General features: G+C 36.3%; 5 protein-coding genes across 5 annotated transcripts in view; 3 read left to right on the top strand and 2 right to left on the bottom strand.

Annotated features, from left to right (window-relative positions):
- Positions 1–669: 669 nt before the first annotated feature.
- On the bottom strand, positions 670–11,175 carry LOC144453858 (26S proteasome regulatory subunit 4). The gene is made up of 11 exons (XM_078145232.1): positions 11,134–11,175; positions 8,620–8,685; positions 8,247–8,343; positions 7,117–7,241; positions 6,143–6,328; positions 4,917–5,142; positions 4,342–4,430; positions 3,850–3,950; positions 3,018–3,169; positions 2,054–2,208; positions 670–1,604 (listed from the first exon to the last, which is right to left on the bottom strand). The coding sequence occupies exons 1-11, from the start codon at positions 11,134–11,136 to the stop codon at positions 1,470–1,472; spliced, it is 1,335 nt and encodes a 444-aa protein (XP_078001358.1). The 5' UTR covers positions 11,137–11,175; the 3' UTR covers positions 670–1,469.
- A 7,130-nt stretch (positions 11,176–18,305) lies between these two features.
- LOC144453802 (kinesin-like protein KIF16B) lies at positions 18,306–49,289 on the top strand. The gene is made up of 30 exons (XM_078145164.1): positions 18,306–18,442; positions 21,454–21,523; positions 24,364–24,477; positions 24,945–25,064; positions 26,024–26,056; positions 26,538–26,599; positions 26,901–27,001; positions 28,349–28,418; positions 29,203–29,275; positions 29,774–29,841; positions 30,300–30,400; positions 31,161–31,292; positions 32,266–32,363; positions 33,911–33,985; positions 34,743–34,808; positions 35,377–35,436; positions 37,568–37,687; positions 38,174–38,225; positions 38,437–38,574; positions 38,860–39,007; positions 39,461–39,514; positions 39,844–41,527; positions 42,754–42,899; positions 43,240–43,419; positions 43,646–43,691; positions 44,739–44,792; positions 45,216–45,341; positions 46,172–46,261; positions 46,888–46,971; positions 47,675–49,289. Exons 1-30 carry the CDS (start codon positions 18,396–18,398, stop codon positions 47,828–47,830), a joined length of 4,368 nt encoding a protein of 1,455 aa, XP_078001290.1. The 5' UTR covers positions 18,306–18,395; the 3' UTR covers positions 47,831–49,289.
- Positions 49,290–54,342: 5,053 nt separating this feature from the next.
- On the bottom strand, positions 54,343–57,811 carry LOC144453821 (zinc transporter ZIP1-like). Its single transcript, XM_078145186.1, has 3 exons — positions 57,626–57,811; positions 55,368–55,913; positions 54,343–55,319 (listed from the first exon to the last, which is right to left on the bottom strand). Exons 2-3 carry the CDS (start codon positions 55,858–55,860, stop codon positions 54,802–54,804), a joined length of 1,011 nt encoding a protein of 336 aa, XP_078001312.1. The 5' UTR covers positions 55,861–55,913; positions 57,626–57,811; the 3' UTR covers positions 54,343–54,801.
- An 87-nt stretch (positions 57,812–57,898) lies between these two features.
- On the top strand, positions 57,899–79,428 carry LOC144453779 (gephyrin-like). Its single transcript, XM_078145133.1, has 18 exons — positions 57,899–57,956; positions 59,220–59,298; positions 61,641–61,698; positions 62,452–62,544; positions 64,005–64,099; positions 64,735–64,801; positions 65,438–65,536; positions 72,821–72,944; positions 74,047–74,202; positions 74,632–74,724; positions 75,210–75,385; positions 76,280–76,338; positions 76,781–76,934; positions 77,262–77,383; positions 77,987–78,148; positions 78,280–78,344; positions 78,901–79,004; positions 79,198–79,428. Exons 1-18 carry the CDS (start codon positions 57,899–57,901, stop codon positions 79,426–79,428), a joined length of 1,995 nt encoding a protein of 664 aa, XP_078001259.1.
- A 32,045-nt stretch (positions 79,429–111,473) lies between these two features.
- Positions 111,474–121,896, top strand: part of LOC144453751 (transmembrane protein 196-like) — a 34,425-nt gene continuing 24,002 nt past the window's right edge. Inside the window, exons 1-2 of the mRNA XM_078145094.1 lie at positions 111,474–111,570; positions 111,965–112,173. Coding sequence (XP_078001220.1) covers positions 112,027–112,173 — 147 coding nt within the window. The 5' untranslated portion in view covers positions 111,474–111,570; positions 111,965–112,026. The remainder of the gene's footprint in view (positions 111,571–111,964; positions 112,174–121,896) is intronic.

The following is a 121,896-nucleotide window of genomic DNA, read 5'->3' as shown; positions in this document are numbered from 1 at the left end:
TGTCACTGAACAACCATCAACTGCTTAAAAATCCTCATCTAAATCTCTCCTAAGTAACATAGCAGCAGTGTTTGGTAATCATTACACCTGGGCTTGTTTTGATATGTATAACGACTTCCTAAAGTGTGATTTCACCCAGTTCAACTGCTCTATAAACAAGATTAGTCATCACCAAGACATGGTTGAAGTCAAATATGGCTGCTATTTGGTCAAAATATCATCGTCTGTGGTATTTAGTAGTAGCAGCAGTAACAAGTAGTAGTTCATATTTATGATATGCCTTCCACAATGGATGTCATGATCATATATAGCTCTGTGGACTTATTAACCATGGCATAGACCTATGAGTATATCAACACAAAAGCCTATGCAACTTCAACTTCTTGGGGCGCATAAAATCCATTTGCAACCTTTTGTATGGCACCCTTGTATCAAATTTGAATGAAATTGGATCATGTATGTGACCTGTTTGTGCTAAATTTGAATAATATTGGATCATGTATGCCAAAGATATGGCTGACAAAATGTACAAACACACACACACACACACACATACAGACAGAACCATTCCTACAACCTGTTTGGATTCATTCATTGACCAACTTGGGGTTGACAACCACACATCATCACACAAAGACAAAGACACAAATAAATCTTAACGTTTGACAGGACTACAGTATTTATTGAATTCTACCAATACTTCAAATGTTAACTAACAATATAGTTGTTTTTTTGTAAATACTGTTTTATGACAATGAAATTCCAATGGAAAACTTACTGTAAACAAACTAATATCGAGGTAAACTCCTTTAGAAATATGTTGACATTGATGGTTACCCCTAATAGGGCAATTACTGACACCAAGGCTGTATGTTGACTTGGTGTCTCAAAACAACACTATCACACTGATATAAAACTGACTGCTATACATTCCAGTACTAGTTTCAGTTGACTGTACCGTGTTTACATGTACAGTAAGATTTCCTTTGTACTACAATGAAAACCACATCATCTGAAACAATGTTATAATTGACTTTTTGAAAATAAAATCACTACATTTTCTTTCTGTGAAATACTATTATCTGAGCAGATCAACACCAAATCATGTCCAATTTAATGATCTGCTCAGATAAAGGTATCTAGCGCAAAGAAAATGTAGTAATGCTCCTAAAATTTCATGAGCCAGATGATGAAAAGTAGCAATGTGTAATAGTCAGATTTTTGTTCAGCCAGAGAAGATGCCATGTTTCATGTGACATGGTTTTCATTATATTTGTTTGCATCCCTTGAGCTGAAATGCTGACACCTTCAGTCTTTCAACTAATAATATAACACAAGTGTTCCAGTCCAGTGATGTCTCACATGATTTACAAAGTTATCATAGTCCTTGTAATATGGTGTACGATACAAAACAGAAATAAAGAATTTCATAAAAGGGAGACTCCCCCCATTCAAATAAACTTTCTAATCTAAAGGTACAGTCCTTCAGGTGTTCCTTCATTCTTTCTATACAGAACATTTTCTTTAGATTTCCTAAAATCTTCAGCAGTAACTTTCATCCTCCTCTCACGTAGTGCCATCAGGCCGGCTTCTGTGCAAATGGCCTGAAACAAGACAACATTGAATCCTGATAAAGTAACACACAATACAGGATATAGTAGATGATGACTATCAAGTGTTCCTCAGTCTCAAAATCTGTACTCATTTTTCTCCTTGAGAAAAAATAACTAGACACTCTGGGCTTTGGTTCACCTTGTCATCTTAAATGACAATATTGTCATTTATTGTTTGCTGTCATTTGTCACAAGGTTAGTGATATTGTTCAACTCATATTATTCCTAACACAATTGTAAACCTTGTGGTTTTACATCAAACACAATGACAATATTGATACTGCACAAATAATTGCAGTTGATTCAAAAGCATAGCAATGAGAGCTAAAAAGAAAAATGACGATCTTGACCACACACACACACACACACACACACACACACATCACAGAATGTTTGTACAAATTGAAGGCAGTCAAGACAGAATGATGATTTTTCCTCACCTTGATATCAGCACCAGAGAGATCATCTTTAGCCATGATGAATTCATCCAAGTTCACATCCCCAGCAAGTGTCATACGACTTGTATGAATGTTGAAAATACGTCTCTTTGTCTTCTCATCTGGCATGGGAAATTCTATTTTTCTGTCTATACGTCCTGCAAATTGAAAATTGAATGTTTGGGTGTTTTGGTTTGTAGACATGACAATAGTTTCTGTGCATTTCAAAGATCAATTTAAGAATAGTTTGACAGTCTCTGGTTTTATCATATGTGTCAGACCATGCCTGAGATTTTTTATCACTTGGCTTAATTTTCCATACACACATCTGATTCTGCACGTATGTTTTAAAATGATTGTAAACCATGCTCATTATTATTACTCTAAAATTCTGCATGTTCAAGGTAATCCCATATCATATTTATATTACGAAGTCATATCAACTGCTCATTAAAGGACTGCTAAAAGAGATGTTTTACACTGAAGGGAATAAGCACTCAGGAGTCATGAATATTCATTGTGCAACCATGCATATATATATTTTCTGCTGACTCACATGATGCAATGGCCCATAAGAAATGTGCCTATAAAGGCACAAGATCAACTTGATGTTCCTCTGAAATTGCAAGTAATTGTATGTGATATAATTGTGCGTGTGTGTGTGTGTGTGTGTGTGTGTGTGTGTGTGTGTGTGCATATTTCTGTTGTCGTATGTTCAAGTAGATGAGTTCTGAGGTAAAAGTATAAGATTGCCACTCTTAACATTGAACATACTACTAGTAGCTATGACATGAGTTAGAAACTATTTCATGCTAACAGCTACATGTACCTGTATTACTTTGTATTAATAGCTTACAAGTTCAACAAGTCATCATCTATTCATGAACAAATTCAACATGTTGATAATCAAGAAAACATTTTGACAGACTCACTACAATGACAGACAGCGAATCATTATTGGACTTACCAGGTCGGATGAGTGCTGGATCTAATGTTTCTATTCTGTTTGTTGCCATGACAACTTTGACATCACCCCGTGAATCAAATCCGTCAAGTTGATTCAAGAGTTCTAACATGGTTCTTTGGATTTCTCTTTCACCACCAGAATTAGATTCATATCTATGTTTGAGAAACAATAAACAAGTAGTTGTACATCTAGACTATGATAATTGTCAATAGTTGCACCCCTAATCTTCTGATCCACAAATGTATAGTACATGCCTCTATCTGTAGCCTGGAACCCCCCCCCCCCCCTCCATTCTCCCCCCCCCCTCCATTCTTACACTCCTGCATTCTTTTCTCATCAGTCAATTCTAGAGTGTTCTGCACCAAGTTATGTACTATTGGTATGTTCTTTGCTAGTTCAGAAAGGTATGCTACTAAAGCAGCATGCACCATGACATTGACTTTGTACAAATTCACAATTCAAGACAGTTTGGTAACAAGTTTTAGAACGTGTTCCTTGCTAATACACAAATGTATGACATCAAGGCATTATTCACCATGAAAATTGAAAACATATTTACACTTCTACTATGTTCTTTACTAAGCTCTTTGTTTGGTTAGCTAGGTAGTAATCACCATGGCAATGACATTATTTAAACACTCCTTTCATTATTCAGTTCATATTGTTTGGTCATCACTCAATATTAACATGGTGTGATTTTTGCTTATGTAAAAGTAAACACTGTCTACACCCAAATTTGCCAATATTTCATTTCTGGGTGAAAGACCACGGTGTATAAAGTTCACACACCATACTTCAACTTTGACCGATGCTGTCAACAACAGAGACATACCTCTTAGTTCCAATGGCATCAATTTCATCAATAAAGACAATAGACGGACCGTGTTCTTCAGCTACTCGGAATAATTCTCTAACTAGCTTTGGACCATCACCCTAGAAATACAAAAAGAATCATATCATAAGAATATGTAACATATTCCTGAGACAGCATAGGATCTATATTGTGTTAAAGGGCCATGTTTCAATCCTGGGTCATCACAGTAGTGTTATAAAGGATAACATGTACATGCTTTTGTTCGGTACCAAGTCTTTCTAAAGCATTGCCAAACAACCGTTTTCATGCCTACGTGTATATTTTAATCCTCGTTTCACCATTTACAAGTGAATGTTGTCATTCATCAAACTTGAGAGGTACACTGACAAAACAGTTCACTCTTCCTCACACTTACTACCACATGACATGCTTCCCAACCAACAAAATATACATGTGAAAGCAGTGGATGATTGTAAGTATGATTTTGTTGTTGTACTTTCGTTGACTTACCAAATATTTTTGAATAAGTTCAGAGCCAACCACTCTTAAAAATGTAGCAGAGGTCTGATTGGCTACTGCTTTGGCTAGTAGTGTCTTTCCTGAAACAGAAAGTAAACAATTCTGTAGGACTAACAAACAAAATGACATATCATAATACCAATATGGAGGAAAGGGGGACTTTTCTATGCCATAGTTACCAACATTCTGATGGATTTATAGGTATATTCTGGTAGAACCGTCCAGCTATTGGTTAACTAGTAGTAAGTGGGTTGTGCATAACACAAGATTAAACCAGTCCAATTCCTAGCTTACAATTAATAGTAGAATGACTTTGACCCCATCCCAAGTTGTTTTGAAGTTGCTTCTGTGATGGAACATCATACCTGGGTAGGGAAGGCTGTCAGTATTCTTAACTTATGCTGGAATAGTTGAGTGGTAGTAAAATGACCCTTATAGTTGTAACTGGCCTCCCAACCCCAGTCAGCAGACAAACTGTGTCAGAGACTTGTCTACAAGCTAGGAATATAAGGAGACATGTACTCTTCAGTATACTGAGGAGTGAGGATCAACATAACATGACTTACCAGTGCCAGGGGGACCATATAAAATAACACCTTTTGGTGGTTTGATACCCATTTCTTCATAGTATTCTGGATGTGTTAATGGCAGTTCAACCGACTCTTTGATTTCCTGTATCTGTGTATCTAGACCACCAATATCTGCATATGATTCTTGGGGTGCTTTTTCTAGTTTCATTACAGTAACCATAGGATCTGTATCGTCACTTAGAACACCTACGATAGCATGGACCTGTCAAAAGATGAGGTAGTTGGGGGGTCAAAATTTGAACCACTGGTATCATATTGCTGTACGAAAAATACATCAAACATTACAAATAGACAGCGCCCTCTATGACTAACATCCACTTCAGTCTTGTCATCTGTAGCTATCATTTCTTAGTTTGTGTTTTGCTATATATGAAGTATCACACACGTCTATAAACAGTGCTACCACATTCAATTTTATCATTCTAATACTAGTATCTCAAATGGCTTTACAGACTTATAGAATTAGTTTATCCAACTCTTAGAAACATTTTTCCAAATTTCTGAGGAAAAACATTGTAATATTAAACTTACATATGTTAATGATGTAATAATTAAACATACTCTTTTTTCTGCTGTCTTGTAAGCCTTTTATTGGACATTTTGATGCAGTGCTTGTTTTATCATACACTTGTATTGCTGGGGTTTTTTTTAATCACGTCTGTCTTTTGCACACACTGGAATAGTTATACCATGGTACCAACTTTTATTGATAAAAGAAGTTATTGATTTAAACCAAGACTATGATAACTTGATTGGATGTAAAGTTGTGCAAAACCTGAAATTTGACTGCGAGAGCAGACAGAGACCTTGCGCAAGTAGCATGAAAATAAGCTGGAAATACCACAGTGCTATCACGTTCAGTTTTATCATCTTAACAGTGGTACATGGTGTAGCTCAAAAACCTTTCACACATCTATGGGTGTACTGTGAACTGAGAGACTCTCAGGGTGGCTTGAAGGGTAACTTGGGTGGGAGTCTCCGGAGGGAAAGAGCATGCCAAATATACTGAGGATGTTCATTATGTGTGCCGGGGTGGAACTAATTATACACGAGACGACACCCACCTAGCAATAGTACAGTATTTACATACAATTGTAAACAGATTACAGATTTATGATTCACACACGTGTGCTCCACATGTCCGTACATCTTACATCATCACAAGTACCTTGGTTAACCCAGGTCTTACTACCAGTACTGACCTTATGGTTCATGAGTACAGAACATCCTGGCTCCAGCTGATCTTTATCAACAAATGAGAGAATACTGACATAGTGTTCTGATCCCACTGATGTAGATACAATGGCATGGTTGTCATCAATAATCTCCTCTAGGTTACCTACTGACATGGGAGTACCACGCAGATCATCCACTTTAGATCTTTCTTCCTGTAAACAAACAAACAATAACAACAATAAAAACAACGCTGTTTCATTAGCACACAAACATGTGAATGGAAAGATATTTTACATACTTTGGCAACATATTTTGGCAGATCAACAATGAGAATTTTTATAACAACTGTGCACTCCATTGACATGCATGTTTATTAACAAGCTAACATGTCCGTTATCGCGAAGTCAGTTTTGGAGATTAGCGATTTGCTTTCCTACAATACCTCTCATTTTTCATTAACTACATGTGGTTATTTAGACTTTACCAGTGACAATAATCCTTATGGTAAACATTTGGAGTTACAAATTGTTTATATCTGACTAAAATGAGCCAAAACACATTTAAAGCCAAACACCCCTAGGTCACACGGTGACACAAGAAATGTTATCACGGACAGCTGTGTGTTTTGATGACAAGGTAAACGGTGACAATGAACAGAATGACGAAGTGACTCCTGATGAGGTGGAGGGATGGGTTTGGGTGGATGCAATTACTAACAAGGGGAATGCACTTGTGTTGAATGTTAGGATTTAAAGTGAGAGGTATGGGTATGTAATGTGATATTTCTACATTGACTCGGACATCTGAAAAATTGCTAAATATGACTTTACATGCAATATTACATCATTTTTTTGCATATTTCCAAACTCTCACACTTCACTTGGCATATTGACATATCTGCCTAGGAACATCTGAAGGACATGAATGAGAAACAAACAATGCTGAGTGACTTCACATGTTAGCAATGTAACTTATCAAAACTGCTCTAGTGCCGCCATACCTCATGTTTTTCTTCTTGTGGCTTCAGTCTCTCTTGATTTCTGATAAATTCTTCTTCCATTAGCAGGTAATCTTTTATCCTCTCCAACTTGAGTAGTTTCAGTCTGCATCTTGTGTATGGTGTGACTGTACAAAGACAAAAAAAGAGTGGTTCAATCAAAGCTTAAAGCTACTCATGCAAACTTTATAAAGCATCTCATTGTCACATAAAAATATATGACCCTTACCCCTTACCCTAATAAATACAGCACACATTCTGTGAATAGCACTTCAAAAAGTTGTGATTTTGGTAACATCTGACTTGCAATCCACTAAGATATGAGCTACCATCATATAGCAAAGACTTTTTCATAGTTATCAGAAAAACAAAAGATTGTATAGTTTGGCCACTCGGAGTGTTATTCTGAAGGTGCTTTTGGACTGGAAATGACAGTCAAGATAGTTGAGTACTGCAGCTTTCGTCAATTCCTAATTGTTTCACAGACTACAGTGAATGTCATTTTCAACCAATATAAGTAGTTTTTACATATTTTAATGAGAGTAAAATTACTTTTTAAGTAAAAGATAGTGTTCTTTTTTGTAGCAGGTGACAAACTTTTTAGGGAACAGAAAATATTATTTTAGATGTATTTATTAACATTTGAATGTACAGTAATAAGACTGACATCTTCAACCAAAGTTTTAGTATTTTGCTGATTTTTCCTTATCTGGGGTATGTTTCAATTCTGTCATGTTTCATTTTATTGTAAATGGCTGCAAACCATTAGTAAATGACTGATAACCAGAATATAATGTATCTGATTGGTTTTCCAATAATGTATCTGATTGCTTATACAAAAACATTATTTTTGAAGGCATACAAATAAGGGATTTTGCGTCTCGTTGCCTATCTAGCAAGATATGTAAATATGCCTAGCAACAATGGTTATCAAACAAGTGATAATGGTCAAGTTTTCACCGTGGCCATTTGCGACGATGTTGAGAACAATAGTGTTGCTAAGTGTTTGACACTTTCAGCTTGACCACCCACAAGTGGTTGCCATGGAGGCAATGGCTCACGTGGGATCTCGTAAGAACTGCAACGAGACGAAAAACAGCTTATTGGCTGGTAAATTTAAAGTAAATACCTACCTAGTGGTAACTTATTCGCTGCATCAGGACCTTTAGTCTTCCTTCTTTTCTTACCAACTCTGGTAGGAACTGGAGGCTCATATTTCTTCTTCTTATCCTGTATAGTTACATTCAAAACAGAGTTAGTGCCTGGATACTTTGCTCAGAAAAAAAATGTGTTATAAAGTCAACTATATATATATAAGCTCTATTGTAATTTCTGAGCACCTGCTTGAAAAAATGTGATGTGATCTCCAAACTGCTTCATTTTATGCAAAGATGGCATCAAAACTGCCTTCAATACCCAAATGCTATTTTCTGTTCTAACTTGAAAAAAAAGTGTTAGTTACATTTGTGCAATTATTTTTGGGAGATAACTGTTAAATAAACTTACTTTATCGTCTTTCTTATCACCCCCTGCTCCACCGCCTGCACCTCCGGCACCAGACTGATTCTGACCCTATAGATGAAATACAAATTGAAGTCCATGAAGTGCAATCTTGACTCAGGTTGACACTAATATTGTTGGTATAGTCACAGGGTAAAGGACCAATGATCAATTTTGTACTCGCGATTTTCCGGATTTCTAATGTTATTTTCTGTATATTTCAAATAAAGTTTTAAATACTGTTTCCTCTTACTGTTTTTTTCTATTTCCTACCTGATATCAATGTCTTATCTGAGTTTTTATCAGCTTTGCATTAATTAGCTTGCTAGAACAAACTCACTATTTGCCCAAATTAACGCATTATGCCAGTGAGTGTAAACATCTACTGATCCGACTAAATGGTAATACACGGAAAGGGGTGAAACTCCAAAGGGACGTGTCCAGAGGACATCCGTAAATCACCCTGCCACTTAATTTATTCATGAATTCACAAAACAACAGGAAATAAACAAATGGTAAAATCATGCATATGTTATTATCATGCATATTGTTATTTCATTCTCAAATTAAAAAGCCGACATATTTGAAGAAATGCTTGAGAAGACAGTTTTGACACGATTGAAAACCAAAAACGTCTGTCGCCTGGACAAAACAGTGTGTCGTTCATTAGGATCATGGATGTAGGATTGACATATTAAAAAGCCGACATTGTCAAAGAAATGCTTGCCCGATAGATATTCACGATTGAAAACCCAAAATGTCTATAGTGAACAATGTAGCATGGATGATATATTTAAAGTCCGACGTATTCGAAGAAATACTTGCATGATAGATATTCACGATTGAAAACCAAAAATGTCTCCAAAATGTAACCCGTGCAGCGCATGCAGCACGATCGACATTTTCGAAAATAGAACGTCGCGTCGTTTGGTACATGATAGGACTTTTGGTTTTTATTAAATAGTGCGAAAACGTCACAAAAATGAGGAAAATGTAGGACGAAACTCAAAAATGAAAAAAGTATTGACTTCTGTGCAGTGTTTGATGAGTGTATTTTACCCTTTTCTCCTTCCTTATGTCCCAACATTTGCTACGAATCGAAGATAGCATTGACAGAATGCGAGTTTATTCCCAGAGAATCCTGGGTAATTTGTTTACAAGTTAGGCACATGTCGCCAGTAATAAACAACTCAGGGGTCAAAGGTTTCAACTTCCGACTTCCTGCTTTACGGATGTCATCGGGACATCGTCAGTGTGTTGGCCTGGTTTCGTGTTAGGGCACTTACAGACAAGCTTCAATGCTGTAACTTCATCAATGCTTCCCTTCATTTGTACTTTAGGGATTTCTGGTTGTGGAATTACCATTGTACCGTTTGAAAGTTGATTTCTTTGCAAATTTCTGGACACGTCCCTTTGGAGTTTCACCCCTTTCCGTGTATTACCATTTAGTCGGATCAGTAGATGTTTACACTCACGGCATAATGCGTCAATTTGGGCAAATAGTGAGTTTGTTCTAGCAAGCTAATTAATGCAAAGCTGATAAAAACTCAGATAAGACATTGATATCAGGTAGGAAATAGAAAAAAACAGTAAGAGGAAACAGTATTTAAAACTTTATTTGAAATATACAGAAAATAACATTAGAAATCCGGAAAATCGCGAGTACAAAATTGATCATTGGTCCTTTACCCTGTGGTATAGTTGTACAGGTGAGTTTAGTCACCCACCCAACACATTGTAAATTCTTTAATCTTGAAGATGTAGAATCATTGCGAACCTTCGAAATTCACTGTGGACTAATTTACATATGGCGATAATATACACAAAATTATAGTTTTTCTGGACTTATTTCAATTATGTCTTTTCATTTTTTTTAAATTTATAATACTATCATATGCTGAAAACTTTCATAATGAGATATCACACAATGTCAACACATTTATATTTTAAATCTAACTCTAACATTGGCAGAATCTGCATATTCCAAGGTGTCTATGAAAACTGTAATACATTTGTATACGATATAAATTATACCTACATTCGGCTATTATACATGTAAAGTGCATTTATTATCCTCAAAAGACTGTTAGTTTGAGGCCGGAAGTTGGACAACCATTATGACAAACAAACATGGCAGCCCCCATGCATTTCGAGTTTTCGCAGAAGGGGTATTGATTGGATGTTCGTTATTGTAATTGATGCCGATTTTCAGACATTCTTAATATTGGAAGTCTATCATAAGTCGTCCTAGGAGTAAAATAAATGTCAGATTTTCTTTGAATTGAACGACAATATCTTCAAATGATCAGTGCACGCAGTGAGTCAGCATGAATCGTGTGCTACAACGGTATGGCTACGCTAGAACACGATGGTTATTATCATAAAATTATTGAAGAAAACGAATCATTCAGCCTGCTTGCAACCCTTTCAGTTAAAGTACATTAAACGGAAATGAAAATACACCATTTTCATCTACGCTGTCAAGCACCACAGCTACAAATTGCGACTGAATATACTTACCATTTCCACTTCAATCCAGTGGTTTACTCTTTAGGATCAAGTTCCAATGCGCATGCGTTATTATTCCAAGGCTTTGGCTGAGGGCGCTATCCTTAACATCGACAGTTGAACAATCTCATTGCTGAAGATATTATGTCTCGTACATGTTTCAAAGCTGAGTGTCTTGGTTTATGTACATATATATACCCACTTCGTATACAGTATACAGGTATAGAGTATACAGGCTGTGTACCACACATTTGGTGTTGTACCGGTAGTGGTGGCTGTGCACGTGTACCATACATCTGATGTTGGGGAGGGGGTGGCAAAGACGACACCCTGATGACTGGTCGAGTTGAGCATGTAAAGTACTTGTAAAAATAAATGTTGAGTGCTCATCTCACTTTTACATCTCAAAACACACAAAACAAATTGACAATAATTGGATCTTCAATTTGGTCACAAAACTACAGATTGTAAAATGTGACCCACCCCCGATTCCTCCGCCCCCTGTAAATACTTAATGCTCCCCAAGGGAGCCTTCAGTATTTAAAGGGGGGGAGGCCGGGGGAAAACACACATGGTCTCTTAAGAAAAACATGACCCTCCCCCCATCCTCCATTTGTAAAAAGTGACCCTCCCCATTGTCCCAGTTTGAAAAACATGACCCTCCCATGACAATTGCATATACTGAACGTTAATCAATATTCCCATTATATGTATATATACAAATTAAATGATTCTGACTCTGTATTAGAAAGCAATATTTCGACATATAAAGTGACAAACAGTAAAAAACTAACACAATCTAGTAAGTATCTAAAACGTGCTTTCATTGTTGTGCATACTCTGTCTGATCAGGTCACTTTTAAAAGTTCATCATCATCAGCACCTCACCTTCAGTATTGTCATTATCAGTGTCACTTTAATCTGACTCACTGTCACTACTTGAGTCAGTACATGTATCACTGTCCGTGTTCTCTATGACATTCAAAACTAAATCATCATCATCATCATCATCATCATCATCATCATCATCATCATCATCATCATCATCATCACTATCATCATCATCATCATCATCATCATCATCATCATCATCATCATCATCATCATCATCATCATCATCATCATCATCATCATCATCATCATCATCATCATCATCATCATCATCATCATCATCATCATCATCACTGCTACCATCACCATCATATTTTAACAACATTCACGGACCGTGTGAGTGATAAGGTGAGATGGTTCAATCAACAAAATGCATCGTTTTATTAAACAATTTTCTTACAATATATGTAATTTGATTTTTGTATTTTGGAATGTAAAGTACTCATGTTGAGTGCTCATCTCACTTTACATCTCAAAACATACAAAACAAATTGACAATAATTGAATCTTTAATTTGGCCACAAAACTACGGATTGTAAAATGTCACCCTCCCCCAAATATTGTAATGCAAAATATGACCCTCCCCCAAGAACAGATTTGTAAAATGAGACCTGCCCCCGATTCCTCCAACCCCCCCCTGTAAATACTGAATGCTCCCTAATGGTCACATTACTAAAAGTTGCGTTGAAAACACTTTCCTGAGTTGCCAACATCATCATCCTTTGACTGATCAAATCTATCAGCTCTGGGTGTGAAGTCGAGCGTGACTTAATTAAAGACCGTTCTAATATGACGTTGCCAATATTATGTATGGCCTTGTCTCGAGGCTCTAACGGTCTTTTAATACTTTTTTACTGCTTGGAAAAAAACGGTGTCATCGACAGTTTTAGGGGACTGGGTCAACCACCCTATCAAATGTTATGTAATGTTTATATATATCAGAGTTTGAACACGTGGCAATGTTATAATTTTAAAATAACAAATTATGTTCAATTGATGTTAACTTTGGAACTTTACTTATCGACATTGCTACAATTAGAAAACAATTATCACCATGCATCATCACTATTATCGTCACTTCATTTGATAGTGCTTGCACCCACCAATCGTATAACCTTAAACATACTGCACTAGGTATATTTGGATATATATATATATTTGTTGTCTGTACAAAGACATTAATTGCCGTGTTTCTTGAAGTCCCTATTCAATGATCTCTTTTATAAGAACACACAATGACGTTGTAAAATGTATCAATAGCCCCGTCTACACGGCACTAAAAATCCTACCTGAGGTAGGATTCAGGATAATTTGAAGCTCGTATAGACGCAAACGCGTCCTGAACCTGTCCCGAAACCGGGTGACCCTAAAACGAATGACAACCTGAATGACGGAAAACGAATGACAGCATTTCTAGGTGGTAAACAGTGGAATGACACCCTTTTCTACATTCAGTTAGTTGAATGACACACTCTGCACTGTAAAACCAGTGGAATGACAGCCGCCACTCTATAAAATAAGTGGAATGACAGCATTTTCAATGCTTTAGAACTGGAATGACAGCATTTCTAGGTGGTAAACAGTGGAATGACACCCTTTTCTACATTCAGATAGTTGAATTACACCCTCTACACTGTAGAACCACTGGAATGACAGCCGCCACTCTATAAAATAAGTGGAATGACAGCATTTTCAATGCTTTAGAACTGGAATGACAGCATTCCTAGGTGGTAAACAGTGGAATGACACCCTTTTCTACAATCAGTTAGTTGAATGACACACTCTGCACTGTAGAACCACTGGAATGACAGCCGCCACTCTATAAAATAAGTGGAATGACAGCATTTTCAATGCTTTAGAACTGGAATGACAGCATTTCTAGGTGGTAAACAGTGGAATGACACCCTTTTCTACATTCAGTTAGTTGAATGACACCAACTACACTGTACAACCACTGGAATGACAGCCACCACTCTATAAAATAAGGGGAATGACAGCATTTTTAATGCTTTGGAACTGGAATGACAGCATTTCTAGGAGGTAAACAGTGGAATGACACCCTTTTCTACAATCAGTTAGTTGAATGACACACTCTGCACTGTAGAACCACTGGAATGACAGCCGCCACACTATAAAATAAGTGGAATGACAGCATTTTCAATGCTTTAGAACTGGAATGACAGCATTTCTAGGTGGTAAACAGTGGAATGACACCCTTTTCTACAATCAGTTAGTTGAATGACACACTCTGCACTGTAAAACCAGTGGAATGACAGCCGCCACTCTATAAAATAAGTGGAATGACAGCATTTTCAATGCTTTAGAAAATGGTGTCATTCCACTGTTTACCACCTAGAAATGCTGTCATTCCAGTTCTAAAGCATTAAAAATGCTGTCATTCCACTTATTTTATAGAGTGGCGGCTGTCATTCCACTGGTTTTATAGTGCAGAGGGTGTCATTCAACTAACTGAATGTAGAAAAGGGTGTCATTCCACTGTTTACCACCTAGAAATGCTGTCATTCCAGTTCCAAAGCATTATTCAGTTAGTTGAATGACACCCTCTGCACTGTAGAACCACTGGAATGACAGTCGCCACTCTATAAAATAAGTGGAATGACAGCATTTTTAATGCTTTGGAACTGGAATGACAGCATTTCTAGGTGGTAAACAGTGGAATGACACCCTTTTCTACATTCAGTTAGTTGAATGACACCCTCTGCACTATAAAACCAGTGGAATGACAGCCGCCACTCTATAAAATAAGTGGAATGACAGCATTTTTAATGCTTTAGAACTGGAATGACAGCATTTCTAGGTGGTAAACAGTGGAATGACACCATTTTCTAAAGCATTGAAAATGCTGTCATTCCACTTATTTTATAGAGTGGCGGCTGTCATTCCAGTGGTTTTACAGTGCAGAGTGTGTCATTCAACTAACTGATTGTAGAAAAGGGTGTCATTCCACTGTTTACCACCTAGAAATGCTGTCATTCCAGTTCTAAAGCATTGAAAATGCTGTCATTCCACTTATTTTATAGTGTGGCGGCTGTCATTCCAGTGGTTCTACAGTGCAGAGTGTGTCATTCAACTAACTGATTGTAGAAAAGGGTGTCATTCCACTGTTTACCTCCTAGAAATGCTGTCATTCCAGTTCCAAAGCATTAAAAATGCTGTCATTCCCCTTATTTTATAGAGTGGTGGCTGTCATTCCAGTGGTTGTACAGTGTAGTTGGTGTCATTCAACTAACTGAATGTAGAAAAGGGTGTCATTCCACTGTTTACCACCTAGAAATGCTGTCATTCCAGTTCTAAAGCATTGAAAATGCTGTCATTCCACTTATTTTATAGAGTGGCGACTGTCATTCCAGTGGTTCTACAGTGCAGAGGGTGTCATTCAACTAACTGAATGTAGAAAAGGGTGTCATTCCACTGTTTACCACCTAGAAATGCTGTCATTCCAGTTCCAAAGCATTAAAAATGCTGTCATTCCACTTACTAGTATTTTAGAGTGGCGGCTGTCATTCCAGTGGTTCTACAGTGTAGAGGGTGTCATTCAGCTAACTGAATGTAGAAAAGGGTGTCATTCCACTGTTTACCACCTAGAAATGCTGTCATTCCAGTTCTAAAGCATTGAAAATGCTGTCATTCCACTTATTTTATAGAGTGGCGGCTGTCATTCCACTGGTTTTACAGTGCAGAGGGTGTCATTCAACTAACTGAATGTAGAAAAGGGTGTCATTCCACTGTTTACCACCTAGAAATGCTGTCATTCCAGTTCTAAAGCATTGAAAATGCTGTCATTCCACTTATTTTATAGAGTGGCGGCTGTCATTCCAGTGGTTCTACAGTGCAGAGTGTGTCATTCAACTAACTGATTGTAGAAAAGGGTGTCACTCCACTGTTTACCACCTAGAAATGCTGTCATTCCAGTTCCAAAGCATTAAAAATGCTGTCATTCCACTTATTTTATAGAGTGGCGGCTGTCATTCCAGTGGTTCTACAGTGCAGAGTGTGTCATTCAACTAACTGATTGTAGAAAAGGGTGTCACTCCACTGTTTACCACCTAGAAATGCTGTCATTCCAGTTCCAAAGCATTAAAAATGCTGTCATTCCACTTATTTTATAGAGTGGCGGCTGTCATTCCAGTGGTTCTACAGTGCAGAGTGTGTCATTCAACTAACTGATTGTAGAAAAGGGTGTCACTCCACTGTTTACCACCTAGAAATGCTGTCATTCCAGTTCCAAAGCATTAAAAATGCTGTCATTCCACTTATTTTATAGAGTGGCAGCTGTCATTCCAGTGGTTCTACAGTGTAGAGGGTGTCATTCAACTAACTGAATGTAGAAAAGGGTGTCATTCCACTGTTTACCACCTAGAAATGATGTCATTCCAGTTCTAAAGCATTGAAAATGCTGTCATTCCACTTATTTTATAGAGTGGCGGCTGTCATTCCATTGGTTTTACAGTGCAGAGTGTGTCATTCAACTAACTGAATGTAGAAAAGGGTGTCATTCCACTGTTTACCACCTAGAAATGCTGTCATTCGTTTTCCGTCATTCAGGTTGTCATTCGTTTTAGGGTCACCCCCCAATGGTCGTAAACTTTTGTTCAATTCTTTTTAGTGCACATTGGATATTTAATCTAAATTCATGCTTGTATGCAACATCAGAGCCAAGTAAACCACTGTATAAGATATTATATAATTTGGAATAGACTCAAATGTATATTGTTACATGTACTATTCAGAAAATATAAAGAAATATCCTTAATTTTGAAAAAAAAATGCCCATCACCAGAAACAAATATATAGGTAGGTTGAACAGCTTTTTCATTTTTTCTGGCCTAATGTCGTATCTTTCAAAGTAATTGCCGAAAAGATGTCACATTCAAAGTAAAAAAAAAATGGATGGTGCTTCCTCAAATAAGTAACAAAACAAAATAATCATTTTCTTTACCCAACTCCCAAAACTGTTATGGCCTCGTTTATGTCGGAACCCAAGTTGAACTTGGTGAATTCTCCTTGTCAATTTCATTATAATGGAAATTGAAGTTTGGATTTTGATGTCGAAGGTACAGCTCTGTTTACAAATTCAAGGCCATTCTTTCCATAACAAATTGTCGCTTCAAAATGAATTGCGGAATAACGTCAGTGTGCAATGAGATACTTATATCAAACAACATTTTAACCAAATACAACGTCGGACACAATTATTGAAAGAAATATCAAATAGTGGATCTTAAACTGCGTACCTAGTTTAATAGTTTTTCAGGGCCACCGAATATTCCAAAAAGAGATCTGAGGTTTTATCAGTATGAAATGTTTTAATACAAGGAACAAGATGTAAATGAGATCGAGCGCATATTCGGAGTCACTACATGCAGCATAGCAGGCGACCTCACGTTGAACGACTTTTTCCGTCTTTTTTTTTATTCACTCGCTGACATTATAATTGCGACTTGCTATCTTCAAATGAAGGAGACTTTCAAGACTACTGTTCCTCGCAGAAAATGCACAGTGCATGTGCACACTTCTTTTGTACTTTCCCGCACAAAGAATGTTTAATTTGCTGCAAGAAGTTACAATTTTTAAGCGGATACATTTTTATTCAAAGTTAAGCCAGGGTACAAATAGCGATATAAGATACATATTAGCCAGGAGTCAGCAGTGTACAGTCACTTCAGTGAACTATCCATTTAAATCGCGCATACTAGGAATCGTCCGGTAAATAACGATTTTAATAGCATCGTTATGTATTCAAAAAGTAGCTTTTTTTCTTTCTTTTTTCCAAAATCTCAGGGGGGCAGAGCCCCCCCCCCCCCTGCCCCTCCCCGCAGGCTACGGTACTGATATCACAATCAAATCAAACACTATTGTAGTATGTAGTGAAGAAAAAATAGCTCTTTTATTGACACTTTACTGGATATTAGTGCCTGTAGCAAAATTCTTCCAGTTCTCGATTTTACGACATTTTTTTAAAGAAAGGAGTTGTATTTATTGGTTCAAAACATATTCCATTAAAAGTAAAACTGTTTTGTATGATGAGAACTAAAATTGTTCAACACTCCCCCTCCCCAAAAAACAAACCCAACTAAACTAAAAGAATCCTGATCTCGCCCCATAGTTCAGTACATGCACAGACAAGTATCAAGACGGGTGATTTCGCTCTGGTGGTATGCCACGGTTCGGAATTGAAGAGCGCCGCCAACGAAGCTCAGAGAAAGAGAGCAGCCCGGCAGCCGAGCGGTACACATCGATCATGTGACATACCCTTGACTTGTTGCTTCCGGGTAGTTAGTCGGTCTCTCTCTAAGAGGGAGTCAGCTGTTTGTAAACTTCTCTCGGGATTTCACGTCACTCGAAGCCCATGAATGTAAAGTATGGCGTCTGTTAAAGTGGCTGTAAGAGTTCGACCTATTAACGAAAGGTAAGATCACACCGGCTTCTAAAATGCTGTGGGCATGGGTGATGAAAATGTAATGTCCGATGATTAATACCACCGTACCGTGTGGTGTTTTTGTCCCGCCACGGAGGAGGTAACTGTCATGTATTGACACTATGTTGACATAATTTGCAGTACTATTTATTATGAATTCAGTGCCCTGTAAATCGCAGACAGCGTAGGGGTTCCCCACTTCCCGTTGTGGGCGTGCATAAATCGATAATTCGGGTAATAACGGTATTTAATGAAGGCATTGCGTTTTGTTTTCGGTGAAATGGACAGATTACAAATAGCAACTTTTCCACCATAACTGTTAACATATCAAAATATGCACAACAACAATGGTCAGATAGATTTTCAGGTTGTTTTTTTTGATGGATTCAAAATCAAAATTATTTTTTTTTAAATAAATAAATAAATAAATAAATAAATAAATATTTGAATGTAAATGTATTGATAAAATAATCGTTATAGCCTTGTTATGATGTTTGTTTAATGTTTGTTGATTTGTACACGAGGGAGTGACAGTATGTATACATATTTTATGCACACAAGTACCATAGTCAACATGGAACGTTGTAGTCCTGCTTGCATACGGAGTAAGGTGTTAAGGGTCATGTCAGTAGTCTCGACCCGGGCACCGTCTGCTAGCATGATTAGGAACAGTTATGTCATGCTGTACTGCCTGTTACTTTTACGAATGTTATCTTTGTTATGTATTCATACTTCAGTGTGTCACACTTGTAACTAGTCCATAGCCTATAGAGTAAGTTATCTTTTGTGGTGAGAATAAATTCCCTATATTATAAAGATTGTTCTGTAGTTCCATGTTTTTACATACATGTATGCCTTGTGTCTTCTATTACATATTACATGTAGCTCTAAATATAGACCAGGGTTGTCTGTAGATTATGATCATATAATACTTCCTTTGATATAATAGCTTATCAAAGATTATATCATACTGCTGGAACTATGTGAACTCTCTCACTGAAGCCTTAGATGGGTTTACAGTATGGGTCATAAGCAGAGCTGCAATGCACTCTTGCCTTGGTTAGCTAAGATAGTATATGCTCTGTCTCTCCAAGAAAAAATGCCACAAACTTAAATTCTATTCAAAACGTGCCAACATTTGAGCAAGCCCGCTACAGTGTAAGAAAAATACATAGCAGAAAATAATGGCTGCACATATCATTTCACAGTGAAATTTGAAACTCAATTTTTCCAACAAATCAAATTGTCATGATTTTCAGGATCAGATCAGATAATTTTTGGCCATGAAAATGTTGTCTTTGGCAGTCCCACATTCAGTTTGTGAACAGATGATTTTTTTGTTGTTGAAAATCCAATATCCTCAAGATATGATGTGTAAATGTCATTCAGGAAAATGCAAGTGACTTGTAAATACATGTATTTGTATGAAAGTAATGTCACTCCATTCATCTCTAAATCAAAGCTCAAAGGAGGATCCTGACAAAGTTTTGTCCTTGGATGATCCAAATGTGTAAGGTAACTTTTAATAGCAGCAATATGTCATTGTTAATAATTCTATGTCTGTGCCTAGAGCTCTTTGGAGGACAGGTGCATTATACATTCGCTTTATTGTTATTATTATTATTATTATTATTATTATTATTATTATTATTGGCTGAAATGACAATAAAAGGGGACATGCCAAGGGCAAAGCAATTTATACCACAATGTTTCTAACAATTGCGATATGATACAACTGTATGGTTAGATAAAGAATGCATTTAGTAGAATGTGTGTCAATCACAGTACTTCATAGACCACACTTTTTCTCTGTTATTGTGATATAATACTTGATCAGCTGACATTGTAAATGCAGAATGTGTGATAGGAAGAAAACAAACTTGTTTGATCATGCATTACCAGCATAATCATGAAAAGGGTGTAGCCCATGATGCAAAATTAACCAAAACTCATTCTCTGTCAAAATCTATAGTATATGTATTTGATAAACACCAATCCAAGTTGGTTAATTCTCACATATAATGTATGATCAATGTCATTTTCAAATTAATTCCACCTTTGAAAATAATGGTGTATTAGTTTGTGGTTGTAATTTTCAAGTGTTGAAAAAAAAATCAAAATATACATAATATGCTTTTTGTATGTATCTTCACCTATATAATGTAATGTGTGTGTGTGTGTGTGTGTGTGTGTGTGTGTGTGTGTGTGTGTGTGTGTGTGTGTGTGTTTGTGTGCAAAGCATTGATAGTATATATGCTTGATATGTTGCTCAATACCATTCCACTCATGATGATCTGTTGCTAATATTTGTCTCCACCCAGTTCAAGTACCCTTGATGAAGTTACATTAATCCTTTGCAAAGCAACCACTTTAAAAACTTAGCTAAACTTTTAAATACTTCCGCTGCAGAATTCTTCTACACTATGTCCTTTGATCTTTAGCAACAGAACGAGTAGTACAAACCTAAGACCTCTGTTGTAGGCCAACATAAACCACTGCATTGTTTCTCTATGAATAATTGTGTAAATAGCTCAGGACAGATTCAGAGTAAGTGTGTACACATAGCTATATGATAGTATATATATACTTGTTGCAAGTTTTGTATTTATGTATTTTCTTATCAAGTCTGCAATCAGAGCATAATTTACTGAGGGAGTTAACCATTTTCATGACCCCTGTGTGACCTGCATCTCAACATTTGGTGTCACACACACACACAAAGACTATTTACAAAATGTAATGAGAATTTGAAATCAGTTCAAAATGTGTCAGCTTGCTGTGGAAGCTGATATAAAATGTAGATATTTGTTCTTCTGTAATGGAAGAGGGTGTTATGGCAGTCGGCAACATAAACAGTTAGCTGGTGTTATTTATTCACTAATTATGCCTGACATGTGCTACTCCACAGGGTCACACAAAAGGTCAGGAAAATTGGCTATTCTTGGTGCACATTTCAGCCTTTGAATGAAAGTTTCATTCATTCTTCTCTCTTTTATATCCAGAGAAATCAACCTGCAGTCACCATGTATTCTCCAAATGGAAGGCAAGAAAACCAGTATCACCAATTTGAAGGTAGGACATCACACCAAAACATTATTATTCAGGGTAATCTTTTATTTCTATTGTAAGTCATCACATGACCATCATATGACCCAGTTGTCAGTCTGCAATGATTCATGGGAAATATCTTCTCACAATGCTTCTGTCATCACCTCCCATTTTAAATGTTATAAAGCAGTATGAGGTATTTTACTGTATACTCCTGTTATAAGACAGAGTAATTGGACCCTCATTACCAGACACTATATTGTTTTCCTTGTGTTGTCTACTTTAAACTTCTAACATTTTTACATGATGTGAGAAAAATATGAAAATGTGATGAAAATTAGAAATTTACAAAATGAATATAGAAAACTGAAATCAAAGCTGCTGTATTCAAACTTACAAGAACCGTACGAATTTTAGTTTCATGTCTGTGAAATCACAGGGATAACTTTTTGTTGTAATGGTGTGTTTTTGTGCAATGTTGTAGTCTTCTGTGAGGATAAAAATGGATAAAAAGTTACCCCTTAATTAAAACTTTTTTGGAATAGTACTCATAAAAACTGACAGTTGAACCAGCCTAATCGTAATACAATACATCTGAATCAACAAAAAACTAAAGTTTACTTTAGAAATCTGATATTTCACCCTTCTGCAACTTTTACTTCCTCTTTCAAAACCCACTTTATAGCACAGTGTCACACGATAACGATAACCCTCCGAAGTCTTAATTACTGACAGTCCCTGTAATAGAGGGAAGTGTGTTCTATTTACATGTGATCATACAGGAAGATTGCACTAATCTCATGGTAGTCTAGACTGTCGACATTCGCTTGCGCCTTTTTTTCCATACGTTTTATCTAAACTCCGATCCGGCGCAACACTAGTATATTCGCAAACTGATATCGAGGGCCGAAGGCCCAAGCGCCCTCGATATCAGTTTGCGATTAGACTAGTGTTGCGCCGGATCGGAGTTAAGATAAAACGTAGGGAAAAAAAGGCGCGAGCGACTGTCGACAGTCTAATGGTAGTCCTGTACAGAGACTTGGCAGTCTGGCTTGAAAATGATGTTCACGAGAACATTACAGGAGATTTCGTCTTAGCTTGCAAATGCTATTAAATGATTATCAAGGTCAGTGAGATAGACACAATAAAGACAACACACAGACATCCTTTACAAAGTGTCTGCTGTGCACTTTGATACATTGTATTTTTTGTTACATTGTAACATTTAATAAAATACAGAGCAGACACTGTAAAGGATGTCTGTGTTATTTTTATTGTGTCTATCTCAACATGAAATCTTGTGCTCTTTTAAATAGCAAATGTAAGCTAAGATAAAATCTGTATGTATGCTGTCAAGCCAGTATGCCAAGTCTCTAAGCTAATGTAATGCTCAGTACAGTTTTCTACACCTTTTGATACCCACAAATTACAAGTTAACCTTTCTCACATCCAATTTACAAGTCAATGAATAGATTGACCTTAAGATTTGTCAGGGAATCATTACAGGTTCTCACACTACCATGATGTTTTCTCACCAATGAGCTACACGTATATAAAAAAAAAATCTTTGCCACAAAGTGCAGTCTTACATTGTACATGTAAAATTATGTCTTATAATTTGTCCAATTTGGAGCAAAGTTTTGACATCAGACACACATTCACATTTATAACTAAGTGGTCATGTAAGAAATTCAGATGTTTGATTGTACAAGGTCAAAAGTCAAGTCATTAATTGTAAAGGTCATTCAAAAACAATTGTAAAGGTCATATGAAAATGATTGCAATGGTCATGTCAAATCAATTGTAAGGTTAGATGTGTCCAGACCTGTGACAATTTGACCAGATTTCCCACTTTTCACTATCAGGATTCGATCCCATTGATAAAAATTCACATATAATTACATATTGATTAAAGTCTCCTATTTGAATGATTGAAAGGCATAAATTAGTCTAGATTAATCTGATTAAAATCTGATGTAGTGTGAATGGCGCGATTTCTTTTTCGCAGGTGTGTTTACTTCATTTGTTCTTTTGTCTTTTGTGAGTGCCTGTTACATACATCTGACACAATACCATAGGTTTTCCTGAGCCACACAAGAGTGTTGAGTGAATTTTATATTCAACAAATGAGAACATGTAATGCAATGAAACATACGGGTACAGTACTTCACAGAACTCTGTTCATAAAGAGCATGAGCACAGAGTGCAGACAATGATGTTATTGTTATTGTTTGGTGGTTCTCTTTCTTTCAATTTCGAACGTTGAGTGTTACATTGTAAGCTGGATTCTGATTGGATACTCATAAACACGAGATTGGGTTCAATAAAACCTATGGTATTGTGTCCGATGTATGTACCCACAAAAGAACAAACAAGTAAATGTAACAGCCAAAAACAAATCACACCATGTACACAACATCGGATTTCAGTCAGATTGGAGGCTATCCATGTTTTAGAATCCTTCTTTATGTCTAGAAGAATTCACAGCCACGAATAACCTCTAGACTTGGCATAAATATTCTTGGGTGGACTGTTCCTTTAATATAAGGAAATTGAAAGTATTATCAAATTTCTTCCTATATTGAGGTTGAAAAAAAAGCATTTTCAAAATAACAAAACTGAGAAAGTCATGAAACTCTAGCGATGAATTTCAATTGATTACCCTGGCTGCTAGCATCAAAATACCCAGAGTCATCTTTTAGGGCACAAATGTACAAGTATATTTTGGAGTGATTTCGCTCAAATGTAACATTGCCTAAGATGCACAAACTTCTTAAAACCATTTTTTTCTGAGATTTAATCTTTGGATATTATAACAATGTTATTGATCATCGATGCAAATGTTTGTGTTTCCATGGTTACAGATAGCTGGTTCAGGATCGGGTGATACAGGGAGAGAAAGAGTAAAGACTTTCATTTATGATTATTCTTATTGGTCGTACAACAGTCAAGATCCACATTTTGTATCCCAACAGCAGGTCAGTCCATACACTTCTTTTCAAGTAGAACAGTTGTTACACACTCCCTTACATTTATGTCACCATTATTTACCTTTACTTGTAACGGGCTGGTGTCTGACCCACCATGGAATATAGGGGTCGATATAGTGTATATCTACCAAGCAGAATTCAACCTGGTGGTAATAAAGTGAAATGTCAAGTGTATGTATAATACACATACAATGTTCTTGTACATTTCAGTTCGGTTAATTTTTGATAAAACTAGTTTTGATACGAGCAAGAATATCAGGTAGCTATCGTCAGCCATACTCGTAATTACAGTAAGTTACATAGTGGAAGAATTATCTCTACCAATGGAATAGCAGGAAATTTTCTAGTTATGCTTATGACAGTGAACCAGTGAGTTCAACAAGGTGCCTTATTTCACCATCCACCTGTCTCTTCAAGTGATATGATGCTTGTTTTTTTGTTTTGTTTGGTCGTAGGTGTTTGAAGATCTTGGAACTGAAGTGTTGAAGAATGCCTTTGAGGGATACAATGCATGTGTCTTTGCATATGGGCAGACGGGGTCAGGAAAGTCATATACTATGATGGGAAATAAACCAGTAAGTATTGCTACAATGTTACAGTGTTAGATAATGATATGTACTATGACATAAATATTATGAAAATAATATTAGTTATGGACTTAATATTATCACGTTTATGCTTTTGCAAAGCTACACACACAAATTTACCTGTAGGTGATGAAATACTCTTCAGAGGGTATACAAATATAAGAGTAAGTCATTGCATATACCCCCTCCTCCCCCTCCCCCTCCCACTATCCTCTAGTTACATATACATAAACATACATGTATAGATCTCAACAGGTTAAGTAATTCATTTATTACAATTTATTGGCATGTTCATTATTAAAGGAGAATGCTGCCACTCCAGGAAATAATCATAAGCTTATTTCCATAAATTCATAAAATTTAACATGATTACAAAGAAATACCAAATCCAGATCACCTTCATTGAGCTCATTGTGGTCTGCTGTTGCATCATGGGACTTAGCAAATATACTTATGTGTTAGATGTGCAATGAATATTCATAGCTATTGGTATGAATGTAATATAAGCTGTTTTGAGTCATTAATATTCATTGGACATCTAATACATATGCATGTCTACTGAAGTGCTATGAGGCAAAAGTGGACCGCTGTCAGAGGTCGGAGGTCAGGTTACATTATCTAAACAGAAAGTTCAATGTAAAGAGAAGAAAAAACAATAAAAAGTGAATAAATAAATAAGGTACTAATGAAGTAAAATGAACAGTAAAGAGTATGAAAGAAATCTTGTGGTGTAATATGGGATTGATTGTAGTTGTATGGAATTTTGAAAGAAAAGTTGAAATTAGCAAAATTTGTTGACTGAGGGTAGTACATGTGTACATCATTTCAGTTCAAGTAAAAAATACTAAGACTTGAACAACAACAGCTTACAATACTTGCTAACACCAACATGTCCAACCACCATTTTTGACTGCATACATGGTGTTTGTTTGTTTGTTTGTTTGTAGGATGCCATCGGACTCATTCCAAGAATTTGTGAGGTAAGTTATGATACTGTTAAACATGGCTGATGTTGCCTTGGTTACAGCTCACATTGAATTTCAAAAAATTATGAAATTTGACAGTGATTTCAAATTAACATCTCTGAATCGGTATATTGAACATTATCATAATAAAGTAGATTTATTGTGATACAGAGGCAAAGAAAGACACTTGTGTGATGTGATTTAATGGAAAAACAAAGAATTATACAGAAATTTAAAAAGTAATTTATGTGGGTATAACCTATTCTAAAAATGTCAAGAAATTTGTGGTTGACGTCTTACGTAATGAAATATTACAGTATTGTTTCAAAAGACTTGTCAAGTTTGTATTTTTCCTTTGTTTTTGTTTTCCTTTGTTTTGTTCCCTTTTTTCCCCTTGAGAGAAATTACAGCTTCATATACTGGTGATAATGACAAAAATCAAGCATGCAAATGCGTTTTTTCCCCATTTCAATTAATTCATATTTTCATCTGACAGGCACTGTATAACCACATAGAGGGCGATAAAAGTGAAGGTACTTCATACAGAACGGAGGTCAGGTGTGTAATTACTTCAATGTAATGGTTTCGAATTGTGTAATGTTCAAATTATTGTTAGTATAAATGAAGTTATCATCACATATTTCATGGTGTACGTCTTTTAAAGAAAATGTTATGAAAATATCTTGAAACTGTCAACAAAAACCTGGTACCTATATAATTACAATGTATGTTATCATAATTTTTTTTTAATTTCAAAATTTTTGGAAAATTCTAATATTATTTCCCTCTTGAACCATTGTTTGTTATCAAATTTTGTTTGAAAGTTGTTGATTGATTGAATTGTTCAATTTCTTCCCAGTTACCTTGAAATTTATAATGAGAGAGTGAGTGATTTATTAAAGTCACGACGTCACAACTTACGAGTACGTGAACATCCCAGGGATGGACCATATGTACAAAGTAAGTGAAATTTGATGTGTTAGCTATTCAGGAGATTCAATCATGCAAAACGTTGTCGATGATGGCTTGCACAAAGAAAAGACATGTAGTGTGGTAAATATTATTTTTAGGAGTTTTTTATGTAGTGTTTACTGTTTACAAGTTTGGTGTAATTATAGCAACACGATGCTTCGTAAAATACAGGTAGCATATAACAACACGTTGCGATTAGTTTTTGGCCTTAGAGGGGCAGTTAGCATATTAAGTAACAATTGTGTCAGCAGGAATATTTTTAATTTTACCTCATTACAACGTAACTTGTTGTTCAAATTTGGTGAACGGCTACACGAGAGCCACAATGAAATAATTAAGACGTGTATTCTCTCCGACAATTATTTTTACTCCAGTTTCTGGAAAAACTACCGACTTGTATTGTATAATTAGTTTTTTTCTCTATAGTATTTTTATTTTTTTATGGTTGTATGGGACTTTTTTAATGGCCTGAAATAAAGAATATAATAATAATAATACAAATGATGACTTCTCGGCTTTAAAACCATCATGTTTTTAGACTGGTTTCTGGTCCCCATAATCCTCTTCGCTAGGGCTTCAAGAATGAGGACTGGTAACGACTGCTATTTTTGTCAGAATTCTGACAAAAAAAATGGCAGATCAACTATGTCATATGATGGGTAATATTGTCACCTGACACTAAGGTCACCTGTTCAAATTTGAATCTGATAGTGCAGCCATCTGGACACCTATGAAAAACTCGGTCACCAAAACACTAGTGAATTCAAGCACATTTTTTGTACTTTTTCTGCAATCCCCACTCAAACTAGCGTTAAATTATAGGCAGTCATTCAGTCTACTTAGGTCTGTCAACAAAGTATGTTGAATATCGTCTTGCTTTATTGCTATGAGTACACATGTACACTAAATACACAAACTGACTTGATTAACATTACCACTATGTGGGCTGGCATATTTGTTTCCAAAAGCCAATCAGATCAGTGCTTTGTCATTTTGAAAATATTCACTGGTACAGACCAATCAGAATGTGAGGAATTATAACCAATTACAGCCATGGATAGATTAGCTGTTACCAGTCCTCATGCTCTGAGTTGATGAGCGACCAGAAATCAGCCTCCCATGTTTTTTGATGGTGAAAGTGAGAACTCAATGTGTAATTGTTTTAGGAATATTGTAAACACAATTGTTTGTTTTATTTGACTTTATCTATTTGGTAAATCCCAGTGAAATAGATGCATTTCTTGTTATTTCTCTACTTCATTGAATAATGTGGTGATAAGGATGTCTCTTTGTATACACAACATAATTCCTGTCTTCTTTTTTGAATGGTTTCAGATTTATCCAAACACTTAGTATCCGACTACCATGATATAGAAACATTGATGGACCGTGGTAATATTCACAGGTAAGCCAGATATCACAAACTAACATTTTTGACTTAGGTCTAGCTAAAATGTGTTTGAATATGTTACCTTAGAATTCACGTTCTTGATTTCTCAAAATTAAAGTGATTTGCGGTGCTAATAAGGCAGACGTGTGGAGTATGGAGTACGTACCATCAACAAATGTTGCATAGTATAGTTGTTGACCAGAGTCTGGTATTAAAACCCATTGTATCTGGAGCACTGTTATTGAAGCCCAGCTGCTTGGGTATAATTGGGGGCACCTTTTAGCATACCTCTTTCCCACTTCAATGACAACTTATTATTGATTTTTACAGCCATTTTTGTAAAGGTGAAGTGGTTCCATTAGCGCTTTCTCACGAAAATCTCTGCAAACAAGTGTCTGACAATGTAGGCAGATTCATCAACCTCATCATCCGAAATAGATGACTTCGCACCCTATTCACCGTTGCAACAGAGGCTGATACCTATTTGCTATTATTTGGTTATTATCATATTTGACTTATTGGCAATACCATTTATGCTGCAATGAGCATAAACATTCATGCACTGGGTCCATAGTTAAGTTATGAATGAAATTTCCTACTCACAACTGTGTGAAATAGTTTTCAGGAAAACGAGTCCCAATTTTCATTGATGTCTCCTGCATTTTCAGAGTGTACTGCAGTGGGCTGATGTGTTTTGTTTGCTATATGGACCCAGCACTACTACAGTTCTGTGCAACAATGCATTCCATATAACTTTAGTTCCATGAATTATGGTTTTGATATTTTGTATTTTATACAGAACAACAGCTTCTACCAATATGAATGATACCAGTAGCAGGTCACATGCTATATTCACCATCAATTTCACCCAGGTAAGCTAGATTAAAGGCATGGTATGCAAATTTGGGCAAGAAAAAAAAAACAGTTGTCTAGCAGAGCTATAGAAAAAAGATTGGTTCTGGACTGAAGAATGACCTCATCTCTATCTCTAGACTGTAAGATACATTATGTTGTTCAGCTATCACCATGTGAGTGGTAGCTGATAGCGTGACACAAATGTCATATCTGACAGACTACTAAAACCTCCACTGATAGGATGATACAGTGTGAAAACCTGGGAGGGAATCATGGGCCTTTAATTTAACTTGTATGATCTCTGATCACAATAGTGGTAGTGATAAGGGGGTCCTACATTGAGAAGATCGGATAGGTTAAAGTTCAAACACATACATGTAGCTCTCATCCAGACAGCCATATTGTATTTCTGTTTTGCAGGCATGTGTGTTATTTGTGTATGAAATGTATAAAAATGAGTGAAAGTCATAGACTGTAATTTTGATTATAATATTTCTGTAATCTTCTTGTTATAGGCCAGATTCTACAATGACTTGCCAAGTGAAACCACCAGTAAAGTACATCTTGTGGATTTGGCTGGCAGGTAAGTTTTGGAATAAGATTCTTCTCATTCCCATTATTTTGTATCACTGTTGTCGTATTTGGACAATTCATGTCATGAATTTGTTGGTAGTAGATTAGTCTTGGAATAAAATATACCCAGGACCTCTCATCACAGATATCCAGGCAATATATGTTGCATCACATTTTGACATTCTTATGGGTTTGTCTGGTAAGTGAGTCTCAGCAAAGGAATGTTCAACCCCAGATGTCCAACATCAGTATACTTTGTGTCACTTTTTAAGAGATTGTTGAAAAAAAAATATTCAAAATTAATCTTTATTAAAATTGTTTGTTTTGTGAATATCTCCTCCTGTGAGTACTGAAAAACCAGCCAATCTCTGGTTGACACCAACTAAATGTTATATGTTCTGTAGGACATCTTAGTATAGATATAATTATGTATGGTGAACAATTTTGGTTTCTCCTTCCTTTTCTCAGTGAGAGGGCTGATGCCACAGGAGCTACAGGTCAGAGGTTAAAGGAAGGTGCTAATATCAATAAATCTTTGGTAACCCTTGGAAATGTCATTTCAGCACTTGGTAAGTGTAAAGTAATTCACAGGTAATCCACTATATCTAGGACCATGGCGTTGCCATAGTTTTTATGTAAATATTTATCACTTAGTGTTTAAAAGCAGAGCACACAAGAATGTGACAATAAAAAAAGATGGCTTCACTAAGTTGTTAACTTCCCTTCTTGCACTCCCAGTCATGGCCCAATGGCACCGACAGCGTGATGCTTCATCTACTGTACTGCAGGTCATTTAAATATGGATTTTTTAGTGGATCCCAGTGATAAAGGATATTATTCTAAATTTATACAGTTAGAGTATTTTTTTTTAAATTTTAAATTAGGTGATATGGGGAAAATTGTGCCAAAATATGTTCTTGTATTTCATGTACAAAAAGCTTGCTTGATTCATACCAAAATCAGCTCATATTACAGAAAGTGACGTTAATAAAAAATGTTTGTATTATGTCGACATTTATATTGCACAAAAGTAGTGTTTATAATGATGACAAGTTATATGTATTGAATATCTTAATGTTTGAGAGTAAAGTGTGTGGGAACCATGATACTTTTGTGTGATTTGGATTAATTTGGTTTTAGTTCGGATAAGCCAGCTTTTAAAGTTGATCTCATACAGCTTTCTCTTGTTTTATTTTCAACTTTTAATTTCATTCATGCGATTTCATTTGATATGTCTCAGTAAAGCTTGGTTTGGTATGATTTTGTTTGATCTAGTTTAGTTGATTTGATTTATTGGTTTGATTTGATTTGGTTTGGTTTGATTTACAGCTGACATCTCATCATCACCGGGTCATCTTGGAGGAAAGAAAAAACAGTCCTTCATTCCTTACAGAGACTCGGTACTAACATGGCTACTGAAGGACAGTCTTGGTGGTAATGCTAAGACCATGATGATAGCAAGTAGGTCTACATACAACTGCTGACATCAGACCGTGGATGAATGAAACGTGGTATAAACAAGGAAAGTAAACAACTGAATTGGATTCATAACACTTGGCTCAGCATATTGGAACTGCAGAGACTTGTATTACATACCATGATTTGATAAGAATAGTTTTATGGACTCTTTATGTGTACATGGAATGCCAGGGGAACTGGAAATTTGTTGTGAATGTAAGCTACTATGTAAAGAGGCCATAAAACTGTTCTTGTCAATATGGAATGTAATACAAGTCTCTGTACTTCCAACATGCTGTGCCAAGTGTTATTAATCCACTTCTGAATCAGTTATTTACTTTCCCTGTTTGTAACAGGTTCCGTTCATCAACAGTCTGATGTTGGCGGTTGTATACATGTGTAGGACTTTTAAAAATGAAGCCAATCAAAACAGTATGATTGGAAATTTTAAAATTGTTGAGTTTTTGACAGAACTCATTTAATGGTTCAGTCACTCTGTAGACAACTTGAAGTGCAGTTATCTGGTTTATAGGCAGCTTCTAAGTAAAATCCCAAAAGTTGAAACAAAAGTTGTCTGACTTGACAAAAATGAATGAATATAGATTTAAACTAAAACATACATTCTGTCTTGTTAGTGGGATAGTAAAAACGAATTGATGGCTTTGTCCCTCATCAAAGGTAATATTTGTTACTAGTAATACTGAGTTGGCCTTGTCATCTTTAGTATGTGTTGGGGGGGTTGTAGCTTCAATGAAGACTTGTTTGAGTTTAAGATGGCATGAGATATGGAGTGTACTTTCAGTTTGTTATCAGTTTACAGTCGCCTGTTTGATTAAAATGTGATCCACTTCCAATCTTTGTTTTTCATCAAGTATTCAAATATTATCGTATTTTGTATCAAATTCTGTTCTGATTTACTAATTTTTTGATGAATGAGAATATGATACTCAATTCGTTGATTTTTTGTCTCTGCCAGCTGTATCTCCAGCTGATGTCAACTATGGCGAGACACTGAGTACGTTGAGATATGCAAATAGAGCCAAGAATATCATCAACCAACCAGAAGTCAATGAGGTCAGTATATATGTAAATTAGATATACTGTGGATTATATAGCCATGGTTAGGGGAGTGCCTTACCTTATTTGTAGGTACACTAGACTGTAAGATGTTGTCGTGTCACTCTGCCCTCACAGGCCAACTCTATCCAACCATAGCACTCTGTAGAACTATAATAGTCTGGTCCCCTGCCCCCTTTCTACCGCTGCTGGCGCTACACTCACGAAAGGAGTCAGGTATGGGCCACTTAATGCATGGCTGTGATTGGCCATTACTATCGAGTGTGCTAATTGGTCAAAAAGTTTATTTGCAACGGGGATTTCGCACATCGTTTTACCTGACTGATTTGGTGCATGGACTGAGACTGGCATTTCTCCTTAAAGTTGCTTACCATTTTGTCGATAGTGTGCAGCCGTCGTTCACAGTTACGACAAATCTGACCTTCGGTAACATCAACTTCACCATACTTGAGTAGCAACATGTGCAACTGATTATCTTTGCTGTTGCGAATTTTCTTAAAAATTAAGCGAAGTCCGTCACTCCCACAAACTACACATGTTGCTGTGTTTATTTTCACTGGGGTTTTACTGACAGTGACAGCCATGTTGCTACGACTCACCAAATTGAACTTTACGCGTATACGAGCGTCTGTACTGTTGATTGGCTAGTGATGTCACGTGGTAGTCCGACATTTTTGTCAAGATCCTGACAAAAATTGTGGCCCATACCTGACTCCTTTCGTGAGTGTAGCGCCAGCAGCGGTAGAAAGGGGGCAGGGGACCAGACTAGAACTATAATAGCAACTTCACAAGAAAGGGGTTGATCAATGTGTGAGGGCGCCCTGTCACAGTGTATCTTATAGGTATGCTTGTGGGAGCTTTTTTTAGTGTGTATGTGATTGTTTATTCCTTTCCATGTTCACATTATGACTATTCTACAAATGGAACTATTCATCGTTGTGTGCCTTTCACTTTTAAAGTATCAGTCATTATATCCACATAATTAGCATACTACCTGATAGTATGTAAAAGTCTTCATTGTACAACCCTTAACACTGAAGTGAACCACCTTCTGTATTTGTCACACTAATTTATAACATTTGTATCAAGTGTAAAAGTATACTGTTTCAATTGCTTTTTATAAGCCTCACGTCCTACTTTGAGTGTTTCAAGTTGTAAATGTTGGTGATACTATAGTGCTTTTTATGGGCCGTCTATATTATCTTTACATGAACGTTATTGCAAAACTATATCTTCTGTGGGTTGCTCTGAAGATAAAAACTAAAATAAGTTACTGTTTAGATATAGTATCAACATAATTGACAACAACAAAACTACAGATAACTTTACTTGTCCTGTCCTCTATAAGGATTACACTCTATAAACTGGTTTACATACTGTCTGGTTGATACTGACAAACTGAAAAATAATAAACTGGATGTACGCAAGTTCACAGCATGTTGTGATCTCAGCTGACAGCTTAGAATTTCATTTTTTCATCTTTGTAAACATTAGAAATGTTAATTAACATATATTTTATGTCTGTTTCTTTTTCTGTTACACAGGATCGTAACGTGAAATTGATTCGTGAACTCAGATCGGAAATTAGCAAGTTGCGTCAAATGTTGGCTGGTGATCTGGTGAGTGTCAACTCTAACTCAGTTTTGTGTTTTTTTTATGACTTTTAGTATATTAATACATGACCAACTTTAAAAGTGGCACAGTCTGCAAATGAAATCTAAAATTAGAACAAGAAGGTTGACTTATTCTCTCAAGCAACCATAGTGATGATGCATGTACAGCATGTGGAGAGCAGAAGTTATGGTGGTGACCAAGATTGTTATATATAATGATACATATAGGTGGTAAAATTCAATTTCAGCTAATAAGAGGTTGTGCTGTTATGTAAGTTGAAGGGGCACAAACTGAGTTTACACATATTTGGACAATGTTTATACTGCATATTTAAAAAATACTTGCAGTATTTTGTCTACTGGAGCACACTTTGCTACCACTTGCAATTTAACTGAACTCAGACCTGATATCCAATATGCAGATATAATTTATAATTAAAAATGATCTGATTACGTAATGTATTATTACGTATCAACAGATGTTCAAGAATTCCCTACTATGCAGTCAACTGTTCTAACAATGTCAGAAAATAATTGTAATGTTATAGAAAGCATGCATCAATATTAAAATAATTTTGAAACAGTTCAGTCAAGGCTTTTTGTAAATATTTTCATTTGAGTAAAAAGCTTATAAACTTATCTTGTGCCACTTTAATCTTAATCTATAATACAGAGTTATTGTATTTACTGTTTCTGGTACACATACAAAACCTGTTATCAATTTGACTGTAAAGGCTATTTCCTCTTTCTGTCGGTATGGTAGGCATCAGTGAAATTCCCAAAGAGAGAAGCTGAAATGGTTGATAGACTCCACGAAAATGAAGCCAGGGTGAGTGAATTATTTTAAATTTTAACCAAGGAAATGAAAGATGAACAAGTCCAGGCTACCAACACTGTATATGTACATACACAATTTTGGAGGTCGGCGCCCTCAACGGCAGGATTAGAAAAAAGTCACTGATTGCATGATAATGGTGACCCTATGAACACACATCTGAGTGAAAATGATCATTTCTTGCTGAAGTAAACTTTGAAACTTTTGATAAAACAAAGAGTTCCCAGTTTCCTTCTGACTTTAATTGTCATTTCTAAGTCATTCAGAATGTTAAAGTATGATTATGAATTGAAAGTACCACCATGTACCAACATGTACTTGTACACTTATTTATTTTTTTTTAATTCCTTTTTTAACTGACCGACCACTGACCCATCGTTTTCCAGGTGTTACGAAAAGAAACATAGAATTTATGAAGTACAGGTGCTCTTATAGGAGGCATTCAATTTACAATTCTTTAAAATGTTTTTAATACTATAATAGATCACACACACACACACACTAGATGTTTTTTAATTGTCACTGTAAAACCCCAAATAATTGTATTTTTATTTTATTACAGGTCAAAGTTTTAACAGAGGAGTGGGAACATAAGTGGAAAGAAACAAAGAAAATCATGAAAGTAAGTAGAAAGTAGAATGATGTGAGTTTGTTACGGATGGCATGTCTGTAGAATTACTGTATTTCTAAGACCATTTCAAAGTTGATGTGAGTATGTTATGGATCACATGTCTGTGTTGTTCAAATACCAGTTCAAAGTTTATATGACTTTGTTATGGATCACATGTCTGTAGAATTACTGTTGCTTTAAAACCAGTTCAAAGTTGATTGGCTTTCTTGCAAAAAAAACCCAACAACCTGAATATGGTGTTTTTGGTAAGGTGTGGGAACTTCTGGTAACAGACAAGGGTATTGAAATGTGGTAAAAATTGCATAGTTCCCATACATTGTAATATAATTTTGGTGGGGATGGAACCCTGGTAAAAATGACTCGGGAACTCAGATAGATTTTACCTACTTACCACACTTCACAAAATCATTGGTAGGGAAACTGGTAAAGCGACTGGAAAACTCTGGTGAGTTTTACCTACTTACCACTCCGTAACAGATGTGTATGTCAAGGAAAATACTAATTTTATGATTATGATGCTTTTAAAAAGAGCTCTCTTGGTACACCTTATCATATTAAAAGTGTGCTTGCTAAACAGCTTGTGTTACTCAGCAAGTCTAAATTTTTGACAAGTTCTTTGCTTGATCATTTATTGTCACTGAGGGGTCAAACTATTAAAGTTTATTTATTAGGGGCCCAAACCTTAATAGCCTTGGGCCCCTGTTGGTGTTGTTAGGATTTTTCTTCCTACTTTTTCTTCTTCTTTCTTCTTCTGCCATTTTTGTCGAGCTAGAACTAGGAAACAGAATCAACTACTTGACTACTTGAAAGTTTGTAATAAAACCACATGTGCAGTCACGTGACCTTGGCCACCATATTGGATTTTTTTTTTAAAAATGGCATTTTTCCTTTAAAAATCTTATCCGGAACGAGCAGTCCACTTGGTGTGATCTTTTGTGTATAGCATCATCTAAGTGTGATGTCTTTCAAGTGAAAAGCGTTGCAATCGGTTGACTGCTATGGCAACTATATTGGATTTTACAAAAATGTACAAATGCAAATTGTCCAAAAGCACTGTACTAATTGACTTGCATTTTGGCAAATAGACTCAACTACTTGACTACTTAAAAGTTTGTAAACGAGAAAAAATTTAAATGCATAGTTTCATGGCAATCATTGATTTAAGAAATCCAGTGGTGACCATATTGGATTTTCCTCCAGGTCATTTTTAAAATGCTCTTCTCTGAAACCAGTTTATAGATACCCTTACAATTTGGCGTGTAGAAGGAAGACTACTCCAACTTCCATGCAGCACATCATTGCCTGCTGGGCAAACCGATTGGGCCCCACAAACACTGCTTGCAGCTTTAATTAATTAATTAATTAATTTATTTATTTATTTATTTATTTATTTATTTAATCTTTCATATACATGCAGACACCATTTCAGTGCTTAAACCCAGTTCTCCCAATGGAACCTGTTGTAAGATTAGGTACACAGAAAAACAGACAAAAGGGACACACTACGACAAAAGTTACAGAGGCACAGTATATTTTAGAAAGACATCCAACCACATTACCTGACTACATTTGAATTTTTCCCCTCATTAACACATTTTTTATTGAAATTTTGTCAAAAAATAAAGTAAAGTATACAAAATATAAAGTAGACACACACAAAAAAAGGACAGGACAGAAAAAAAAAGTTGAAAGTTATAAAAATTGATGGGTTGGGAGCTGATTTTATGGATAGGGGTAGATTGTTCCATAGAACGGCTCCACTGTAGTGAAATGCCCATTTCTCATATTCAGTTTTTAACTGTAGGATGTATATGTTACCTTTACTGGCCTGTCTTGTGTTAGAAAGATGAATTCGGTTGGAGAGATTGAACATTTCAGCGAGGTAACTGGGTGCATTACCTGTTACGGATTTGTAGACGAGTGTTGCCAGCTGGTGCTTCCATCTAATTTGAGGGCTGACCCAACCCAAGTTTTCATAAACCCAACCCATACTAGTATCATGGGAAACAGTTTGAACACCCCTTATGATTTGTTGCCTATAACAGGACACACAGTGTTAATGTTAGCATGTATCATCTAGCAATGGCTGTCACTGAGGTAGATTATTTGTTTGTCTTTGTAGGAGCAAACATTAGCTTTACGAAGAGAAGGTATAGGTGTGGTGTTAGACTCAGAGTTACCACATCTCATTGGCATCACAGATGATCCCCTCAGTACTGGGCTAAAACTATATCATCTCAAGGTAGGCTTGAATAGTTTATTCATTGTCTGTCTCCATATACATACATACATACATACATACATACACACACACATACATACATACATACATACATACATACATACATACATACATACATACATACATACATACATACATACATACATACATACAACATACATACATACATACTTACATACATACATACATACATACATACATACATACATACATACATACATACATACATACATACATACATACATACATACATACATACATACACACATACATACATACATACATACATACATACATACATACATACAGACATACACACATACATACATACATACATACATACATACATATATAGATATAGATAGATGTTGGTTTTTGTTGTTGTCAAAATACATGGATTTGAAAAATACTGGTAGTTAATTTATTCAGACTCACATGGTGGTCTTACTGTACTTTACCTGTAAACTGTAAATTTCAATTTCATAGGAAGGACTGACTTCAGTAGGTCGTGATGATGCTGAAATAAAACCTGATATAGGTAAGAACTCTCTTTTGTGTTTCTGCTAAAACGAAATTGCTGTCAGAATAAAATATTTTAATTGTAAAATGTACAGAAATAATCAAAACATTTTATTCTGACATTTTTGATAAGTGAAGAAAAACAGGTTCATTTTTATACATATTTAAGACTTCCATCTATAATATATGGATGTCATATTGACTGTTTTTTTGCCAATTCTCATCAACAGCTCTATGGGCATTGGACATTGAGAAGGAACACTGTATGTTTAAGAATGCCAATGGGGTTGTTAATCTAATACCTTTGAAGAAAGCACCATGCTCCATCAATGGACAAGCTATAATGGAAGCAACATCTCTTACACAAGGTAGGTAGTTACATAGTTGGTAGGGGGAGGGAGGTAGGTGGAGAGAGAGAGAGGGGTAGGGAGGATGGCATGGTGGATGGGTATATGACTGGATGGATGGATGGTTGGTCAAGGTCATATTTGTGAGAAAGAAACCTCAAGAAAACAGGTAAAATGTTAATGCCTCACAAAACTGGGTCTAGATTGTATCTAAGTTTGCTTGAACAGCGTTTGTGAGTTATCTAATATGAAGCCATGTATAGGTTGAATACTAGCAGGGAGAACTGAAATATTGTCTATACACAGGTTGTGTGGTACTCCTTGGAAAGACTCACATGTTTAGATTCAACCATCCAGCAGAGGCAGCTAGACTACGGATGGAAAGGAAAAGTAAATCAATGACAGACTTGGCACAGTCCACAGAAAATCTGCTGTCAATATTCAACAGTCCTGGGTAAGTAGGTGAATTCTGTATAGGACAAAACAACCCGGAAACAGTAACACGAAGTCATAAAAATCAAGACATGTCTCTCTCTCTGTGGTTTGAAGAAATGAATGAAAAATATCAATCAAGCAAGCTTAAAGAAGATGATATTTATTGCAGATTGTATGTATGTTTTTCATGCTATAGCTCCAGTAGCACAGACCTGAGGACATAGCATGTGTTGTTGTGATGTCGAAGCACAGAAGTGATGGCATAGTACATTGTTGTTGTGATGTAGAACAACAGAACTGATGACATAGATAGACACTATTGTGGTGTAGAACAATAGAACTGATGACATAACCAGTGTTGTTGTGATGTCAAGCAGCCAGAAATAGGCTGCATAAATAATTATCTGTAATAATAGTGCTGGTACATAGTTTGTATTTAAAGACAGATTACTATAATTGTGTTGTTCTACAGTATGGAAATAGAAAAGATACAGAAAGAAGAATGGGAAAGATTGGATGAAAAGAGGTACGTATTTCATAAATCTTTGCATAAATGTAACGATGATATTGATTGGTTGGGAATCTGTGTAAATACAGTAGTCACCTGACCTGGGATGATGTTGATTGGTTAGAAGGTTTTGTAAATATAGTGTATGCCTGCTTTCTCTGAACCAGTAGTGATGGGATAATTGACCCATAATGTTCATTAAACGAAATTGTCCTTGCTCTTGGCGGCATAAATATCCCAAAACATTGCTGTAGTACACTTGAAATTCTGTATTTATGTGAAACTCCAAACTGTGTATTCAGATTGTTTTGTATGCTTTGTTTTTAAATTTTCACTAATAATCGTAGGCGACACATTGAAGAATTGGAGGAAAAACACAGACAGGCCGAGGAATCCAGACTGAAAGAACAGGAACTGAGAGAATATGCCCTGAAAGACCAGACACACCAACTTGAACAGCTCCGGCATGACAGTGAACAGGCTAAACAGGAAGCCCAACGTGAGCAAAGAAAAATCATCAAAGAACAAGAAAGACTGAAAAGGCAAAGTGCAGACTTCTTGAAACAGATGGAAGACTATCAGAAACAAATGGAAGATTATTTGGAGGAAAAGGAAAAATTTGAAGAGGAGAAATTGCATGAAAAGGAGGAAATTGAAAAAGAAAGACAGAATTTTGAACAAGAGAGAGAACAAGAAAGGCAAAAGTTTGAGGAGGAAAAGAAAGAGATGAGAATTAAAATTGATCAGGAGATGGAGAGATTGATGGAGATTGAGAAAGAACAGAAAAATACTGCCGAGAAGGCTAAACAGAGTATTCTGACCGAACAACTGAGACTAGAAGATGATCGGAAACAAGAAAAGATGAAATTAGAAGCTGCGATGAGAAGGTTGGAAGGGCAAGAAGAAAGGATGAAAGAAAAAGCTAAAGAGGCAGAATTGGATATAACTAAGAGACTGGGGATTCTGCAACAAGAGAGAGATAAGGAACTGGAGATGATTGAAGCCGAGAGACGGAGATTAGAAGAACTACAATTAGAGCAAGAAGCCGCCAAGCATAATACGCTCGACGGTGAAAACAGCACTATTGAGAAACTGAAAGAAGATAGTGAAAAGTTGGTTCAAGCCCAAGAGGAAGTTACTAGACTCGAACAAAATCACTTCCTGCAAATTAAAGAAATGGAAGAAGAAATCAAAAACAAGAGATTAGACTTTGAAAAAGAAGTGAGGCAAGAACGAGATGACCTTGAGAAAGAGTGGGTAGCTCTGAACGAGAAGGAAGTTAAATTGAAACAAATCCTAGAACTCGGACAGTATGAAACTGAAGAAGAACGGCAAGATATCGAAAAGGAGCTGCAGGAAGTTGAAGATGAAACAAAAAGACTGCAACTAAAGGAAGAAAATATTAACCTCAGAGAAGAAGAAAACAGAAAGATGATTGAGGCAGAATTGACAGCACTTGAAGAAAAGAAACTTCAAGACCAGGAATTGATCAAGGAGAAGCAAAACACGGTCAGAGAAATGGAAACTAAAAACTTAATTTCTATCCAAAGAGAAATTTCTGAAAAAAATCGAATTTTGAGTGATAGAAAGAACAAAATTGAAGAAGATGAGAATTTGTTGAAAGAACTGAAATCTAAACATGCTAGTGCAATATCTAACGCCATGGAAGAAAAAAGGGTCCTTGATGAAGAACGGTTGCACTTGGAAGATTTAGACAAACAGCAGACGATCAAATCTCAACAAGCTTTGGCAGAGATCGACAGGCGGAAGTATATGCTGGATAAAGAAACGGAGAAGGAGATGGAAAAGATCGAAGAGAAAAGGAAAGAGCTGGAGCAACAACAGGAGGAAATGACGGCAAGTATGAAAATAGAGCAAGCAGCAAGGAAAAAGCAGTTATCCCGGAAAGCAGTGTCTGTTTCAGCAATTGAAGACTTGGATTATCTGGCTAAAGCAGCTGAAGAAAAAGATATGGAGAACAAGAAAAAATTACAGGAAGAAGAAGGACAGAATTTGGAGCACAGACTCAGGGTTGGTATTGTGTAAAATTAATCAGTTTGTGGTTCTTATCAGAATTGTAAAGTACTGTATCATGTATTTAGTATCATGGTATGATTTACAATAACGACATTTCGGTGTCAAAAAAATGTGTTGTGTCTGATTTTTCCATTTTTTTAGGAAAGCGCAGACAATGTAATAAAGGTCTAAAATACATCAGGGGCGTGTTCGGTAGCTAAAACGTTTTGTCATTGTTTGGCCAGGGTGCCCTGGCCCTGTTTCGAACCGTATTATGCATGTTGCGGGTGAAAACAAAAGATGGCAGCACATTCAAACAGAAGATTGTCGCATTTTGTGTACATTCAGCACTCATCACTGAAAAGACAATGCGGATAGTTAAATCACACCTTTGCAGTACTATCAGGATGCTAGAATGTCTAAAAAAGGCCTGTTATGTATGTACTATGTACATGTACTATTCTAACGCTAACGAAGTGATCTTTGACCTGTGACCTGACCCCAAGTTTATCTTACATTGCTCAATATACGTCAAATCGATCATCCCATTATGCCGACGGGTATTTGTATTTCTAAATACCGTTGCCAATTGTAAATGACCAATGCCATGAACTTTTGTGAAGTGCGGAATCAAAACTCATGTGCACTAAGTAATCCTACACAAAAACTCAAGTTCGCCGATCTAGTGAGAATTCGTGGCCGCCATCTTGGCTTTTGGCAAGTCACCTTACTCTTCCACCTTCCTTCGTCCCAGGTCGCCTGCGAAAAACTATGACAATTAGTCGTTCGGGAACAAAACGTTTTGAAACGTCCGCGGGCGTTTTGTCTACCGAACACGCCCCTGGTATCACAAGGGAAAAAATATACAATTAAATCATGAAACAAAATCATTGTCTGGCTGAACAAAAATCTTCACTAACACTGCTATATTTTGTCATCTGACTCAACAAAAATCTTACAACAGGAATCTTTTTGAGCCTGACAATAAAATGTAACAGTGTTATTAAGATCTTTTTGAGTCAGACAGCATTTTTCCCTCATGTTGTGTGACTTTAATTGTAACATTTTGGACTTAGCCATGTGTACCTGTACAGAAAATGATACATTTATAGTGGCATATGAAGATTGAAATAAATGGTGTTCAAAAATGATAGACCAACTTGCTTATATGCCGGCTGTGTTTGAAGATAGAAAGGAACTAAACATGCTGTTGTGGTGTTTTCTCTCACTACCCATATCAGTCAGTACAAGATTTGGAAGAACAGACAAAAAAAGCTGAACGAGAATTACTGAGGAAGAGGCAAGAATTTGAAATACAAAGGACCAAAGAAATCGAGAGAATCAAGCTTGAGAAATATAAACTAAAAGAAATGGAAGATCAAGAGAGGTATGTTGGTTATGGTGATGGCAACATCATTTAGCGCCCTCTTGTGGTGTACTTCAGCTGTTAAAATGTGAGAAATTCTTATGTTTGATCATATTGTAGTCGCCCCATTCAGTGAATTGTAAAGGACAGTTGTTATCAGGCTAAACAAAGATGTGTGTTCACGCTGACAGTATTTGCTATATCTTGATGTAACAAACACAATATGCTTATTTTGCAGTCAATTCAGGTCCAAAATTTTCCCTAGCATGTACAAATATATAACAGTGCTGTAACAAAATGTTTGCTTTTAATACAGGATTTATATGACAATGTGATGTAATTTGACCTTTGACCTTTGCAGGGTCAAGGAACTGATTGAAGATGAAGTGAAGAAAAGACTGTTTGAAGACAAAGTACAGAGGGAGAAAGTATTATTATCAGAGAAGGAACGGGAAAAACTGGAGAGGGAAAGGGAAATCCAACAATTGAAGAGAGCTCACAGGAGAGAGTTGGATCAGTTAAAGAAAAAATTTTCATCAGGGTAAGTTTTAATATGAAGATGGATAGCATTAGTTGCCCCCCCCCCCCCCCCCCCACACACACACACACAAGAATTGTAACCACTATACACGGTAGTACCACATATGTTGATGAAGGATATGTGATTGTTTCAATGTCTGATTTCTGTACAAAATGTTGTGATAAAATGCATGGATTGAAGAATCAATGATAAACACATTTGACTACATGTGTTTTTACTATTACAGACAAAGTTCAACTGGCAGTAAATCTAATCCATATGGTGGACTAAAGGTACGTAGGTTGAAGTATTCACTTCTAAACAACCAGCACCTTGATTTTCAAGTCTTCAAGTTAAACTTGATGATGAATATATATGTTGTTTTCATTTGTTCTTTTGGCTTTCACTCAAAGCCTCTCCGGGAAATAAAGGTAATTTTATAAATTTTGGGTTCTGGAAAGTCATTTCATAATTTCATATCACATAATTTTCACTTGATTGCTGAGAAACTCTAAAATGAAACTTGTTTTCATCTCCATTTCTCTTTCAATGGTCCAGTGTTGCATTGTGGGTCATAGCAGACGTGAATATGTATTAGGTGAACATTAGATATTCATTACTATTTATGTGAAGGAAATAAGCAATTAGGAGTTATGAATATTTAATGTTCATCTACTCTATTGTCATGTCTGCTAAGACCCATGATGCAACACTGGACCATTGAAAGAACATTAGAGTTGAAAAAAGTTTCAAAAGTTTTTTTGGGTTTTTTTGGTGTTTCTTGGCAACCAAGTGAAATTTATGTGATGTGAAATCATTAAATGACTTTCCAGAACCCAAAGTTTATGAAAATACCTGTATTTCCTGGAGTGGTGTTCCCCTTTACATTGTAAAACAAACTACTGTTTCAAATGTCTTTTGAGCAGTCAGACTTATACAAAAGCACTTTGTTCGGTCATAGCAAGACCTAACAATATACAGGCTGCGACCATATCTCATCTGTATACACTGACTTGTACTTGTGAGTACAAAATTTGAGAGAGATTGGCTAGTTTGTGACACACTTTAGCTTCATGTCTCCAAATGACTTTAAGACCATAATTTAAGTTTGTTGGCAATCTTTTCAAAATGATACAGAAACAGATGTACTCTTATCATGTCGCAGATTATTTCATCATTTTTGTGAAAAAAAGGAAAAGAAATTTGTGTTTCTTGTCCTCTAAAAATACTTGAGATTGAGATTGAGGTGTATAATTCCACTCAGCATAGTTGTGATATTGAGGTGAGGTGACCTCTGTCTGATGCCTTGTACCATATTTTCTCCCCTATATGTAAATTAGAACCGAGATGGAATACCTGGAGCAGCATCTCAACCACAAAGGAAACTAAGTGAGGTAAGCTGATACTTTTATACACATTACAGCAATGTTGTCTATGATCTTGTACCTCTTATAGTTTGTGACACAGCCGTTACCATAGCGACCGTCAACTATGTCTTCAGTGGTCATTAAAATACACACTTGAATATTCATGACTCCTAAGTGTTTATTTCCTTCAGAAAAAGTCATGAATTTGCATTGTTCATCTAATAAATATTCATGTCTGTTAAGACCCACTAAGCGATGGTGTGCCCCTGAAAGAACAATAATTTGAATAAAACTGAAAAAAAAGTTTCAATTGGTGTTTTGTGGCAACGGAGCGAAATTTATATGATGGAAATCATGAAATGACTCTCCAGTACCCAAAGTTTATGGAAATACCTTTATTTCCTGGAGTAGTGTTCCCCTTTCATAGTAATATGTATTTTATTTTCTCAGCCCAATTTATATACCAAGCCATTAACAGAGCACAGGAGACCAGTTGAGAATCCCATTGTGATTAATATACCAAGGTACATGCTGCGTGGACATGGTAGGGATTCTCACCATGTGTTTGAAGTACAGGTAACTAGATACACAATTTCTGTACTGTCATTTGAGAGACGATGTCAAAGCCAAGATTTAGAGTAAAAAAATAGGATGTTGATGAGTGTAATATTTTGACATGAACACTCCAAATTTGATAAACTAAAATCAACAACTACAAACGTAATGACTGTACAACTGATTACTGGTCTGTGATGATGATATACAACCTGCAAAAAAAAACACCGATGCATTTGCTTGAATGAAGTGAGGTAAGGGAAGACTTCATGCAAAGACAAAATAGTATCTAGGTTCAGGTGACGGTTTTATCATTTTGTTTATATCTTAGAAGTTATAAATATGTGACATTAACAGTCCTACTTGATTGTTATACCATATAATATTCTATCAGTCAAAACATAGTTATGGGATCATGGCTCCTGTGATGTGTATGCTTGGATAAGTTTAATATAGACCATAATTACAGTATATCTCTTGGCTTGGAACTGCATCATCACACTTACCATGAGCAATGAAATGCACTATTTTGTTTTTGTGGGTTGGATAATTATGTGTGTGATCCATGATTCAATTTACCACCTAGTACTAGTAGTAGTCATTTCTGAAAGGAGTATCACAAGAGGGCTGTAGTGCTAAACTGTAATGGCCGGCCGGCCTTCACTTGGCCAAAAACTGAACAGCAAATTGAAATTTTTTAGTCTTTCTGGTTTCGTAATATATACTTTTAAAGTTACATTTTGAGTATTTTCTAGTTCATATTTTGGAGCCATCTGATAAGTCAACGAGAGTGTAATATATTTCATACTTTTCTTCTCAAAACCCGCTCCTCTTCACTTTTCAATTCCAAGGTTTCCGTTCTGGACAATACATGGGTGGTATACCGCAGATATAGACAATTCAGAGAACTGCATGAATTGATGAGACAACTGTATCCTGAGGTTAGTGTAGTCCACATATGAATGGATCATTCTGATTGGTAGGCTGAATATGCATATATGCAGAGGTTAATTGGTAGGGGGTCAAAGGTTAAAGGTCACATTATTTACAAGAGCTTGTTAAATCTCGCATTTAATATGAAATTATAATAATTAAAGCACTTAATAAATTATTATCATTAAATGAGATTGTATAGTTCATCCATTGTACTGCTGTAATCAACTTTCAATTTTTCTGTCTACATGTACTCTTTGAACCTGACTTCTCAATAATTCATGTGTGATCATCTTTTCACCAAAGTAAAAAATATGTCAACCTTCACCCCCGAAAAATACTTTGAATAATAGGTTTAAAGATTACACAATATTTAATATCATTTTGATAAAGGATACTGTGAAAGTGTCGTTATAAATTTACCTTGTTTAGGATATAGATATATTTTAACATTTAGACCTTATGAGGAGGGACTGCAGCCTAGTAGTATAATGACAGTTGTATCATAATGTGTTCACATTGGATTAGTTAAAACCACAAGGGCACAACTACTTCGATATGCAATATATGGCACACTATCCTATAAGATATGCAGTCTGTTTGAGTAATATAATGGTCTGCTTGGAATTATCAGGTCGGTGCCTTGGAGTTTCCCCCAAAGAGACTGTTTGGTAATAAATCAGAAAGAGTGGTTTCTAAAAGGAGAGGACAGCTTGAGGTAAATCAAGATTTAAGTACTGTGCTGTTAAGATATGTCAAAGGTTTTTTTTTTCATACATTACTAGTATGTCTATTATACCAACACTGACAAATACAGTGTTTACCAGGGGTATAGACTGACTGCTAGTTTCAGTTACCAACATTCACGTTGTTGGCCGGTGCTCTCACTTAATGGCTGTCGTCCTCAGAGAGTCCGGGGAAATAGTACATAAAACTATGTGGCTTCTGCTATTGGTGAGGACACATGGATTGAATAATACGAATAAAGCCATGAATTGAGTTTGTAATAATATATTATTTAAAATCAACATATTGAATGTTTGCAAACATAGCATTGGTCTACAGTACTGTATTGCCATGGGTATTGAATACTTGCAAACATAGCAATGGTCTCCTTTGAAAAATTCCTACATTCTGTTTGGACTTCTTCAAATTTTAGTAGTATTTGAATTGACAAGTTTTTGGAATTGAACTTATTTTTTTTTGGTCAATGATGTGTTATATATGAGCTGGTGCCTGCATGTCTGTACACACAATGAAGATACTGGTGTGATACGAAAATTGAACTTTAAAAGTTCATTGGTCGGGCTAGACTGATACATACATTTATATTGTAAGATATGTCACCCGCACCTTTATGCAATGTTGACTCACCTGATTTGCTGTATTTCTGATTCATATATTTTGACTTTTTTTTCCAGAATTACATGCGATGTTTTATTCACGTCTGTCTACGATTGCGAAACTGTCCACTATCACCAGGCGAGGGCAGAATTCTGTCTAAGCATACACTTTGTGAATTTGCTCCATTTTTCAAAAAAGGTGCCTTTGAAACAACCAAGTATGGGACGTCCTAACATTCCTCTGCCTGACATTTACGATACTGTGATGACAGAACTATCGACGTTTGACCTTTGTCAAGGAACACTAATGTAGAGTTTTGCCATGGAGTACATGTCGTATTATTTGCCTGTGTCTTGCCAATCATTTCACGTAATATAAAGTACAGTCTGCAATAATTTTTAACTAGGTCAAACAAAAGTGTAGGCAGCTACACGCTATATGCCCCAACTGCACCACTTTTTGGAAAGGAAGAAATTTTGAGAGATGTAGAAAATATTGAGAGCTGTAGATAGACACTATAACTATTAGACATGGCAGTCTGTCGATCAGTCAGTCTACATGGATTGATGTCAGCGATTGAAATTCTAGAATCATGGAACTGATTATCTAGGGTAATTTCTAACTTAAATATTTTTTGATAGTCTTGAAAATGTGTTACGGGTATGGGAGGCAGGGGTGTAGTTGATGTGAGTGGATATGTATGCCTTGTTCTACTATTAAGAAACAGGAAGATGGGGGGGAGGAGGGGAATAGATGCACGTCACAAAGTTGGACATCAGAGCTGATACATTTAATGCATTGCTGCTCTAAGAAACACAAAGATGGGGAGGGGAATGGATGCATGACACAAAATGAAAGGGTAAAAAAGTATACATAAAGTATACTTTATTGTACACTAAAAGTATACCTATCCAAAATAGGTCCAAGAAGTATTTACAGAATGCATATTGCATATGAATGAAGCTCACACAATAGCTGACTGCCACTGCTGGGTGAATATTTGCAACCAGAAGTATATTACTATTGGGATTATGCTATTTCTAGCAGAAAAATTTAGGGTATAAGTAAGTTAATTAAAAAAAGTGTGCCACAAAGTTTTGAACATGTTTTATTTTATTTTATTTTAGAATGTATATACTATATTGATATTGATGTTATGGAGACTATGTATCATACTTACAAAAAAAATTATGTTGCTTTAAAAAAAAAGGAGAGAAAAGAAATTGAAAAGGTGATGGAGTAAAAGATAAGTAGATGTTCAAAATATATGTTCGTGAAATACAACAGTAAACATGCAAATGGAAAGGTCAGCGTATAAAAGTACAACAAATGTTCAATAAGATTTTGAAAAAGAAATGGCAGTTATTTAACTTAAAAAGTTACAGCTGCATGTAATGTACATAGGAATACTTTTGTAGGCTGTAGAATGAAAAGCAATATTTCATATTACACGTCAGTTTGGTTTAGCCGTGGTCAAAACATGTTGTGTTGTGATTGTAAAACTAAATTTTTAATATCAAACTGGAAAAGAGTATATACATTATGATGATTATAATTTTTTACTGTGTAAATACAACTTTGTGTAATATGATTTATGAGGTAGGTTCCATAGAGTTAATGACATGAGTATCTGCACTATGCTCCACATAGTACTCTGTACATTAAAGTACATCATACCCCATACAACAAACATGCCTGCACACACACACACACACACACACACACACACACACACACACACACACACACACACACACACACACACACACACACACACACACACACCTGTTGTTTGCTAACTTGTGCAGCTGCTTCATTGTGTTTGTTGACTACCTAGCACCAAAGCCTGAGTATTCAGTACAGTAGCAGGTATTCAAATAAGGGTCACAAAAATTTGTATATAACTAAACATTGTTTAAGTGTATTAGTAAGGCAAAGAAGTATGGAATATTGATGGTGTAACTTGAATATTCATGAGGAATCTGCATATTTTTGAAGTTTAGATGATGAATATTCATGATTGAATTTGCATACTTTATAGTTTTAGGAGATCAATGTTTGAGGTATGGGCTTTATACAGATTTTAAGCAGCTGAATTTCTTCACTGTGTCGGCACAACCAAAAAAAAACATTGTCTCCTTGCTGTGGAATCGCTCTGAGTTTGGCACTATTTCAAACTGTTTAGGCACAGACTTCTGAAATAATTTGTGAACAATGTTTGTAAACAGTGAAATTATGCATTAGTTGGTAGAGAGATGTGTCAATAAAATTTATGGATTCAGGGACTTAAGGTTTGCAAATCAGTGAGCATTGTTGTTTTTTAAAATGGATTTTCAAAAATTAATGATCTTGTTTTAGAAACTAATATTACAAACCTATCACCTTGCTAAATTCTTGATGCCTAGTTCCGTGTACAGGAGAACAGTTGTAGTGTTCTTATGTCAGTCTCAATTCTTTATTCCCATAAAAGTGATGTCAATGCAAAACTACCCAAAGAGTCGACAAAAGTTTTTCACTAATAATTACTCTGGTTATTGAGATTTTGGTTTTAATACCAAGATAAACACAAACTATTGTCTGCAACATGTTGATTCCACAGTGATAAGCTATTGAATGGATGTTGATTTAATTAATAGTCTCAGTAGGGCAGCTCTCTTTAGTTTCATAAACTTGCAGTGTACTATTTTAGGACTTCCAACATTTACATTATCTTGATCACAGGGTAAGATTTGCACAACAGAGGAACCACTAACATTCACTTGTGTAATCTACCACATCAAACAACAATAATTTTAGTTTGTGTCTGTCTGTCTTAGTACACAGAAGCCTCGATTACCAGAGTCGTGTGTGAAGTCTTATTGTCGTATATTCCTGTGGTGTTCCTTTAAAAAAAAACACCTTGTATCTTTCTTTGAAGAGAGAAAACTTTTTATACAGATAGTAGGATATATCTGGCTGATGTAAAATCATAACGTTTGTACAGTTACGGATTTCCTGGTTTAGTTTGCAGGGGCAATTAACATAATACTTTATAAGTATGGTAATAATTTATTTCTATTTTAAGTCATAGAGTGTAAATATTCTAAAAAGGCTATAACTTCAATAAAAAACTGAGATTAGTTAATGATTGACTGTTATGTGTATTTTTTTGTCAATATTTTTTAATGTGAAGGATGAGTGATTGCAGTATCATTATTGTTTCATTCGCAAAAACCTCATGAGTAAAGGCATACAAGTATTGAAAATTGATGATGTGGCTTGAATATCCTGAAATATTTTGAGGTTTAGTTGATGAATATGCATGATTGAATTTGCATATTTTGAGGTTTATGTAATGAATATTCATGCTTGAATTTGCATATTTGTGTAGTTAAGTATGGCTATTCATACATATGTAGTAGTTTATCAAGGATTTGTACAATTTAAAATCCACTTGAATTGCAGTTTCCAATAGTTCTAAAGTAACTTTTCTTGTGTTGTGGTCAGCCTATATCTTCCAGGAGTCTTTTGTAGTTCATCTCACAACTGACAACATTTAACTTCTAATGAGTGGGTTGACCTCTCAAGCAACGACACTTTGAAAATTGTATGGCTGATTATGTCATAAAATTCCAGTTTTCCAAGAGATTCCAAAAAAAAGAGGTTCATCTTTCCAAGGAGTTTGTGAATGTGGTTATGATTGTTCAATCCCATATCTATCTCCAACACTTCCCGTCTATAGTATATCCCCCCCCCCCCCACACACACACACAGCAGAGATATGGGAGATCCAGTCTATGGGGGAAGGGGGGGAGGGTACATTTTGCAGAGTTCTCCATCATTAATGATGTACATACAATTAGATGGGCAGTGTTAATTAGGGGAATAGATGATAGAGAATTTTACCACAGGGGAAACATCCATCAAACTATATATGCAAATACAATAAAGAGATTACTTACTTTTTTATTTCCAATATTTAGTTAATTTTTATAAAAATTTCTGACATTTTCACTAAAATATAGTTCAAGTATTTTCGATAGTAGAAAATTTATGTAATGAATTTATGACTGGTAATCAAGCCTTCGGTTTGCTAACATAGGTGCAAACTATATCTTGCTCTTCAAAATGGTAGATTACACAAGTGGGTGATCCAAGTTCCTCTGTTGTGCAATTCTGATCACCCCATGATCAAGATGGTGTAAACATTGGAAGTCCCAAAACAGTACACAGCACGTTCAGGGCAGTCTGTCAATAAGACTCTGCTATACCTCCCTACTGAGACTATGTCCATTCAATAGCTTATCCCTGTTGTATCAACATGTTGGACACTAGTTTTAGTTTGTGTCTATCTTAGAAAACCAAAGGCTTAATTACCAGAGTAAAATATTACCACATACTACAGGCTATAGTAAATGATAATGTTGGTCAACAACACATGTAGAAAACAGTCTCAAGTATATAAATTCTATTATCTATCTTTATTCTATTCAATACTCTATTCTGCTAACAGTCTGTTTGATTTGTACACTGCTTTGATTTATTCTGTTCTTTGTAAATCTTGACAAACTCTGTCCAGCCTCAACATAAAGGTGCTACCAACGCAATGATGGGTCGCTACATTCTAAAATGAAAGTTATACTGCAAGCCTGGGTACTTTTGCCACCAGAAAGTTTTGCGTTTTCAGAGTCTAAATTCAGCTGGTTCGCAAAGACTACATGTAAATATTCACGAATTACCAGACTAGTAAATTATGTTCAAATACAAGAAGGCATTTTAGTTACTTCTTTATTTTTTTGGCACTTTTCTTTTCCAGCAAAATAAGCAAAAGTAAGTCTTTAGGGAAAATCTCCAGGTTTGCAGTATTTACCGGTACATCATGGTGTAGATTTGATATGCGTTATGATAAATTTTTGACTGTCTCTCACAAAACATTGAAAATTTACAAAATGACATCTACAGACAAAATAGAATGTATGAAAGCAATAGGGCCAACGAGTGTATTAACTTTACCATCTGATCACGCTCCTACGCAGTGCTACCATAAAAAAGTCGACCTCCACAACTTCCGGTCCAACTGTATATCACTGATGCGTAGGAGTTTGCCATCTGATGTCATGTCACAGTGGAAGATTCAACGAAGGAATTTAAACTAACTATGGCTAAGTTGAAATATTTTGGTACCATCAATCAACATACCATATAACTATCATATAAATGAATGTGAAAAAAACCCCACTTTTTTCAAATATAAGATTGTATAACTTTATCATCCTGCTAGGTTGTAAGATATGACATGTCATATCGCTCTCTCAGTCAACACTCTGAGAAGGCCAATGAGGTGGGAATGACACACAACTATTGTCTTGCAGTCTATCACCCTGGTAGATCCTACAAAAAAATATTCCATTTAAACGGTATAACTTTATCAACCTGCCTGATTCTTCACAAAACCACAGACACTGACATGAATTACATGGTGAATGATAAAACATTTCATTCATTTTAAACAAACTTTAGTAACCTGAGATTTTTCTTATAAAATCATAGACTGTAATGTAAACTCCATGGTCTATGAATGATAAAACATTCCAAGTCATTTTTTAACAGTAACAATTCATCACAAAAAGAAAAAATTAAGGAAAAAACTCATTTTGTTTCATTTTAAACAGTAAAACTTAATTTAATACCCACCGAGATAATCAGAAAAAAAGAAGACATTCCTATTCATTTAAAGGCAAAAATACAAATACTTATTAAAATGATTGACAATCACAATTCATTTGTTAATACACTTAAAAATCATGAAATGTTACATTTTATCTGACATTTTTTTTGTTTTGTTTACGAATTACACAAACAGTACAGACATTCATAGCATGTACGCACATGAAATGTTATATTTCATCTGCAATACCTTCTCTGAGATGTTACAAACTCTATAGTCACTCTGTTTTGGTAATATGTACACCTCTTCTTAAGACTATTTCATTTACTACTATTCAAATTATTATTTTCTGTGTAAATAAACATTAGCAATTTGGTATTGTAACTGTTATTCAAATGAAAGATTCTTTGATAGATTAATAAACAGTTTGACAGCAAAAATTCTATAAAATTCCAATGTCTGTTTACCACAATTGATTGGAATACCTATAACTTCTATTAATTAGTATATTAGTATATTTGTGGACTATAACAGTTATAATGATGTGTGTTTCTTTACCTGTGTGATGAGGAGTTACAACTGGTAATTAAGCCTTTGGTTTTCTAAGATAGACACAAACTAAAACTATTGTGGCAACATGTTAATACAACTGCAACCATCATACCATGGACGAACAGAACCTGTTACAAACAGCAAAAGTAAACAACTGAATTGAATTAACAACACTTGGCACAGCAGGTTGGAACAGCAGCGGGCTTGTATTACATCTCATGGGTTGATAAGAACAGTTTTATGGTCTTTTTATGTGTACATGAAATGCCAGGGGAACTGGAAATTTGTTTGTGAAGGTGAACTATTACGTAAAGAAGCCATACAACTGTTCTTATCAAATGATGAAATGTAATGTAAGTCTCTCTACTTCCAACATACTGTGACAAGTGTTATTAATCCAATTCAGTTGTTTACTTTCCCTGTTTGCAACAGGTTCCATTCGTCCATGCTCTGATGTCGGTAGTTGTACAACATTGATTAGCTATTGAATGGAGGTAGTCTCAGTAGGGAGGTGTCAACAGAGATTTATTGACAGAGTTCAATGAACTTGCAGTGTACTGTGTTCCAATGTTTACACTGTCTTGTCTGTGAGGACCCACTATCAGCCACTTGTGTAATCTACAACATCCAAGAACAATAGTTTGCACCTATCTTAGTAAACCCAGGGCTCTGATTACCACAGTAATATTCATAGTGACTCAGCAGTTTACCCTCTAATGATAGCCAAATTTTGTTGTTGTGAGTCAAAATGATAAAAAGTGGCATTTCTTGTGAGGCACCACGTAGTATTTAGTAAGAGATAGGGGAACACCAAATTTTGGTGAGTCACTAGACATTGTGTGCGTCAGTAGGACGTCAAATTGGCTTAGAGGGCACATGTACTGCTAAGTTGTAACAGTTCTGTGAGAAAATGTGTTATGGAGTGAATAAGGTTGAATTATTTGCTATATTGTAACTGAGCTTACTGAGAACAGTCTTATGTGTACTTGTACGCAGAACTGTTCATTAATGTACATGTACAAATAAGTTTAGCACGGTCATCACAGCAAAACCCACTATAATACACAGCACTTTTAACATCTCGTCTCTCTTCACATTCAACTCGTGTGGTAAAATTTCAAAGAACGTAACATAGATGAAAGTTCCCGTAGCCAGGCCTTGCAAGAAACCATTGAGCAAAGCAGCTTCTGGACCAGTGGTTATAGAGACACTAACAATGATTCCTATGGCAACACCGATGGGTGCCATTATAGCAAAGGTAACCAATGACAACACCATACCAGCTTTGCTCAGCCCACTCTGGATCAGATTCAACGAAAAACTAAATGCAACTATTCCCTTATGAAGAGCAATGGCTATGAATAGTTCTAATGTTCCTTGGATGTCCAGCTGGAGACCAACCGCCATGCCCTCAAATACTGAGTGTAAGGACAGTGCTAAAAGAAACAACACAGATCTGAGAACTGACGTGTCTCCTCTCTCCATGACGGTGTCTTGAGTAACTGAAACAACAAGAGAGGTTTCTAACTCCACGTTTCGATTTTCCTCTGTGACGGTATTCACCTCTATACCAGTATCCTGTGAGTCACCATGAACGCTGTCTGATGGGTTTCCATGACAACTATCATTACCCAGAAGAGGAGCGATTTCATCATTCTTATAACAGATACCATATTCTGTTTTCTGCGAATTTTCTTGTTTTTTACTTGGCGGCACTGATTTACTACCACGTTTATGGCACATCAAAGCTATATGTTCTGTTACTAATATTATAAAAAATCCAATGGCTGTGAGAAACTCTGCCAATGCAAAGTGTGATGATATTCCCATTCCTTCCAAACCTTCTTCCAGCATTTCCCTTACTTCTGGCAGCATGTGCAGAAAACTGGTAGCAAAGAAGACTCCGCCGGCGAAGCAGCTCAAGCAACTAATAACACGTCTAGTGTAGCTGCTTGGGTCATCATTTCTCACAGCGTTGACACAGACTAGTGGAACTAGACCACATATCAAAGCTTCAAAAAACAAACCAAAAAGGGAAAGCACCTTCACTCCTTTCAACTCCATTTTTAAGTGACTTCAACTCCTCCACATTTGGTGTTGATAATCTTGCAGTTAATCTGAAATTATAAGCAGATTTCAGGGTCATTATTAAAAACCAATGTTGGAAAAAATGGGTTCTGAATAATCCTGCATATGATTCCACATGTTAGTGAATATCGTCGCATAACTATTCCGACCAGATTAAAACTAAATGTCTCCTGTTAGGGCAAAAACCATACATTTTGGGGCCTACACGCACTTTTGGAATGCAAAATTCCAAACTATAGCTATTAAACATGATGTACCACTTAAGTGGAAAATTAAATGTATGAAACCATGCGAAATTTGAAGATTGCATAGTTAACATATAGCCTAAATATCAAAACATCATTGATTATGCAAATTAATCATATAGTTATGTGACAACATCAGGATTTAACTGATACATGCTTTATCATCAGTACATGTACTAAATTATCTTGTATTCAAAAGATATTAATTAATTATCATTAATTATCAAAATGATTGATACAAATTACACATCACAATTAAAAAACTACATAAACAACTACATCAAACACTTAAGATTTGCTATGTTCAATAGAAGCACCAAGTGAAATTTGAAGTTTGCGTTAAGAAATAGCCTAATTATCGAAAATCATTAATTATGCAAATTGGTCATTGATTAAAATTAAAAACTATATCAACAGGGTTTAGATAATATGTATACTTTGTCATGGTTGATGTATGTGTGTCAAGTTATATGGAATTTGAAGTGTGCACTCCACTCAGTGATATGATTAATTATTCAAATTACTCATTAAAAGTAAAGGCTATGTCAACAAACTTCAACGCATTGTTATGGTTGGTATATGTACCAAAGTACATGAAATTTGAAGCTTGCACTCTTATAAAAGCCAAACTATCGAAAATCATTAATTATGCAAATTACTCATTAAAACTAAAAACTATGCCAACAGGCTTGAATATGCTATAGGTGAATTATGTGCCAAATTATATGGAACTGAAAGTGTGCATTCTCAAGATATAGCTAATTGTTGACTTCCTCGTCTTCAATTACTTGATCTGGGCTCAGACCACTATCCGGCCGTAGCGGTTCCGTTGTTTATTTATTGTCTTTGCTACGTATGATCAGGGGGTGTCACAACAGGGGCGTGTATTATTGTTTAGATTTCCGTTTTCTTAGGAAAATATCATACGAATCTTGCTGCTACAAATGTATCGATGTATAGTACTACGTATACTATCTCTCTTTCCCTGTACAGGTAGGAATATATATTCAAAAGGTTGTTATATTTAGTCTGTAGACCTGGAAAACAACAATCTATGCAATATTTCACGCCCCTGTGGGTGCCACAACGCATTTATACTACATGATAATATGACCTTGGGAAATACCCTCTCAGATGCGAAACTAATTTCTAACATGACCATTAATCTAATTTACCGGGGGTCGAAATGGAAGGTTTACTTTACTAAGATAATGTCCCGATATCAGCGAGAAATGTATTAATCGCCATTTTGGTTTACAATACCGAGTACCCGGATGCACGGGGGACTAACCCTGAGAAACGACGAGTCATTCTCAGACATACGTTACACTTACAGTGGTAACACTCGTTCATGTTCGATTACCTTTCACAAAGAAAACACAGCGAAATGGTTGAAGACATTTTTTTAAATTTCTTTTCATCATAAAAACAAAATCCGCGTGATCAGAAGTGTTGTAAACTAAACCAGAAAGAATTATCGGACTGGCTAAACTTACCGCTGAACTGTGTAAAGTCCAAGTCCAAGTACAGTAAGCCCCCGGAGTAAGCCTCGATAGCGATGAAACCTTCAAAATATAACTCGACAGGTCTTCAGTTGTTAGAGTTATACTAATTCAAGACGAAAACAGCAATTCCGTGAATTATGATACTCTGAACGCAGCGATGGTAACTTTGCTGGTCTGAGACTAGACAGACGCTTGTAACGTAAGGGTAAGGTACGCACAAAGGTAATACACAGCGCCCTCTAACAGATTGATATTCATTTCAAAATGGCGACGTCTGCACACGAAGAAGAGCAAAATAAAGTAAAAGTTGGCATTTTAACAGGTAAACACATCTCATTATAACCGTTTTGCACTGAGTAATGTCGCATTAAAGAAGTGCTTTACACCATGGTCACAACCGAGTCCCACGAATGCACAGTTACAAACATGTTTAACCATGTGACGGCGCGATCATGATGAATGGGTTTGCACTGTTTATGAAATTGTGTGCTTCACCGCTTGTTCGTATACTTGCAACACAGCAGCTAGACTTTGACCAGACGTGGTTTAGTTAGACACCGCGTTGGCATCAAGACTATACAGCATCGTAGTCGTACATGTACATGTTTCACGACTCGAGTACAAAGTTAGTCTCAGCTTAGCGAGATACAGAATCAGATTTACATTGGGGGCCATACATCTGAGGCCAGTCTCTTATTCACTGCAGCCTCATATCAGATACAGTCTCATATACAGAAAATCACGATGACACCCGAACTACAGGAAACGACACTACTTCTACCCATCATAAAACATTATTTCTACAGACTTTTGAAACAGTGTTCGTTTCCTTTAAAGTTGCTATAGCCTGGGCTTAATTGTAAACATAAAATGTAACATGTAATACTAGTTAGTATATTTGCTGCCACAGATTTCGTCAAAACACTTTTCCAGAATTCGATGAGAAGTGGCTATGATGTTGTTACCTATCTCTGTCATTGTTTCAATCACAACATTGTTCATCTATTCCTTCAGACTTGTAAACACTTTCACTTTCAAATTAATATGACACAAATAAAGAGACATACAGAAATTTCTCATGATAGACGATCATATGTACAGGAGCGTAGGGACATATCCAAACATTCAGGCAAAGACCAGTATATGGTGAACTACATTCAGTCCATTCAACAAACACACTTGCCGTACATGCAGCTTCCAATGGAAATAACAGTAATATATTTCAAACCCCAGAAAGATTCTTTTAATATAACCTTGCTTCATTTAAAAACTCAATTTCCACTTCATTCTTTGAAGACATAGTGTGTTTCACACTTGTAATTTAGCTGATTGTAATAACAATGTATAGTACATCATGGTCTCTATGTAAATTATAATCAAATTAAACTCTTAATATACAGGTTTAAAATGTGGTCACTGCAGCATGCAATGCACGGCAACGGTGTCATTGTCGTCGTCCTTTGTATGGAATGTGTGTGTTTGTTTTGTGGTGAAAATTTCCAGCCATCTCATTCATACATTCATTAATTATTCTTTTCTTATTTCATCTCTTTTTTTTTTATACTACTTCAACTCATACTCTCAGTCAGTGATAGATGTTCCCAGGGAGATGCTGAAGACAAGAGTGGTGCAAACTTGCACCAGCTGATCACCAAGGAGAAAGGGTAAATTAATATTTTTTTCAGTGTTTATCTGAATGTTCTCCCCAGAAAATATCTGTTGAAATATGGACAGACATGTACAGTTTAGGGAGTCCTATTTTGTTTTACTAATGTACAATTGTAGAATCACTAGAGTGGAACCTGTTTGTTTATCAAATTTTGTGGAAAAATTTGACGTTTTCAGAATAAAGTTTGATTGATCTGCTGTATAGCAGTAGTTAATAGTGTACAACAGCTGTGACATCAAATAATCACTGGCTTGAGAACATGATTTTATTCTCTGTTTTGAGATTTCTGATGATGTCTTTTCCACAATTTTAACTTTATGAGTAGCTTGATATCTCTTTTGGGAAGGTATTCTGTTGTATTTCTGCAACTTGCGAGAGGTTGTTCGGTTAAACACTTACACCCAATTTACACAGTTCATGGCGACACAGTGACTTGAATGTCAGAGTCCAAGTAAATGAAATGTACATATATACATGTAGCATATCTTTTGAATGAAGTCAATATGATTCAATGTTGTTTTGGTAAGGTTGTGGCACCCCTGGTAACAAATGAGGAAGGAAATATGGTATTTAATAATAAGGGCATTTCTCCAACGAATTAGTGCTAAATACGGGTGCTCCTCAGGGATGTGTCTTGTCCCCTGTCCTTTTCTCTGTGTACACAAACGAACTTATGTGTAACAATGTTATTCTTACTTTAATCAAATTTGCAGATGACATGGCGCTGGTTGCCCGCTTAAAAGATGAATTTTCACTTGGTCAGTATTTTCTATACGTGAATACCCTAAAATCCTGGTTTGACAAGAGTTATCTTGAACTCAATGTTTGGAAAACGAAAGAGATGTGCATGGTTGGGGGACGGAAACAAGACACATCACTATGTCGATCTCTCACCATAAACGGGGAAGAAGTGGAGAAAGTACATATTTTTACATATCTTGGTACCATCCTAGCTTCCAACCTAAGTTTTACAGATAATGTCGATCATATTTTTAAGAAAGCACAGCAGCGCCTTTATCTGCTTCGTAAGCTCAATAGTTTTAACGTAAGTAAGGATATATTAGCATCAGTGTATCGCTCACTAATCGAAAGTGTATTGACATTTAATATTGTATCCTGGTATGGAAATCTCACCGTTAAAGACAGAACAAAGTTGTCGCGAGTCGTCAATCAGGCGGGAAGGATTATTGGTTCAAAGCAGAAACAATTATCCGAACTCTACCACCAGTCAATGAAACGAAAAGCTGTTCAAATTTTCAAGGATCAAAAACACCCACTACATAACCAGTTCCAAACTTTACCGTCAGGTCGGCGACTCAAAGTTCCCCTCGCAAGGAAAAATTGCTACAAAAAGTCTTTTATCCCATCTGCTATTTCTATTTTAAACTGTGGATTCACTGATTTGTAATAACTGTGTTTGGATTTTAGTACTGTATATATTTCCATAGACCTACATAGTATTGTTGTACATTTGTCTGTCTGGTTGTATGTTGTCTGTGATAGCGTTTTTATTCGTATTGGGATTTCTGAAATGCCAGAAGGAAATTTTCCATTATATGTTTTTAATTTAATGGACAATAAAGTTTTTGAATTGAATTGAATTGAATTGAAAAACTTACATCGCCTAATACATACCGGTACTTTGTTATGAAATTGAGGTGGGAAAACCCTGGGGAACATGACAGGGGAACTCGAGTAGATTTGATCTACTCACCAACCTTAACAAAAACGCTGGTAGGAAACATTGGTAAAATGACTAAGGAACTCAGGTAGATTTGACATACTCACCAAAAACACTGATAGGAAACACTTGTAACATACAGTAAAGATCAAGCATAATGGGAGATTGTGCATGAACTGTGCTCGCATCTTCAAAGCATTATGCTGGAAAACTTCATGAACAATGCTCTTGGGGATTAGTGTATGTAAACAACATTCAATTTGCACCTTTGAGGTGTCCACAGAGCATCTCATTAACAGTGCATCAAGTAAACAATGCATCAGCATCTCATTATAAACATTGAATCTTGATAGCAGAGTACATGATTATTACTAAGTCACAAACCATGTGCGCATAAAGTGCTGTTTATTCTGTATGAGAGATGCGAGCATTGTTCCATGCAGATGCTTTGATGATGCAAGAACAACAGTGTATCAATGCATAGTTAGCACCCCAATTGTGCAAGAATGATCCTTTTGTGATGCGCGCACTCAGGTGATGTTCTACATGTATGTGAGCTGCACTGTAAAAGGGGAACTCATATATAATAGATTTGACCTACTCACCACACTGGGTATGTCATGCTCTTTGTAATGATTATTCCTTGTCATTTTCAGGCTGAATGGTGAGGTTACCGTACAATCAATAGTTCCTGATGAGGTCGATAAAATAAAGGTACTGCACACACACACACACACACGCGCACACACACACACACACACACACACACACACACACACACACACACACACACACACACACACACACAATGTGATGTCCCATTTGTATATTTCAGTGTCACCATACAATTTATTATTATATGTACACTTTGCATCAAGGTTTTGAAATCAGACCTAAATTTGACTGATATATTTGGAAATTGAGAAATTGTCCTGATAGGTGAAGTCATTATTATTGCCCAGACCATATAAAAAATAAGATGATCATAACACATTAGATGATGCAGTTGACTAGTGTACTAGTGGAGTCATGATGGTCAAATGGTTAGAGTGGTGGGCTTGGAATCTACAGGTTGCAGATTCAAGTCCTGTCGCTGCCATTTGTGTCTGAATGGCTAAAGTCCTTGGGCAAGATTTGAACTACGACTGTATCCCAGTCAAGCCAGGTGTATAATTGGGGACCTGCTAGGATAGAGGTTGCAATGAGAATGTTTTTAATCCTATGCACTAATAGAAGATATAATGGATTGTATGCTCCCCAGGGATCAACATTTAGGTAGTATAAAGCACTAATTTAGATTCATGCCAGAGGTAACTTTGAAAACTATTTTTAAAAACCCAAGGTTATTACGTAGATGATCATGCCATTGGTATAACATAAGCCTTTGGAAGGGTTTCCTGTGATTGTTAGAAAACAATATAAAATAACAAATATAATTGATAAAGGAGACCCTCTTTGTATTTACAGGAGAAATTAACAGAATGGTGTGACACACTACATACACATCTCATTTTAACCACTGGTGGTACTGGTTTCGCACCACGAGATGTGACTCCAGAGGTATGTATATATGTACATGTAGGTACACATTACCTCTGACAAATTAAATCAGTATCGTCATTATAAAGATGGGGTATGTATTGTGTAGGAGTGTATAGACATATGGTCAACCTTTGTATATACTAAATTTAGTGTGAAAGGTCCAGTCATTGGTCCACTTATGTAACCACTCACTTCCCATGTAAGAGAGAGTGCATTATATAAGGTGGAAGGAATGCCTGGATTTTTCAGGTTATATACTAATGTAAGAAAAAATAATTAAAAGAATGAACACACAAAATGTATATTATAGTGAAAGGTATGTAGGTGTAATGATGGAGTACATACATGGGTAATTATGAGTCAAGATTTATTACCTAGACATGAGCTAAACTTACCAAATAAAATACTCTCGCAAAACATTGCCGATTCAGAACAACGTATGGCCAAATATGGAGAATAGTAATTTCTGAGAATCAGAATGGAATAGGGAACTTGCAATCCAGACTTAGCATGCTTAGCATGCTTAGATGCAAAGGACTATGGGATTATCTGTGGTTATCGTAATACCTAATCTGGGGCTACCAATAACAAAAACCTCCCACAATTGTCAGGGTAACTATGAATTGATCATTCGTGGGTGCAAACAATGTAACAATATTGTTTACAATACCAATTTATCAGTATTTATTATCACATTTCCCATGATGCAACATTCAACATGGCGGGTTTGCAAGTTCCCTATTGATCAGAGGTCACAGATCTCTCCCCTCAGCAGCCATACTGAAATCAATTTTCTCAGCCTTGTCGGCTTCACCATCACAAATTGTATTTATTGTTATGGGACAAATTCTTGTTTATTTGGTGTTATCATGCTACAAATCAGTGTGACAAGAGAAAGAATTGAAATGTTCACATTTGCAAAACTTGTTAGAACCATAGCAAAAATATTGGCGTACGTGTAGTGTATGTACTTTACATTATTACATGTATGTCACTTTGTGTTTTGTAGCGTGAAGAAAGTATATGAATGTTAAAGTGTCAATACAGATGAGGATTCGGTATTTATTTTGGATTTTGAATTTATAAAACAATTGTGTCGTGGCGTTTATTTGAAAAATTACTGTGAAACAACATATACCAAGTCCTTGTTAGTAGCTCAATAAATTGCAAAAAGATTAATAAATGTCAAAAATGTTCATACATTATAAATACAGTAACAAGCATTTTACACATTTTTGACATTTTTTTTGCAATTTCAATTGAGTTACAAACACAGACTTGGTCAATGTTGTTTGACATTGATTCTTGTGGCCACTTTAAAGTACAAATCTAAGGAACTTTCAACATGCTGGCACAGATAATCACTCTAAGTATTTTCAGTTCAAACCAGTAGGTTGCATGAGGAGTGCATGAATACCTCAATTGTAGTGTAATGAGAGATGGAGACAAATACAAATGCTTTTCTGCATTGTTTACAGGCTACCAAAGCAGTCATAGAAAAAGAATGCCCCGGACTAGCCACAGCCATGTTGATTGGTTCATTGAAGATTACATCAATGGCTATGCTGTCTAGGTGAGTTCATAATCAGTGATAAAATCTTCGTGGTCAGTCCATGGAAACCTTTTTAGTATAATAATAAAAAGATCTGAGTTATGGTTGTAATTTAGTTGTGTTTCTTTGTGCTCATACTGTTGATGTACAAAAAGTCACACTGTACCAGATGAGTGAGTTTCAACCAGAAAAGAACCATTTCATAGAGGGGTTGATAGGACTCAGTTGATTGGTTGGGTTGGTATGACTCTCTTGATTAGTTGGGATGATGGGCTTCACTTGATTGGTTGGTTTGGTAGGATTCACTTGATTGGTTGGGCTGGTATGACTCTCTTGATTGGTTAGGGTGACAAGCTTCACTTGATTCATTGAGGTTAGTAAGGTTCTCTTGATTGGTTGGTTTGGTAGGATTCACTTGATTGGTTGAGTTGTTAGGACTTTGTTGGTTCAAATTTTACAAATCTAACTAATTCATTTTTGTGCCACAAAATATCTAATTAGATCCTGTGTCTTGCATGATGTTAAAAGTTTTTAGTTTTTACGAAAGTAGTTTTTATCTAATATTTGTAGTTAGACAAACAGTTTAATTCATTTGTTTTACTTACCTGACATCGGAAGGAAAAATGGAATTTTAAAAAAAAATGAATTTCTTACAGACCAGTGTGTGGCATTCGTGGGAAAACTCTTATTGTAAACCTTCCTGGAAGTCTCAAGGGAGCACAGGTATGTTGAAAAAAAAGATGATTTATAATAATTTTTTTTTTTTTCATGGAAAATAGAAGACCATTGCCTGCTTACATTTCATAGCCACAAATTAGTTGTGTCTTTCCATGTACTGCAGTGCCAAATCTTTGACATGTAGATGTACATGTACATCCACAATTCCATCAAATCTGCTGTCAAGATATGATGTGAAATTAGCTGAAGAGCATACTCGTTTTTTTGTATACAAAAATCCAAAATTTGTTCAGTGTTTGTAAGAATGATGATATAGACTCCGTCCAATGGTGTTTACATAATATATCATTATTGATTGAACTTAAAGGGGCGCAAGCACACATAACCATCACTTGCAATTGACTGAACTCAAACTTGGTATTAAGATATAACTCATAAATGGTCCGATGACGTAATTTATGATATGTATCAAAAAATGTGACAGGAAATTCCTACTATACTATCAACTATTCTAGCAATGACAGAAGACAATCATTATCATAAAGTTATAGAAGACATGCATTGACATTAGCATAATACTGGAATGTAGTTTTATGTGTAAGTTTTTTCACTTGAGTACAGTGCTTCTAAACTCAGCTGGTGTCACTTTAAACACTGAAGCTTTTTTCATTCTCATTATAGGAATGTTATGAAATCATATTACCTGCTATACCACATGCCATTCATTTATTACAAGATGACAAGAAGAAAAGCAATGCAACTCATAAAGAAATGCAAAAGGTATGATTACTTTCATTTACTGTGTTCTAGGTTTCAGAGTACTGATTGTAGAAGTAAGTGTCATCAGTAGTATAGTACTGACTGTGTGTGTGTGTGTGTGTGTGTGTGTGTGTGTGTGTGTGTGTGTGTGTGTGTGTGTGTGTGTGTGTTGTCAAAATAATTCAAATGAAATCATGATGCTGTCCACTATTCAAAAATCTTCTAAATACCCATTTTTACCATGTGCCTAGTAGCTCAAGGATCCGTAACTAGCCATCAATGTAGTCTACGAAATACAACATTTTTTGTTGTGGTTCAAAATGGCAAAAAGTGGGTTCTCCTCTGAGGATAGGACAACACTCAGTGTTGGTGTGTCTGAGTAGTTTGTCAAATTGGTTTAGAGAGCACACTGCTTGCACTGGTAATTGACATAAAAATTGAACTGTATGGTGTTATTGTTACTGGGTTCTCCTCTGTGTTATCACACAGCAAAGGATATGAGAGGGATAGGATAGACAAATGCTAAATATTCATTTATCTGTGCTATGCCTTAAAGTCATGTGACAAATTGGCTTAGAGAGCACACAGTTTGTACTGGTAATTGTCATAAAAATGAACTGGATGGTGTATTTTTAACTGGTTACTCCATACTTGGGTTCTGAGACTATTAGTTAGATGAATGTAGATATAAATCCAGTTATTGATAGAAGTATTGTAATAAAATTCTTTCATTATTTGCTGTCGTGATTCCTTTTGATTTATCCCTTTACAGTTTCAGCCAATAACATGATACAATGTTTATCATATTTTCATGAATGGATTTTTTTTTCTCAGTCTGTATGGGTTTGGTCATTTTAGTTAAGACAGTAGACAGATAGTTGATTGGCACAAAGTAAACAATCTTGTTACAGCTAATGGTACAGGAAAGTAACTCGGATTTCTCTTTTTTTTCACCGTTTTATGCATGCAAGTTTTCCATTTATAAGCCTACATCAACAGCATACTGAATATCATTTCATGGTTACTAGTAAGTGTACATGTAACTGGAATTGCAAGTCAGTACCAACGGACGGTTTGTGGTGGAAAGAGTTTTGAACTATGCTTAGACCGATCCAATACCCTGTATTTTGTTCAATGAATACCCTGTACATCTTTAAATAGTCCTTGATGCCTTGACGTTTAACATTTTACAGACTGTGAACATAGTCGATCAGATCACAGATAATGCCCACAAAGATAACACCGAAGATAGCCAAGATACACAGATGAGAGAACAGCCTGAAAAGTCAGAAGGGAGGAGGAAACAAAATCAAACAGCTTTAGCGAATCAGTCAGTTTTCCCAGTTGCTATTATCCAAGCACGGGAGGATGGACATTCAGTGGAATTGCCAGAGACAAGGAACAGTCAGACAGTGTTTAATGAAGAAGGACAACATCTAACACACCTGCATCTAGCAAACAGACCTTGTCAAAGCCGACCTCTTCAGGCAGCACAGAAGCAGACAGAAAAAGACAGTAATGTTGGTGACTTTGATTTGATTGCACCACAAGGTCAAGTTCCTATTCAGGAAGATAGTAGCAGCGATCACACCTACTCGCATAGGCCAGCAGATTTGTCATTAAGTGACACTGGTGATATCCAAAGCTCTAACGTCCAAGGAAACCAAGACACGTGTCAACATGCAACGACAACCACAACTAACCTGTCTCAGGCAACAAGAGATATAGATATATTTGAGTTTGATGAACCTGACATTGACACAGCCAACAACAGTAGTAAAAAGAGAAAAAAGAGAAGTAAATCATGTGATAAAAGTGATAGAATATCGTGGAAGTCGTGTAGTGATTATATCCAGGTGCCAGTAGGGAACGCTTTGAAGGAACATCTCACCTCGCATCCTTTCCTCAAAGATGTGACTCTCAATCGTGGAAAACGCGATGTGAAACGTGACTTAGTGACATTGAAAAGACAGAACTCAGCCATTGATTGCGGAAGCTGGCAACGTGGGAGACATGTCCATGAACGAAATCGATTGGATGACTACTTCATTCCAACAGAGCAAGGAGAAAATAAGATGGAAATGATCAAGGCAAAGAAGAGGAAGGATGAGTATGTTGTGGCGTGGTACTTGTTTTGTCCAGGACATGGCAACTGTAAACGTACATGTGGTGGATATGGTGTGTGTGTTGCAGGTAAGTGATGGTAACTGTAAACGTACATGTGGTGGATATGGTGTGTGTGTTGCAGGTAAGTGATGGTAACTGTAAACGTACATGTGATGGATATGGTGTGTGTGTTGCAGGTAAGTGATGGTAACTGTCAATGTACATGTGGATATGGTGTGTGTAAAGTGATGGCAACTGTAAACGTACATATGGTGGATATGGTGTGTGTGTTGCAGGTAAGTGATGGTAACTGTAAACGTACATAGGTGGTGGATATGGTGTGTGTGTTCTATGTAAGTGATGGTAACTAAATGTACATGTGTTGAGTACGATGTGTGTGTTGCAGGTAAGTGATGGGAACTGTAAACGTACATGTGGTGGATATGGTGTGTGTGTTCTAGGTAAGTAATGGTAACTGTAAACATACGTGAGGTGGATACGGTATGTGTGTTCTAGATAAGTGATGGGAACTGTAAACATACTTGAGGTGGATACGGTATGTGTGTTCTCGGTAAGTGATGGGAACTGTAAACATACATGTGGTGGATATGGTGTGTGTGTTCTAGGTAAGTAATGGTAACTGTAAACATACGTGAGGTGGATACGGTATGTGTGTTCTAGATAAGTGATGGGAACTGTAAACATACTTGAGGTGGATACGGTATGTGTGTTCTCGGTAAGTGATGGGAACTGTAAACATACATGTGGTGGATATGGTGTGTGTGTTGCTGGTAAGTGATGGTAACTGTAAATGTACATGTGGTGGATATGGTGTGTGTGTTGCAGGTAAGTGATGGTAACTAAACATACATGTGGTGGATATGGTGTGTGTGTTGCAGGTAAGTGATGGTAACTGTAAATGTACATGTGGATACAGTGTGTGTGTTCAAAGTAAGTGATGGTAACTAAACGTACATGTGGTGGATACGGTGTGTGTGTGTTTCTGTATAATAAAATGTGTTTATTTGAACATTTGTCAAAAAAGGTCTTCTTACCCTGTGTAGGTCAAGTGTATTTATGCTCTGAGTGTCTGTATGTCAGTATGTGTTCGCATCCTTCTGTCCAAGTGTTTGTAAACATGTCCCCCAAACATTCCTTTATGTTCAGTTTTACTAGTTACATGTAACGCCATTGTGTCTTTATCATATCACAGGTTGCAAGGGTGTAGCTCACAAACAAGACAGACACAATTGCTCTTTACTCATCGCACTGAAGATCTTCCTCGGTGATTTAAGTCAATGGAGAGTTAAGATTACTGGCAACCATGTTCCACCATCTGGTCCGTTTCCATGGATACCACCTCCCAAGGATAGTTTACGACTAGACCAGGATGTGAGGGATGTGATTATGTCATGTGATACCAGGCAATCAACAAGAGACATTTATGAAGTTGTAAGGAGTCATTCGGCGGTGTCTTCCGAGAAAATACCATGTATTTCAAAACAAAGGGTGACTTTCTTTGTTACCGGAATGAGAAAACGACGCAAACAAGTCAGTTACAGTGTGAGACTGAAAGATCCTTTGGGAGATAATGAAGTGTGTGATGACAGTGAACACAGTGGCATGACAACAAATTCATCTAAGAAAACAAATGATAATCAGATGAGTGTAAGAGAACAGATCGACTCTGGACTACTATCACAAGAGGAGGGATGCAGTACACCGGGTTCTCCTACCGCTCCAAAGACGTCAGTTTTCAAAGAGGAACTCGTCCAAGGACAAAGTGCATCAGGGAAAACTAGCGGAAATATATTACGACTCCAGATCGAATCAGCCACTACAAGACGAAGTAGAAATGTTGCACGAAAGCAAACACCCAGTGCACTGCAGGCATTAGAGAGAATAGACAATGCAGAGGACCTTGTCTCAGACTGATGATAATGAGTATAGAAAACTTGAATAATTCCAATCACCTTATTCCTTTATAAAGACACTCAAGGTGATAGCGCCCTCTAGCCATGTAGTTGTGCTGTACACTAATGAAAGATAAATATCACTCTTCATCACTACATCACCTATGTATCTGCCTCTAGAGGGCAGTATTTCTGTGTGGTTGTATCAAAGAGAAAAGCTGAAGGGTATGCACTGTAATTAGTCAGTATGAAGACAGACAAGAAACTTTCTCTATTCTACAAATTTACGCAAAAAAAAGAAGTTTCTTGTCAGCATGCATATCACTTAAATACCCTCATGTCGATCTTTCTTTGTGTTTGTCCAGCCCATGCAGTCTGCAGATCAGTGGGAGAAACACAAAAATAACCCTCCCTACTTCAGTGAAGACAACTGCAGAGCTAAACTTGAACAAGCAAATGATATCTGCCCCATACACACTTGCTGTAAAGTACTAAATAAAAAGAACAGTAACTGCCATAAATATCAGATGGAGTGACAGGTTTGTTAAGATTAAGAAAAAAAATTCCCATCTTTGCACCACTTTAGAAAAACTGACATGACCAGAAACAATAATATATATTTCTTTTGGCCTTAGCTAGGCAAATCAGTAACAGACAATGTCAATGGACTTTACAAACTATATTTTATATCACTGCCACCTTCAACCCTTTCATTGTCTGTGTCTCAACATCAGCCATAGTTTATAAATTTGTCTTCTTCCTCACTCCATGCTGTCAGACCAGTAAGGGACGATTGCACAATGTCACACAAGCTCAATAAACAAACTTCATTCATTTGGGGGGGGGGGGGGGGTCTGGCATCATTGTAATTGCTGAACTTCATTTTTTACACTTCGAACCAAATTTCTAAAACTTCCACACCTTCAATGATAACAGGTTCTGTATACTACTGAGTTGTTTACTGCTGATATGATATGCAGTGCTGGGTTTCTGGTAATATTTTTAATGTATTGACTATCGTGTTTGTAAATTGTATTGATCATAGTGGTTGACTGCTACAAATTTCACATCAGTTTACACCATATATAAACATGCTGATATTGCACTTGTGAACATTCATATATAGGGGAGGGGGACAAGGCTTTGGCCTAAAGGAACAAAGTTGATTTATTGAGCTTGTGTGACATAGTGCAGGTTTGTAGCCGTAGTGTTATGCAATCCTGTCAATTCTTCCTAAACGTCTGTAACTGTTTTGATTTGAGTGATTCTAGGTACAAAAGTTGATTATACCATTAAATTATTTACAAGTCAGCCTCCAATGACCCTGATATATCGACCAATAGAAATCTACTATTTGCTCCAATGTACTATTTCATGAAGAGATCGGCTCAAAGCAGTTGAACAATAACTTCTGCTTTGGCCTCCTTCTCAACATGCTAACAAAGAATGCATTTTTGCAACACTATTGTACATCAAACTATTGTATGGCCACTGAGTGATCATTTTGACACTGTCAATAATCAAACCAACCAATGAGGGTTGAATTCTAAGTTGGTTAGAGTTCAGATCTCTTCATCCAGAAGTTTGGTTCTGCTTCACATTCAAATCTATCAATGAAGATCTGTCTTATCAAACGCCAACCTATACATGATGTTGTATGTCCACCTTTTGTTGGTTTGTATTCATTGCATAATGTATTTCATATACTGCCTATCTCTCATTCTTCGACCATAGTTGGTAGTAACAATGTCATCATTAGATATTATTCACTGATATTTTCTTTCAATCAGCCAAGGAAAATAAGAGTGACCTAAGGGGCCTTGTCACTACTAGTCGCTGTACAAGTAGTGGCAAACCCTTACGTCATGAGCATTTTCCGGCTGAATGAAGGAAAATATTGGGGAATTATATAATTATACCTCCTCAAGGTTAATGTATGAAAAATTGAGAAAAATAAATAATGGTGATTTGGAACAAACGTTTTGGTTTGTATTTCGAGCATTATAGAACACATGATGTAGACATGGGTTGTTGTGTTGTAGAACAATTAGGATATCGAATCCATATTTTCTGTTCAAAGACAATAACTTGGCTTGTGCATGGTATAATGTGTGTACAGTGATACACAGTACAATACAAGGTTACAGGAATGTATTGTATCAATGTTTTCATACAACTTAACTCACAACAGTAGTGCAGACTTTTAGTGGAAGGAGCAACATGCATCAAGTGAAACAATGAAAGATGGATGCTACTTTATACGAAGTACTTTATATGGAGTTGAACAGCCAGTCTCAATATATCATAGAGATAATACTTAGAAGCACTACAATCTCATGAAAGGTAGTTCATAGTATATTACAGTGTGAAGTTTCTTGAATGTAAAATCATGATATTATGATGATTGCGATGTAGTTTTCTACTTCCATAGCAAACAATAAAAGTGTTTTCATATACAGCTGGTACAGTTTGTGGCATTTGAATTGACCTTGCTTGAGGTTTTACTGTGTTACACAAATATATATATTTTTGTAAAGGTAGTCTTTGCTAGGAGAAGAGTTGCCTGACAAAAATGGCAGTCTGTTCTTGTTTGGTTGTGATCGACTGGATGTATGTGAAAGTGGTTTTAGGGGTAGGTGTGTCCTCAAATGAAAGGCGCTATTTTTTTTTCCAATCCTGTCCTTATTATGCAGGGACTTACAAGAAAACACAGTGTTTACCAAAAAGTGAGGGGCTTTGAGTGACTCATTGAAATTCTTTTGTGATGAGAAATGAGATGATAAGAAGTATAGAATTCATGTGAATTTGAGAAATGGTTTCTTCATGTTGATGAACTTAGGTTTATTTCACACAGGAAAATTACTTCAGTCTATATCCTTATGAAAGCTTGTATTATGTTAGGCATTTTTATGACGATCAACTAATTATGTCTCTTAGGGTTGTATTACAAACCTAAGTTTTCAGGGTTGTTGGTGGACGAGTGGTTAAACCACTTGCCTCTTACCAGGTCAGGTTTGATTAAATTTACCACGCTGTAAGTAAGAAGAATGTCAATCAGTTTGACTCTTCTGAACAATGCAGGTTTTCCCGGGTTCTCAGGATTCCTTCTGCATTAACACGGAACCCATGAGGGATAGCCCTCACTGGACTTCTTGGGAGACAAGTGTTTATATATACTATCCATTATAAATGAAGAAATTTTTTTGTGTTTAAATACACAAAAACTGTTGAAATGCATGAAATATGACTTGAAGCTGTTCAAAATACTGTATTTCTTATTTCAAAGCATCACCATGGTCATCGACACCATCATCATCACAGCTATGAAGAGCCACATCACCATCACCATGGAAATAAAAACAGTCACCATAGACACCATCAAAGCAAGGATGAGGATCGAAAACACAAAGGTACAGTGGTTGTTGTACATTTATTCCCAAAATATCTTGATTTCCAGTAGAAGTATTTACTGTAGCTGTCACAGACCAAGATTACTGCCAAGATTCCTGAATATATTAGCATCGTTTTTAGAAGTACCAAGGCTCTTACTGCCCATTTCATGTTAGCGTTCACTGGTTTTGTTTGATACATCCGTGCAGAAACCAATAAGAAACTGCAGATGCCAATTCTTGAATGAATACAATTTTTGTCAAAATGAAATGAACTAATGTAAATGCCACCATGCAGACATCAAATGCAAAACGTTGGCACCTGCATGTCTGCATCTAGTTGTAATTGTGTTTAAATGGTTTATTTGATTGAGACAAACTGGAGTTAGAAATTGCGAAGTCGCTATCTTTAAATGTAGAATGTACAGTTTGTTATTGGTTTCTGCATGGTTATATCAAACAAAATAAGTGAACACAAAGATGAAATATCATGGGCTGTATGACTTGCACTTCATGTAAATCAAGGCTTGTAATATTGGTACTTTATCATTTCAATCTTCAAATTTACTGTTTCTATGAAAAAAAACAACCCCGTATTTAATAGGTACAAAACTAGTCTGAAATTACAACAATTTTTTATACTCGCTCAGTTTTAACCAGGCCTTATCAGTAACATTCAACACTTGCTCTTTGAATTACATATAAATTTATGCAAATGGTTCTTTTGACCTTTACCATTTCATTCTTTGAATTGACAAACTTACCCTTTCCAATGCCTGCTTAAGTGCTAAATGTTTCGTCAGGCATTCTAGTCACATTTTTACTCAATAAAGTAATCCAATTTTTGCACCCATCTGAAAAGTTGTATTGCAATATCATTAGATGCTACTCCGTTTACGAAACTGTCGAGATACATCATTTATCCTTATATATTCTCCAAGAGACAAGAGCTAGAAGGTATGACGACCAGCTAACAATGTGTGTAGACAGTGCAGTAAACAGGCCAATTAGATACAAAAATTGCACAGAACTTAAAAGTGTTAGAATTGCTGACAACTATAATTGTGTTCATATTTGTCATATCAGTGTCTAAGACTGACATAAATGTACTGTGTTCATTCAGGTCCAGGTCATCATAGCCACCATGAACATCATGATGTTGAGAAAGTAGCAAGACGTCCAAGACATTCTCCGTATCCAATGGTAACATTTGAGGAAGCGTTGAATGGTGTAATGGACAGTACATGTATGCTTGGAACAGAAAAAATGTTGATAAAAAGTAAGATATCATGTTAAAAACTTCCAAAGAATTGATAATGTTCATTATATCATTCACAAGCCAAATTGAACAAAAAATATGGAAAATATACTCTGGTCATTCTACATCACAGCAACGCACGTCTATGTCATGACAATGCCCATCTACGTCACTGGTTCTGCCTTGTTCTAAAAATGAGTCAAAAATGTTCAAAATTGCCATTACTTACCCCGTTTTTTTTCTGTGATATTGCTGGCAATGGTATAATTATGTTATTCTCCAATATTTTTCTTCATTCAGCCGGAAACTACTTGTCTAGAGACTCATAGTAACAAAGGTCCCTTAGGTCACTCATAATTTCCTGAATGAAGAAACATATTGGGGAATAATATCTAATAATGGACAGGGCTTTCATATTTGCATACCTTTCTATCTTCTGTTTCCATGTAGATGCCTTAGGATATATCCTAGCTACTGATGTACATGCTGAAGTAGCTGTGCCACCATTTCCAGCCTCTGTAAAGGATGGCTATGCTGTCATAGGTGAGTTTACTGCCCAGTTCAGACTAAGATTTGAAATTAGGCATGAAAAACAAGAGTTATAGGAAATGTTGGAGTTGAACAAGTATGTTAATTAGTTGATCAATGACGTCACCTTCCAACTGCTAAGGGATGGGCTTCAATATACATTCTCTTCCCACATTGATAGATAGATAGATAGAGAGTGGTGGCACAGACTATATTATTTGTTGACAACGAAGTATGATGTTGTCTAATATTGACAATTGTGTTAAACTTTACTCCAGAAAGTGAAAGGAACAGAGGGATATCCGAAAGGGTTACCGGTACTACCGGGGTAGTCCCGTTAAACAAAACTGAACTGAACTGAATTGAACATGATACAACCAGTGAAAGTGCTGAATATAGTCCAGCATACTGAAATATATCATGAAGTATTATTTTCATCAAATTTCATTTATTTTTAAACAAATTGTTTATTGAAGTAATTATTACCATGTTAATTTCAGCTAGTGATGGTGACGGTGTGCGACAAGTCATCAGTCAGAGTACGGCAGGTAGTGTACCATCAAGAGAGGTCAAACCAGGTCATATTATGCGTGTGACAACTGGTGCCCCAGTACCAGTCGGTACTGATGCTGTGGTCCAAGTAGAAGACACAGAACTTATCAAAGATACCGATGATGTATGTATTGATGTTGTCATTCATTTCTTTTTAAAGGTCCTAAATCGAATTAGGATTGAAACATGGATGTGAAATCTAGCTGTCTGGCAGAGGTATTAATTAAGATGATGTGTTTTAGGGTTTATGACTATAACAGCATAATTAGATATTATTCCCCATTATTTTTCTTCATTTTAGCTAAAAATATGACTGGCCTAAGGGAGCTTTGTCAATACAAGTCACTAGACAAGTAGTGCTAAACCCTTAGGTCACAAGTATATTCCAGCTGAATGAAGTTTAAATATTGAGGATAATATAATTATACCTCCTCAAGCATAATTTATGAAAAATTGGGAACAATAATGGCAATTTGACTTATATTTCAAACACTGCAAAACCAGTTACATAGACACAGGTTGTCGTGACATAGGTTGACTAGGGTATATACCATCCATATTTTCTGTTCAAAGACAATAACTTGGCTTGAGTATGGTATACTTGTCATTGAGGGGATTCTAAACAGAACTCCTTTGTTCAGAAGTCAAAGTGTTATCATCTAGCAAGTAAAACAATAACCTTAATTTGCAAAATAATCGACTTTGATCATTCATGCATATGTTGCATACGGTCTTCTGGCAAACGTTCTTACAGTTGTTTCACTCGTTTCTCTCTATATCATGTTTAAACAAGGTGTACTTTTTATTTCAAAATGTGACATTACCACTTTACATCACTGCTTTTCAAACTCTGTTCATGATTGAGTACAATTTCCACAAACTTTTAGTCCCAGACATGTCTTTCCGTGATAATATGACTGATTATATATATACAGAATAAAATTCTACTTTGTTTTCAAATGTTTACCTTTCAGTGAATCATATCTGTTCATTTTCATTCCTTATTTTCTGCATCTAGGGTTGTACAGAGTTAGAAGTACGTATACTAAAGGCACCAAAGGCAGGCCAAGATATTAGGTAAGCCTTAGGTATTATATTACTAACCATTATGAAAGTACTTTGATAATAATAATGTGTCCAAGATGACACTATCCAGAGTGTGATATTCAAACTAGTTTGTCTCTATCTGTGACACCTGCTTATCTCCATTTTGCATGCAGCTGTCTGTTTGCAATCAAACCTTGCACAAAGAATAGACATTGCATTCAAACCTTGCACAAAGATCAGACATTGCATTCAAACCTTGCACAAAGATCAGACATTGCATTCAAACCTTGCACAAAGATCAGACATTACATTCAAACCTTGCACAAAGATCATACATTGCATTCAAACCTTGCACAAAGATCAGACATTGCATGCTATATAATTCAATGATATCATTTTTAATGACAAAATATATGTATACCTGTGACTATGATATTTGAAATTGAAATTTATCATATTTTGTGACCTCTAGACCTACTGGTGTGGATATCAAGACAGGAGATTTGATTTTGAACCAAGGGATAAAGTTAGGTCCTGCAGAATTAGGAGTTGCTGCATCAGTTGGTGTGAAAGAAGTGTTGGTGTATTCCAAACCAACAGTAGCTGTAATGTCAACAGGAGACGAGGTAGGCACACAATATGGCTAATACTTTGAAGGATAACACATAAATACTCTCTCTACTTTTCTTATCAGGATTAGGAGTTAGGCATAAATTATGGTTAGTTGTAAATGAAAAGTTTTACTTACAGAGTCAAAATATTTTTGAAGCAAATCTCTAAGTTTTGTTGACTTGACATTATCATCAATACTGACAAGACGTCAGCAAAAATTTGGGAATCGCTTTCCCTTTTCATTTGTAACTATGAATATTCATTCTCAAACATAATAAGTTATTGAATCTTACACATACATGTATAATAAGTTTTACAATCAATGATTTTATGATTTTTAGTTGGCAGAACCAGGTGAAAATTTACAAGAGGGACACATTTATGATAGTAATCGTACATCATTGCTTGCTTTGCTGAAACAACATCAATTTCCTACAGTGGATAGTGGAATTGCAAGGGACAGGTAAGTCATCTTTCTGTTCTTTTTTATGATATTTGAAGCAGACGAAACAAATGTAAGGTTCTTGGTGTTGTATTTTGGAGTGAAATAGTTTTAAGTAGTATTCTTTATTCACATTGGGCAAGTTTGCTCATCAGTGTCAGATAACAGACAAAAAATAACAAACTCACTGACAAAGAGGACCAATTGTATTAGACACAGCTTGAAGAAGCAATACATATCTACCAAAGAAAGCCAAATCCAAATCAGAATACAGGCATCGAGATCCCATCTCACTCCAAGTCATTTCATGTGTTATGAGTAAAGGCATGTAATGACAGTCCATTGTAGTACACCCTTGACGAGGCTAAGAGACAGCATCGAAAATTTGGCAGTCTCTTCAATAAAATATTTTTTTTTACGCTCTCAATAGAAATTTTCATTATGTAAATATGAATGCATAAACAGTCATTCTTGATAAATGGCAAAAGTTACATGACTATGCTCATGAAATAAATACCAGCAGACACTCATTAGTTCCACAATAACTCTGGTATATTTTATAATAAATCTGATGATCAAAGTTCATATTAATCTCTTGCCTGTGTTTTCTTCATGTTCCTGTAGTCTTGATGCACTAGAAAGCACAATGAAAGCTGCCCTAGACAAAGCTGACGTTGTCATAACAACAGGGGGTGTATCCATGGGAGAAAAAGACCTTCTAAAATACATGCTACAAGTGAAGTTGAAAGCTGAAATATTGTTTGGTAGAGTCTTTTTGAAACCAGGGTAAGTAAATGTAGGGTACTGCATGTTTGAATTGATATTATTCATTGTGTGCCATTATTACCTGACATTAAATTTTGCTTTAAATTGTAATTTTTATCATTGAGTCAATTTGAGGATTTTTTTGTTGACAGGAAACCGACGACATTTGCCACTTTGACTTACAATGACAAGAAGAAACTATTCTTTGCACTACCAGGTAAGTGATGGGGTGTTGGCATAGGAACAGATGCATAAACCATAGGTATGTGTGTGAGTCTAAGGGTTTACAGTTTGGACAGGAACAGATGCCCATTGTAGGTATACGTGAATTTGGAGGTTTACAGTTGGGACAGAACAGTCACACATATCATAGGTATGCATGAGTTTTGGGGTTTAGTTGGGACAGGAATAGACACACACATCATAGGTATGAATGAGTTTTGGGGTTTAGTTGGGACAGGAATAGACACACACATCATAGGTATGAATGAGTTTTGGGGTTTAGTTGGGACAGGAATAGACTCACACATGCATGTATATACACTTGCACAACCTAGTGTCTATATTTACATACATATATGTATGATGATGATGACAGTGGTGATGATGATGATGATGATTTTGTTGGTGGCGGCAACAGTGGCGACAGCAATGGTGGTGGTGACAGTGACGACAATGAAGGTGACAATGATGATGACAGCAATGACGACGAAAACAGCTGATGATGATGATGACTATGATGATGATTTTTGTTTTCTTCCAATCTCTTCCAGGTAATCCTGCATCATGCATGGTTTGTTGTAATCTATTTGTTCTTCCATCCTTGAGAAAAATTATGGGATATCAGAATCCGGCTCTTACCAAAATTAAAGTCAAGGTAAAATTTGCAATAATTAATATCTTATTTTTATCATCAGTGAAATGTGGTGAGATCCAAGACAATTTGTGTACTTTTATGTGTTTTTTAAAAACTTTTTTTTTGTATATCTCAAAATGACCGAGCTGCCCACCATGAGCACCAAGTTGTTTTCATCAATTTCATCTAAAATCAACTTTATATCTTATTTCAGTTATCAAGTGATACTCTATTGGACTTCAGACCAGAGTTTCACCGTGTCATCCTTGACTGGTCATCCCATGATCCGATACCATCTGCAGTCAGCACTGGAAGCCAAAGAAGTAGTCGTCTTTTGAGTTTAAAAACAGCCAATGCCTTGCTGGCGTTACCACCACGTAGTGATGAACATCAGAGATTAAAGAAAGGGTCATTAGTTGATGCATACATCATTGCAGATGTGTAACTGCATACTTAATGAGGATAACATTTTAAGGGTCTAGTCATTGTAACTGTAAGGGAGGGGGGGGAGGGGTTCATGATTTCTACCAGCAATGAACATCAAAGATTAAAGAAAGGATCATTGGTCAATGCATACATCATTGCAGATGTATAACTGCATACTTAATGAATGAGGGTAACATTTAAGTTTGAAAAAGCATTTACATGTCAACATTAGATGTGAAAACAGTTGTCTGACAAAGCTATAGAAAAACTTTATTCAGAATAAAAGAATAATCCTATGTAATCCTCATGGCTCCACTGATAAGATAATACTAATGTGAGAACCTGGGATTGAAAACCTGCCTTTAAGGGTCTAGTAACTGTAACTGTAAAGGAGAGGGGGGGGGGTCTTGATTTCTACCAGTGTGAATTCATCAAATCTTTAATTATGATTATTAGCTGAGTTTACAATAAATATTTATCAAGCAGATCAAAGAGAATGACACTGTGGTGGACTTCATGGCCTGCAAGAACCTTGTATAAAAACATTCCAAATGTGACTTGAATACAAAAACAATCATTAAAGTGGCACAAGCTGAGTTTACAAACCTTTTATGTATGACAAAATACTTGCAAGAAATCGTGATTAAACTATAAGTTATTATCAATGCATGCCTTTTATGACATCACAATTGCCTTCTGGCATTGTTTATTGCCCAGAATGGATTACTTGACATTTTTTGATAGGTATGAAAAATTACGTCATCATACTGTTTATATGTTATATCTTAATACTAAGTTTGAGTTCAGTGAAATGCAAGTGATAACTATGTATTCTTCAGTAATTTGACTACTACGAGTGACTTTTAAATACATAGCATAAATCTCGTTTTTAAACTTGTAAACACAGCTTGTATCCCTTTAAACCATGTGTGATCTCACGTTTGAGATGTTTACAAAATATAAGGAGACACAAATATGGTTTTGATTATAAATTTTGGACTTAACACTCTGTGAGAATGTTTTGATAGGTGGTTCTTTAATATCAACTGTCTATCTCATAAAAACAGTGTTGTGTAAATTCCTCTTTGCAGTGTCAATAATTTTTTGTTGTACACTATAATGCCAAAATGATGTCACCATAGGTAATAACAGAGATTGAAAAAAAATGCAAACCATTGATTGTTATATAAACTTGAATTTCAAAGTTATCTTCAAAATGACATGTTGTGTATGATTTTTCAGTATTTTAAAAATTGAAATTGGATTGAATAAAATTATACTAAATTTCAGACTAATTTGAAATATTTACCGAATATAAATACAAGATTATCAATATGCAAAATTGAGCTAGGTATCCTCAGGTTTTGTAATTAGATTATGTAGAGGGATTTCAAAATGAAAGTTTTGAAAAAAATTGTACTGGGCCGTTCTTGAACAGTTTTTTTTGTATTGTGTGCAATACAATGTTTAGATAACCCCCCCCCCCCCCCCCAAAAAAAAAAAAAAAAAAAAATGGTCATAAATGCAAAAGTAGTAGCAGATATACGATTCATGACTTGAAACATTGGTTGGGTATCGAATTGAGGTGAGATTTAAAGATGGATCATTTTCAGAATCAGGTTCAGATTTAGCGATGATATGATTTTCAAATTTAAATTTAAATAGGGGTCATTCTCAGATTAAGATTCACATTCAAATTTAAAAGGACTCTGATTCAGATTAAGTTCCATGCACTTGATAGGTATCATCAGTTTTGTGAATATGAGTACGAGGCTGTTTATGCTTAGTTTAGATTTGGAATAAAAGTATGAAATCGGATTAAGATTTTTTTCACAATATATATATTTGTACAGCATAATGTTTTGCCAACAATACATACTTCTATGGGCTTCCTGATCAGTGATTATATAAAAGACAATGGATTTTATCAATATAAAACAATGTGTAAGGCGAAAAAAAATGAACTGTTTCAGGTCAGGAGACTCTAATGTGGTGTGACGACTCGATTTTTTTTATTCTCAACAAACTTGTCACTCAATCTGCTATTTATGGCAGTTACTGTTCTTTTTATTTAGGACTTTAGAGCAAGTGTGTATGTGGGGCAGATGTCATTTGCTTGTTCATGATTGGTTCTGCAGTTGTCTTTACTGAAGTAGAGAGGGTTATTTTTGTGTTTCTCCCACGGATCTGCTGACTGCATGGGCTAGACAAACACACACACACACAAAAAGACCGATGGGAGGGTATTTAAGTGATGCGCATGCTGACCAGAAACAATTCTTATTTTTTTGGCCTAATGTTATCTTTAATATTTCGGAATTTTCATGTTTGTATAATAATGATTTGTATGCAAATAAGTAATTTATGCAATAAAATGTCTGATCACACATGAAATTATGTATGTTATTGTTTATACAAAATGCTGGATATTGTATCTGGGATATAGTTATTTCTAGTTCCAAAGAGCTTGGATATAGGAATGGATTCCATCTTACCATGGTCATTTCTGAACGTGCTGTTTGTATTCACAGAGCTGACAGTTCAGGAGGAATCCCGAGACCACTGTCCAGCTATCCTGTAATCGTGGTACAGCGCTTTGACTATAATCTAGATTAGCTCATATCCGCCCTCTGGTGGTGAAAGTGAGTAGTAAACTTCAAAACAATGATCGCAAACGATCTAATATTTCCTATGAGAGGCCCACGAACTATCACAATCAAGTTATCCAGGAAGTCTGTTTGATGAGGAACAATGGTCATGGGGAGACTTTCCCAGTAAATCCTCAAAGATATGAGTTTGTTTGAAAATTTATACGAGAGGTGTTCATTGGTCACGGTAAAAAACTCGAAAAAAAGCAAAATTGTATTGAACCCTTGGCATAAAACGGCAGAAATGAAGATTGAACCGTTGCAAGGAATTCTGTTTTTCACATTTCAAATTACACGCACTGACAATGTGTTCCAATATGTAATTAAAAACGCGTCGTTTAATTAAAAATGCAATTTGATAATTACATTTACAATTAATTACTTGCGTGTTCCATCCACAGTTTATTCGTAAATAATGACCACTGCTATGGGTACTGACAGTGACATCCAATAATTTGTTCTTATAATCAAGAGGTGATATTTTGATAAGAAACGTGATTTCATCAAACTCTATGACCACTGTATGAAAAAAATGTAAAGGTAATTATGTGTGGGTTATTTAAATTTTAAAGTTTTCATTTTACAATGATGGCTTCACTCGCTGACCATGGTATGACGTTGATCTTTGATTTGATAGCCTGCTTCGTCTGTGACTGTGGTACGGTTCCCTTTCAACTGCATCTTGTCTATAGTCACCGCTGGCTGCACAGTGCTCGGCAATTCTATGCTTGAACAAAATTATCAAAACCAGCCACAACTTATCTCACTCGTTCGTATAATTCTTTACATGTAATTGAAGTATGTTCATGGCCACAGCGTTTCATGGTATGAGTATTCTATCTAAATTGTTGCTTTGTTTGATACTCGGGTTTGATACGCCATAAATTTCATGCAAACTGTTCTCACGTGACTCGTTAATTTGCATTCCAACGACTCCGTAATTTCAATTAAGCCTACGGAATTGAAACGGTAAATTCGTAACTTTAGTAATGTAACAACGTTTTGACACGTCGCAAGCAGTTGACTGTTCTATTACAAATAATTGAAGTGAGCGTGTGTGACATTTAATTCGAATCTTTTGATAAATTACGTGTTACAATCTTTCATCCAAATGTTGAAGGGTATATGAAAAGGGTATTATCATGATAATGATTTCTTTGAAATGTACACACTTTTATTCTTTTAATTTGTATCTGGTGAATAAATCAATTTTAATCAATTTTAATTCAATATAATTTAATTTAATTCAATTCTGAAACAATTCAAAACGGTTGAATGATACTAGTGTACATATATAAAAGTACATTCGTCAGCTGCTCCTAATAAAAGTTATTTAATCATCAGTCTCCTGTGATACCTCCATAAGTCTACAAAATAATTAGTCTTCTACTCTCCATCACTGCACGTAAGTCCCAAATATGTCTGAAGGCCATATGATACATAACACCATCTAAACAAGATTTAAAAACAAAACGTGTTCTTCATGATAAAGGAGAGACTGAATGAAATTTATATTTGCCCCCTCGTTAATAACAAAACTGTTCGAACAATCTTCTCATTAGCAAAACATCTTTTCTCAAAATGAAGATACAAAAATACAATTTAAAAGATCATAAGAGATATCGGTTAACGTTACAAACAAGACGACTGGCTTGTATTACTTTTGCTGGTTATTCCATATACATATATAAATAATAAGTATGAAACCATGTACCTATCACATCATTAACTTTTTGACCCCGACTCAACTTGCATCTAATTTTATCCCATCGGTTCTTTCTGAACTTATATAATCTTAGAATTATAATCATGGTTATTTCTCCGTAACAGTTCTCCAGATGTAATTTTCTGTTGTGAACTTTGAGAGTGTTTCTCCTGCCAGTGAAATATCGAACACAAAATACACGTCCATTGGATTTCTCATACATGTACGTTGATTAAATCGTAATTCCCTACAGTACGTACTGTAATCGACACTCAGGGACTGGTTGAAGTGACCATATGGATGAGGATTGGATATTTATTTTGGCTTTTTAGTTTATAAAATAATTTTATCATAGCTTCCTACTTTGAAAAATCAATGTGAAACAACACCGATTAAGTCTGTGTTTGTAACTCAATAAATTGCAAACAGCTCAAAATGTGTAAAAGGTTTGTTATTGTACGTGTATACAATAACAAACATTTTACACATTTATTAATTGTTTTCAATGTATTGGGCTACAAAACAGAGGCTTGGCACTATGTTGTTTCACATTGATGTTTCCGAAGTAGGAAGCTATGATAAAACAGTTTTATAAATTCAAAATCCAAAATACCCAATCCTCATCCATATGGCCACTTTTTAAAAGTTTTATTTCAAATCTCCATATCTTGCTATGAGGGAAATGATATTTTGAGATTGCAATATGCAAAGATACTTTAATAATTATAATCGCACATTCAGAAAAATATGTTGAAGTATTTTCTTGCGTTCAGGGAATTATCAACGGAAAGTTTTTGCCACTGGCAAATCATCTTGACATATTCACGTCGTCTATAACGATGTCATAAACACACAGATGTATACTATAGGCTATATATAGTTATATAATAACTATACAAGACTGTCTATATTTCGAAGCGTTGACTATATCCTTTCACTGCAAGTTGTCTGGCCTTACGAAACAACCGGATGGTTATAGAAAAATGCAAGACAGTGTTACACTGGCACCGTGTCATACCATCCGTTTACAAAGTATCGTATATTGTGTGTCCCCACTTTGTTTCCAAGGAACCTTTTGTGCCTTCTGCTGATGTACATGGACTTAGGGAGCTATCCTTATCATCAGATACACAGACTATACGTATTCATTACTTATTTCGTAATTGTCAGGTAGTCTGCCCAATACTTCATTTGTTCGTTGGATAACATCCCTGTGGAAATAAAGCAAGAGACAATTCATTTAGCAAACGTTTTGTACAGAAAGGGACATAAATATGGTTGAGTAGATTCTCTTCAAAAAGCTTATTTTGTGGACGTTTTTTTTGTAAATAATATACTGTAACAGTAGATACCACATTCTAAGAGTTTGCTGTATCCGTTCAAATTAAAATTGGTTATGAAGTCGAACACCACTAAAAATAAATGTCACCATTTTGTCAACTACTCTTCAAGATACAACCCACAGCCATCGCTTGTATCCGACCTTTGACCTGATCGTTCCTCACGTACTATTTAAATTTTTACTGAAAAACTGTATACCAAAATTACCATGTATTGTAGTGAAATGTGTATACTATTGGGACAGTCGTAAAAACTACGTTTCTTAGCGGCAACTTTACAACATGCACCCCTGATCTTAGGCAAAAAATCAATCAATCAGTCAATCAATCAATTATGCGCTGGCTTGAGAAAATGTTACAAAACTGTAATATAAAAGTTAATATTTCACTTCTTAAAGTCAAAGCACGAAATAAATAAACCATCATGTGCTTTTATATCTTGAATAAACAAAGAATTCTTACAACAATATCATTTGCAACGTTGGGGGCGTGCTAACATCTACAAATGTGAACGAAAACATTTCATGGATGACTAGAAAAGATATCGCAGTAAAAATCCCTTGATTATTCAAGATGTCACTTTTATTGATTGATTGATTGATTCATTCATTCATTCATTCATTCATTCATTCATTCACAGTACGAACCTTTGCAATCTAAATAAAGAGAGGTATTTTCACATTGTGGTAGTTTCGAAGAGCAATAGTCACTACAATGGAAATTCAATTCGCTACTCGTAACTGACGGCATAATAAGGTTTGGCATTGGGCGGTATAAGCCTAAGGTTGAAAGTCCTAGGACCGGGCTAACATTTTTACCACACAAATGCCCTCCGGTTTATCAAATATTTGTTTTGGGATAATTTCTCACAGTCATGAGAGACCTGCTGATATCCAGCGTTACGTCTGGCTACAAATATTTCACATTTATCGTTATCGCTGCAAGCAACGGATATCTGATGACAAAGTATTTCTCGAATGACCGACGTTTGACGCAAACATGGCACCCTGCATACCATGATAGCTTACAGCTATTTACAATGTTTTCAGTTCAATGGTTTTTGTAAACTTTGTCTTAAATTAATTTTTACGGTGTGTAAATCAACTATTTTTCAATATAACTGAAGGCTGCTGGTGGGTGCTGGAGTCTTTAAACTTTACCAACAGAGTGGCAAATGTCATTTTAAAACACTGTGGGACGTTTTTTTTTTTTCTACGCATTATCAACAGCATCTAATCTTTATGTTATCATAGCTTTACTCTTTGTGCAAACGATGTCTGTTGTCTGCATAGGAAGCATTTCATCAAGTGTTATGTGTTGACTGGGTGGTAACTGATGTCCTTAAAAGTTAGATATTCACAAACATTCTCACCTGACTATTGCAAACCACGAGTATAGATCACAGTTTGGGCTAAAGTCTGTGGCTCAAAACACAAGAAGTTCTAAATTAATCACCATGGAGATCACACAAACGCCAAGCGTTTTAATATTAAAATGTTAGTGCAAAAAATAGAAGTATTTTTTTAAAGGTTGTACAATTTATTTTAATTTTATCAGACAATTAAAAAAAACATACGTACGTACGCACGCACAGACAGACATACAGACAGAGACAGACAGACATACATACATACATACATACATACAGACAGACAGACAGACAGACAGACAGACAGACAGACAGACAGACAGGCAGGCAGGTAGACAGACAGACAGACATACATACATACATACATACATACATACATACATACATACATACAGACAGACAGACAGACAGACAGACAGACAGACAGACAGACAGACAGACAGACAGACAGACAGACAGACAGACAGACAGACAGACAGACAGACAGACAGACAGACAGACAGACAGACAGACAGAGAAATACTGTTTACGGTAAACAATGATACTATGACAACGACCAGGTGCATGAGATATTCTCATCGTTATCTGACGTATTCTAATATTTGATATACGAATTGGGAGCCATTTATATATGTAAAGAAATTGAAAGAGGAAGTCAACATTTCAGGGATAGCAGAAGAACACATTTCAAAAGAAGATAAATTGCAATCAGAGCACTTGTAAGTTTTTGCATTCTATAATGTTTTACATGTAAATGGGGGATACTTCTTAATTTTTCTCGTGACGTTTATGAACATGGTATGATGCGAGCGGACTTTCAGACGGTTGGTTGCCGCATAATTGGGTCTCTCAAGTAATTTCTTCATTTACGACAGAAGGTACTTGTTGATCATTGTGACATGATCAAAGACATTGTTGTAAATACATTGAAACACAATGAAAACTGGTTCTCCCCCCTCTCCACATCAATCATTTGCTGCATCCCTTAATTGCGAAATTCGGTCATTACAATGAACAGCTTGACAGGAGACGTTAGAAGGTAGTCAGGAATGTTCACCTAGAGATAGCATGTAGGTAAAATATATATAGCTACCGTCATATACAGATATTTTTCCGAACGCCCTGCACTGAAATCAACACGACATTGTCGCAATATCGTATCGAGCGGCACACACCGAAGATATCACAGATGTATCAAATTGAAACTCACAATCGACATTTTTAAAGATGTTCATCAGATCATAAAAAGAAATATGAATACGCTGTCTGTTTTTTTCCAAACTTGCGCTCTTCTGTCAACACAGACTGCTGACGTAGCATGTAATGAGAAACTGGTGAAAATTTCATTTATTGAAACTCTACACGCCGAGATTTAATTCAGAGTCTCGGCTGGATTAATAACATATCGAACAGCATGCGTTAACTGACTTGTGACCGGCCAATATAGGGGACCGTGGCCTATGGGTGGTTTCGTCGCGTGTAAATGGTATGACCTAGAATTCTATACTATGCTTGATCTAAATGGAAATATCAACATGTGAATAGCATGTGTGCTGATATAATCGGGTTTTTTTTACTCTCCAATACCCCCGTGTCATTCTTCACTCATCATCTCTCTGTGTATAGTCTCGTCGGATACCTACACACAAGATATGAGTACCTTGGGGAGTTTTTTGGGATAAAAATGGAAAATTGTTACTAGCAATACAAGTTCCGAACTGACTTCTGCATCTTTATCACTTACATGTGTATGTTTAATTGCCATGTGTTCATTTAACTTATCTTGTTTTGCAGACTCTGGTTGTCTTTTACTATATCTTAGTAATATTACAAAAAACTGATTTAAAAACCAAAATATATTTAAATCTGATTAAATTTAGCAACAATAGAAAGTTCATTGTGCGGGCTCGGTGATGTTCTTTGCTTTAGACTCTTTGTAATACCAAAAACCTTGAATGGCGGAAAATGTAACACCAATATCGTGGTTTTGACGACTATTCCCCCCCCCCCATTTTTTTTTAAAACACGTGTATTGACTATTTGTTTGTAGGCAATTAGGTCTATGTAGGGGTTTAACTTATCTCTTTGTATACACCGTACGACTTTCGCAATTCGACCCACATATTTTACACGACGTAACTTGCGGGCTGCTGAATTTCAAAATGTTCAAGCCACGGATCTCCCGCGTTTCAATTGCATCCCAATATCAGTACAAAACGTATCTGTAAACGTGTCCTCACCACTAAGGAGTTGCGTGTTCACGCCAGGCGTATTATATTAAGTGCACTCCGATGCTTCATTCTTCAGATTTTTCTCTTGAGTACTATACAATTACTAGTTAGTTGATCTCTGTTTTAGTCAACATAACGAAGTGCATCACACTGATTTACTGCTTTATTGATTTTAATAATGCGGTAACTATATTTCAGTTTTGACGTGAGCTGCTTTTTATACATGCTACAGTCTTTACTCTTATTTTTCTTACATTGCGTTTTTCCAAAAAGTATAAAAAACGCAGTGAGTTTAATGAAATATCTTTTCTAAATTCCCAAGTCATTGTCACTACTATTGTACTCTTGTTTTACTTTCTATGATATGGTTTGATAGTCGTGATAAGATATGTAGAATTGAACCTCCATTCTCTTGACTTGTATGCAAGTTTCAACTTCGCAACCATAATCTCCACAGCCCCCCTGCTATTGCATATGACCACTGCCTAACTCTGCAGCCTATTTACTCGACTCATTTCATCTATCTCTGTTATATACAGTTTCTCGGTGCACATGGAGTCATGTTTATTTAACCATCGTGATTCTTGGACTTATTACCGTCCGACCTATCTTCAAGTCGTCCTTCTCTGGAACTTATCGGTAAGTTGCCAAAATTGCGGACAAATTTACGTCCTAGTTCGTTGTCACAAACAAGCATTCAAATGCCTATTCACTTTGTCTGATATACCGTGTGTGGCAGTGTGCATGTATGTGTATGAGTGTGTGTGTGTGTGTGTTGTCATTACCTCTTTGGATTGGTGCGATAGAAAATCAATATTGGTCGATTTCCAGTGGCAGTTGTTTTGTTCAATGTTGACATTTTTGATCGTTTTCCGTTGCATTAGTAGATGAAAAGGAGAAATCGAATGTTAAAAGCTGTATTCCAAATGTATTTAAAAGCATATACCATGTAATCGTTCTTAGAGACCAGGGTTTCAATCCCAGGTTCTCGATCGCATTAATTCTTAGTGTTGCATTATCAATCGACTGAGCCATAACAATTACATCATTCTTCAATTCGAGAAAAAACTTTTTCGATAGCGCTGCAAGATCAGACACACGCACATTTTAATGTTAATCCGAACCGCGCCTTTAAGATAAAGTTTGCATATCGTGATACCAGTATATTCGTGTTGGATATACAACACGGAAACTTCTATTATCTTCTATATAACTCTTCGTCCTTTTAATGATCTCCAAGTCCCACTTCATACGAATTTTACACCAGACACGGCCAAAGTGTCGTCAAGGACACTAGCTTAAATTTCACTAAAAAATTAATTACTTTTAAGTCAGTAGAACGTCAGTCAATGCCTTACTATAATTAAAACGTGGTTGAACCCCCTGTAGAAAGTGAATAGTTGTAATTTGCGCACTGCGGCGAAATTATTCATTGTCTCTCGAAATTGGCTGTCGACTATACAAAGTACACCCAAATGTCTATTTTTTGGAAGTCTCAAATTTTGACCAAAAAAAATAATTATCTAGTAAAGAAAAATGTATTCAGACGTTACCAGATGATACTTTATAGGACAACATATATTCGGTAATGGCTATAATCATAAATCATTTGAATATGGGACTGATAGACCCCATAGAATATAGTTGGATTTGTTGTGCAGTGCCCAGTATTACCCTCTTGATCATTCTGCTCTAAAAGTCATGCATGATGTTTTTTTTTTCTCAAAATCAGAATAGGTACCAGGACCTGAGTTGATTTGTTTTGTTTTATTTCAATTTACTTTCCTCCAATGTGCGTGGTTGTCTTCAGAACTCAAGCAGTTTGTCAACGGTGTAACTTTTCAATAAGAATGTAAACATTCCTGGGACTCGTGGAGAAATTGTTTTTAACATGCCCCCAAACCTGATGACTATTACACATGCATGCATGTTCCCAGCTGTTCAAGTGCACTGTGATGTGGAAATACAGTTGGAAATAGAAGCCTAGTCATGTCAGTATAGTATTATCAATGCCGACTGCTTCTGTGCAGACGTAGCGCATACAGAATAAAGTCTCTGAGACATTTACTGTAAGAGATAGCATCGCTGTAACCGTCGTGACTGTTGACAGAACGTTTTCGATACACGACACAGGAGCATAACCTTGTCGTCGGCTTGTATCATTCTAATGGGCAGTTTGGGCTCTGTGTTTGCAAAGAGGCCATCAAATGTAATCTCATCACGCATCGATGAAAGTACTCCAAGACTTATAATTGAAGATATTCGAGTTTATACAGTGATTACCTGGAGGGTACACATACTTTCAAGAAATTGCTCTCTCCTTAAGCTTCTTGTTGCATTCTGCGCTAAATACTTTCTAATGTCAACCTCTCCATGTTTTAAAGTCTTTGGTACCGACTTTATTTGGCAGTCACATTTATACAGCAAGCCTGTATTGGTAACGCCGTATTTAACCCTTGGTAACAATAACCTGGCCTCCAAAATATACTTTGACAAAATGTTGCAAACGTTTGATAGGTATTAAAGATTCTATACGACGTTTTCGCATTAATGTTATCTTATCAGTGGAACCATAAGGACTTGACAGAATTATTCTTTAACGTGTTCAGAACCAACTCGATATATATATCTCTGATAGACCCAAATTTTAATCATAATCCGACGTGGGCCATCAATATTTTTAATGGTAAAACTATTTGCCAAACCTCTTCATGTTTTTAAAACTCCCTTTCCTTTTAAAAGCTGAGGTATAACGTGGCCCCAATTGTTCTTTATAGCTAATCGGCTTCTTAGAATGTTCGACTTATTCCAAGGATAACTTTATTAAGATACAGGCGTGGTGTAGGAGTCCAAGTCCGTAATAAACTCTGTTGATCATAACAAGCTCTCCGGCCTATCGTGTGATGTTACTCATCGTGACTTGTTTATCATTTTATCAAGACGCACTTCAATCGAAGCCATGCACACAACATACTTTTCCATTGTCTGTGTCATAAATTAAGTAATGTTTGAGGCTGAGACTTTTTTTCGTTTAGGAATATGTTTATCCGGCGACTTGAACATCATGGGTTACAGTATAATCAGTTCTTTTTAGAAAAAAAAAAGTGTTTAGCAGCTTTTCAAAATTCATGTTTTTATATGGCGAACGAGTTTTCCATCAAAGTGTAAGGAGAGATTAAATCTTCTTTTTTTCTACCACGAGACATCAGATAGAGAAGTGTACGGTATACTTACGGTTTGTAGTATGTAAATGCTTCGTATGCTGTTACTCCACCTATCGGTAAAAGGGTTGTCACGGCAACAGCGATTTCAAGAGCTGTATCTAGTATGTCGTCTGACATCATGTCGATCCTGTATTTATCGGGTATCCAGTCACGACATCTAACACCTGTGTAACCAGGTGAACACCTAAAATGAATTTCGAAGGAAAAATTTTTAAAAAATTACAACCCGTTTCAAGCTACCTTTTACTGGCTGTTTGATACATCCACGCCGAAACCAATAAAACAACTACACATGCTACACACTTTAAGTTAGCAAGATTGAATGAACGACAACAGTTTCTTGCAACATTTTGTCTAAAATGAAATGAAGTAACCTGGGCTACCATGCAGACATCAAATACAGACGTAAACACATTGGCGTCTGTGTGTCTGCGTCTAGTTCATATTAGACAAAATGTAGCAAGAACTTTTAATCTCCCTATCTTAGTGTAGAATAAGCAGCTTCTTATTGATTTCTGTGAGGTTCTATCAAACATTGTTGTAAACGGTAACTTGAAACGGACTGTACCTGGGTAAACAAACACTGAACCTTTGTTTTCAGTACAGTCGTTCTGGACTTCTGAGCGTTAATAGGCTTCGAGTCGTCGCCCCCCACCCACCCACCCACCCAACCAACCCCCCCCCCCCACACACACACACACACAACACTAGGCAGATGAACTGCCTCAACAAGTTTGGAAAGAACAGCAGTGACTAGCTTGATTCTACATAAAAGAAGAGTTCACTGTCTTGCACTTGAAGTTGAATGGGGAAAAGTGTTTCCGAGTAGAAATTTTCACGATGTAAAAAATCCCCCCCCCCCGCGAAATCTGACGTCATCAAAAATAAACAAAACCCAAGATGGTGGTAAGAAAGGGTGGGTATAAGTTTACAGAGTTGCCGCAAAGCAACGCATCGATCGCACATGTCGATACACACAAAAAAACACACACCACCGGTATCAGATGACTACGTCATTTTAAAGGAATCCAAAAAGTGAAGAAAAAAAATAAAATTGTAGACACGTGACATTTGAATACATCGTGTAATATAAGGGTGTTATTGGTTGAAGAATGCTGTCATTAAAACTTTTCTTGCAGTTTAGTATGGGAGGCGTTCAGACCACAACAGATATTTGAAAAAATATGCTAAGAAAGTGAGATATTATATCATATATTACTTACTTGCAACTCATTTCGCCTGCTACTGGAGTAAAGAGACAACTTCCGCCATTGAAACAGAAGTATTCTGCAGCTCTTGGATAACAGGGGACGTGGTGATCTCCAGTTTCGTCCGAGTCTTCCAATCTATCCGCCTTCTCCGTAGTAACCATGGATACAGTAGTCAGGGACACTTCTGACGTGTTTTGTGATGAAAATTTTGTCTTCGATCTAGTTTTTACTGGAATGATTTTAGTCAACATTGACGGTGTACTTCCTTTGAAGGCTGGAGATTCGAAATTATCAAACCGTTTCGTTTTAGCAAGAGGTATTGTCTTTAACTCAATCTTAGGCGACTGTGTTGTTTTTCTCATGGACGTAATATTTTTTAATACTGATGTTAAAGTAGGACTCGCACTCGTCTTATGTGTATGTTTTATTTCCTCTGTTGCTGGATGTGGCTTCTGACCACTTTGTGCCACTGTCGTGGATTTTATAGTGGGTGGCTTTAGGACCGATTCCTCCATCGGTTTGGATACCTGTATCGGCGCCTCTGTGTGATACATTTTTGTCGTATGCAACTTCACAGGCGTTGGTACGACCACTTCCCTCTTTGGTGACACGCCATCGTATTCGTGTAGCATGCTTTCATTGTCCGTCTTTCCATCAGACTTTAATGTTTTATTTACAGTTATAATCGTCTTATTTCTTTCGGGGTCTTTTACTTTGAGAAGTAATGTACTTTTCGATAAATCCAAGCCTGGCTCCAATGTGGTATGCTTTGGCCATATATTTCCCTTTTCGCTCTCTTTCGGTGAAACGTTGGCAATTGGTGTTGTTACCGTGGTATGTTGTTTCACGGGGTTTTCTTTTGGGGTTGTGGGTGTCGATTCATTATGAGGTCGATTTGTATTAAATTTGGGCTGAGGTTGAAGTTCATCAGGTTGTCTTAAAATCGTATCATTTAAAGAATCGCTCTTTTGTACTTTTGTATTTGGCAATACTGGATCTTGAGTACTAGTTTGTGGCATTTGCATTTCTTCACTCTTTGAAGAAGTTATGCTTATATGATGTTCTTTCTCCCCAGTGTCTGGTAAACTTTCTGGCATCATGGTTGTCTTATTGGTCTGCTTATTTGGCGGCATAATAGTGACATTTTCATCCTTATGAATGTTAGGTAAATGTGGTGATACTTCGGTTAGACAACATCGCGTGCTTTTGGGATGTGTATCGATCGTTTCTGGCACCGTTCCATTGTTCGTTATTTTTGCCCTACTTTTCGTCGGAAATACATTATCTTTATCTCCGTTGCTCGCTTCCGCTCCAAGAGAGGGAGAGATACCGCCGTTCGGCTTTACAGGGGTCGTATGAAGGTCAATTGTTTCTCTAACTCCAGTTTTCAATTGGAGAGGTTCGTTTTGTACGGTTGTTGTGGTTTCTGATAATTCCTTTCCGACAATGTGTTTGGGAGTTGCATGTTTAGTGTGACTGGGTATTGGAACTTTTGGTACATCTGGAGGTAAGGTAGAGATTTGGAGATCGGTCTTATTAACAAGTTGCGACTTCGTAGGTTCCGATAGTTTCTGTGGGAAATGTGGTTGTTTCTCCGGTTGCAATGTCAAACTTTCGTTAGTCTGTTCTGCATGCGTTTGAGTACGCTTTAGATCCCGTGAATTTGGCGAAGTGGTTAAGTTTTCCCCGTCACCCTTAGTTATATTCTTTGTTGGATGGGGTTGTAACGTTGCAAGAAGGGTTTCTCGTATGCACTTCGGTCTAAGGTCAACATTCACAACGTCGTCTTCAGAGAGCTCTACATCTTCCGAATCAAGGTTGCTACATGGCCTGTCTACAGTTACCAAGCTACTGGCAATCAGTTCATGTTTTGTCACGCTCTTGTTTCGTAGCCCAATTGCTCCCAACCCAGCTTCACTTGGCTTACTAGTAGATGCCTTTGGCAGAAATCCAGGGATCACAGGTTCCAAGATTTCAGGTTGTGTCCCTGACCCTTCTTCTTCATCATCATCATCGACATTTCCATGGAAACCCAAATCCTGGGGTTTCCCTGATAAGTTCACACTCACCCGAGTTGTCTTTTGTAGGCCAGAGCTAGATTTTATTGGTAACGTTGGCGCATGGTCAACTTGAGCATTTTTATGTAGACCTACTGTTCGACTTTGCGTGACAGGCTGCTTTGTTTCCTTTGTAGGAACTTGTAAGTGTTTATTGGGACGAGACGGAGTGGTTCTAAGTGAGTTCAAAGTTACATGTGGACGTGCTGGCGATAAATTAAGATTATCTTTCGGTTGTTGAAGTACTGTTTCATTTAAAAGACCTTGTTTAGGCAATCTGGGTGTTAATTTTATAGTTTCCATGGCAACAGGCAGAACCGATGGTTTAAGATCACTATTGTCAAAGTCGTTGCTTTCTTCTCCTGAGTTTGGATGTGGCATAGTATGTATTTGGTCTATTTCAGACAACGGATTTGGCAAGGTTTCAGGTTTTGCAGTAAATTGTTGTTCAATATGTGAACTGTGTGATGATGCAATCTCAGCAGAGTTGTCAGATATATGTGATGTTTTAGTTCTTCCCTCTGAATCTACGAGGGGTCGATTTGTTTTGACCCCTTGTTTTTCTACAACATTTTCTCTGACTTGGCCGTCACTCTCAAGTTTAAATTCACCAGCAGGCTTATTAATATATAGTTTACCTATTGATTCATTACCATCGTCCTCGTTTTCGTTGCCATGGTAATTTTGACTTTTATCGTTTTCCTGTAATTTCCAATCCTTGACCGGTTCTTTTTCATCAAAATTAAATTGTTTTCCGAACTCAAAATGGAATTCGTCTTTCCAGGATGATAAATAATCCTTTTTGATAGGAAGAAGGTTGTCGATCTTGTCTACTAGTAATTCATGATAATCATTCTCCTGAAAGAAATCTTCGTCGCTGTCGTCGATCAAGTCGGAATACATCCAGTACTCCAGCGACTGAGTCGCGAACGTCGCCAGACTCAGGAATATGATGAGTCCAAAAGATCGTCCTGCCCCGGGTCCTGTCCCAAGCATCATCGTGCCATTAATCACAGTAATATCTAGATTCTAGCAATGATAGCTTATGTTACATGTAAACACATGTCCACCAGTCAACCCCCTCTACATATAAGTTCATTTGAACGAAGTGTTTCCGATTGTTTACTCGTTCATGGTGTCGTCGTACTTAGGGGGTCAGCCCTCGAGAAGTGTGCTGATGTCGCAACTTTACATGCGTTCTCAAAGGTCCCTATAACGCCCGCGTATTCTAGCAGTACTTTTAGTATTAACAGACTCAGGCATTCGGTGAAAACCGGTTTCCAGCGTCGGGCTTTCGACTCTCGTTCTCTTTCCACGAAGAAACTTCCCCTCTGAAAGACTTCAGATTTGAACGTTACTTCGACAGACACATATATCTGTATTCAGTACGAAAGATATGGATAGTTTGTTCGTAAAACGCAGTACAAGAAACGACAAATACATACAGTTAATACCTTTGTGGTCGGCGGTATCGCTAGCTAGTGTCCGGGGCGAAATATCTTCGAAGTCGCTGCGTGGCACGGGCTAACCAATATTACAATGTTAAATGATACGACTGGTTAAAAGCACAATTGTGGGGGTCATTGATGTCAAAGATAAAACATAGACAAATAAGTATGTTACCTATTGTGCCAAAGTTTGCCAGGTCACGTGGTCATGGTCACCACTTGTTTGTCTTGAAGCTCAGCATAGTTGCAGATAAGACCAGCATGGGTCTGTCCGATGCCACTCTGTTCGGATTCGCGAATGTTTGACATCCATAATTACTATCCAAAAAACACATGGAGGGATCACTAAAAAAAACTACCAAAACATTTATTAAGAGCAATTGGAGAAAATTGCAAGTCATGTGATGCTGCTATGGAATGGTGTTTAATGTGCTCGGATACCTGTATTAATAGAGTGAAATGAAAAGATAAAACTGTCAGTGAGAACAACGCCTGGCAGCAACATCACCAGATGAAATAATGAACATGCATATTAAAAGAAAAGAAACAAATTCATGTCTTCATATCAACAAGAATACAAATCGAATTCAATATATTTAAAAAAAAAAACAAAAAAAAAAACCCACGAAATTGTAATTTTAAAACAATAAATTATAACCGATTTTAGATTAATTTTCAAAAATAATTAAAACGAAATAAAACAGGACAACAACTGCAAAGTAATACACTTGGTTAGTAAAATTGCTAACGATGGCACAACAATGTGCGTATGTACTAGAATGTTTTAAAATTAACATCGCAGCGTCTTCGTTCATTAGATACAATCCGCGAAAAAACGCCGGTGTGTTTCCTTGCTTGTGGTAAGTTAAGAGCGGGAAGATGGAGGTTCCACATGCAAAGACCCGAATTACACTGTAATTAGGGTGGATAACTCATGGAAGTATACACATCACAGGAGCCGGGATCTCATAACTATGTTTACTGATATAATTCGACATGGTATAATAATCAAGTAAAACTGTTAGTGTTACATTATAACTTCAAATATATAAACAACCTGATAAAAACGTCACCTAATTTTGTCTTAGCATGAAGTCTTTCCTTAGCTCACTTTATTCATGCAAATGCACCGGTGTTTTTTCTCGAGTTGTAAATGATCGTAAATGCTTCTTCTTCATCATCATATGAGCCATGGTGTTAGCATGGGTCCTTGTTCCAGCACTGTTCAGTGGCACCGAACACAGATTTCGAGGCTATATAATTGATTGATTGATTGATTGATTGATTGATTGATTGATTGATTGATTGATTGATTGATTGATTGATTGATTGATTGATTGATTGATTGATTGATTGATTGATTGATTGATTGATTGATTGATTGATTGATTGATTGATTTGTTGGCTGGTAGCTTGATCAATTCCGATAAGAGCATGTCTGATCTCACCCATCTCCCAGTTCGTATTAGGGAACCTTCAGTAATTAAAAGGGGGAGGACCGAGGGACAGGCGAATTAGGGGATGGGCAACTTTTTAGAAATGGGTCCTCGGGCCGGAGAGGGCCATATTTTGAGAAAATGGAAATTAGGGGAGGGTCACATTTCACCGTAAGTCATTTTTATCTTCCTTAGAATGAGTTTATTATTTTGGCCTGATCCCACCATTGTAAACTACCATAATCATGATAATAATCAAATTCGGCCAGATGTTGGAAATTACGATAACATTGTCTATGGTCGAATTATTTAAAAAATCGATTTGCAATTTTGAAGACGTGAACGAGTCAAACATTCTATAGCTAATCAGTTTTCTTCTTCGCCAAGTTTCTATATTTTTATTTAGAATTCGTAAAAATAAAGCTACCCAATCGATGATTACATTTGGTGGTCGAAATAAAAGCAGAAAAAATAAATACATTGATTTTGTTGTGGTCGAAATGCAAAGATTAGAAAAATAATCACATGTCTAAGTCTCTGTGTGGTCGATTTAAAAGAGCAGTCGAACTGAAGGGATTATTACGGTAATATCATAACGTATCAGTGAATTGCAGTGAATTAACTGTTAGTTATGTTAGAGGAGATGTGTAGGCTAGGTCTCACAGTAGTAAACTGGAAGGGTGAACAGCATGGTGAAGTGGAGATGTTACATCAGCCCTGAGGTTGTCAGTTGTGTGCTCTTTGGGAAGTTCTGCCCTTCAGTTCAGCTAATGACATCCAAACGCAGGCATTGATTTTATACAAACACAAACTCACTGTGGTGATAATAGTTGGAAGCAATAAATGCCTTTTAAAAATATCAATGTGGAGGGATCTGACTACAGAAAAATTCCCTGTCTCTCTAGTGGAATTCGAACCCAGGACCTCCTGACGACTAATATTAAGCGCTAACAGCTACTTCGTTAACACCTTTTTTTTATTGAAATATTTGAAGAGGGGGAGGATCATATTTCACAGAAAGGAAATTGAGGGAGGGTCATTTCTTAGCACAACTGACTAGGGGAGGGTCACATTTTATGCCACAGACCGGGCTTTACCCCCCCCTGTAATTACTGAAGGCTCCCTTTTCGCCGTAATCAGTTATATGCCTTGTATGGCCCACGGTAGCCAGTACAACCATACCCTTCGAGAGATATTCTCCATGCGTGAGATTATTCATCCTATGATTCCTGATATCTAAAAACCTAATCTACATATTTGTTACGTAACGATCAAGACCAAGATTAAGATTGAGATTAAGATTCTAAATTTTAGTAGTTATATATCCAGGATCAACTTAGCAGATTTATATAAAAGATTTAGATACATGTAGTGGATTAACACCCAAGATCTAGAAAAGCGACGACACAGATGCAAAAAACAGACAAATAGCGAGCTTGCAAATCCGCCATGTTGAACGTTGCATGATGGGAAATGTGATAATAAATGCTAATCAATTAGTATTACATAGTCCTTTGTATCTGAGTATGCTCAGTCTGGATTGCAAGTTCCCTATTAGAGCAAATTAGTGAAACAGTGTACTTTTTATTCGATAAAACGTCCTGGAAACTCATACTAGTATATAATCTCCTTTGAGTAATAAGAACATGTCGATTAATTTCCTTGTAATGACCAATAAAATCCATAATGCAGACGACTAATGCATATAATCAAGATTACCATTGTCATGGCGAAGCGAAGTCAATGTTGCTGGGTTAGCGATCAATGTTTCATGGCCTGATTTCTTGTTTTGGTGGATAATACTGAGGCACAGCCTATACTCTGATATGCATGGAAACTACACCATTTGTTTTTCATTTTCATCCCATTTTTGATTGACAACCCGGCAGTGTATAATTGTTGATACTATGTTCATATTCATATCTATATTCATGCTATTGATAATGGATGGGAATGATAACATTCAAGAAACGTTAAGCCTTAGTAGCTGACTATACTATTGATATTAAAATGCGGCCGAAGGCGCAATCGACATTCGGCTTTGTTCGGCCACCTTCGGGCTTAATAGAGCAACTGTTGTTGAGCGGAAACATCATATCTGGTACAATGAAGATATAAAGAATCAGAAGAAAGTAGTCCGAAGAAGAGAAGAGGTTTGGAGAAAATATCGCCAGACCCATCAATGGATTGCCTACAAAAAGTGTAGAAACTCTCTTCAATACATGATCAAGGCTGAAAAAAGAGAATCTATAAGTACTAAGATACGCGAGTCAAGAGCAAATACTAAGAAACTGTACCAAATTGTTAACAACTTAGTTGGTAAAAAAGATGTCAATCCAATGCCTGAAGGGAAAACAAACAAAGAATTGGCCACTGAGTTTGCTGATTTTTTCCTCCAAAAAATACTTAAAATTAGAGACTCGCTCGCTCGCAAATAAGAGCAAATATCGTCCAACCTACAGGGAATTGAAGTTCCGACTAGTACTTTCACTCAATTTTCATCGGTAAGTGAGGAAACAGTTGAGAGAATCATAAAAAATGCCAACAAAATATTGTGAATTGGATATAGTACTAACAAAATTCCTAAACGAAGTGTTAAAAGGAGTGGTTCCACACATTACTAGGTTGATTAATGTATCTCTGCAACAAGGTGTATTCGTGGAAAAGTGGAAGTGTGTAGTGGTAAGGCCGTTGCTAAAGAAGATCGGATTGGACTTAATATACAAATGTGCTTCAGTGACTCTACATATCAGTGAATATAATACTACTAGTAAGACTTCAGCTACTGTTTTTTTTCCATATACATTTTCTGTACAGATAATATATCCAGTGCAGCAAGCTTTCTGGTTTTAATTTTCTTTCATTTCCTTCAGTACTGCACCGATGTCAATGGACTTTACGGTGTTACGTTGATATCGCCACAATCCAGATATTAATTTGATATCGTACACCGTGACAGATATATCATCACTGTACAACAAAATACGTTCTCAGTATTATGAAATTATTCAAATACATTGATAGTCATCGCAAGTATGTCAAAGAGTTGAACATATTACATTGTTACCAGGACTGTCAGCTGTCGTCCCCTGTTTATAAGGACAATCAGCGGTCACCCCTGTTTACCAGGGCAGTCAGCCGTTATCCCACACTGTTTGCAAATAATATACCCGTTGTTGTTGTTTTTTCGAAAATATTATGACGTAAATGTCAGTATCGTATGTTTAGAATGAACAAAACACTATGGCATGGGGGAGGGGGAGGTTGAGGGGTTGGGGTGGGCCAGTGAATATTGTTTTAAATTATCACAAACCCACCATTTATATTTGACTTTTCGCTGCGAGCCGATTCAAACTGAAGAGCGCCAACATTGTCAACAGGTGACAAATACAATGAACACATTTGGGTATAAAATTTATTGGCGTCAAGTTTATATAGTGATTCAAACATTATTCACAAAAGGTATATTGATACCATTTGATATACGCCCTACTCTCAGCTCGGATTATGAAACTTTCTGAATACGAATCATTTTCCGCTTTCAGGAAATCCGAATGTACCAATAAAGCTCGGTAAGTATGCAATTTCCTGATTTGATGGAGGTGTAGTCAATAGCGTAGTCAATTCGCGTTAATATTTCAGAAATAATGTGAAAACGATATCTCTCCCTTCAAAGATCCGGCGTGATCAGCTGACATGCTATTAATTTCCGACGACTTGGTACACATTTATATTTATGAGTTTCAGCCGATGGTTTATTGTTAACAGACTGGTTCGGCCACGACAACTCAGGCTGTAATAATTACTCTGTATAAAGAAGGAATGCTGAATGAAAGTATTTGTATTGCATGTGCCTCGAACAAGATAAGGACACACAGTCACACGGTATGTTCGAACGAGTAATTGTCAATAAATACACGGCATTAATTGTTAAAAGACACTGGGGAGAGGAATTGTCGGGTTCCTTGTATCAATAACGCTTTTTAAAAAAATGAATGATGTTAGATACTCAGGGAGTTTGCAAAACAAAACACAAACATTAATCTTTTAAAAAAACAAAAAAACAAATGCACCACGATACACATAATATGTAACTTTACTCAAAGCAAGAGTGCCAAATTGTACACCGATGTCTCACCCCGCCCCCTCCCCTCCCCCCCGCCCCACCTATGACATTGTACCACGTTCCCATTTCTCGTAAGTTTTGTAACAGTTGTGACCTCACATGTTAGTAAACGAATGAGATGGGCTGGGGGGGGGGGGGTAAACATCTTAAAGATCTTATATAATGCATTACGCAAAAGATAAAATATCGTTTACGGTATCAACAATCATTTACCGTATCATTGACCTCAGTTATTGTAAAACACCAAGTGAAATGGATGTAAATAAAGTGACGTCAGAGAGGTAAGCGGTCAACCAAGACACTTCAAATTACTATCTTTAGCTATGGCTTGGCTAGCTGGGGGGGGGGGGGAGGGGGGGGAATCCTGAAATTTTCAGACGGGTTGTGCAGACCCATCGGAACTTCGGAACATCTATCCATGTATAATCTTAAAAACAGACCCATTGTCAGGGATTTCCAGTTACAATCACCCTGTTGATGTTGGCGGTTCGTTTTGGACGGTGCCGTAAAAGAGGCTGTGGTTTACGACGATGACTCACCCAATGGATTACCTACATTCTGATGCAGTGAAGGTATTTCTAAAGCACAAAGACGTTTCAAATTAATGTTATCGACCCCATGATTAGGGAATTTTCAGATCAAAAGTCGACCCATGTTTATGGATTTTTTTCGTGAACTTGAAAGGGGTTCCCATTTGGTCGGCATATACCCATTTGCTTTCCCTTAGGATAAGTCTCTGGGTGAAAGTAATTGAACGTAAAGTAAGTTTTAATACAGGTATATTTACTGTTCTCGTACAGAGTGTAAGCATGCAAGTGGATGTATGAAATGTTTAGTCGAAAGATCACAAGGAAAAATTGCAGGTCGACCGTAATATGTAATTTGTAATCTGGTAATATAAATTATCCCAAGTCTGAGCTCAGAAGTCATTTTTTTTGTCTTGAGGCGGTTTCTGTCTAATCAAAGTTAGCCTGTGGTCGTACCAAATATAGAAAGTTAATTAAACCTTTTGATAGAAATACAGACGCAGTTCGAATACTGACCTGTCACACAGTATCCCGTTTCTCCACAGTTCTGTGTTATATCATAGAATCTGTGAGTACTTATATATATATATATATTATATCGAGGTCTGATTCTAATTTCAAATTTCACATCGATATGTTGTTGACCTCGCGAGCAACTATACTATATGCCTCTACCGAAGCGTGAAAGGGGCAAATTTCTGCGGCTGCACGATATTTTTATCATTTCAATTCAATGTAAAACAAGCTACACTATTCCGTATATATGTAGTTTTCTTGACGCCTACAATTACACTCTACGTCATTGATACGTTACTACTTTATGTCGAATGCGCGCCTCGGGGTCCCACGCTACAAAGAAAAGGGGGGGGGGGGAAGCCAGTATTAATAAGGACTCTTTAAAAAAAACTACGGGGTCATTTGGTGATCGGAACTTGACACCGGTTACGATCTAATAGTGATCACTACGCGCTGCATTGTGTTTGTCAAAAAAAAACCCCAGAAACAACTAAAACAAAAAAACAAAAAAATCAAAGAAGTACGTCTTCTTCACATGCGTATTGGACGTCCACTGAATATTAACGTTATTTGTAGCAAAGTTTTGACATCTAAACGTTCATGAAATATGAAAAGAAGAGAGTTCTGGTGTTTTAATGAACGGATTAATTGGTCAAAATCGTTTGGGCATTTAATCGCATAAGAACGCTTTATGCTGTGTATTTTTCCCAGAGTGAAGCACTAATCTTACGTCTGTATTTATATATAGAACAAGTTGAATTTCAATTTCAACAAAACTGAAATAAATCAACGGGAGTAGTTCAGTTTAAAACAAAGTCCCCCAAATAACACACATATTTACAGTTTCTTAGTTTATGACAAAGTTTTATCATTAAAACACAGCTGACTATTGACATTAATTTTGCTTAATTGTAACGAAATTGTCATTATTTTTGTTAGAAAGTATGACGTTAGAAATACGAATTCTATATAAAGGTTGAATCGCTCCTCTCTCGAAGAGCAAAGGTCATGATAGAACAGCTTTCAGGGACGAATTGATGGGTTCTTGCATCTCCTTATACAGTTAACTAATGGCTAATGGCTTTTCAAAGTCTACATTGACACATTAGTGTCTTAAGGATTAGTCAAAAGTCTTTACAACTTGCCTAAATCGCACAGTCACAGACATGTAGGGACTACTTAATCACAATACCAATCTACAAATGCATTGTGCGAATGGTGTTGCATACATTCTCAAAGCTTGCCTGCAGTGCATGATGCATATTCGTTTTCATGACCAAAACGATATAGAATGCAATACGAATCTTAGGCTGTGGTTATTCTCTATCAGACAGGAAAACCTTTGTACAACGTACAGATGTCATTGATGAATTTAATATTTTAGTGAATGGAAACTGAAATCGAAAAAGTTACTGTAACACAGCGGGTTAAAGGTTAATGTGTTTACATGCCCTCTCTTGAACAGCCAGCTTTACATATGGCGTCTGAGTCAGTATTACTGACTCAGTAAGGCTGAAAGAGAATGTCGTTTGGTTCGACAAAAAACAACTTACTAATTTTGCTACATTTTTTCATCTTGTTTGACAAAAATCTAAACATCATTGCTACATTTTCATTGTGTTAGGTACATTTCCGAATCCAACTGAGAGAAGCCTGATAAAAATATAAATTGTAACATTGTATATATGATCTGCTAGGTGTATTCTAGACTTCACACAAAGAAAGTGTTGCAATGTTGGTAAAGATTGTTGTGGAGCTTTACACTAAAATGTAGCAATGTTTGGTTTAATCAGTAAGATTTTTGGCGCGTATTTTTTGGGCGTTCTGTTTCAGCCTTACTGGCTTCGATTGTAGTTGTGTTGAGACATAAAGTGCGAAAAACGACAGCCAGGTATACACTTCATTAAAGACAGTCACATTTACGTACTTTTCTGTTATCACCGCAATAACGACAGCGTCATGAGATAAAACGTGCAATTGTCCGTAAATTTATAGCACCATTGAACGCGAAAATGAAACTAGACTTTGTATACACAAAGACAAATTACGGTGTGTTTTGAAGCGACAAACCAGATAATATTGAACAATTTGTTACTGTTGAACATTAGTTGTGACCCAAACAAAATGGAAAGCTCTTCCAGGCGACATTGTTTAGTTTGTTTAGTTTGCGCATAGACCCGAGTGTCTATGGTTTGCGTCATACTGTACATACACACATACATACATACATACATACATACATACATACATACATACATACATACATACATACATACATACATACATACATACAGAACATACAAATCAAGCTCGATTCTATTGATTTCAGGTGTGTTCCTTTTAAACAAACATATTATTAAGCTTACTAAGTGAAACACTGAGATATTGCTATAAGTTTACATACTTTCCTTTGAATTCGCTCGCCCCCCCCCCCCGGCCCCCGCAGTGTCGACACCATTGCGTCGATAGCTAGCTATAGGTTAGAGCTAAAACACATGGATTCCGAAATGCTATATGTCATTGTTTATTTAAACTAATCAGACCTCTTTGCGCAACAGTAACACGCTCTCGAGCTCCTCCATACTGTTAGTTGATAGCGAGTGTGGGAAATGTCAATCAGACTAGTGAGAATGATAGAACACTGACAACGGCAAAGTCAGTTCTTTCAAGAAAAAAAAACCGTGATATATGGGTATAATATTATACCGCTGTGTTCTCTATATTATGGAGAGAGAAGGGTGTGTATTGCGACTAGTTACTCAAATGTGGTCCTTTTGTTCAAAAACGATAACACACACATAAACAAACAAAACAAACACACGTAATAAATAAATATATAAACAAACAAACAAACAAACAAACAAACAAACAAACAAATAAATAAATAAATAAATAAATAAATAAATAAATAGAACAGTTCCCGCATAATCATCGCAATCCTTTGAATAGAGGAATAGTATAATTTGTTGGCTAAACACTCTCACGTGAACGCTACAATCAATCAAAAGTTATCGGTCAATAGTGTGTTTAATCATACAAACTGTCTTGGTTAAATGTCAACGCTTTGTTACACTTTGTTATAGTACACATTTAAAACACAGGCTACAATTTGCATAAAAATAGTTCGACATTGAAAGCTGCACTTACTGCAACTGGACAATTTTTTGAAACTGTCATGTTACATATAACGGTTTACCTCTATTCTGACTATTGTACACCTTTAGGTAAACTTGTGTGTCTAGCTGTGCATATGAAACGGCTAAACAACGCACTGAATTTGCATATTTTATGGTACATCCCCTAAGTCTGTGCTTCGTTGACTAGAACACTCTGCCTTTACACACCGTGAAAGACACATGGCAAACGCGCAGTGATTGAAAGAGAGTGACCGATCGCGAGCGTGTGTCACAATATTGAATAGTTAATGACACTACCATATATGGGTATCGAGGTAAGTCACACTGACGGGTTCAAAACCAAGCATTCGCTCTAAATTTAAACCTGTCACTGCAGTACACACGGATAAAATCGACCAGTAATAAAGAGGTACACAATTGTGTTTGTTTATATATTAAGCAATAACACAATTTTCGCGAATGTATCTTTGGTTTCTTGAAGAAAAAAGAACTGTCGCAGTTGTACCCATAGCTGGACTAATAACGGTGTCTTAATTTGTAGCAGCAATTTAATATAGTTATGTGGGAAATCAAATTGGAAAAATCATGACTGAACGACTGTAATTATTCTCAGCCTCTTTTTTAGTCTCCCAATAAATTGTTGATGGATTACTCGATATAGCAAGGTTAAAAGTCAGACCATTAAATCTGTTAGTGATGTAATGGAGGTACACTGAGATGGCTTCATAGTAAGTTCATTTTAATCTACCGTAGAGATGCAATGATTACTATCTGTCTATCTATCTATCTGTCTATCTGTCTGTCTGTCTGTCTGTCTGTCTGTCTGTCTGTCTGTCTGTCTGTCTGTCTGTCTGTCTGTCTGTCTGTCTGTCTGTCTGTCTGTCTGTTTGTTTGTTCGACATTATCACAAGAACTACTAGTAAATTAAATTAAATTGGCCGCGAAGTCTAGAACTGCATGGGTAGCCTTTGAGCTAAGTACTGTTGCATAGCAATGACCTAATTTCCTTATCACTTATTTAGATTTGTTTTATCCAATGAAGAATTTGTTACTTTGTTTTATGTGAAACGAAACTTATGGAAACAGTATTATACTTCATAAGGGTAGCAATCCATGTGTATTGTTTTTTGCATGAATAATGAAATCGAAAATGAAAACTTCCTGGCCCAGTTGAAAGGAAATTTGGTATTCATATTTTTGTGTTCTGGTGTAAACCTGAATAGTAGTTTTGTGAAGCTGATACATATTGATGGGCCTCATTTGCATATTTATACGACACGGTTATATGTTTTTCTTCGTTATGTCTGCAGAGGAGTTGACACGTCATTATATTTTGCATATGTAAAATACACAATGAAGCTGCTGAACTTCCCCTACAAGTGATAGTCATTTTTGTAGCAAATTGTGTGTTTGCATTTGCATAATTAGCATTATGAATAATAATCTCCAGCCTTTTATTTGAGAAACTAACCTACGGGAGCATTTTCACTTCACATCTGAGACAAGACATTGCACCGTGAACTATTGGTTCTCTCTGATAGCACTTGAATATAAAAGACCCCCCCCCCCCTCCGATCGGTAATTGTACATATGTCCGGACGTGAAACAAAGTTTTAATTCTGTGTGGCTGTACCTGTTTAATATTCACGTCTTATTCTTTCATTACATATAATTTATTGCATGTGATAATTAATTTTATAGTCCCCCTAAGCAGTACGCTGTGCCACATTTTAATTACTTGTGTTTGTATGTGTGTTAATTATCCACACAGTTAACGGTAAAAACCTCATCTCAAGGGTAGAAAATCCTTTGGACTATTTGATCAATATCACGGATAAACGCGCGGAATTATAAACACACAGCTAAAGGAAAGCTGTTCCGAGGAGTTTTCAATTTAAATGAGAGAGGATAATTGCTTCAATCGGTGAACAATGAAAATATGGATGACGTATCGGTGTGGAAACAAAACAAAATGAGAATTGAGAAGAGGATAAATGGTTCGAAATTAGAAACCTCCTAGAGAAACCCGACTCCACTCTAGGAACTGTGCATTCTTGTTTCAATGGATACAATACAGGACGGCAGGTATAAAATATTGAGAAATTTGAAACACAGCGTGGAATAGGCATAGCTAGCTGCACGCTTCATAAAATTATAATCTCGGGTTCAACTTGAATTTTTTTGCCTTAGAAACTCTCGACGCCTCAACACCTGTGCAATATAATAAATAACTGACTCCGCGCATAAAAAGACGACTTTAATAACTAACATTAATTAACTGAAAATATACTTTAGGAGAATTTAGAAGAATAAAATATTAAATCAAGTGCACACAATACATGCATGTTATTAAAATTTCCCCTGGTTGTGTTAATCTTTCACTCATAGTAGGACTTTTGTTATAATGACTTAAATTACCACGAACGGTAAATTCATTTTGCTAAACTTTCACGACAATTTTACTACTGACAGTTGAACAATATATCGACTTATTTTATATCACCAACGGAATAAAAGAAGGTTTAGTACATCTTTGTCGATCCAAATCATTAGTGAAAACGGCTACATAAATGCCAATACGGTATAATAGAGCTACTAGTGAAATTAAAAAATGTCAAAATGCCAATTTGCTTAGGGAGCTGAAATATTGAGTTTTAAGTATTTGCATTTTGCTTCAATTAAATCGATTCAGCCGGCTCTATACAATGTGCATACATTCTAATAAAAATATAACATCGCCACAATTTTTTTTCCGACATCGATCTTAATTGCAGATGCAATTCCTGTCAGTTGACTTCTGGGTCAGCACAATCTTACTAACATTGCTACATTTTATCGTCTAGCGTGACAGAAGTAGTAACACCGTACCGTTTCATTTCATCGTCTGGCATGACAAAAATCTGACCAACATTGCTACAAAATTAAGAAGAGTGTCGCCAAATCACATAAATTGTAACAACGTATACTTTTCAGGCAATGGAAATTGATTAAAATGTAACAATTATACCTTAATTTTTTGTCCTTTCAGACGATAAGGTCTAGCAATGTTATAGTTACGGCAAGATGTAGCATTTTGACAAGATTTTTGTTGAGCTAGACATGATGATAAAATGTAGCAATGTTAGTAAGATTTTTCTCGCTCCGGACGACGACTTATTTCACTTTAACTGGTTTCCATTGTATGCTAATAATGGTAACGATGATGATGATAAAGTATTAAAGATCACGTTATAGCGGTCCCAACCCCTCTGTCTCATGATTCGCAAATTGTTAGTGCTGATCGACCTTGTACATCAGGCCTACCTGCTTTTGGAACAAATGTAAACCCCCTAAAGTAAGGTGACGTGGGAAATTGCATATTGGGAATAGATGATGTTTTCTTTGCGAAAACGAAGTGACAGGAATGCTTTTACATCTGATTTTTCATAACGTGAGTACAAGAAGTTAATGCATCAACACACTTTTCACAGGAAGTAAATTCCTAAAGCCTGACTTGAAGTAGCGTTTTTTTTTAACGCCTGGCAGAAGTAAAAACTAGATATAGACTTCGTATACATTGAATTGGGAACGAACTGTCGATCTCAATAATTTTTGAATTGTACATTTTGAGACGAGATGTGGCTGTTATACATCAGGATAATGATGTTGAAAGTATATATAGTATTCGATCAGAGATCGGTGTAGTTAGCCAAATGGAAAAATAACTGAATCTCAAATTAAATTCTGAAATAACTTTACATCTTTCATGTTGACGAGCGTGCCTGGTAGGTTCGGATGTCACTTACACGGTAGTTTTAATTGGTTACGTTTTGATAATGGAAAGTTTTGTGATTTGTGTTACGACTCATAATTAAAAATGTAACGGTAATAAGAAAGAAAGAAAGAAAGAAAGAAAGAAAGAAAGAAAGAAAGAAAGAACACGTCTCCGTTGTGATATTATTCCATAGCTTTACAAATGTATTGATTCTATCCATATTAGTCTTATAACCCAAATGGTCGAAAGAGAATGATTTACAATATTGGCGTCTATTTGGATCAAATTTATGATTGAACAGAAAACAATTATAACCGAGTCTTTAGAAATTCTGCAGGTCAGATATAATGGGGGAAATTCGAAATAAAATAGCTTCGGGCTGTATACGTTGTTACTTTGTGTGTATATATATATACACACACAAGTACACTACGGTAATTGACAGCGCAGATTGTAGTTTGTTAACATAAGCTGTTATCAGACCAAACCATTTTTGTTTTGTTTTAAAACCTCGATGTTCAGTAAAAAATAAATGTTCGTGACGGTAAACTGTCGTTATAATTGAAATACGTCCGTCTTATACTTGTTCCTGATACTTGAGTACGGAAGGGAGATAGGTAATTAGAATACGACAATATCGCAAACGCTTATCGAGTCCAAGTGATTCTGTAATTATACGTAGTTGATTGCCGGCTTCCAATTTACGGTCTGTCGATATTTGTGAACTGCTAACAAGCACATGCACCTTCCACAACCTGCTTTGAATAGCTGATTTGACGAACTGGTCACGTGACGCCATTAATCTGTTTTACTACGGGTTCGAAATTGAATCTAAAGTTTAATTCTATGCCTATTTTCATATTCACAGACACTTTATACTGAATAGTTTCAGCTGATACTAAGGATTCCAATTAAAAAAAAAGAAAGAAGAAGTAAATGAGTTGTTGACACTCATTCCCCGCCCACAGCGCTATTGTCGCAATTCTTAATTTTGGTGGTTGCCATAGCAACTTAACATGATTTGAGTTCGTCAGTGCAGTAGTCGAGAATGTGGGTGTTGATTGTCGATATACAACATAATTCTCTATTGTGCACATAATCCGTTGCAGTTTATTGATTTAGTTTTATTTTCATGATCAAATTATTCCACGTTGGGTAATTTATATAATCCCCGAGATGATTTACTTTTTATTTACCTATCTTCTATCCAGAAGGGCTCTCGCTACCTTATTCAAATAATTTGTTACGTCACCGAGTGATGAAGTCGCAACCGCTCGTCACAACTCGTACCTACGCAGTCATATGGTAGTGCTCCGAAGGTACACATCAACGTCAGCGAGGGAATATATATGCTGCCAGAGATATGATATGCTAGGACACTAGAGAACTAGGAGTCTCGCTACATACCGGTACTTTATTTTGATTTGCCAAGGTAGGCTGCCCGGATAGAAAACAGTAAATGTCGTTCTGTAGATTAGAAATGTTATCAATTGTAGCTCTGTGACTAGAGTTTGGATTCTCAACCCACTTAAGGTTTACAGCGACTACGGTAAACAGTTTGATTAAGAACATTGAAAGCTTGGATGTTAACTGTGCTCTTTCCTTTGTATATTGAAGCGCTTTACATTAGTAATATAGGTTATGTCATTGCGAGTAGCATTGCGCACAACACATGTAGTACCACAGGTTACCGTTATATAGGGGAAAACGGAAGCAAAACACTAATCTCTCTCTCTCTCTCTCTCTCTCTCTCTCTCTCTCTCTCTCTCTCTCTCTCTCTCTCCCTCTCTCTCTCTCTCTCTCTCTCTCTCTCTCTCTCTCTCCAGGTGAACCTTTAATCAAACCAATTTACCAATATGGTCCACTGAAAAAACACAAAACATCGGCTATGTATTCAGTGTTAGTGATATTAGCCGTGTTGGCAGTGTTTCACATTTTCCTGGGACTGATCTCCTTTGGAGTAGGAGCAATATCATCATCGCGAGCAGTGATGTGGCTAGCCCATACAGTATCACCAGTGTGGAGCGGGGCCTGTGTAAGTACATAATCACTTCTCCTTTTTCACTTGATAGAGATTTCTTAATTCAATCTGTATTCTATTTATAGTTGTCCGCCGTTCAGGTTAATACCCAGGCAAAGAAAATGTCAATCGCGTTGCAAGTGCTATGCAGAAGGAATTTTAAACGTATTTTGGGGGTCTCAATTTTGTTCAAAATTAAACAGACACCCGTGCCATGTGTTAGATTGTGCTATCTAGAGATAACTTTTAGATAAGTCCGTGAATGTATTAAAGGAGAATGGTGACAAGATTTCACGGCTTTGTTCCTAGTTCGTATAAAGTGCAATGTGAATCTCCGTGTTTTGAGATAATGTCTCGTCACAGGGAACCTAAACGCTCACTTACTCTAGTCACACACAACATCATCACCACAAAACTGGGATCAAATTTTTTTGACGGATATTTAGTCGGTTACAAATTTGTGATGAAAATTTTTGATCAAATTCTGGACACTGTTATTTTGTTAAATACCGTTAGACGCAGAAAATGTTGTAGACAACACCTACTCGACGTAATATCATTCTGCAGTTTGTAACTCGATACAGTTTGGTGTTTAAGTCTCGCTAGTACATGACGTTGTATTGTTGGTAGACGTTTTGATGGAAGGTAGTTTGTAAGTGAACTCTGCAGTTTTAGCGTTCACAATTCACTCAGACCACCAGATTCACGGTTTTCACTTTCACCGAGATTTGCTGAAATTTAAATAAGTCTATCATATGAGCGACTGCACTTCATTAACGAGTTGACAGTAATACGGCGTAATCAGGTAACGACGTTTCATTTTCATGCTACGTGCGACAAATTTGATTTCCAGTAACGAACCGTGAAACGGCATTAGCTTGGCTGAATACCAATCATGTCGAGCCTTTGTGAAATAGCAAGTTCAGCGATGGAGAATGGTAACTATCGTCTCCATGGCAACAGAGTGGACACATCCAAGAAAATTTAAGCGTGGAAAGATCATATACTAGTTAATTTTATCATATATTATATGACCGCATTTATCACGAGTTCACCTAGCACTTAGCAATATAGTAGTTCAGTTCAGTTTCATTTAGTTCTCGCTTGTTAGAACAAGCCGACATGGATGTGAGTGGCACCTTGTCCAACCGTGAAAGCGTTTTAATTAATAAAAGTATTCGTTCTTTTTGAAAGGCTTGTCTTCATTGCAATAATACTGCGGTACTATTGAGTGAACTGTGTTAAAAACAAGTCAATTGTGCCTCCTAGCCCGATCACAGGATTTTAATACTTAGTTCAAATTCGCCAACATAGGGAATAAAACGGGCAGCTATGTATACATGAATGTGAAATCAATGATTGAGAGATCTTGTACTTCTTTCCTTTATACCTTTAGTCCAAATCTCGCTGTTTTACTGCCCCTAGCCAATTTAATCGCGCGATATAATTTAAATGAAGGTCGTCTCTGGAATCTATCGCTTTTTTCCGTTTTGAAGAAACCCTTTATTCGTAGCGCCGGTATCAACCTGATAAAGAGATGAAAACGGCGTGGGGTATAGTTTGTACAAGGTCGTCGATTATTGCAGTGCATTCCGTTGCTATATATTTATAAGCAGTTTAATTGCTGTGACATATCCTTCGCAAATAAATCTATAGAATGAAGGTGTACATAGATTGAAGGCTAGCAAGCGAGACAAACGTACATATGAACACAGACTGACAGACAGACCGACAGACAGACAGACAGACAGACAGACAGACAGACAGACAGACAGACAGACAGACAGACAGACAGACAGACAGACAGACAGACAGGCAGAGAGACAGAGGGAGGGAGGGAGGGAGGGAAGGACGGACAGACAAGCAGGCAGGCAGGCAGACAGACATACAGACAGACAGACAGACAGACAGACAGACAGACAGACAGACAGACAGACCGATAGATAAATAAATAAATAAATAAATAGACAGAAGGCAACCCAGCGTACAGATGGACCGGCAGTCATACATACATACATACATACATACATACATACATACATACATACATACATACATACATACACACACACACACACACACACAGACAGACAGACAGACAGACAGACAGACAGACAGACAGACACACACACACACACACATACATTTAATTACTTGTAACAGACAGGGAGAAATTGACACAGTTTAAATGTTAGAAATTCTGGTCGTTTATGATCGGTGAAATCCGTGGTATAGCAATTTCCATCGAATCGTAAATGATTATATTTGAACAGTGTAAGGTAATTTCCCCTTTTAGCTTGTTTTCATGGTTTATGTTGGGAAAAGGCACACAACGGAAACGATATGTGACATAGGGGTTTGTTTGCCAGATAGATTCGGAAAAGAGTAATCGTGTAGCACGTGTGAAATGCCAAACAAGAAACAATACTTGGAAATATAGCTTGGCTCTTACATCACGTAGATGCCAGCTAGCAGATGGATGATTCCAAACAGAAGCTTTTAATGCATTCTGTTTGTGCTTGTACTCAGTGGCTGATGGTATGTATACAATTGTATTGTATAGGATGTACATGTATCGAGTTATGCCTGATGAATATATAGCGATGTGAAATTTACTGCTAAGTGATGTGTGCTACCGAACAATTTCATAATTGATGAAAAAATCTAAGTAAGTGATCATTTGGAGTAGAATGCATAAAGTTCATATGCAAAGGAGGAGGCAATGAATACTAACCGTGCATTTCAATGCATATTATTTCACACGCTTCAGACACTTTCACATTAACATGAACAATTCCCAGAAATCCATCATTTTAATGAGTATCTGTATTTCATCAACTCGTCCCTGCTGGAGTAGCAATTAGTCATAGTTTGTGTACTTCACCTCACATGGCACAACCCAAGAATATATTAAGCTTATATACAGACAAATGACCAACCTTCACCTCATAACTGTACGACCCAAGAATACTAGTATATATGTAATACATAGACAAAATAGCAACACTCGTACATCGGTAACAGTTACCGTTTTATCAGACTAGTCAACCCCCACAGCGTACAAATGTCATATGAATATAGCATTGTCGATATTCAAAGTGGTTGGATTTTGATGTACAAAAAAGATCGCTAGAGAACGGATTATTTGGAGATGTTTACAGTCCAAACACGCCACAATCCAGAATTGTGATCACCTAGATAGAGAGATTTAAAGACACTCGTGATGCATGACCACAGTTCTTGAAATATACTGAACGCTATAATACGGGTCAAAACAATTAGTTCTGGGTGAGTGGGAAGTATCTCTAAAGATTAAACTTCGAATCCTTGCCGGCAAGATTCCTCATCTAGTCATTTTTAATAGGTATATATACCCCTGACGACTTAAGGCCTCAATTTCTTGATGACATTGCCCTGACTACTTATGTAAAGAATACGACCAAGTTGTTGTAGAAGATAAACTTTAAGGCATGATCAAGAGGAGATGAGAATGGGTCAACATCTTGCCACTGTACATGTAAAATCAAAGAACGAAAATCCGGATCTAGAACCCGAATTTACAAATTTCTGACTTCATTTTATCGTGAATATATGTTTTATTTTCCGAACTATATGTGCCGTCTAAGGCGATTTGATTTGGTTTTGGTTGCCCAGGGACAGTAAATTAGCTACTCGATGCATCGCCATTTATACCGATACATACTATCCAATTTACCGCGGTCTTTGTTGAAATGATTCAAATGCTATTGCCAGCAGCGGAGTAAGTCTTCTTTGTGCTGATTGCCCAGAGAGAAAATTACATTCCATTGTAAATTGAACCAAATGAGAGGGGTGAATTAAACGCAATACTTGTATGCTATGCTTTCAATCCAAGTATATTTGTTGTCTTGTTCTAGTATGTTAGACATATTGGTTACGTCCAGTGTTAAGTATCCAGGGTCTTTTTATAGTACATGCTGGACGAACAGCATTGATGTGAATTGCTGAAAACCCAAACTTGTCACAAATATTGTATGTTTTAAAGCTCAAAAAGAGAGTGTAGTTATTCGACAATCCCCCACCCCCCCAAAAAAAATATATATAGCATCCCTCATCTTTCCAATGCGATACGTTATGACTATTACATTTCAAAAGGGATAACATTAATTTGAAAATCTTCCTAAATTGTAATCTGTCGAATGATGGCTATATTATACATTATAGCTCACCCTGTAGGTTTTTTTTATCCATAATGTAACCACAACTTGTTAATCTTTCATCCTCATTCCATGCAAACATACATCCATACATATTCTTATATTCTTGTAACATAGCATTGTCCTGCCCACATGGGTATGGTTAGTTAGACGAGTCCACAAGGAAATGATAAGATTCGTACAAATCGAAATTTAAACGATTGAATTTTTTCATTTCAACTCGCTTCGTATTCTCCTGAACTCATGAGTCGTGTGTGCACAGTGTCAAAGATGACACCCTGGTCGAAACTTAGCTCCTCAAGTGTTGTTTGCTCGTGGTGATGACATCGACAACTTAAATTAGTTGAAATCGATCAACCGTCGCTCCACCTGAAAACTTATATCTTAAAGACTAAAATAGAGCGTTGTAGCTATAACTGTAACTCGTGTTGAGTTTTCAATATTACTTGAAATATAATATGCTACTTCTAAAATTACAAAACAGAAAATAGTCCATAATTGCATTTGGCTTGCTTTGCAGTCGGTTCTACGCTGAGAGTGTAAAGTAACGTGATGTGTATGAACGGTAATTGACAGTGATATGTTAGAGGTGCTACAGCGAACGATTCATTATCAAGGAGTCGCAACGGCTGCCTGTAAAATTTCTGCATTAAATCAAACAGCAAATAGCCTGTTCTACTGTCTGTAAAAGTAAAGAACGCTGTGGCAGTATAAACACTGTGTTAATATATGCCAGGTAGCATGTGTGTCAACGAAATCCTCATTAAACTGTTCACCTTTTTACGTTGATTTACACCTTGCATTACAACCAGTGAGTTGTTATCGTGTGTACTGATCTATCGGTCTAGTATTATATTCCACCACATACCGCACGACAGTCAGGTAATAGGGCCGGCTATGTACGTGACAGACAACGCAACGAATATCGGTTTCAAAACGGTTTGCTAATTAGCCGTCCACAGCTATACCTTGATACATTTAATCTGTAAGGCATTTCTTTTCGGATGAAGGCGTTTTTGTCTTCAGCGTTAGGTAAAATCGATGAAATCGGTTTGCACTGATTTTAAAGTTGCCACTAGTGGAATTTTGTATGTGTGTAGGTGATCGTTTGCAACTCGACATATCAAACGACTGCGTTTCCTTATTCATTATTCATAACCGTCATCAAAAGCGACGGAATATCGTCGAGATATGTATCACGGTTTAGAATACGTCTGTCACTGTAGTAATTTGTTTCCCAAGCATCAATGTTAACATTTATCGATTCCGATGTCTTCTGAAGTGAGGGGTGGACACTTTTCCGTTGTCATTAAATCTATCCACGGCCCATTACTGTTTCCCTAGCACACGATAAAAATATATAACATACACAGTCTACGTTTCAGCATCTATGCTTAGATACTCACAATGTTGTACTTAATCTCTTCGTCTCAAATGAATGAAAAATAATTGTTTCAAAATTTAAATTTAAATTAAAGACATTAAAATTATTTGCTGATTTGAGATCCCAACCGGCCAAAAGCTAAAGGTAGATTGATGCACATATAAAGATACAACCCGCAAAAAAACACCGGTGCGTTTGCTTGAATGACATGACCTAAGGAACAGACGACATGAGGTAAGGAAAGACTTCACGCACAGACAGAATTAGGCCAACACAACAATACAACTGATACAAAAAAACAACAGCGATGCCTCTAATCATAGATAATAGTTGTCTGTACTCTAATGTAGTTTCAGACAAGGCTTTTATCAGTTGTTTATATTTCTGGAAGTTATGTAACAGTAACGTCCTACTTGGTCATTGGAATATGTAGCATTTTCTCAGTAAATAGATATGGGGTTCTGTCGCCAGTGATGTTTACGCTTTGATAATTTAGTAAAACTAGTTACATTACATGTATGAAGCTTTTGTAATTCCTGCTTTATAGAAGCAAAAGCAAATGCACCGGTGTTTTTTCGCGGATTGTATAAGAGATTTCGTGTGTATATGATTCTTTGCGAACCTTGCCACTTTAGTATAGATTTTAAAGGTCGCACAGCTTATCCATGAAAGTTAAGCTTTACTGTTTCGGATAAAAGTCTACATGAATGTGAGCAATTTTAAAGTTTAAACTCCTCCAGTAGGCAAACTGAATGGTGATGTGGGAGGGGTGGAGGAGACGATTCAAGTGACATTAAGAACGTGAGTGCTATAAACTGTGACTGTTTGTCTAGACAGCCATGGTGTCTTCTCATTTCACGGTACCTTGGATTTCAAATCAGTGAAGAGTTCTCTACAAGGTAGAAGAGAGTCAGGTGACACCATAATCAGTTTCACATCACTGGACATGACATTTTTTGGTTAGATTTAGGGATAATTAGAAATGTGACGTGTGTATTAAAAATACCGACATGAACAGAAACAGGGGAACGCAGATATACATGATCAGAAAAAAAAACAGTATTCAAAATGCATAATATTTAAAACCATAGTTGACTCCAGTATTTTTGTATTAAATTTCTCAATTGTTTTATAACCTCTCCAGTATTTTTGTAATCTTCTAATATTTTTTTGTAATAACTCTGTTATCATTTCTGATGTATAAATTTTCCGTTATGGTTCTTTGTCTTATCATAATTAGTTCTGTGTCTGTGTTATGTTTATAATCTATACGTTCATTTAATTAAGCCCGTAATGTTAATTTATTATTTCCATTAGCGGTGGAGCCAAACTCGATTAGCGGAAAGCTATTTTTTGGACTCCAAATTGCCATTTTGTTTCTCCTTTTGTCTTATGTGGTCATCATTGACATGTACATATTGACTTTCAAATTGGCAATAAATGAATGATTGATTGATTGATTGATTGATTGATTGATTGATTGATTGATTGATTGATTGATTGATTGATTGATTTTTGAAATTTCTTCAGTATTTTTCTAATTTCTTAATAATATATTTGTATTGTCTTTTTGTCTGGTAAAGGGACTTCCATCTTGTTAACATCTCTTTTACTTGGTCAGTCACTGCATAGTGTCTCGCCATGAGTTACTAAGTAACATTGAGTGAACGAGGGAACGATCGAACATTTTGTCTGTAAACTGTTCTTACATTTTGCATAAACAAGACACATTTCTACTACATTTACAGTTTTCTACTATAGCTGTAATAGTGCAGCCATTGCTTGAATGACTGGGAAGCACCTCGAGATTGAAGACGTGAAACCTTTAATTTTGCTGAAGAAAAAAATAACTCTAAATTCTCACATTGTCGGGGGTGTTTTGCAATCAGGGTACAGTTAAACATCTCTTTAGAACAGAGAATAAAATTGTGATCTGAAATTTAACCTCATTTTAGTGAAATGTGGCGTTAATAACTTGCGTGTTAAATTCTATGCGAAAATAGGACATTGTTAATATTCTTTAAACGAGGTTAGAGTTGGGGTTAGGGTATTTGAATTCAAGTAAAAACAGTGTCCCTGAGGTGAATATTTCATGAAAGGGTAAAAGGGAAAGCCATACAGCAACCGCTCGCTTATCATATACGTAAGTTGATGATGTCACCATTAATAATCAGACGCGTACAGCTTCCGTTGATTCTCATTTCCCCTCTGACTTCCACTATAAAATATCCATTTAAAGATCGAGATATGATAACCTCTACTGTCCTTTCGGATGCAAGGACGATTAACTTTCGTGTGTAGTTAAAGGTATCTACATTTAACTTTATGAGTGTTCTGAAGTAGATGGGAAAATGTAAAATATCAACCATGCATTTTGCAAACATTAGATATTGACTTCTCTCCCGGAGGGAGTTTCCCCCTCCTCATTACGATAAGCCCATCTGATAACCGTAAGTGGTAGACTGCTTTGCTACTGCAAGGGGTAAGTTTCAAAGGGACTTACATTCACCGCGTTATTATGCACAAGCATGATTTTATTTGACAACCTTTCTTTGTGACTGTCATTTGCGATGGTTTAGATAAATCAAAGAGGCAACTTCCTTCGCTGTATTATTCCATGTTTACTCTGTTTCCAAAAATGTCACATATATCTACCGAATATGGTGATGTCCCATCGAATGCACTTTTAACCATTTTTTGGACAACCATGAACCATTTCTATGGTCATAACACATATACCAGATATGTGTTATACCAAGTATGGTTATGCTCAGTGAGACTGGCGACAAAACTTTGTGTCAAGATAAAATACAATAAAGATAATATATAATTAATGTTTCCAAAATGTCTGATCTGCTGTAAACAGTGGCAGATACACACTCCTATTATTACAATATACACATGGTAAATGTTTGGTAGATTGTTCATGTTTACAAACATTCAAATATCCAACTTTGCAGTGAACACTTTCACATTGTGCTATGTGAGAGGCCAACCCCTGCTTTCTTTATTGGGTTTATTTATTTTCACTTGAACCCTTGTTTTGTAACCAGCCTCACTTATCTAGATCTCATGTCATTGAAACTTCATGCTTATCCTGTGACTGCTGTAATACATCATATATGTTATGTAGTATAATCCCGTTACTAGCTAAGATGTCTTATACAAGAAAAATGTTTTTTTCTTTTATATTGTATACTTCTCTTAGACTTCTTCATGTCCCAAAAATAACATAATTATTATCCCAAGCAACCGAGATAATTACATAGCTGGAAAAAAATTGGGGAAAACATTCAGCAACATTAGTGTCTCCAGTCTTTACTGACAACACGAATTAGTTCTTTGAGTTGGAATTTTCCGAAACCGTGTCTTTGATAAACGGTCCCCAGACCATATTTCTGACAACTCTCTGTTATTGATGACTTTGTTTCATGATGATTGATTTACATTCGCTTTTGAGACTACAGGAGTTACATTATGTCAAACACTAACATGTCATACCTAACTTTATGAATTTAGTTCAACCTCTACAACCGTGTCACGCTATCAATATTACACGAATCGTGATCTAGGAGCTGCATAAATTATATTTACATATCTAAGTTTGTCATACGCGTATTATGATTGCAGATAAGAGTATGTCATTTGCATATTTGTTGTTTTCGTTTACATATTTATTTGCATATTTATCGTATAACAAGCAGTACAAAAGTATAGCGTCGGGTCTTTTGTATTGATACGTCAGTAGGCAAGTAATCCAGTTAAAACGCATTTTTTTTAAGTGGGCTGATTTTTATCAAAACACTTAACCGACAAATTGACTCAAATCCTACACATCAAGATGAAGCTGATAATAAGAAAGTGGGCAGTGTGCACAACGGACTCTTTATGGAAACATTAATTGACCCAAAGGGAATATAAAACTGTAAATTGCACTGTAACCTGTCGATAGCGTGCAGTAAAACAATAACGTTCCGCAAATAGGAGGATTTTCATATGGGATTCTATTAATGGAAACAGTCGAAGGAAAAAACAGCCTGCTGAGGCGCGAACTACGAAAGATGCAAGTCGTTATAGTACTCATTATGCAGTTAATAATAGAATTATGGTCAAGAATGTGATTTTTAAAATAAATTTCTGAATGTGTTGATTGCATTA

The sequence above is a fragment of the Glandiceps talaboti genome, chromosome 2, assembly GCF_964340395.1.
Source record: "Glandiceps talaboti chromosome 2, keGlaTala1.1, whole genome shotgun sequence".
In the NCBI taxonomy this organism is placed as follows: Eukaryota; Metazoa; Hemichordata; class Enteropneusta; family Spengelidae; genus Glandiceps; species Glandiceps talaboti.
Note: the sequence above shows the minus strand (reverse complement) of the source record. Positions and strands in the feature narration are given on the sequence as shown.

Excerpts from the sequence above, each read along its gene's own strand:
- LOC144453802 (XM_078145164.1), top strand. The coding sequence starts at position 18,396 with ATGGCGTCTGTTAAAGTGGCTGTAAGAGTTCGACCTATTAACGAAAG. Across the intron at positions 21,524-24,363 it reads CCAGTATCACCAATTTGAAG|ATAGCTGGTTCAGGATCGGG; the intron begins GTAGGACATCAC and ends CCATGGTTACAG. Across the intron at positions 29,276-29,773 it reads TCACCATCAATTTCACCCAG|GCCAGATTCTACAATGACTT; the intron begins GTAAGCTAGATT and ends TTCTTGTTATAG.
- LOC144453821 (XM_078145186.1), bottom strand. The coding sequence starts at position 55,860 with ATGGAGTTGAAAGGAGTGAAGGTGCTTTCCCTTTTTGGTTTGTTTTTT. Across the intron at positions 55,320-55,367 it reads TGGTGACTCACAGGATACTG|AAACCTCTCTTGTTGTTTCA; the intron begins GTATAGAGGTGA and ends ACGTGGAGTTAG.
- LOC144453858 (XM_078145232.1), bottom strand. Across the intron at positions 4,431-4,916 it reads ATATGGTCCCCCTGGCACTG|GAAAGACACTACTAGCCAAA; the intron begins GTAAGTCATGTT and ends TTTCTGTTTCAG. Across the intron at positions 1,605-2,053 it reads TCTCTGGTGCTGATATCAAG|GCCATTTGCACAGAAGCCGG; the intron begins GTGAGGAAAAAT and ends GTCTTGTTTCAG.
- LOC144453779 (XM_078145133.1), top strand. The coding sequence starts at position 57,899 with ATGGCGACGTCTGCACACGAAGAAGAGCAAAATAAAGTAAAAGTTGGC. Across the intron at positions 64,802-65,437 it reads GAAGTCTCAAGGGAGCACAG|GAATGTTATGAAATCATATT; the intron begins GTATGTTGAAAA and ends TTCTCATTATAG. Across the intron at positions 77,384-77,986 it reads AGTGGAATTGCAAGGGACAG|TCTTGATGCACTAGAAAGCA; the intron begins GTAAGTCATCTT and ends ATGTTCCTGTAG.